Source organism: Xiphophorus hellerii, chromosome 4 (genome assembly GCF_003331165.1).
Source record: "Xiphophorus hellerii strain 12219 chromosome 4, Xiphophorus_hellerii-4.1, whole genome shotgun sequence".
NCBI lineage: Eukaryota > Metazoa > Chordata > Actinopteri > Cyprinodontiformes > Poeciliidae > Xiphophorus > Xiphophorus hellerii.
This window is the reverse complement of record NC_045675.1, coordinates 24,047,044-24,162,484: the sequence shown is the minus strand read 5'-3', so window position 1 is coordinate 24,162,484 and position 115,441 is coordinate 24,047,044. Positions and strand designations below refer to the sequence as shown.

The window sequence follows — 115,441 nt, the reverse complement described above, 5'->3', positions numbered from 1 at the left end:
CCCAGCGTTCCCGCTGAGCAGCTTTCAGGTCCACACCTGGGACGGCGGTAATGCCTGTGAGTTCTGTCGGACCACCGACTGAACGCCCACCTGCCCCCAACACGCCGCCCAGCCTCATCCAGCAGAAATTAGTTCACGTTGATTAAAAAGAAACACAACTTATGATCTGTTTACACATGCATGGTGCCGGTGTGTTGCATTTATTACCCTGGACAGGTTCCAGTAGGGGTCCTGATGGGTTTGTAATCATAGGATCTATTAAGGCATTTTAACAGCATTAGCTAAAATGACCACAGATGTTTCAGCTGTGAAATTATATCACTCTTTACAAGTCGTTGTGGAAACATTCAAAAATATATGCTTAGACAAGATAGTGCTGAGCCCGAAGGGGGTAATGGACCCCGTTCCTGCGGATCCTGGGACACAGCATCAGTCCATTGTTACGTATCCAGTTCTAAACACAGAGTGTGTAATTAAAACAGGACCTTCAAGCCTTCGGCAGCACAGCAACACCCATGGATGAAAGACAAAGGCCCAGACATCAGCTGACGGAAGTAAGCTCTTAATTCTCCATCAGCAGCAAGAAAAATAAAGTAGCAACAAAATCAATAAACCTTTTGATGTTTGACATTAGCAGTAATAATCACAGCAAATTCAGGTTTATCTAAAGTTAAAGCTCACTTTATATGCTCAGTGTTATAACATGCTGTAACATGAACGGTTTAATTTGAAACAGTAGATTGGGAATGTTGAGAGATCAATATCATCTATAGCTTATCAGTCTGTCCATTTCGAATTCACTCCTAGAAATATAAACCGATGCCTGCGACTAGAGGTGAGAGGTGGGGTACACTTTGGTCAGGTCGCTAACCCGTTACTGTAATAAACTTTTTATTCTTTCGAAAAATATAATTTGTTTTTTTAATGCAACATGATTCTTCTTAATCTTTTACTGTGATAGGCTGGGAAAGATTATAAAAAAATTTCAACTCTTTAACTGAATGCAGCTCTTTCAAGGTTGTTTTCTGCCCTCAGAAATCTGAACGATACCTTCATGTTTCTTTCTGATTCTGAGTCCTTCAATATTAATTAAGTTCTGATGTGATTTCAGCTGAATGAAAACGTTCTTCAGTTTTCATCCTTGGATACAGTGGTGTATCCAAGGACTTGTTCTCAACGTAAAAGATAACATTTCCAGTGAAAGAGAAGAAATAGTTCTTCCTTTTGTGTTTGAAAGTCGGTGTTTCTTATGTAACCAAAGTGATGGTGTTAAGATGTTCTAAGCTCAAACATAAAGCCTCTATCACACCTTTGATCACCTCCCAATAATCCTTGCAGCAGACGCTCCCATACTGCACACTTTGCCCGGTGGTCTTGACTAAATCCTCTCTATTCCAATGATCCTTACCTCATCTCTACACATCAGCTTTCCACAATTAATTCTGATTCTGTGATGTAAAATTTTCCCGTCAAATCTTATAGTGAAATGCAAAAGTGTTACTACAATTTGATCTTCCAAATTGTAGTAACAATTCAACCAGAAGCCTAAGCTACGATGGATTTTATTAGGATTTGATGAGATGGACAGACATAAAGTAATGCCAAATTGTGAAAGTGATGAAAAACGATACAGTGACTCCTGATATTCACGGAGGAGAATAGCTGAAGCCTGTGAATATTTGAAACCCCTCTATAATGCTTGCAGCTGCATATTTTAATAGTCAAAACACCAAAAATGCATTAATAAACATTAATAGGCACATTGGAAACTGCACCACTGCAGAAGCCAATATCTACAGTCAGAGTACAGCCAATCAGCACCAAGCAAAATTAAATGAGCCTGGATTGGCTGCTTTTGAAATGCGAGCCAATGGAGTGTTGACTAGCATAGTAAGATAGTATGAGCTTCCCAAGCTGCACTTTCTTTCATATATTTTAAATATGTTCTATGGAGAAAAAATCAGCAAATATTAAAATGGACATAACTAGGCCATTCTGATACAAACTAATCCACTGTAGATGGAACCTCATGCTCAGGTCGTTCTTATTTTACCTGTGGCCTGTCTGGTGTGGTACATTATGAATCTGATTGCTCTGTATTTGTCTTCACAAATTAAGTACAACCACCATGTGCATGGTATTTGAAGTTACTTTTTTTTTTTTTATTTTGCCACGCAGCATTTTGCATGATGGTCAAAAACGTCAGCCCTCGTCTCAATTAATAAGAACACCTCTGTCCAGATGTTTTCTTCCCTACGTTTCTCATGGAAAGCTGCACACACAATTTGTTTCGACTCCTGTCCAGCAACGGCATCCTGTATTGAAATACAAGGCCAGAATTATGGAACTAATAAATTCTGTCAGCAGATTATCCCACTGGAGCTGTGGCTCTCTGCTGCTCCTCCAAAGTGACCACGGGCCTCTTGGCTGCTTCTCTGCTGAACTCCCTCCTTGCCTGAATACTTCCTAGTTCGGTTTTAGTCGCGCCATGCGCCGTTTGCCTTCAGTTGACAGACTGAATATGTAAATGTATGTATATTTTTTTTATAACCTATTCTTTGCTCAAACTCCCTCACAGAACAGCTGCACCTGCACTGAGAATAACTTAACCATAATTGGACTCTCCTGCTCAGTCGCTCATTAAGGCATAACCTCCATTATGGGTCTTCTTTTCAAACCACTAATTGTCAAACTCCCTACATGAGTCTCAGTCTGCTGATCTGCACCAGCTGACATATATTTCAGTGGCACGCACCTGGCTACTGAGTCACCAGCCACATATTTGAGATGATCTATGAATGTTGGTGACCAGTATTCAGTAAATTGACCGAATAATTCGAAGAAAAATCTTCAAAAATGTCTCGGTTTCTATGCCAATTAGAAACCGAGATGCAGTTTTGGATGCAGTTTTCAGTTATGAATCATCAACCAAATAGCAGGCTAAGTGACCCAAACATATCTGAACCAACCAGTGATCGTCTGACGCCAGGTGACCACAAACAAATACCACATTCCTGATTTTAAAACATCCAGCTTTGAAAAAGGTCATGGGATCTTTGGTGCTGCAGTTGCATTTCAAGTCTCCGTGAATGAGTCCTTCCCATTGCTGTGCTGAAACACAGGCAGCACTCTTAACCAGTGACAGAAAGGGAGGGAGAGAGGAAGAGCGAAAGAGGAAGAGACAGCGCTCGCAGCATACAGAGAGAGGTAAAGGGGGAAAAAAAACAGTTTGAGTAGAGGGAGAAGAGTGTCACAGCAATGAGGAGGAGGAGGAGGAGGGACAGAGTAGCAGGAAAAAGGCAGGGAGAAACGCAGAGGGGGACGGACTGCGAGTAAGCGAAGGGGAGGGAGCACCAGAGACGGGAAAGTAGATGAGATGGAGAAGTAAAGAGGGAAAGTGAGGGAGCGCAACAAAACCCAAGAGGACAGACAGCTCAGCAAACCACCAGCTTTCCTCTCACAACTACAAAGATCCAGGCAGAGGGAGAAAGCTGAGCTCGTTAAGAGGGAGAGAATAAAACACCAGAAGTTGCTTTTTTTTTTTTTTCATGTCTCCTTTTTTCCCACTTGGTTAAGAATCGCACTCTTCTCTGAGAAGGAAAGAGACAAAGGACGGGAGAGGACTAAAAGAGTTTCTGCAGCCTCCGCTTGTCCTAAAGGGGAAGATGGATTCAGACTCTGGAGAGCAAAGTGACGGAGACATCTCAGCAGGTAAGCTCCAGGAGTCATTTTACCGCCATGCAGGCAACGCTTACAGTTACACACACTCATCTTTTGTAGTGTTTTACAAAGATTCAAAAAGTTCATCATCAGCTTTAAACACATCGTCAGACTCCCAAACTTCCTCTGAACCAGCGATGTATTCCCAAAGCAACCAAACCATTTGACATTTTCCTGATGTTGGAGAGAAGATGTGCTTTGATGCCGGTGGCAGGCACAGCGTCACCGAGTGTCTGCATGAAAGCTGCCTCAGTCACCACCAGGAACAGGCAAGCTCTGACACGTGCAGCCGGTTTGTTCATCAACACATGCACCCAGAGAGAGAGAGAGAGACTGCAGGCTCCCCGAACGCCCCGATCCTCCTGATGCATCACAGGGTGCGAGAGAGGATGAAAGGCTTTTCCAGTGGATCCACAAATGTTGTTTCACAAAAAGGAGGAAAGTTTACGGTGTGAGCGCACAGGGCAAAAGTTTACAGCAATAATGAGGCGAGTTACACATTAAACACTCAGGCAGGGTTTTACTGCGGGCGGTAATCTGGATTGTGGATCTTTATAGAATTTAAAGCAAGACGGGGGGAGGGATGAAGCCAATTTAACACATTTTGAGTTAAATTGCAGGACTTGACATCATCAACAAGTGAGGTGCTTCTCTCCTGTTTGTGTGCATGCAGTCAGACAAGCTGTCGCTCAGCTCTGCTAGGAAAGAAGCCGTAGCTGTCTAATGATTTCCTTCTTTCATTCATTCCTTAATCATGTCAATGTGGCCTTTTCCATGGACAACATGGAGCTTTCTGTATTAATTATGCCCGGATGAACCATCTGTCTGTCCATCTGGACCTTTGTCTGTCTTTCCAATTGGTCCATTTGAAAGGAGAAGGGAACCTGAATATAAGAAGCTTTATTACAGCTTTATTCAGATCATAAGAAGAGAGTAATAATACAAGCTGAGCACGGAAAATCACAACGTTCATGGATGAGTATGTGGGTTGCGCCCTAAAGAAATGTGTTAAATTCAATCTACCAATGCACAACAAAATGTATGATGAGGATGGATGAAGAAGGCTTGTTGTCATTGGAGGCAATGGAGAAAATAAATTCTGCAATTTATTGCAGACACTACTACTAGTGTTTGCTAACCCTACAGAGCAGCGTAGGGTAAAGTGAAGGAGCTAGCATAGCCAGCCTGCACTCCTGACCTCAATCGTACTGAACATGATGCGATTGTGTATACCAAGTGATCAGCTTGGGCGTGCTGTTGGTGACAGAGATGCCAACAAAACCATATTAACTGTCTGGTCACAATTACTGGTTGATGAGACACTGCTACCCCGCAGCAGTGTCTGATCAGGCTGCTGGCCAGCATGTGGAGGAGCACCAAGAAACTCCATGTTTATAAATGAATAATCCACAAAGGGGAAAATCAACAGGCTTTCCTGTGGAATATGACTTAGTAGCCTTGGAGCTAAAACGATTAATTGGATTAATTGTGATTAATCAGTATTGAACTAAGTAATTTAGTGCTAGATTAGTCATTAGCTGGAGTATACTGTTTATAAATAAACCCAGAAATGGCCATTTGCTGAAAGAACAACACACTCAAAGCAGGAATTACCTCAAAACTGTGCAAAAAATATATACATTTTGTATTTAAAATAACCTTTGTTTGTGAATATGTTTTGTCCAAAACTCCTCAAATGCCATAGTTTTAGCTTCACCTTGTTCAAATTCTGTAAAAAACAAAATAAAATTATCTCATTAAGCACCTTTTGCTATCCAATTAGTAATTGGTTAATCCACAAAACAAAACAAAAAAACAATCAATCAACGTACCAGCCCTGTATTGATGCCAACTCAACCACAGAGGGCTGAACTTTTCACATGTTGATGTTAGAATTAAGTTTTAGCTGCCAGTGCTTCGTTTGCTACAAATAATCAAGTTTATACTCCAGGAATGCTATGTTGTTGCATTTTAGGCAATAAAAAGATTAAAAAATGAGTTGAATTACTTGTTTTTTGAATCTTAATGTATTTCTAATATTGCATAGGCAATGAAAAATGTACAAAAAGTGTCACTTTTCTCATCCAATTAATCGATTAATCGTCAGAATAGTTGGAAAATTAATCGATAACTAAAATAATTGTTAGTTTTAGCCCTACTTAGACAAGATTCGTTGTGGCAACAATACCAAAAAAACAAAAAACTTCCTTTGTTTTTGTGCCAAGCATATTTTTAGTATGAATGTATGAAACAATAGTTCCAATTAATTTAATTTGCATAATTTTTCAGTGTTTAATAGAATTGAGATTTTTTGTCACCTTCACTCCCCAGGTTTTAAAAACCTTCTGGAGCCAACCCTGCGTCTGACAGGAACAACGTTTGTTAGTTACCTTTGTTCCTCATGCTGAAAGGAACTGTGAAGGCCGGATATATTTGCAGATCGAGAGTCAGTGAGAGCCTGACTCATTCTCAGAAAGCATCATGTTTTGTTGCTGTGCTGCAGTTCCTGCTCCTGTGTTGCTATCAGTGGTGTGGCTCACTTTATCCCGCAATGAAACCTAATACATGGTATTCTGGAAACAGGGTTATTTGGAATCTCTCTCACTCTCACACACTGCCACCATTTTTGATTTTTCCAGTGACGATGTGTGATTGATCTCAGCTTGATGCGTGCATACCCTGCTCCACAGCGTCAGTCGCATAAACACCGAGGGATTTTGTTTCAGGTGACCAGTCAGCCTTCAGCTCTGGCCTCAAGTCGCTGATAATTGCTGTGTGCGAAACATTTCTTTGTTGAGTTTATTTCACCCTCACTTTTCTGCTCGGGAGCCATAGATCACAGTTTACTTTCTCTGAATTTCACAAAAGTCATACTGCACTCACTGCACTTGGACATTGAGCCACTTATGAAGCTACTTTTACCTTAATCTCACACAGTTGTTTTAAACACAGAACATCAGCAGAGTTTTATGATGTTTGTGGAGAACATTTGGAAGGTAAAGTCATGACAGCGCTGTTGCTGACAAAAGGAAAATACGGTTCTAATCACCTGAGGGGGGAAGCCGGTGTGGCTACGCACGCACGCGCACCAAAACTGTAAATAAAGGTAGTCGACCGTGTGTTCTTTGCATTTTGTTGTATGTCAACATGAAACCTGCTAGGGAGTTCCAGCAGCACGGCACAGATCCACTTCCTCTGTCACAAGAAAGTGCTGGTTTGGCTGCAGTGCACCCCCAGCTCATAATGCAGATAAAACCATGCTGGAACTAGTTCCAAATCATCTGAGCCATCAAAAAATACACCTGAGATTTTCAATCCGTGTGGGAATTATTATTATTATTTTTTTTTTTAAATCTTTGTTTTTCGAGACCACACCAAATTGCAAATCAAAACACAGGCCTTATTCTTGAAATGCTCTATTCATGTCATACAGATAAATGCAAATCTAGCTTAAAGTCTACTGAGACGCCTGTGCAGCATAAACACGAACAGAAGGAAAGGCTTGTATGCTACAAGGCTTCTGCTTCCAAGCCAAATGTAAATGCTGCCATATGTTCAAAATGGTCTATAAATAAAGTGAACGTTTCCTCTCATCTAATTTATTTCAGATAGACTGTATCTCAAAGTCAGAAAAGTCCTTCACGTGTTGCTCAGAGGGAGAGAAATTTTATTTTAGGTACATATGCAAATGCCAGCATTAAATATTTCCAAATTCTGGTTCGAAGCTTATGGGAATCGGGTCCAGCATTTTTTAAAAACGACAGCGATTCCTGCTTTGTTTTCCAACTTACATGTTTATACTAAGCAGTGACACAGCAGGAAGTAAGTACTGACAAAAATGCAGTTATTTTTCTAGGCATTTACAAAGAAAGACCACATCATTTACTTATTTCAATTGAAGCAAATGGAAAAACAAAAGCTTTCTAGTGAAGCATGAGCTAATGGTGAATATGAAAACATGCTACGTTATTCAATATCTAACATCTGACTGGTTGGTTTTCTTTGAAAAGGCCCGAAAATTTGATTCTGTCTGTAATCGCCTAATTTAGAGCACAAATAATAATAATAGTGCAACTATTTGCTATTTAGTTAGCATCCTGTTTGTACTTATAAGTACAAACAGGATGCTGTTTGTACTTATAAGTCAGATTTTCACAGTTCCCAGTCAGAAAAATGCCAACAAAATCCCCTGAAGTCCAAAGTCCTGCTTAAGAAAGTCGGAGCTCATCATGAAATGGTTTGATGTCAAACATGGCTGAGTGATGACACAATGAAGCAAAAGTTGCTGGTATTTTCTACTTAACGGTCCTTTTAATGGTTTGTATCCGTTTGGACCTGAGGTGCACAAAATGTTACAAATATATACTTGTATACATGTTCCTTTATGTCTTAAGATAATTAAATTAAGATAAATGATATGACTGGATTGGATTGCTAAAAGCACCACGTTTGTTGTTTTTTTTAATAATGAGTTTTTTTTGTTGTTTCTTTTTAATCCAGAAATTTGTTGTTCACTCTGCAAACAAAGTCAGATGATTATTTCCAGTCTAGATGATCGTACGTTCTGGAGCAAAGCAAGCACAGTTTGGGAAAAAAACAAAAACAAACATATCTTAAAAAATGCCAATTTTATTGATGGGATCCTTCACTCTACAGCTGACCAATGTTCTGCAATGTGATGTTACCAAACCATTCACTGTAGCAAGTAACTTGTTAGCATTAAAAACAATTAGCATTAGAAATTGTTAGCATTGGGTATGATCTCTCCTTTGTTCATTTACTAGACGTTTGACATTACTTAATAACTAAATAGCAAATAGTTGTTTAGTTGTTCTTCACGTTTCAAACTAGCATTGAAACATTACAAGCTGTTTTTAACATGTAAGGCGTGTAGAATTGGTGCGTCAATTAGCATTTAGCATTTAGCTCATTTGATGCTCGATGTCCATGTTAAGCAGATGATTGTTTGACTATTATCTCATCCCAACTTTTAGCTGAAATGTCTTTAGGAGTGAATTGTTATAGTAGCTAAAATTTACTTTTGGATTTCATTTAAATGTTTGTACAAGTCTTAGAATATTATCCCATTTGAGTTGGTTGGTTGAATTTTAAGTTTTTAAAAGACAAGTCTGAATGTCAAAACTTAAAAAGTACCAAATCTTAAATTAATAACAATCCAGACAAAAAAAAGTTTCAAAATGTGCCAATAAGGCAGCGTGCTCTCTAAGAAGAGCACAAGCACTGAATTTCACTACAAAAATCTTACAGTTTTTTTTTTCTTCTCAATCCTAGCTGGTTTCTTTCCCTTAATTATAATCACTCATCAAGCCTCTGTCTATATCTGTATCCATTGATAACTCTTTCTTTTCATGATACGGTCACAGTCTGATCTCTTGTTGGTCTGAAGCCCACGCAGACTAGACGCTGCAATTCACTGATCTATCAGATATCTCTAATGTCCAGTTTGAATGCCTCTGGAGTTGTTATATCATGTTGGTGGAGAGTGAATAATCAACCCACGGAGAAGTTTTGGTTGAGTCATCATGGTAATGCGACTCTTAACACCGAACCCCAATCAGCCATCTGCAGAACTATTTCCAGCGTTTTGTTTTTCTGCCCATTTTTCCAGGGAAGATGGTGTTGATGAAAAGCTTGGCTGTCATAATAATAGATCGCAGATCTATTATTACGCAAACTCGTACCAGCAGATGTTTCTGATGGCGCAGCTAAAGTTTAATCTTCAGCCAGCCGAGTCCCAACTCTCACATGTTTACAGACCCGCAAACAGCAGCTTTACCAGAAACGAGTCATACCGCTTGAACTTTGCCACATTTTGTCACATGACAACCACAAACGTTTAACTGGATTCTCTGTGACTGGTCAACACGCTCAGCAATGAGTTAAAGTGGAAGGAAAAGGATGTGTGGGCTTCTCATTTTCTAAAAATAAAAATCACAAAAGTTGAAGTTTATATTTAGCCTATTTGTTTCTGGTTGTCCATGATTTTAAATACACGTGTCAGTTACCTTTACATGTTGACTTGTTAATAATGAACCCACCTCGTTCACTGCATGATGAGTGAAGAAGAAGAAGAAAAAAACAGATTTTTGTAGTGAAATTCAGTGTGTAACTTAATCTTACCAAATGCAACAAAAAACATATTAGTAGCATAACACAGTGGTGGCAGCATCATGCTATGGAGGTCCATTTCTTTAGCAGAGACGAGATTAAAACAGAGCATTTATAAAATACATTTGTTAGAAGCTGTGAAAAAAATAGATTGGGGTGAAATGGGTTTAACTCTCACAATGTCCCAGACTTATTTTAGACATAAATCCACTAGATAATCTGTAAAACTTTCTTCTACTTTGTAACCATGCATTTGTTTTGTTGGCCTATCACATCGCACACTCCTTCAGTGAGAGACGACTGACACATTTTATATACACAAAGGAGCGTAACCGCAGATCCTTCCTCCCAGCAGCTGCTGGATATGGAGTCACTTATTAAGCTACTTTCGCCTGAACCTCACAAGGTTGTTTTGAATACAGAATGTCAGAAGTGGGTTGCACCCAACAAAATCAAGAAGTATTTACATTTAATTTTGTATTTTATACATCTATGTTGGCATTTGTACATCATCTACTCTGTTATTACTCATTTTTAAACAATATTTCCATTGTTATTGTACATCTGTGTTTCTGCACTGATACAGTCCATTGTAAATAGTCTGTATCTTGTTTTTTTCAACACACAAAATCACATAATGCACATTATGTGATCAGTAGCACATCCCTTGGATGGCGAGTCCGATATTCCTATTTCTAATAACTGTCCAGTATTTTCTGTCATACTTTTGTTCACTATATTATTATTCGTAGTAGTAGTTGTTGTTTGACATTAAGGTTTTTGTTAACCTTACCGTTTATTGTTGTTGTTCACTTTTGCAGGACAATGAAGGCTGCTTCATCCCCCAATAAAATACATTGAACTTTATAGTTGTGACATTAAAGGGTTCACTTTTATGAAGCACTGTATTACGCTATTTATTGCCATCAATCTATTTCTGTCGAAACATGCCATGTACAGCACAGCTTCTGCTTTGTAATGGCCCTGTTGGCCAAATGTTTCGCACATGAGAGCGGCAGCTAGCTTAAGTCTGCCTGCAGTCACTGCAACACGTTCATATATGACCATCCACACTCTGTTCTCAGTCCTCTAGTCTTGAACGCCACAAATGCATGCAACCCTGACTCTCCCCTCCTCTGCCTTTAATCTGGCCCACAGATGCAGTCTGCACAAAACCAGCTGCACACACACACACACACCCCTACACACAGGTTCAGGACACCAAGAGCTGGGTCTGGAAAAATATAACACTAACTGAGGAGAGGAAAGAAAGGAGGGAGTTTAGCTGTAAGTGGAAAAGACGACTCAGGAGAAAGTTTTCCAATCGCTGCTGCAGAAAACTATTCCTACAACTCCCAGGTCACTGCTAGAACATTTTCCCCTTGTGTGCAGATGCATTTGCTGACACTATAATTCAGTGGCATTTTATAGGGATAGTGGGACATTGTGAGAAGGGATTAGTCCCCCCTCCCACGGCAGAGCTGTTATTAAAAACTGATATTAAATTGTGTGTGTTATGATCTGTGTGTGTCAATGGAGAGTTGGGCTCCATCTGACGTCTGGTCCGAATGTCTTAAACATTTGCTCTGATGCAAAAAGTGTGAGATGTGATGCTTTATGTTTTCACGTTGCTCAAAAATACTTCTCTTCAGCTTTCAGTTTCAGCTTGGTGACGTGTTTGTGCAAAGGCGCCGCCATCTGGGTTTCGTCTTCACTACCTTTTCCTAAAATACACGCGTACTACAGCGTATCCAGATGGTATTAAGCTGAAATTGCTCTCCGCAGAAGGAGCTAAAGTGTGTTTCAGGAAACAAGGTGAGGGAGGAGGCTAGTTGTACGCACAGCTTTTCACACTTCGCTCTGGCACAGCTGAGGCGAAGTGTGCTGATTGTAGCATTTTTAAGGCTGTGGCAGGAAAAAGTGGAATAGCTATGAACAACCGGTTCAGCAGTACGTCAAATGAAAGCGCTTTGTTCCTGGGAGTTCTGAACACTTTGTCAAAAAAGCAAATACTTTGTATTTGTATAACATGTATAACATGAGGGCCAGGAATTAGATTAACTCTTGCAATAGTTAGGCTTAGGTCAGAGCAAAAAACAGCATTAGAAGAAAGAACGCAGTCAGAACACAAGAGCAGAAATGTGCATCTGGGTATTTATGTGAGTGTGAGCGAACCACAGTTACTTCCTGGTCATTAGTTAGGGGTAAAAGTTGGGAGTAGAGAGCTTTGGCTTTTACACTACGCCGTGTCAAGCAGGCTGAGCTCCTTAAAGGCCAAAGCTCACAGCATTTCCAATTTTATGACTCCAATCAAAGCGAGAGCAACCTTTTAATTTAGGCGCACAGGCAGCTGAAGCCCTGCCCCATTTCTGGGTTAACCTTTGCCTTCTTAACATTTGTAACTGGGTGTGCTTTGGGGATTACTTCAATCTGTTTGCTACTGTCCTGTTTGTCTTTAAATAAACATGTGGCATCAAACGGCACAGATTATAGGTCAAGAATCCTGGAAACATCTTTCTTGTTGGAGAGACGGTTATGGGGTGACGTATAAATCAGTCAGTGGTCGAGGCAGCATTTCTCATTCGTGTAAAAACCCAGTTAAAACTCAAACAAACCAGGAAGAGGAAGGTCTGAGGAAAGATGTCGGTGCTTGTTGCATGTGTGAACCTTGGCGTGTTGTTCGTGTGCACAACTCTGTGGAACGATGCGTTGCCACACAGAGACTTGGCCACGGGTCGCTGAAGGAGAGGCTTCCTAAGGGGTCCATAAAACATAAAATAAATAGACATTTTTGAAAAATGCTTGCTTCCTTGCCACTCTGCATTGTGGATGTGGTAGGAAATGGACAGAGAGGGAGAGACAGACAAAGAAAGACACTACAGCCAGCTCCTCATGCAGCTGCAGATGGATGTTGGCGGCAGTGTTTCAGGTGCAGGTCTGTCTCTGAAGTAACAGACATAGACTGTCTAAATATGGACATCCTGTCTCTTACATCAACACCTTCTTTGTTCTCTCTAGGATCCCGTCACAATATCTTGCAAAAATTTAGAAAATTAAGAAGTCTTTGGTTGCATTCATTCCCTTTAATGACAGCGAAGTTAGAAAATTCTTCCCAAATGTCTTCCCTTTCTTTTCTCCCACTTTCATGGGATAATTTCTATCAACTTCTTGACTGAAAGGTGTGAAATTAAAACGTACATACTGCCCGCTCCGCTCATTTTCCCACATTTTTCTTTTTCTCGATAAAACGCGCAGCTTCCTTCATTCGGATGAAAAACACGGAAGAAACTTTGAGTTCGGGACTCGGGGGGCCGCAAGACCGTTTTGACTTTATTATCATCTTCTGTATTTTATTTTGCTCTGGTTTCACGGTCTGTCATTATGACTCTCTCTGTCGCACAAACAGACACACACTGGTGACCGTCTTTCTATAAATAGAGAGGAGCTCTTTTATGAATCAAATAAATTCTGGGGAAGCGCTGCGGCTTGATTCTTTGCTCAGCTGCATATCCAAATCGTTGCGTGTCTGCAATCCAAACAGCAAATGTAGCGAAGGAAGGAAGGAAAAAAACGAAGATGGAAAGAAAAGAAGCAAGAAAGAAAGGAAGAAAAATGTGTGGCGGAAGTCGACGTTGCACAGAAGGAAATCTGTCATTTTCTCATTTGGAAGCCTCGAGTATTTTTGGCTTCCACCAACACCCACATAACAGGAGTAGTTTTCCAGAGACGCTCCCAGAGGAGGGAAACTGAGAAGCGGCCTCGCCTCCAGCCAGTTCACATGCCCAGCTAACCAGCTAATTGTTGGCCTGACTCCGTTCGCTAGGCGAACAATAGCGCACAGGAGGGAACTACATCTGCCGAAGACATCAGCTGCACAGGGTCAGAGTGTTGCATTCTCTCAGGGCCCTGCGGTCCAGTACTTGTGCCCTCTCCGGATGTCCTGGATACCACTTGTTGACGTCATCAGCTTCTCTTGCATTCACAGAAAGAAAGGTGCAGCTCTAATCGCCGCTGCGTCTCTCATTCCCTCTCTCGCTCCTCTCGCGAACGCATCAGGCCTTTGGCACATTAATCAATCAAACGTCTATTGCCTCTTCCTCCTTTCGCCTCGTCTCTCAGGCTCAGCTCTTTAGGGACGTGGCCATTAAAACCGAGAGACAAAGAACGAGATGAGGTATGAAGCATTAAATAAGGCTGAGCGGCGGCCAAAGGCAATCTGCTCTGTGTCCTTCCTGATTCAGAGAAGTTCCTAAGTGACTTCACCGCCGGTCTGTTCCTCACAGAAGAGACATTTAGACCATTCCCTAGACAAATAGAGCTATTCTTTCAAACCTTGTCTTGTAGTGCGAGACTTGTCTGTTACAGGTGTATTCATCTACAAGCTTCTGAGGTCTGTGGCTCTGGCTGACAACTCTTGTACCACTTTTTAATTGTTCTTGTGGCAGCATTTTGGCTGATCGGTAGCGAACAGAATAATTGTCATCAGAAAGGATATAATGATGCTGACTGAGATTACTGTAAATTTTAGACGTTTCCATACAGAAACCCTGATGTGCTTTGAAGTAATTTGAGAACTCCCAAATGATGACGAGATGACTGAGAGTTTCTTAACAACTCATTTTTCGTTAAATACGAGGACAACTGAGGATGAAGTTTACATTTTCCAAATTCCAGCCAACAACTAAAAAGCAGCAGGAAGGCTGAGACCAGTGGTGTCTAAAGTGGGTCCTGGAGGGCCAGCATCCTGCATGTTTTAGTTCTCTCCCTGGTTTAACACACCTGGATGAAATGATGGCTCCTTAGATGACCTAAGAAGAGCATTGACATGCTGAAAAGGTTGTTGCTACCACCAGGGAGAGAACTAAAACATGCAGGATGCCGGCCCTCGAGGACCCACTTTGGGCACCTCTGTTTTAGACGAATGTGTTCAACTCCCATCATCATATAAGTGAATTTTTCAGCGCAGCCAACCTTCGTTGGTAATTCCAACATCTGTAAAATCAATGCCCTCATGTGTTGAAGCAGTTCTAGCACTGGGTAAAGGCTCAGCAACTTACAACATGTTGCTTTTCCTCTGTTTTTCTGAACATCTAGAGACACTGTGTTGCTGAAACATCGTCTTTTGCGGAGATGAAATTGGAGTCTGGATGTGAAAACAGCAGAAGGGACAGTTTGTTCCTTCTGCTGCTCCAGACATTCTAGATGTCAGATTTTAGAAACGCGTCGTATTTGCAGCCGCTCCGAACACGGCCTTAAGGTTTCAGCTCTACATAAACAAGCCTGTAACAAAGATATCAGCAGATCTTGTTCAACAACGCCTGAGGCTATGTGGGTTTTTTTTTTTTTTTTTTGCAGCTGACCCATGCAATTAAAATATCAAGCTTGTTTTGAAAAGTAATTTTTATCACTACATTTTAATGGAAGAAGGAAATGAAACTTATTCACTTCTCAAATTCTGCCAAAAGTGAGTGAAGACGTCACCGTTGTAACTTTTTTTTGGCATTTCTGCGCCAGAGAATTTGGTTCTGAGAACAAACCGCATCGCTGTCAAATAACTGAGTATGCAAGTTGTTTGCAAAAACTATAGGAAACGTATTCACAATTTCAGTGGTTTAAAAGGCACATTAGAGATTAAAAAGCACCATCATCTTTTGCCAGCACCTTGATTCAAAACTATTAGCCAAACAGTCAGAACCATGTAAAATAGATATTAATTGAAAAAATAATAATTTGTCCTTTTATTCACACTGTATTAGAAAAAGGCATGTCGAGAATTATTGATACCTTAATTCTAATCAATAGAAGAACATTTTTTGACACCAAACTGATCAGACGTTTTATAATTGCTCAGCAGGTTTTTACATGTTTACTTTTAAAGGTGATCTGTAAGTTATTAAGGATGGAAGAGCTCCTTGCCATCACCCTAATCTTTAGCTTCCTCCACCGATTCGCCATCAGATTCAAGTCATGTAAATGCTACATACTGTGACAAGATTACTTTAAGCATAAATATGAGCAATTTTATTCACTTACTGTCTCGTTCATTTCTGTTCTTTGTCCTCAAGTTACTGATGTTTTCATTGTGTAATCGCTGCATTTTATTTTTTGCCTCTTACAGTTTCCACAAATAAAAAGTAGGCTAAGCAGAGAGAGTATCACCTGCATAAAAGTAAAACACAGCAACAACAAAAAAAAAAGCATCACTTTGTCTTTTTGTGTGAGAAAGTGACTCCTAAGGTTTTAAACCCACTGAGGCGTCTTCCGCCTTCAAGTTCCTGCTTCAGCAAGAAACTCTAAATGATCTACATCTATAAAGCTTCTGACTTGAAAGTCCATGACCCCACTTCATTCAGGTACCAGTCATCGAGATATTCAAACCGAGTTATTTATTAACCTTGAAGCTCCGACTGCTCCCCTTCATCTTGAGCAGCTGTTAATGACATCTTCCAGCTCAGGCCTGGCCTTTGCAGACTGCCGCGTGGTCAGACTACGCATCGTTGAATAGCACGTGCTGCAACGCTACATTGTCCCTGTGGTCCTTCTGCTGTTTGATATTACATCTTTCTCAATTGCAATCACTTACTTCCATCCAGAAACAAACACACACATGCAATATAACAGACTGCGATTGTGCAGGGGCGGCATGTCTGAGTCATCCGTGTCGTGTTGTGGGAGTCAAAAATACATTTCCATGGTGCAGATCCAAAGTGAGAAGACAAAAATGACTACAAGACACTGCATTTCATCTGGTGTTTTATTTTCCCCCTTCCCCATCACATATGAAAGTCGGTATATAATTTACAGTGTTTGCCATCTATTTGTGTTCCCCAGAGGAGGCAGAAGAAGAGTGAAGCTCTTGAGTCTCGGACCCAAAAATAAAAGCCTTTCCTCCAGTGCTACCAGCTGGCACAGGCCGCCTCCTCTGCTCCCTTCCTAAATCCACTGGCCTCTCAGGCCTGTTTAACACTTTTCCCAGCAAGCTATTAAACCCCCGTTTAAGTCTTGCCGAGTGACCCACTCCATTGTTGTGCTCAAGCCTTGTAAATCCAGTCAGAGAGGCTCTGCTGCAGCTCCTTATATTCAACCAAAGGCAAACCAAAGAGCCAAGGCAATGCAGGAGGAAGTTCAGCTGTCAGCCCTGCTCACTCCTGTTCTGTGAGGAGCTCTTTCCCCTGTTGGCTTTCATGACTTGTTGAAGTTGTATTTGTGCTCTGTGTATGTAAACTTCACAAATAATAGCCTTTTTAGACTTTTTTTTTTTTAAATCGCGGTCCAAACACAAGTTTCTTACTTGTACGTGAAACGTAACTTCTAAAGGTCAACTTTATGACACACCTGGAGGCCCAGAGGAAATTAAGGAAATTGCAAGAAACGGAAAAAATTGTCTGGAGAAATTATAGCTGAGTCAGCCTCTACGGGGTTCAAAGTGTGCCCTGGTATCCACTCGCTTTAGAGCCGTGCATTCACAAAACAGGGCTGCCTGTGAATGGAAAATGGGTTGCAGATGGAAAGAAAATGACCAGCCAAAACTTTTGATGGCAATAAATGGGTTTTGGAGACGTGTTGCAGAAATCAACAGCTTTTTTTTGTTGTTTGTTGCCGTCAAAAGAGCACTCTTCCACCTTCCTGCAAAAAACAGGCTGTCTGTCAGCAGCCTTCATTGTTTGGCTGTTTGAAGTAACAATTTTTGGAAAGAGCAATAAGCGCAAAGCTATTGGGAGGAAAAGTAAATAACTATTTTAGGAATAGCCATATGAAATGAATGTCCATGGACCTCTATGTCTCTATCTGTACGCAGATAATAATGTTCAGTGTTGGATGAAAATGAGTCTTTTGCACCTGTCCTGGTACCAGATTTTGTCCATACTCGACACATGTTATCAGCAACAACCTCAAACAGGTTTTGTGTGTATGAATCTGTGTTTGCATTACTCATATTTTTCTTTTTCAATGTCGCTGTCTAGGAACAGTAGTCCTTTTAATGGGGTAAAACGAGTTTGTTTTGCCCCATGTTTGTAAGGTTGTGGTGGGGCCCAACCTGGACAGATCACCAGAACGGGACACCGAACAGACACAAGAGAAACCGGCAATTGCCACACGCCCTCAACTCAGGGCAATTTAGAATCTCCTTTTCACCAAATACGCTTGTTCTGGACTGTAGGAGGAAACCGGAGTCCTCAGAGAAAACCCACACAAATCATTGGGAGATTATGGAGACTCCTCACAGAAAGGCCCCAGCTGGAACTGGACCCACATTACTGTGAGGGAACCAACAAAAAGAAAAAAATAAGCCTATATAATATAAATCAACTCATTTTAGTGGTAAAGCCGACTTTAGATGACAATTGCAGATGCAGATTTTGTCATTTTGGTGACCGCAGTCAAATTTCAAGTTTCCTTCTTCTTCACTATTTTCATCTGCCTTTTTGTCCAGACATACTTGTTGCTTATCGTTGCGTGGCAGAGAACGACACGTCTCAGAGTTGGACTTGAGTTACACTTAAGTACCAAAAACAAAGTCTTCAGATTGGAGTCAGAATGTGAGGCTGTGGTTTACAGACCATCACCCATCATTAGCGGTGAAGGTAAACCATTTGTAAGCCACAGACCACATGTCTGACAGAGCAGTGCTGAGTCTTCTATGTGAGGATGCGTTTGATTTATTACCCGGGAACTTTTTTTTCAGAATGCAGGCGATTAATTGCTCATATGTTCACCGTTGTTCTGACAGTGAGTAAAAATATTAACGCGTCTCCATCAGGTTTGTTGTTGTTGCTCGGCTAGCATCGTTAAAAAGACACATCTGGCTTTCCCAAATGAAAGCACTCCCTGTTCTATCCAGATAGTTTACTTTCTTAATGGTGGCCTTAGTTCTCACATGTGCACCACTTCTACAGAATAACCAGGACTGCAACTCAAATGTAGCAGCACTTAACTAATGATAGCCTTATTTAATCCCATGCTAAACTGTGCCGTTTGCACTAATGAAGATTTCTGATACTTTCCCCTTAAAAGAAAATACCATGAAATTCACATGTGGTTCCCATGTTGCACATGTGATAAAGTATTTTGTTCATGTGATCCATGGTTTATTCAACATGGGATCATGTGTGTCATATTTAAACTGCTTTTATTAAATTGATGTGTTTTTTTTATATTATAAGCCATTCAACGCCTCCCATTTCGATCCTTGTGAAGTGCTAGGTTGTATTTTAAGCAGAGTTGGGCTTCTGGAGATATTTTTTTTCTAATTTACATGGCAACTAATTTGAATCATACATGCTTAATTATTAGGTAAAAATATTTTGAAAAGCAGGCACTTTTTTACGTCGGTGACAGAAATGTCATCAAATTCGCCACAAGGAGCAGAGACCAACCCTATTTTCTCCTACGTCCCTCCAGACGCCATCATCCACCCGTTCCTAAAATATTCCAGATATCCTGACAGATACTCATTCTTTTCATGACGACGGCTGTAAATATTCAGCTGCCCTGAACGTGCTTCTTTCTGCCGTTGAGGCATGAAGCAAAGCACACCCAAAATAACTTGCATTCACAGGCTTACAGGGCCGTCTCAGTCAGACTTGTGTGCTCTGCTGCGATCCGGCGGATAATTCCCCCCTGGCTTTGACTCAGTGAAGGCCAGCCGCGCTCCTCTGCGTTAGCCACAGGCCCCCGCTGACGGCTCACTCTTCTGGTTACTCTGGAATGAGACCAAGATAAGCCTTGGGATCCGAGCTCCATATAGCGTTCAGTCTACTAAAGAAAATGTCCAGATCAGTAACTGACTTGATGTTTATTTTTGCAACGCATTCAAATCTAATAAGGCATCAAAATCAACTTTGCTAAGGCTGTTTTTTTTTATGAATAATTGAGTGATCCTCATTTTTTTAAAGGTAAAAGGTAATTTTATTTACATAGCACATTTTCAGCAACAAGGCCATACAAAGTGCTTTACAGGAATTAAAAGGAAATACAAACAAAATAACAAACCAAAGAAAAAAAGCAAAAGAAGAAAAAACTAATAATGTTGATGCAAAGTAAATAAACTAGATACTCCTGTTCAGGGTTGGTAGATAAGTATAAGTTAGTAAGTATCCTCTGGTCTAATTCCTCTTCTGGGTTGGGAGAATAGGAGTCTAAAACGTAGTTGCTGAGGTAATTGTTCTGGATTGTAAGTTCTAATCCCTGTTCTGGGTTGATAAATGAGTGTAAATATTCTCTGGACTTTCTAAGTGTGCTCTAAATTTGTAAAAGTAATGAGTTTCTAAGTAATAATAAAAACTAAATGTTCCTGTTCTGGAAGAATTTTTTCTGAATTAAAAAAATCCAGAAAAAATTCTAATTCCTTTTCTTTTTACTATACAAATTTGATTTATTCTTTGATGATTCTTTTCATCATAGAAAGATTGAATCCAATAATAAAACGACATGAGGAAAAGCCATGGCTCAGATTTTGATGTAGAGAAATGTGAAGTAGTCATTATTTCACTTAAGAAATTGTGATTCAAGTCTCAGAATTCAACTCCTGAGAGAGTCAAAGTTAATCTTTATCTCATTAATCAATCGATAGAGGCAAGTCATTATGCATAAGCCACAGAGAGCAGCTCTGACAGGTGGTTTGCATATTTTCCCGTAAAATGGTACGTTTGATTTATTAGCGGTGGGACGTTCCTGGATGTGGCTTATTAATAACTCATAACTATTTAATTATGTTAGTTGTAGATTTAAAGTCATGAGCTCATGGATTTCTCTCAAGCCTAACTCTTAAATATCTTAACTCAGGTCTTTTCAAAGCTTAGCTTGTCTTTGACATTTCATTCTTTCGCTGCTCAGCTGGCGTCAGTCAAACAGAGTCACTTCAAAATAACACTTCCTGTTCAGTGCATTGCAACAACAACACGCCTTCATTCTCGCACTACTTTGTGTACTTATTTTGTAACTTGCAATAAGTTGCTCTTATTGTGTACTTTATACACAAGGCTTTCAAATAAGCTTGTAAACCCTACGACACAGAACGTTCTTAAGAAAAGGCTCCGACTCTAAACATCCGGCCAATTTGAACACACTGACTAAAAAGTGCCAGCTACTGTATGTTATTACAAATACATTTACAGATTCTCCGTAGAACAAATGTCATCTCATTGTTGCCATTTTTCTTTCTACATAAATGTTTATTTACATTTCTAATGGGCTAAATATAATTTCTTACACCATCCATCCATCATCTTTACCCGTTTATTGTTGCAGGGTCACAGCTTTTCATTATTCCTTAGTGATTTAACAAGTCACATCTTCACATATTAAAAGACCGCTGTACAATTGCATGATTTTAATTTGTGCCCCATAGCAATAAATTGCTAAAGACAGACAAGATGGCATGCATCCAGCGAGAGAATGTTTATCTAAGTCATCAGAGAAATGAGACCTGACTTGTTTTTGGAAAATGGATTTGTGAGCTTCTCTGTATACCTGCAGTATTTTCTGGTCAGTTTGGGGGAAACAGGAGAAGTGTTTTTTTTTTTTTGTTCGAGTTGCTGCGCACTAGGGCTCGAATGAGAACATTGCATTACTTATTCGATAAAAATAAAAACTACTCCATCCACAAAAACTTTCAATTATTTATCTTTCCTACTAAACATAAAAAATGTGTAGGCTTGTTTAAACATGCTGCTGTTGCCTCACACATGGATCATTTTTTCTTGGCAGTAAGCTCAACATCTAATCTCAGTCGCATCCTGAAGCTCATCATTCATGACAAATCTAAGACCCTCTTTTTGATACACTGCGTGTGTTTCTGGCTAACATGGAAATGATCCGTCCAGTTGGACGCTTTCTGCCAAAAGACACCTTTAGCAGAGCTGGCCTGGCTGTTCTCCAGGTTCCACACTGGATGCATGTTCTGATGCAACGCAGCAGAAAATGTTGACTCAGGCCTCTAAAAACATCAGGCGGGACAAAGAGAGACTGTCTGGTCAACAGCCACGGGCAGAGAACAGCAAGCACCTTACTAATCCTCATGTTAAAGCAAACTTCACAAACTCCCACAGCACTCGTGTGTAACCGCTTTGATGGGGCCAACGCTTGTGCAACGGCCCCAACATCGGCGGTTTGTTTCCCAGCAGCGTATTCCCACATGCCACATAGAGCGCCTACTTTATTTTAACACTTCAGGACAAGTGAGGCAGTAAAAATAACGAGCAGGTAGCGGAGACAGTACAGGAGAGGGATGAGGACGAGGAACAGGGCGGACAGTTTTCTCTCCTGACAGCTTGGACTCTTCTCTAACTCCTTCTGACACTCTGGTTCATGCATGTCGTTCATCACAGCCTCTGGGTGACAGGCTGTATGCGAGTGTGTGTGTGTGGGGGCGTGTGTGTGTGTGTGAGAGAAAGCTTGGACATCTCAGCGTCTTCATGTGCACTTTCGGGAATCATCCACCCTCGTTCGCTCTGTATCTTTAGCCAGACTCTGAATCACCCGCCTCGTCAGAGGCCTGTTTATAGCCTCGCAGAAACAGAAACAAACTTTCTCTGCAGTCATTATCTCAATCTGTGTTGATTGTAATAATCAGTGATCTCTCTAATGAACAAAAGATGAATGCGCTTAGAGAGCGAGTGGTTTCACAAATTGGTAAGTTTCATATCCAGAGCAACTCTGCAACCACGGGGTACGTCAGCAGGATGTCACCTTTATCGGTGCGTCCTTTTGGGTTTCTGAATATCAGAGGCTCGCTGGAACAAAGAGCCGCTTGATAGAAACGGGAAATGACAGTGACAAAGAGAGCCTGTTGATGAGCGGTGCAGATCTGACTAATAAAAACCAGTTACACTCACTGATGCTGCTATTCAAATATCATGGAAACTAGCATGCACTTGTTGTGATATTCATGTAGATATATATATTTTTTTAGCCCATGCTGCGCTGTCACTATTCCTTACATGAAGAGCAGTGAGAAGGAGAAAGTTTCAGTAATTTGTTTAAAAGTGTTGAAGGTGTCCTGCTGGAATCATTTCTGTAATGAAATTATGTCTTTTTTAATTAGATTTTACAGAAAAGGAAGCGAAGAACAAGGTAAATCTAATTTCTCGGCTGATTTGATAGCTGCTGAAAAGTATTTTTGGTGCACATAAACATACAGACATAGTTGGAAAAAATAGCTGTTGTGGTGTAGTGATTAAACAAATAGCTGAAATATAATGAGTTTTTACAATTTTAAAACTGAGCAGATGAAATGGCCACAGAAATATTTAAACATAAAACACTTAAGAGTTTGATGAAATGTGTTAAAACATTATTCGACATGGCAATAATTACTAGTTCTGCTGAAAAAAAAGTGAAAAAAAATGTGAAAATCCATCACCAATCTGTGTAACTCCCTCAGAATCAAGTAAACACCCTGAAACTATCAGTTTTATTCCTCACATCCCTCATACTCATATTAAATGTTGTTTAAATGTGAAAAGAAATATTTATTCCTGGGTATCAAATTTCTCAGAAATGGTCTAAAAACTCCTAAAGGCAGGACAACTTCAGAGTGGCAGCTTCACACCCACCAAGCGACATTGCAAAGGTTCCTGTGAACTCATTTAAATGAAGATCTCTGCTGGTGTTGTCCAAACAGATCAAACATCTGGACGAATGATTCTCCCCAGAACAAACCGTGTAGCTTTGATCGGCCAACCTAAAATATAACCACTGGAAACTGAAAGTCTGGGGCATGATGCCACTGAAATGGGGCATGAACTCAAAACACTACGCAGGCATCCAACAGCTGGTTTATGTCTCTCCCAGCCACCAAATGTGGCTTCGTCATTAGCCCAGTTAATGTTTTTGGTTAAGAGCACCAGATCTGTGGAAGGAGTGGGAGGGGCGTAGTTGTGGTGGTGCTGGGGGAGCGGATTGGACGGTGAACGACTGTAGACAAAGGAATTTGCCTTATTTGTTGTTAAATGTCATGGTGGGCTAATTGTATTTCACGAAATGTCATTTAGCTTCAGACCAACAGATGAAATGTCACTTCTCTACATTCATGTGAAATGCCACGGATTAGGTTTCTCCCTGATGTGGGGGAAAAGGGGCTCCATTCAACCTCTGCTCTGTGTTTGTATTGCGACAGCAAACAAGCAGAGGATGTGAATTTAAAACATTTGAAATATCCATCTGGTAGAAACAAAACGCAGCGACAACAAATCGCGTGTTGCTCCTTGAATTTGGCCTCCTCCTCTCCCTGTCTTTAGAGGAACATGTGGAGGAGGAAGAGGAGGCTGGTGATGTGCCCGTGGAGCAGGAGAGAAAAGTGAAGCCTCTCTCCTCGCCTTTAATCATAAAGGAAGTTATCCGGTGTGTAATTTGAAGTTGGGTGGCACCTAAATAAAGCCCCGCTCCTCACATTCACACAGACACGTGCCAGCCTGCCGCCTGCCGCTGGATAACCGAACACAGAGCCTTTCATGTTCTCCTGTACAGGACAAATTGTGGATCCAAATGGGGGATATTTTTCCAGACTTTTTAAAGACTCCTATCAGAAGACAGCTGTTTGATGTGATCCAGAGCCGACAGCGAATCCTCCCAAAGACGGCGGCCTGCTCCAGGGAGGCTGCCGCCCTGCCGCAGAATGAGGCCGCGCCTCCTTTTGTGTGCTCGTTAGAACGTTTCTAATTTGTTTTGTTTCATATGAGCTTTATTCACTGCGACATAAACAGATGTTTACCTGACTTTTGTCCGTTGTTCATGAATGGGTTGTATTTTGCTGCCATATTTACTGAAACTACCTCAACTGCATCCAGCTGCATAAATGCACAACAATAAATTCAGAGAACATAGTTTTACATCTGCTTTGCTTTGTTAAAATAAAATAGCACATACTTTTGGGGGGTTATGAATGTAAGGTCAAAGAAACGTTTGGAAATGTTTTTTTATTTTTTTAAAAAGGTCAACAGAGTTTCAAAAGCTAGTTTATCCAGATGGACTTCAGCTGGTTTATGCAAACACACTGAACACCACAGAGATTAGTCAAAGCTCATATTATAAACACGTACAGAGATGCACTCTGTGTTTTGTTTACAGCATCACGATAAAATTTCAAAGACTCTCTGTTCTCAAGATAAAAAGAAAAAGACAAGACTGCAAGGTACTTTCTAGAACCTACAGGCAGCTTTCTTAAACAGCTTGTTGGTTTCTGGTACTTTTTGATAATTAGTAATACAAAGTAATTTCCTAGGAGATTCAACTTACTTTCCCAGAACTTACAAGGTGCTGCTCGGAAATGACCACTTTCAGAGACAAGAGGGTGTTTGCTTTACATGCATCCTGTACCAGTAACCTGAAATATTCAGGTTGGCTAAAAGGACTTGCAGGGTATTTTTCTCAATTTATAGTCCACTAACATAAAGAGTACTCTCCAGAACGTAAAAGTCTCTTTCTTGAATACTCACATATTTTCAGGTTTTTCTGGAAATAAAATAAAGAAATAAATATGACAATCTTTCTTGGAGCTTGAGCAAACATACTTGGCAGTTTTGTGAACCTGTAGGTTTTGCAGAAGTATCCTTGATGTTCCAGAAAATGAACTTAGGACTGGAAGATTACCATCCAGGTCCAAGGACGTATTCACAAAGTCTCAGGAAGTAACTTGCCAGCTTGTGACAGAAACATGTAATTTTCTTGGAAAGTAAAGTATCCCTTAAGTACTCCTTAAACACAGTGTGAATTATTTTGGTAATCTGAAGTAAGCATGTAATTATGTGTCATTTTCAAAGTGCAAATAAGTTGCCTCACCATGCAGTACTCTGTAAAATGGAGTAAGCACCCTGTAAGGCAAGCTCTGATAAATGACCGGTTGAACGCACAGGCTTTGGAAAAGCAATATTTCTCCAATATCTTCAGCTGTTTTTTGATGTTGCTGTGAAACTTTGACTTACCTCCTCATCTCACATCCTGCTCTCTGTTGCCTTTGTCTTCCTTCAGGACAGGAGAGCTTTAACTCTCGCTCCCTGGCCATGCAAGCCCAAAAGAAGATCCTGAGCAAAATGGCGACCATGGCGGTGGCCAACATGCTTACAGACGACACCAGCAGTGAGATCCTGGACGAGCTTTACAAAGCGACCCGGGAGTTCACCAAGAGCAAGAAAGAAGCGCACAAGATCATCAAGGACGTGATCAAGATTGCCCTGAAGATTGGCATCTTGTACCGCAACCACCAGTTCAGTCCCGACGAGCTGGACACCGTGGAGCGCTTCAAGAAGAAGATGAACCAGGCGGCCATGACGGCGGTGTCGTTTTACGAGGTGGAATATACCTTCGACAGGAATATCCTGGCGGAGCTCCTGCTGGAGTGCAGGGACCTGCTTCACACCCTGGTGGAGGGGCACCTGACCGCGCGCTCACATGCACGCATTGATCATGTTTTCAACCATTTTGCCAACGGGGATTTCCTGGCGGAGCTGTACGGGGACGGAGAGGAGTACAGACTCTCTCTAAGGAAGATCTGCAATGGCATCAACAAACTGCTAGATGAAGGAACGCTTTAACCTCTCACACCTCTACTGCTCCTTCTCTACTCGCTCCTTTCCCTGCCAGTGTCTCCTGCCTCCCATTTCCTTTTCACCTGCCACTCCTGACAGCAAACACCCTGCCTCTTCCTTATGTCTCTTGTCTTCCTGTTTCTTCCCCATCCATTTCCATGGAGGTTGTTGTAACATCCTGCTGCTGTGGGTCAGTGAGGGATTTCTTTTTTTCCCCCATTTAGACTGTCTCTTCACTCAGTGGATCATTTCTGCAAACCGGGACACCATGTTTCACAATATACACATTATACATTCCTTTTGTGTGCTAAAGTTGTACTGTACCAACAGCCAAAAAAAAAAAAAATACTGTAGTAGAGTGTTTGGATATGGAAGATAATCAGTGGTAGTAATCAGTCTCTGTGTATTTTGAGTGTGTTCAAAAGTATGCGATTTGCTTGAGTAGCGTTGCGTACTGTGTCATGGTATGTTTGTTATGAGTCCGTGTCAATCTTCTCAAAAAGGGTGATAACACTTGTCTTTTATTAAAGATTTCTTTAAATCAGTACTGCACAGTCATCCATTCATCAAAGAGGGGGAGGGTGGGTGTCCATCTCAAGAGGTCAGTGGGTCACCAGCATCACAGAGCAACAGAGAGACACAAAACCATGCAAACACGTGTCCCTGAAGTAGATTTAGAGGATCCAATTAATGATTTCAAAACTATTTTCATACGCTATTCAACATTTATTCTGGAAACAAAAAATGCTTCAGTAACCTGGATGCACAGAAGTACAAACCCTTCAGCTGGAAATGTTATTGAATCGGCATTTGATTCACTTTAAGCATTCCTGCTTCCTTTCACTGGGGTAAACTCAGCCAAAGGGTGAGTTTGCTGCTAGGAAACAATCAAAAATATTCATCATGTGACCAAATAGTTAGGAGGAAGGCATCATTTCATGGAGTCTGTGAAGGTAAGAACCACAAGGGAAAAGTGGCTAGATTTTTATTTGTAAAAAGAAAAAAACTTTTCGTCAGTGAAAGTGAATATAGTCTACCATATGTTTCATAAGAATTATGTTTAAGGTCATTATTAATATTTTAAAATCTGATTTATATATCAGTTGTGGTATCTATGAGCTACAACAGAAACCTAGCATGAAAGGACTTTAGCAAATAAAGTCAAAATGTTAGATCTGGGGTGAGATGAGCCTTTTGACAGGAGCGTGTTAAGTCATGACAACTTTTTTGGACATGCTGCATTATCAAAATAGTTATATTTACACTTATTCTGTTTGAAGGAATGCACAATATCCTGAAATATATGCAGAAATTCAAGTTAGTAACCAAAGTTGGTTTGATGTAACTGTCCCCTCTAATCCCAGTCTCTCCTAACACATCTCAACATTCCCCTCAAACTTGCTACATTGCATTGGATCTATCAGATTGTGGAGTCTTCTTTCAGGCAGATTTAGTTCTGAACCTTTGCTTGGACTTCACAAAACATAACATTTAGTGATGCTTGGACTAACTGTGATGCTGAAAAATAAAATTTCGCTTCATCTTTCTTGTAGGAAACTGGACATTTTGGGTGAAATCAGGCTGTTAGAACAACAACAAAGAAAATCATCCACCTTCTATTTAAGGAAAAGGATTCCCAAGTCAATTTTGCAACCATCAATTCTAATTTTTTTAAACATACAATAAGTCCTACAGTTCAGCTATCAGTCAGTTCCCCTGACTTGGACTTTCATACAATTAGATCATTTTAATAATTTGCAGACTCTCCAAACTATGACTTCAGTGATAGGATAACAATGAGTAAATGTCAAGAAACTCCAACAATCAACTTTTATTTCAGATTGATCTACCCTCAAAATGACTTAATATTCAAGGTGAACTCAAAAGCTCCTCCAACACGAGTACTGCTTAAGGGTTGAAATCACTTTATTGTGAATTTTTATTTGTTATATCCGTCCTTCTATTTTGATAATTGAATTTAGCAAAATATCTGTCGCATCATATCTGAAAAAGGCTTTAGAGTAATTTATCACAGTCTCATATTCTTCCAGGCACAACAATCAAACATTTCTGCAGGCTGTGTAAACATTTTTATTTCCACTGTACATGCAGTGGTTCTGATTCTCCAGTCAAAATGTCCACAAAAAAAAATAGCGATTTGGCTCAAAACAAATCAGTCACTTTCAGGAAAATGTCAAACTTGGTGAAAGTTTTTGCTGCCTATTTTCATATTTTTCAAGCTGCATGTAGAGAGGAACTAGATCCTTGGTTTTGCATGGATTTACAATGCCGACCATCAGTGTGGACACACAGAGCTAAATGTAACAACACTATCAGGAAGGAGAGCCACACACACATAACACAGAAATGCAAAAAGGAGCAGCTGAACAATAGACACACTAAGCTGACTTTCAAAGCTGATGGATTATTTTAGGATTTGATTTGACTACCAATTAAATAACACAGCTAATAATGCGCTGCGTCAGAAAAAAGTAAATCGGCGTACATCGCTCGTAGTTTCCAGCTTTGAAAGTTCCCTCTTCCTTGAAAGCCAAAACACTATTTGAATACACAAGACAGACCAGCTCTGACGAGGTGTCGGCTGATTATTTATCTGATTTTGAAGCACATAAATCACCATGTCGACAAGTCTGAAAAAGATTTTTCTCGTGGGATGTTGTGTTTGGAAATTAAACGGTAAGGTTGCAGATATATTGGGTATGAAGAAGGAATAATAAATGGCCCATGAAGCTGCTTCTTTCCTGCCCATTTGATCCGCATGCAGACCGGGGTAAAGATTTAGTAGCTTTTCAAATTGAAGAAGGGAGCAGAGATTTCTGGTTCATTAGATGCCCTCTGCTCCGTTCGGTTCCTGTCTGGGGAAACATATTACTGGTGGCTTGGTGCGACTCCAGCTGGATAACGTCTGCAGCCAGCAGAGAAGACTTTTAGCTTCATGTCTCTGTCTGCTTGCAGTGTTGCAGAGCAGACAGACCACCCACCCTCGGAGCCCCCGTTTGCGCTCACACAGTCACACATGCACATTGATGTCATTTACGTTTCTGGAGAGTAACACTGATTCATTAACCCTCAACATAATCTGCTCCCTTTAACCTCTCTTCTTCCTGGCTCATCCTGAGACTTGATGAATAACAGTCTGAACACGCAGGAAAAATGAGGCGTGATATAAACTGTTAGTTCAAATAATGATCCTCCATGGGAAAAAGGAGAACTAGACTTGCACACACATATATTCCTTGAATTTAATTCCTCCATCTTATCTGTTGCTACAGTTCTTAGGGGTTGCTTCTTTTCTAATCAGTGTACGCAAAAAGATGGCTGGGTAGATGGTGAAGATCAGTTTGATTTCTGCGGAGTAGAAATGACCTCTCTCTGCCTCTGCTGTTTTCCAAATGATGCTTTATGTTTTCCACTAAGTTCATGAACATGGATGTTAAAATAAAGAAACCTAAATTGGGAGTAAGGGGTGTGTACGGATGCGAGTAGAGTAATGAACTTACAGGCTGTAGGGGGGTAGCGCAGAAGCAAAAAGGACAGATGTGGACAGTCACACGTGTGAGATGTAATCATTTTTTTAGAGAAATTAGAGTATATTGGAGAGATTTATTTCAGCTTGTGTCATGCACTGTTGGATCAATCTGAAGTCAAGAGTTCAAGATTAACATAGAAATCTGGATGAAAACAATAAACTCACAGAAAGAGCATGAGGAAGACAGGAAATGAATCAAAGGAATCATAGTGGAAGAATCAGCAATACAAAATAAATTTTAAAAAAACCCAGAGAGTTTATACCAACACAAGGGTGTTGAATGATATTAGTTCCCTCCAGGTGAGATTAATCAGGGGGATTTGGAACAGCTTTAAGAAAAAAGAGCGAGCCAACCAGGGGAACTGATTACCACAGTGAACACAGAGGGAGGTGAACTAAAACACAAAGCAATCTGCAAAGCAAGAAGGAAGAAACAAAAACAGAAAACACAAAATGTCACTTATTGTTCCTACATTTAGCTAAAATAAACAGCTATAAAAAGAAGGAATGTATAATCTGATTAAAGATTTATATATTGTATGTAAATACAGATTGTCTTGAAAGCTAGCAAAACAGAACCAGTGGTATAAAATGAAAACAAATGCAAAGGATGCTAAGATGTTGTTTTTCTGAAGTATCTTCTAAACTCTACACAGCTAAAAAATGGTAACCTTTCACAATGCCCCTTAATATGAGACATGGAGTTAGTGAAGCGTCCAGTCTGCCCTCAGTCCGACTTGAGAGGCAAAAATAAAAAATAAAAAACCCAGATCCAAGATGGTTTTTGCCTTTTGTACAGTTAATGGTTCCATCTTGTTGTGAATCGCGCTGAAGGACACGCGGTCAACAAATGAAGCCATGAAAGCAACAAAAACAGAAGCCCTTGGCCAAATGGCTTGTTTTCTGTTCTAGAGCAGAACAACTTTTTTTTTGCAGCACTTACAGTTCCTCTCAGACACCACTTAGCACTTTTTCTGGCCAAGGCCACAGGTCCCCTGTCTGCAGCAAGCTGAGGTCCTGCAGATTAGATTCCTGCAGATTAGCACGCTGGTCAGTTGTGTGTTTTCCTCTACTTGGTGGGGTCATCTAGACCAGGGCTCTGCGACTGCAGCTCTTAGATGTGTCCCTGGTTCATCACACCTGAATCAAACACTACGGAGATCTATTCCTGAATGCATATTTACTTAGTGTATTTTCCAATATAATAAGGGATTTTACAGCACAATCAAGTAACTATCTTACCTTCAGTTGTTATAAAAATACTGTACATCAAATATGACTTAAAAGAAATGTTGCTTCCTAAATTAATACCTTGAATTTGGCCTTTGTCTCTTTAAAAACTCCTGTTAGTTTTGAAACTCCACCTTCAGGAAGTCATCACAACATTGCTCCTCTCTTAACCCTTTAACAACGTGTTAACCAGGGTTTCGCTTAGAAGTAGCTCCTATAATGAACTCAGCAAACATGCAGTGCCACCAGAGGTTTGCTAATTGATGCAAGCTAGCCTGAAGGATCTGAGTAGGGAAGTCGCTGGGGAGGGCTGCTGTGTAAGGCGAAAGCTCAGCAGCTAGGAAACCGCAGCTCTAGGAGGAGCTGCACCTAAAAAAGATTAGGAGAGGCGCCTTCAGTCCATCCAAACGTTTTGCACCGCTGAATGGTTGCCACCGGAGATTAAAAGATTTCTCAAACATGCATGTGAAAATTAAAGCAACTCTCCAGGTTTGTTTTTGATGAAGGAATAACAAAGTGATGTAAAGCTCAAAAAAGTCAAAGGCATCACTGGGTGATTGCCACAAAAGATTCAAGGACTTCTCAAACATGTATGAAAGAATGAAAGCTACATTCCAAGTATTTTTTATCAGGGAATAACATGATGTAAAGCTCAAAAGGTCCATTTAACATCATACCCTCCCTTTAACTATCAAGACTGTTCTTGAGTGATTCTGCATGTGGATCAGATAATTGCCTACAGCACAAAAGATTCTTCTAAACAAAATAAGATTACTAACCATTTTCGATATTTTTCTTTACACACAATCCTTAAATGTTAATCTTTTGCTCTAGCTTTATGAATAAGTCCTAATAAGATTGTTTCCTAAACAAATTATGGTCAAAACAGAAGCTCTCCATAGCTGTGTGTTACGGCGAGTTGTTTTAAGATCAGGGATAAAACACAGGAAAGGTAGAGAAAGCAAACAAAAGGCATAACAAATGTACTTTCATAGCGCATTATCAAGTTCAGAAGACCCCAAAGCTCTTTACTAGTCATTCACACACACATTAGCACTGATGGTGGCTAGCTACTACGCTGTAGCCACAGTCTGACAGAAGCGAGGCTGCCATGCACCAGCGCCACTGGGTCCTCTGACCACCAACAGCAGGCAAAGCGGGTGAAGCGTCTTGCCCAAGAACACAACAACTGAGACAGACGAACCAGCAGCCCACCAGTTACAGGACAAACTCCAACCACTGTCATCCCAAGCTGTAGAAACAGGGCGTCAAAGTAGAGTCTGACTAAGCACCCTATAAAAGAATTAGCATGAGGAAACAATTAGTAACGCACTAATCCAGCTTTTATTTTCCTGTATTTGACCTGCCAAGCATTAGTGTGTCGCTTAATTGGCAACAGCAAAGCAAATAAGAATGTAAGAGAACTGGAGACAATGACAAAGATCTGACAAGGAACCAGAGAAAACTCTCAATATGTTATAGCTAGCAAAGTTATGGCACACATGTGCTAAGTGGCTGAGAATAAAACAAAGCTTACCCTAAACCAATAGAGCGGTAAACCAGAACCATCAAAAACCAAACAAAACCTTAAACAAAGGGGAAAAAAACTTCGCAAACCACCAAATTATGACAAACCCGTGCAATTTTTATGACAGCAGTTTAGAAAAGCAGCTTAAACAGGTAGTGTGAGCTGATAAATGAGATGTTGGGCTGTTGACAACGCCCCTAGGAGGTCATATGTGTGTCACTGCAGGACCTATGACCTTTTAAATGTTCTGGAGGAACACAGGAATGCTGGCTCATTTACTGCAGCTGCCTACAGGTGGTGAAATGTTTAAATGGTAAACCCGAAAAAAGGTCATTATGAAGCTTAATTAGGCAGTGCGGTTTAATGCATGCCAAGTGGCATTTCACCCACAATTAAGCCTCATTAAGGAGCAGCCATTTACTTCTTTGGCAGTGCTGAGGTCATGGACTAAGGGGGAAAGCATAGACCTCTACTGGTGAAGCTGCAATCCAGGATTAATACATGAAGCACTGCTCTCCACCCTGCAAATAAAGAGCCGACTGCTCCCTGATGTTTTGCTGTCACGGACTGCCTTTGATGTCCCATCAGCTTTCCCCTGAGACTGATAATAAGAGCAAATGTTTCTCTTGCCGTCTCAGTCCCAGGGGTTTCCCAGAGAAACCTCGTGCTTAAACGTTCCCAAAACCCGGGGTCAAAAGGCATTTATAAAGAAACTGAATGGACAAACAAATACTGCCATTGGTGTGCCGCGTCACTCGTTTGCGTAAATAGAAGCTCAAGTTCACATGCCCAACAGAATCCCAGAGGATTCTCACACTTGCTAGCTTGTTCCTTCCTCATTTAAGGTCTTCTGGGAAGTAAATGAAAGGTACGACTCTTTTGGAAGGCCTAAACTACACAAAGGAAATGCAGCTGCTGAACGCAACCTGAGACGACTACACTCCTCGAATCTTATCAGCAGAGAGCGCCGACCAAGGCCAAAGACTGAAACCAGAAGTAGGGCCAAAATAAAATCCAAAAATGTTTTCCTGTTGCTATTTCTGCATTTAAAATCACTTCCTCTCCACTTTCAGAGAATATCACTGTATGTAGAATGCACACAGTACTTGTACAGCCACTCAATGACGTACACACACATTTGTGCAGATGGTCATAAATCTACACCTGAATGGGCAGAAATCTTGCAAGTGCACGAGAAACCTAACAGGTGAAAAACATTTCACTAAGAGAAAGAAAAGAGCTTGGATTTCTGATTCATGGAGATCTGTTTAAATGGTTTGGACTGGGATTGAGTTGTTATTCTGCAGCTCTGCTATGACATCTAGTGGCTTCATGGGTTGCATCAAAAACCATCTGCAAAGCTATTCCCACTTTACTGTAAACTTGCCAGTGACACATTTATTTATTCCTGCTGTTTATGCTGTAAACAAATAACATTTCTTCCAATAGATTTTACAAGGTTGGAGTCATACAGAAAGGTCTTTGACTGTTCCTCTTGTGCAATCTTTATCATCCAGAGACCCTGGTCCTCTCTTATGTTAGCTCTTTTAAAATGTAAGAGAAACTGCTGTGCTCTCCATGTTGCCTTTTTTGATCATGATTCAATTTCTTACTGCTGGTTTTTCATCCTGCTGAAAGGTTCAACATCAATACACCTCCAAACTTACTTTTTTTTATATCCTTACCATAACTCTGAGTGGTGGCCTTATTTTTACTGTAGTTTTAAATATGTTAACCACTGCTGAAAATATAGCATAAATATGGACAAATAGCTGTTTTATATCAGGGTTTTTTTTTAACTATGCAGATGAGCAAACCTCTGTCTTACAATATAGTTAGTGATTTCTTCTTATCTTTGTCAATTTGACAAGAGTAGGTAAAGGAAGAGGGTCTCCAGAAGCAGAAAATCTGGGTTTACCTAAGCTTTCAAGAAACACTTCAGCTGTATTTACCTTATAGATGTCAGCAGTGGTAATAATTATAGTCCCAGCTTTTTGCTAAATGTTTCTTAGAATGGGCTCCACTCCAGATAAATGTCATCCAAATCCCAGATGGACTTTTAAGTATTTAAGTGTGAGATTACTCCACAATACAAGATGAAATTTATTTTACTTTTTTTTTTTTCTTTTTTTTTTACACAATGAGTAGTAGAAAAATAATTTTACTTATAACTTAGTATCCCAAAAAACCTAACAGGATTCAACTTGTTGAATCCTGTTAGGTTCAACAAGTTGAACCTAACAGGATTCAACTGTTAGGTTGAACCTGTTAGGTTCAACCTAACAGGTTCAACCTAACCTGACTTAAACCCTTAAGGGGTTTAAGTCACCCTTTAAGGGGTGACTTAAACCCCTTAAAGTTTATTCAGTTATAAAGTCGCCATTTCATATCAGTCATTTATTCTCATCCATAGAAAATCCTGAGGCTTTAGAGCTCAGGAAGCCGTGTTTTCTTGGCTGCACAGTTCCTAATATGCATCAATGTGAACAGCATTCACAAAGAGCCCGCCTGGCTGGAGCAGAGACCAAAAAGAGACAATTTTTAAACTTTTTGCTCTAGAAGAAAAGTGCCATTATTGTTTGGTTGTTGAAAAATCCCTGGTTAATTTTATCACAGTGATTGGATGTGTCAGCAAAGGTTACTGACTAGTTTTGATGAAAGCTACTTATCCGTTCAGCTGCAAGAACAAACATGACTGACTGATGCATTTTATTAGTGTTGTTGTTACCAACACAGTTGGTTATGCATACAACCATATTGAATAAATTGAAATTTATTCAATATGGTTGAATATTGAAATTTTCATTTATTTCTTGACTTTTTTTCCACTGAACGTATTAAATGAAAGGTATACAGATGAAATACACACAGTGTAATGACTTGTTCTTAATCAAAGAAAACAAAACGAACCTAATCACTGACTGGCACTGGGTTGACGCGTCGTCCTCCTCCTGGATCCAATGAATGAACACTTCCGGTTATTTTGATTGTAAAACATTTATCGATGGTTCGCACTGAAACATCCAACAAGATGCGAGTTTTAATGTTGAACACTTATAGTCAACTTAGTACAACCAAAAGGTTTCCAACCCAGTGATCAACAACAAACCACAACGATGACGACGGTCAAAAAACTGCGTGTTTCCGCCGCAATCAGCACACCTGTTGAAAGGTTACCTGTGACTCCATTTAACCGTGTGATGCCCCCCGCTGTGACTTTTAGGTATTACACCAAAACAAAAAATAAACACATAAACCCCAAAAATATGATTCTAATTACAGACTGATGGTTACAAGCAATTATCTAAGTTAATCATGATGATTTTACATTTACAGACAATAAAACATGATATTTAAGATTTGAATATTACATGAGACCAATAGAAAAACATTTTCAATTAAGAAATGTATCATTTAAAAGTATGCCTACATGCATACTTACCATCCCAGACTAGGATAATAATCTGGGTGTAATGTAAGACATTTTAAAAAGCAATATTGCATGTTTGGTTTATATATTTTATATACGTATTAGTGTGCACTTAAGTCTTTTTTTAACTCCTCTAAGAGGCCGCAGTTTTAGCCGCCAGGGGTCAGTGATGCACCACATATACTCTGAGACTCAACCAAGAAATGACAGGGAAATGGGAAGAAGATTAAAAATAAGTGGTAAATATATTTGAACAGGAGTTAAAAAAAAAAAGCAAACCCCCCTCGGATTATGAACATTCCCGCATCTAAGTAACATTGTTTTTGGATGATTGCTAGATATTTTTAGTGTCCATTAGGGATCCAGTAGACTGAGCATTTGCTGCTGCACTTTAATCTCAGGAAAAGCTCCGTGATTTCTGATTTTGGCAGGACTTGTGTTTTTCAAGGCCGCTGAGGTAAGCAGAAAGCAGGAAGCACAGTCACCGAACAGAACCAGGCCAACATCCCATCATGCACCGCTCAGAGACAGATCAGCATCGCGATCTGCAAAACGATCAGTAATGTCAGATAACTCTGACTAGGTGCAAAATGACTAATATTTTCACAGGAAACAGAGAAAACTGAATTATATATTTATACTTGTTAAAATGCGTCTCTGTGTATTGAGATGAATTATCATCACAAGTTCTGTTGGACAAACTTGTGGCCATAATTGATGTGATGTAAAAGGCAAACACGGAGACCCGACCATGAATGTGCGCAGGTCTTTAAGTAGGGCAGCAGCTAAATCTGTTTCCTCCTAAAGCCTGAGCCTGAGAAGCAGATTGGCTGCATGAAAACTCTGCACCCAAAGGGAGTGAAGCGACGGGATGCACTTTAATCTCACATAAAGCTCTCATAAATCAAAGGGATATCAATGGTGGACCATATCATCCAAATCACATGCCTTAATTCTGCAGATAATAATTGAATCAAAACAAAAGGATTACACAACATGCCCCCTCTGCTCCTCACACTCAAATCTCCACACACCCAGAACATGAAAAAGGCACAACGAATAAAAGGTGTTATTTATTTACTTATTTATTTTTATTCTTCTTAAAACTAGCATTTACTTGGTGCTGTCTATTTTCACACACAGTGTCCTTGAAATTTGACTTTGACTCCAACTACCATCCATCTATCCTTTGTCTTTTGCTTCATTGGGGTCACTTGTGCAGTGACTTAACCTGAGAAGTTCACACTACCCTCACCCCAATCAATTAGGCCAAATCCTCTGAGAGAATCCCAAGGCATTCCCACACCAGCCAGAGGACACAGTCCAGGGTCTTCATCTGGTTCCCAGAGGAGGCATCCTAACCAGATGCCTAAACCACCTCGACTGGCTCCTGAGGAGAAAGGGTAAGGCTGTAAACACCAGCCTTTAGAAGGCAGGGTGTCCTTATCTTATCTTTTGTTCATGGAGCAAAACAGTGTTTCATTGTTTTTTGTTTTGTTTGTTTATTTAAGTGCCTTTAAATCACTGAGACAGATGCAAATGACCGAACATTTTTAATGAACACCTTTCATCCAATTACCACCGGAGAAAGGCACCTATGCAGGGGTAAATGGATAAACACAGTGGATAAGTGGAGGGATTTTTAGTAGCATGTCCTGATGTTTTCATATGACTTTGTGGTTATTGTGTGAACACCACCCTGCAATGGACTGGCGACCTGTTCAGGTTGACCCCGCGTCTCGCCCGAAAAGTTTGCTGGAGATAGGCACCAGCACCCCTCCCTACCCCACTAGGGACAAGGGTGAAAGAAAATGGATGGATGGATGTGAGAACACCAACTCTTGGGAGCCCCCTGTTGGCTGGGTTTGCTTATGCCTCTGGCTGACTGCACACTTTCATTGAGTTCAACAAAAAATACCAAAAAAACCCCTAAAAAACAGTCGGGTCCCTGCACTGTACTCTTGTTTGGCCCTCCTTGGTAAAAGTGATACTACTAACTACTTTTTTTTCTATGTTTATGACAAAATGTCCAAGATCAAAATATTAAATACAACTTCTTTTAAAAACTCCTGTGAATATATCAGATTATATTATTGATGTAATCTTTTTCCACAACATGTAAAAGAAGAAGAAGCGGGTGGGAAAGAATAATTCAAGTTACCAATTGTTGAGAGGGGCAGCTTAAGGTTATGGAAACCGACCAGATGATATGATGTGCGACAGCCCCTTCAAATGACATCAGATGAGAGAAAGTTATTAAAGTAAAGCAGCCATAAAACTGATATAATTTATGTTTCTCTTTGCTTATGTGGCTAATTGCTGCTCTAATAGCGTTTGTTATTGACAGTTCAGTGGAAGATCTACAAACATGACGCAGATTGTGGGTGACGCACGAAATGGGCGTCTTTTTGTTGTTTGCTTTTTTTTCTGGTCAAACGCTGCAAAAAATGTTTCTCGTAAGTAATTGGATTTAGATGGGGGCTGTTGTAAAACGGAAAGACAATTTAATTGCAAACAGTTACCTGCGGCATAGCAACCTGGTATAGATCCATTATAATTGTGGTATTCCTAATTTCAACAGGTTTTAAAAGCAAGAAATGCGTTTGATGGTGCAAATTAGTAAACTGAAATTCTAGGCATGATTTGCGGGGGTTTTTTTCTTCTTTTTTCTGAATCTTTAGTGTTTCTAATGCATCGCGTTTTAGCTCTAAATCTGAAAATAGGTTAACAAATACTATTCATAATGCAGCCAGAAGAGAGAGGGAGTGAAACTTGCGCACTTCTTGCAGTGTTCATCCCCTCCTTCTCCTTTGTCTCCCCCCGTCTCCTCCCCCTCCTCTCTGATGAGGGGGCAGGTCTTGTTGTAGTGGGCTGTATTACTGCCTTGGCAGGTGATGCTGCAGCTCACACGGGGCTGGAACAGCCTCCTTGCTTATCTGCTTTTAATTAGACAGGTGACCTGCTTTCAGCACCACCGTGCGTCAACAGCTCCAGGCAGCGCACATCTTTTTTTATTCCCAGCCTTTACCCGCACGGTGCGTCTAGCAGTCAGAGCTGCTTCGTCCCCATCAAGACGCAGCCTTTCCGCGGCAGTTTCAGCACCGGGTTCTGGAGCTGTCCAAGCATTCAGCACTTCTTTTTTTTTTTTTTTTTGTTCCTCAGGAAAAGAGATCCCCCACCAGACTCACTCACTCACGCTGATAGGAACTGGTTTTCTGCGCGCTCCGGAGTAGATCATTCCAAGGATGGCGTCAAAACGCGTTGGCCTTTTCGTGCTTCTCCAGCTTCTTGTTCTGAATGTAGTGAGCCAGACATCTGCCTTCCCCACACCTACAGCCTCAGCGGATGGTGAGTTCGCGGGAACTGGGGCACCATTTGATAGCCAGAAATGTGCGCAGTCGCTTTTAAGATTTGCTTAAAACTTCCCAAAAGTACCACGAAACGCTAAATGGAGCGTATAAAGAAGCATACATTTTTAAAAAATGCTGTAAATTGTGTTTGGTCTGCTGGTTTATTTCCCTTTTCTGTTTCGTACGTATAGTCTAAATTCAAATTAAATATACTTGTCGTGTAACCCTAAGAGTTGAGCTCCGTGCAACTCGGTAGCGGCTGGTGGTGTTTTTAATGCACCCTGTCGCTTTAGGCCGCTTGTGGTCTATTTTCGCCACAGTTTAATCTTTTGTTTGATAATCCGATTAAGCTCTGCCTCTGGTGGAGAGTTAGGAGGGCAGAAACCCAGCAGATCACGTCAACCTGAAAGGTCATTTTTCAATGAAGCGACTTTAAATTATATCTCCAGTGAATTAAAGTTCGTAATTAAATCATCTGTACGGTTAATATATTCTGCTTTCGGCCACCAGTTTGAACGCTTACAGCTGTGATTTCGTTGCAGATAAAACTGTGTACAACAGACAGCTGACAGAAGAGAGACCTTTACAGGAACAGGTTGGTGACGTCCCTTTTGTCAGCTCATTTTCTTCTTTTAATATCCGACCAAATGGGTTTTATGGTCACTTTTCAAACAACCTGGGGATTTTCTTTTCTGTATCCCTACAAACATTAACTATCAAGCCTCGTATCCCGAGTGACAATCAATTGTTTGTCCTTGCCCAGATTGCAGAGGCAGACAGCGTGAAGGCTGCGGTGCAGTCAGCAGGTAAGAGGACACCTCGTTGCCAATCAATTGATGACTCTGTTTCCGCCTGCTGTGCAGATTCAGGTTGCAGCAGCCTTTCCAGTAATGGAGCCGTCATCTGCGCCCTTATTCACTGTTGTTTGCTTCTCCTTCCTGACAGAGAGCAAACAACCCGCGACCTCCAAGGATGCGGAGTCAGAGCAAGGCGACGACTTCACCATGCTCAAGTCTCTGGCCGACGGCCAGAAATCGAAAGAGGCCCCGGAAGGGCCGGTGAAGGAGGGGGATCGTCAGTACGTCCCCGACGAGTCCGATTCGACGAAGAGCAGACGTCTGGCTGACGACTACGACTCCACCAAGAACGGGATGGACTACGGCAAGTACCAGGGTATCCGCAGGCTCGACATGCACTTCACACCGATTCTTCTGTTCCTTTCATCCATCAAAACGCAGAAAGGAGCGCTTCCCCATTAAAACGATGCTGCACTTTGTCTCCACAAGTCACTGACACAAGTCTCCAGTCTGCGTCTTTTGTCTTGTTTTTTTTTTCTTCTCCGCCATCAAGGACAGACCCATAACGCGGGCTGCTGCCTCTATCCGTGTGCTGGCAGGCCACCAGGCAGACATTTTAAGAAAGAGTAGGAGACACGTGGGGTATAATGGAGTTGAGCCGCAACGGAAAGAAAGGAGTCAGAGACAGGACACGTGAAACAAATGATCCTCTTCCTCCTCCTCCTCCTCGACTCCGATGTGGTGAAAGCTGATGCTCTGTCTTCCACGACTCTGCAGAATGCGTTCATCGCTCATGTAGAAAAAATACAACATCTTTATAACGCCTGTGTGTTTTTAAGCATGTTTCGACATATGAGTATTTAATATAAATTGTGACAACACAGGTAACTTGTAGTGAGTATAAATGATGAGGAAAATATGTTAGTTTGTTTCTTTAATGAATTAGGATAGAACCCCCAGACATTTAGTCCTTCTTAAAATGTCTAAAATCACATACCGGTGCATCACATCCTATGTTTACGATGGGAACATTTTTAATGAGAATTCTCTTACTTTTTTTTTTATTTCATACATTTTGTTTTGAGATGCCTTTACAATCAGAATTGGTTTTCCATCTCTCTAAGTTGAGATGAAAAATGTTTCTCCTTAGAGTCTAAATGCATTTTTGTATAGCTTCTGTTATATGTTTAGCTATTTTTTTGCTTAACGAGTCAACCAATTTTAATTTCTGTTGCTTAAGTTCAAACAAATTACTTTCTGATTAGGCATCAATCAACATGTAAATATTCCCTAATAAAATAAGTTATATTTATGGCATTCAAATGTTTTCCACATCACTTTACATTTACACTCACGTTAGGTCTGCCCGTCATGTTATCTAAGAGCACCCTCAACACCTATCATCATTTCAAGGGGGCCCACATTTACTGCAGTCTGACCTTTGACGCCCTCTTAGAGGTCAGGTGACTGAAAGTCAAACCATGGAGCAGCATCACTTCCTCTGCTCCTGCCTTCGATCCAACAGAGGCACAAACCTTTTTTCTTCTCCCCCGCTTCCAGGTTACACTGTATACGCTTACATGTGGCAAACTCAGCAGTCAAGATCTTTTCAAAGTGAGCCAAAAATAGATGGAAGGAAACGTCTCACTTATGATTTAACCTGCACACACGGACAAAAATAATCTGGCACTGCTCCTCGTTTTCATTCGGTTTTGGATGGCGGGACGCAGCCGGCGCCGTTATGCAAGTGTCAGACTGTCGTAGTTGCACATTTGTCGCTCGGGATTGCCGTGACACGCCGAATATGAGACACACTTTTTTTTTATGTGTAAAGAAAATAATTCTGCTCTGCGGGGCTGAAAGGAATGACATCGACGGTCTCTCTTCACAGATGACCCAGAAAGCTTCCGGCAGGTTGACGGCACCCCGCTGTCTGCTGAGGATATCGTCCAGAAGATTGCCAACAAAATATACGAGGAGGACGACAGAGGGGTGTTCGACAGGATCGTCTCCAAGCTGCTCAAACTGGGGCTGGTAAGCGCCGAGCTCAACCTCGCCCTCTGAAACTCGTATTGAGTTGAGCCCAGCGGGTCGCTTGACATTTTCCCCCGCGGGTGGGGGGCTCGCTCCACCTCCCTCTGCACAGCCTCTACTGTCACTATAGCAGATGAAGATATGTGTAAATTGCATTTATTGTTCCACAAGTTCAGCTGTGAATTAGTTTTTTGTCACTCGATGGACAGCTTGTCTTTGCCTTCTCTGTTGAAATGAGGTCACCGATCAATAATTTGGACTCTATCATCACAAACTTGCTGTTGTCTGTTTTGTTTTTTCTTCTTCTCTGTAGATCACTGAAAACCAGGCGGATACTCTGGAATACCAGGTGGCCGAGGCGCTCCAGGATCTCATCACCAAAAATGCAAAGAATAATGAAGTCGAGGACATGGACCAGGAGTCTAGGGGAGAGCAGGACGACCTGGGTCCAGACACGGTATGGCACGAGACAAAAAAGTCATAGTCATGGTAACAGCTGCTAGGATCTAAAACCTGCCGGGTTTTTTTTTTCTCTCAGGACGCATGGGAGACACCCAGGCGGCGTTACGATGAAGAAGACGATGACGAAGTAGCCAACAATGACGATGAGATTGCGGACGAGGTGGACAGGGATGTGGAAGAAGACGTGGACAACAGCTGGGACAAAGAGAAAGAGGAGGGCAACGAGGTGAACCCTGAAGATGGGCTCCAGGACCTGCAGTACTTCCCAAACTTCTACCGCCTGCTCAAAAGCCTTGATTCAGGTGAAAACTCAAATCCTCCTCACAGAAGATTATTTCATTTTAGTCATTAGAGGGTGAGTCAGGGCTTTTTTTCCCCACATTTGTTTCAACACAGAAAAGGAAGTGTGGATGATAAGACCACTCAACCACACACACACACACCCAGGCACTCCAGTGAGCTCATTATCGACACTCCAGTTACGAAGAATTCAGCGGTCCAACATTTTAGAACCATTTTCATCCATCCATACGTCCGTCCTCATTTTCTTCCTGCTCTCTGCTTTGGTTCTCCAGAGCAAGACGCTCAGGAAAGAGAAACCCTGATCACCATCATGAAGACGCTGATCGATTTTGTGAAGATGATGGTGAAGTATGGCACCATCACTCCAGAGGAGGGAGTTTCATATCTCGGTAAGATGTTAAAACAATAATTTGGAGGTTTAAAATGTAAGGTACTTTATCAGGTTGTTGAATCATTATTCCACATAAATGCTTTTAGGCTTTGATTGAACAAGTTTTATTGCGCATGTGGTCGATGTGGAGCTCAATTCTCTTGGGGCGTTACAGTTTATCTTAGTTAAAACCATCAATCCATCCTGTTTTTCATAAATATGATGCTTTGTGTTTTTGTGGCCGTTAAACCCAGGGCGGCATACCATGAGGGGCAACATGAGTGCTCCAAAAACAACAAGGCAATTTACCTGTTAGTTATGTCCCAAATTTGTTTTCTATTGTCCATTTGCACATCATGAAGCTTTACCTTTACCTAATTTGAACCTTGCTGCTAGATTTTATTTTGTTATCTCTAGTTGACAATTTAAAGAATTTAAACCTAATCTTTATTGTTCCACACTGAACACATTTCATTCTAAACACAATTTCAGATTCATAAAACCTTTTTTCTGTTTGTGAAAACTCATAAAACATGTTCATTATAAATTTATTTGGATTCAGACCACCTTTAGATCGAGACAATCACTCATATATAGTGGTCGCTCCTTCCAGTCATGTTATCTCATAGATCCAGCTACAGTTTTAATACTTTACTGGAACGGCATATAAGCGAGGATTATCCTATTACTGTTTGGTTACTGTTCTGTTTTCTTTGTAAGAGGATATGTTCAGCCTTTCAGCGACTTTATGTTGACAATAATATCTAAGTGATTTATTGCCAGACATCTTTTGTTAGGCGATAACAAACTACGGCTGAATTTCTCCATCTTATAAAAACATCTTGTAGTCTATTCCAAATTTAAATAAAAAACTGAGGAAAAAATACAATATTTTCACCTCTTTTACAGTGTTTTGCACTTCTTGATTGGCAGGTTATTTTAAAATTGACTCAAACATTTGGGGTTGTGTGAAAAATCTCTCTACATACAAAAGGTATATGTGTGGAATGCTGTGAAATGATGTGGCAACTTTGTTGCTCAAGCGTTTTTGACATGGGGCCTTCAGCATGACGAAGGATTTCAGATTTAAACTTTAATCCATCCAGTGTGCATCCATTTTATCCATGTTTTGTTGTTGTTGTTGTTTTTTGTTTTTTTTCTGTGTGCTGTTGGTCTAAAGCAGTCGAGCGTAAAGTCAGTGAAGGCAGATAATAAATGTCCAGGGGCTTCCAGTATGACCAGACTGGTTACGTTATGGGCATCAGTAGCCAGTGGAAAGGTCAGCCACCTTTCACAGACAGCCCAGGCGTCATCTCTATGTCCGCCTTGGGAAATCCCAAACCCATCCGGTCCTCTCTCTGTGACATAATCCTTCCCTCAGTTCAAATCAGCATCCAGTTGAAAAGAGAAAATGAAACTTAAAATTAGCTAAAAGAAAGAAAGAAAAAGAGAGCGAGAGAGAGAGAAGTTTTGATTAAATGATTAGTTCTTTTAATCCCTTAAATTATATTAATTTCATCTCAATATTTAGGAGAGAAAAAAAAGAGGTTCAATATACATGTCGAATTTCTTATTAATTTTTTATTTAATTGATTTTAATTGAATTTATTTAATTTTTTCATTTTGTTTTTTAATTCTATCCATAAATACAATGTGATATCTAATAGTTCATATTGGTTTTTTCTCTTTTTTTATTTAAAACGTAAATAATTTGGCCGCCATGTTTCCTTTTCACTTCTGCTGTTGACATGAATGAGATGAAAACAAATTTAGCTCCCAAGTTTGTCGCCCACTAAGGCTGACCCGCTGCGTTTAGCCTTTAGACGGATTATTCAATTCTCCTTCAGATGACCGTTCCCAACAGATGGCCTTTACTGTCTCAAACTGCTGCTGCGCTAGCCGTTACAGAACATAATCCACCATTAGAAAAGATGCAAGTCTCCGTGGCAACCGGGCCCCAGCATCCTCCTAGTCCAGGTTATTATAAAGCAAGACACAGAAATGGATTTCCTCCGTCTCCTAGCGACATGCACACGCCCTTCCTCCTCTCTCTCTCTCTCCTTCCCACCCCTGAACTGGCTGTGATGTTCCAGTGAGTCACAGCAGGTTCACCACTGAGTACTCAGAGCTGCCAATCATCTCTAATCTGGCAGCGGGTGATGCTGCTTGCTTCAAGATGCAGCCAGAGAGTGAGCGAGATGCAGAGGCAGGAAGCAAGGGAAGGGAAAAAAAGAGTGGGTTTTTCTGTGTTTGTGTGTGCCTCCAGGTGTGAGGAGGTGGACGGTATACATAGAAAGAGCAGAGGAAAGTGGGCTGATTAGATAGTAAGAAGAAGAAAACACAAGAGAGGAAATTGGAAAACATTTCAACGTCAACCCTTGTCATGCCCTCTGTTTGATCTGTAAAATAAAAAGACGCACGCAAAATTCCTCACAGTTGTGGACCCTATCAGAAAAACAAAACTATACCTCTGGTCTCATCTGCATTTTGTCCTCCAAGCATTTTACCACAAAAACATTTTCTTTATTCAGTATGCAGAATATTAATTAAAGCAGCTCAGGTGGTAACATTTGACAAACAGTTTATAACTAGCAGATATTTCCGCTCACGTCGAGAGGAAATCAATCAACACTGCAAAGGTTCTCGGAGCTATTTAAAGCAGAAAGTGCTTTAATCTGTCTGTTAACTATTTATGTAAAGCTTTTAAATGACGAATTAGAAGACTAATGGGAAATCAACACAGAGGATGACTTTAGCTGCATTTATCCCCAGAACATCTGCTTCCTTTATCTTTACGCGTAATGTTTCCCGCCTTCGTTAATCCAGAGAGGACCTGTTGTCCTGTTCAGCCATATGATCTGTGTTTGTCTCCTCGTTTCATAATCGCTCTGCAAATACATAATATCCCAACCCCCATTACACGTACAACACAACCTGAGGATTACTTGATGAATTCATGCAGAAATGTAAACATTTCTAAAACAAACAGCAGCATTTGGTGATGTTAAACAGGTCCAGCACACATACAGATAATTAAACCACACATAAATTATTCCTATAAAGGCTTTTTCTTTTTTTTTTCAGTTTTTTTTACTCTGGTTGAGATTGCTAATTAAGCCACTGGAAATGAGAATGGGGGAGGAAAAAAAAAAACCCACAATGTTATGTTTATGACTGTCGTCATGCTCCTGAGCCTCATATTCGTTAATGAGAGCGAGGCTTTTTCTCATGATAATAACCCTCTGAGTCACACAGGAACAGCGTGAGACACTGAAACTGTCAAAAGGCGTCCATTCATCGTCCGCAGAGAGAACTGACCGACCGCACTCGACCGATGAGATCTGAAAGTAAATGTTTGTTCTCTTCTGTCCACCTGCAGAGAACCTGGACGCTATGATCGCCATGCAGACAAAGAACAAGCTCGGAAAGTCCCTCGTGGTCCCGGACATTTCGGGTCTTACGGGTAACGTTTTCCTCTTGAATGTGTCAAACATTCTTCAAAGTGATATCTTTTAGGTTTTCAAAAAAGTTTTCAGTTTTTGTTGCTGAAAACTAACAGAATTCAAAAAAGGTGCATAAAAAGACCTTTATAACTTTATCCTAAAAACTTATAGTTAAGTAAATTGGCCCAAGCTGGATAAATATGTATATAAAATTGCAGTTGTTAAGAAAAAACGGTCAATTGTTCTTTTCTTTGGTCAGAAAAGAATTGTATAGAAATAATCTACATAGTTAGATCATTTCTTTGGCTAAACACTTTCAAAATGGCTCAAAAGGCTCATAAATAACCTGCAATAAAATAAAGTTGTTTTACATCTTACCTGTATTTTATACTTTGCCTTCCACATCTAGTTACACCTTCGATCAAAATGTTAACAACCTTAGAATAGATTATTTTATTGCATAATATCAATCTGAAAGTTTTTGAATAATCCAATCTCTAAGTATATTTGCTCAAGGACTTGAGCACAGGCCCTTGAAATAATAAGAAAATAGCTAAGCAATTAAACCTACATTTATGCAACAATTAAAAACTTTAAATGAACTGGAATAAATCAGGCTGTACAATAAGGCCAGGTAATTTTGCCAACACAGACAATGACGAGGATAGCAAGAGAAGTTTAAAAAATGCACTAAGTTCATTTTTTTCCCATTAGATAATTATTCCACTGCAATAAGATTACTTTAACTCAACTTTATGTTGGTATCAAAAATGTAAGAGAAGAGTGAATCCAAGAACATAAAGGAAACGCTGTAGGGGTGGGGAGAGGTCATTTGAAAGGCTATTTAAGGACGGAAGCAGCTAGCTCCTTGCAAATCAGATAAAATTAAGATAAAATGTCAATTCACTGAACAACCACCAAGTGTTTCTGCCAAGAATTTTAACCATTTTTGTGTTTTTATTCTGCTGTAGGGAAAAACTTTGATGAAGATGACAACACCAAATCCGAGACTGCCAAGATGCAGAAGGAGTACGAGAACCTGAAGGACTCGACCAAAGAGGAGCAGACGTCAACCGATACCAGTCAGTCCACATAGAAACCCTGACGACCACCAGACACACGCGTAGCATTTTGTTCTACGTAGCCAGCTAAAACTCTTTGACAGTTTCAACATTTTTTTTTCATTTCACGAATGACAATGTCCGGCCACATAATTCGCATGACTCATTCTTTGTGTTTTTGTTATTGTTCTTTTTTTTTTTTTTTGCTCAAATTACAATTTTATTGGTTTTTTTTTTGTTTTGTACCTCCTCATCTCTCAAATAAATATACAATTTTCCAACAACAACAACAAAAAAAACCCCACAACAAATCCTCACCACTTCACTTCAATTAAGTAAATGATCATACTCAGTCTACCACAAAATTGGTTTCATTGCAGTGAAAACCAGTTCAGACATTTTGTTTTTCACAGCGGAGCTCCTGGGAAATAAACAGTTCAGGCCAATCATAATTAAGCCCCTGCTCGTCTCTGAACTAGGCCAGTCCAATAACAGTCACCGGAAAAGCTTGTCACAGCCTCGTTTAGTGTGTGTCCTGGCAGACTGCACGTCAATATAATCCACATTTCCACCCAGACAGAAACAGATAAAGAACAAAATAAAACGCAGACTAGGGTTGTCAGGTTCATCAATTACTAAATAGAAAACTGATTGGCTGGTTTTAAAGTCTGCAGTGACTTGGCCTATTTAAGTTTTATCAAAAAAAAGAGAAAACGTCTATATTAATGATTTGATCTGTGCCTAAATTAAGAATATAACTCTGTATATATTATATTCAACTGATGAGGCTTGCTTTTGATACCGTCCTTGCAGCCGTGTTTTCTGTGCAACTGGGGAGAAAAAAAAAGAAAGCATGAGGGTTACATTTTTAATATTATGAATAATTTATAAATCTACTATTTGACTGTTTTACTAGCTGGTAAAATTAAGATCCTTCCCAGTTTGACAGTCTTGGCAAACAAGAAAATGTCTTTCAGGAATAATAGTGCTTCAGTGAGGGAAATATCTCACCTTTGTTCTCCGATTCTTTGAAACCCCAGATCAGCCGGGCAAATCGGAGAGCTATCTGGAGGCCATCAGGAAGAACATCGAGTGGCTGAAGAAGCACAACAAAGAAGAAGGCAAAAATGGTGAGGGATTTTTTCCATTACAGGAAAGTTGATGATGCAATCTTAGTCCTGATTCCTTCATCTTGCTGAATATGGTTGGAGGTCACATGAGTTTGCTGATGTAACATGCAGAAAAAGGTCCTTATTTCCAAATCATCGCTTCTTCATTTTTCATAAACTGCCACATCTGGGGCGTAGGAAAATCGGCGACCCTTATTATCCCCTATTTGCATTTTAAAGGAGCGTGGCATTTTAAAATAAATGCTTCGCTCCAGATCTCATCAATATGGATCATCCCTAATCATGCTATCCTAATTGCTCCAGAAACAGCTGCTTGCTCGCGGACAAAACACTTGAATCTGCTTCACTAAAACACCAAAGATACAGTAGCTGAAAGGAAGGGTGTTGTTCTCTGATGCTGCTTACTGTCAGCCTTGGCCTGCAGAGCAGTAAAAACTCTTGGAGCGTCTACGGTGAGGCCGGATACAGTCGGACTTCGCCATGTTGCAAAATCAATGCCCTGCGCTGCTTAATTAGGCAGAGGGGGATGAATCGCTAATGAGTTCTCACCATTCAGATCTATGCGCGGCAGATGATCTCAGCGTGATATCCCAGACAAGAAAACAAAAGTTCAGGGTCCGTGAGATTTATCCGTACAGTATGTTTCCTTTGTGCCGATCTGATCCGAGCTCAACAACAAGGATAAGAAGGTGAAGACAGAGGGATTACGGATTAGAACCAAGTTTGACCCAGATTCTGGCTTCCCTACTAAACACAGGAGAAATAAAAATGACAACAACAAGAAAAAGCAGACGGACTCTGAAAGTGTGGTGCTGAGGAGGAGAGGGGACATGGGAGGCCAGATCAGCAGGGATGTTTTGTTGGGAGCTCATCTTTAACCTTGCCCTAGATAGGACACTTCATTAGCATTCAGGAGTGTGCAACGGTTATCCGGGACAACTGGGGGCTCCCCGCCTTCTTGCCAGCGAACCGAGACATACAGATAATGGTGTAAGAAGAGGCACACACTGACAAAATGTGTCCAATCACCCAGTTTTCCCATGATCAGGCTCCATTTAGGACTAAAATAAAGCAGCATGAGGGTGTCCATTTGTAGCTCATTCTGCAGCACACTGAACTCCTCTTTGAAGCCCTCGTCCTTGTTCTTTTTTTAGGAGCGAACAAAGCCTTCGCGGCTGAAAACAGTGTCATAGAAACAGAGTGGGATCCGAGCCATTCGTTGTGTTTACTCTACCAGAAGCCTCCATTAGGACGATCTCAGCACTCACACATTTGTGTGTGTTAATGAGTTCATATAAGTTCATCCGCACGCGGGTGCGTACGCCTACACTCTGTAAAGATTAGCCAGAGGAGCAGATGGACACACACGGAAACATCCTGGCTTTTGCCACTTGGCTTTTTACGGCCCTGGTGACGCCGACTGACGCCGCGTCTAGTCGCGTTCTTTTGATGTTTTCCCACAAGCCTCGGCCCACAAGTGACTCTAACCCTAAAGCGCCGCAACGATCCGCCCCACTGCAAATGCTGGGAGGTCGCAAAGTGACCTTTTAGTCATTTTCTATTCGTCCGCTACTAGTTTAGTTGGAGTCTATGGACCTACATTGGGGCCATAAAGTTTGTTCAAAAGAAAAACTATTTCAAACTGAAAAAAAAAAGTATTTGAAATGGAAAAATTAACTCAAAATAAGATTCGAAACTGAAAAAAAATATATTTTGAAGTTGAAAAGAAAAGGATGGGAAACTGATTTTTTTTCCCCTCACTGTGATTATTTCATCTGAAACAAACTGAAAACAAATCACACGTTAGTAGGGTTTAATGCATTTTTTAAAAAATATGTTGCGGCACGTGATTAAGATGTGCAAAAATACTTCAAATGTACTTTTTTATTGCAGTGAAATAATCTCACACTGAGAAATATAATCTCCACATCTAGCTAGAAAAAATTCTGGCACCCGTATTGTTAAAGTTTTTCCACATTACCAATAATGTATAATAGGGTTCCAGTCTTTTATAATGTTTTGTACTTTTGGAGCAGAAAAGGGAACTTTGAACATTTCTTTGACATAATCCCTCCACATCATCCAGAATCTAATAGGTTTTCTATATAATTCAGGTCTGCAGACTGAAGAAGGTTGATTTTTCATCTGGAGAATCATTTCTGCGCTGAGTTGGCCGCATGCTTTGGTGGATATCTTGTAGAAACAACCAATGAAACCCAATTTGTAAGGTTTCACTTTAATATTTTCAGATATTTCAGAGTTTGTGCCTCCAGCAAGAATTCCCAGGGCATATTGAAGTCCACAACATCACAGATTTTCTGCCATACTTAACAGTGGGCATAAGGTGCTTTTATTTGCATTCATCTTTGTTTCACACCAAACCCACCTGCAGTGTCATTTATCAGAAAGTTCAACCTTTGGCCACATTTTGCGTGCAGGAACCTTTTCCGTGCTCTGTTTCCACGATATTTACAAGAGTTAAATTATGTTACCTGAGCAACGACTGTTCAAATACGCCATTAAACTGCAACTACAGTACAAAGCCTACGTCATAGTTGTAGCTGCAATAATGGAAACGCGACTGCATTTGCTGTAGACACTTTGAGACACCAAATCAATTTAGAGTTGATGTTGGATGCTGTGTGTGTGTGTGCAGTTCATAATGCTTCATATTATGGATTTTCTCCCAGCACTGAATAGATGTAAGGAAATTAAATGTAATTTTTTTCCTCAATAATCATATTTTAGCATGAATGCGAATAAAATGATCTATAACAGTATTTACATTTCAGAAGCATAACTTGGCGATCATCTTGCAGCATGACTTTCTCATTAGATGGCTGCAAATCTGGCATCAGACAAACACCCTTTGACCCTAATCCTCCTTGGACCTTGTTTGGGTGTGGCATCTCACGGGTTCCCCTAACCACAGCATCCTTAATGAACCTGCTGTGAACGTCAGATTATAAGCCGCCCTCATGTGCTACTTCTCGTCCCTCCAGATTATGACCTGTCCAAGCTGAAGGATTTCATGGACCAGCAAGTCGACTCGTACATCGAGAAAGGAATCATCGCCAAAGACGAAGGAGACACCATAAAAAGGATCTACAGCAGCCTGTGACAAGATAATCCGTCCAAAGTCCGTCACTAAGATCTCCTACAAGAACACAGATTCTCTCAAATTATTTTAAATTGTATGATAAATTACCTACAGTATAATCGAAACCCAATTTCCCAGATGTTCCAAAAATGAACCAAAATTTAAATTTAGTCTCAACTAAATTGAAATGTTCACCCGAAAACAGAAGACAGCTAGCTAAAATCCTTTCATAAGGAACCTGAATACTTTGTCACATCACACAGTGAAGTCTGCGAATGTAATTGCTAGAACCGCATTGCAACAATAAATCCACAGATATCAAATTATACTAATGTGTAAACCTGTCTTAGTCAGCCATACTTATCTTATTTTCCAGCGCATATGTGAGATTTTATGTATTCTTGCTTTTTATTTTACCATAATTACGTTTGTGACGTTATGATGTCTGTGCGCCTTGTTGCTACCTTTTCTTTTTCCTGTTCTGCTGTAATCCACCTGGGGCCCGCTAGGGGGCGGTGTCGCAGTCAGTAATTCTCTCTGTATGTCTCTACTATGTGTTTTACGTCTCCATCAATGTAGAGGCAGATGATAGAAGTATTTTTAAATGTAAATATTTGTGGATTTTTTTCCTAAAGTTGTAAAAGCAAATAAAACATTGCCTTTTCTTTATATGTGGTCTGCATTGTGCTTGACTACAAAACACCTGATGAAAGAAAAATATATAAAATGTTGTTTTTTTTATTGAGCCTTCAATAGAATCCTTTAAAGTTTATAGAATAGCTCATTATTATAAACATCGCATTTTTGTATCATAAGTTATGACATAAAAACTTTATGTCTTACAAAAGCTAAACAGCCTTTAGAACTATTACTGTCTATGTTACCGTTTTGTTTTTATTATTTTCTTGAACCACATTTCAAAATTTTCATTAGTTTATTTTCAGTAAATTTTTTTCTTATCACTTTTGTCAGTTTCAAGTTAATTCAGTGACCATGGTTGGTTTTTTGGCCATAAACAGAGAAGTACCAACATTTTTTGACTGCATGTGTAGGTCCATCTCTGGGTGGCTTGAAAAAAACATAAGAACGTTTTGGAGTGGCCTAGTCAAAGTCAAAACTTACATCCAATTGAGATGTTGTGGCGCAACCTTAAAAAGCACATTAATGCTTGAAAGTCGAGTGTTGTACTCACAGGAAATCATGGGAAAAGGCTACGGCTTACCAGCTTAAACGTAAATTACAAAGTTTGCTGAAAGACAGATTTCCCCTGAAAATATTATACTATTATAATATTATTGTTTTGAGACCATTTTTACCAACATAATAATGGCATAATAATGCAAGTTCGCTCTCTCAAACACTAATAAACTTTAATTTTGTGCAGAAAACGCTACACTGGAAGACATTTTAAATTATCCAACCAAAAACAATAAGAAGAAAGGAAGTAAAAAACCATCCACAATCAAAACCTTTAATGAAATGAATTAATATGTCTCTGTAAACAAAATTGCTCTTCAAAAAATATCAGAACGCAGTTTTGTCACGCAATTAATTAACTGGTTATTGCGACAGGCTTCAACGCAAACAACAAATATAATCTTTAATCTGTGGCTAAACAAATCGTCCGTTTCCCAACCTGTCTTGTTTAAATCCAAGTTTATTTGGAGGCCTAAACCAAACATAAAATCCATCCGCTCCTCCAGATAAAAACACACTTCACATGTCGTGGTATGGCTTAAATACATATTTATTTATTTCCGCAAATACAACCAAAGAAGTTTAAAAGCACAATAAAACAGCTGTTACAGACATGTTGTCCACACACATAAATAATGCATTCACACTTCAAAAATAGAACTCTCTTTTTCCGACACAAACAAAGACTTTGATGAGGCAAATGTGTTCAAAGGCTTGAGTCCATCCATCACCTCACTTTAGCAGGATTTTGCTCACGCAGGGAGAAAACACTGATGAGAAAAGCTTTAGCTTTCCAATGATTGGTTTCTTCTGAGAACATTTTATTTTATTTTTTTTAAAAAACATCGGGGGCTTTTATGGTGCCTAATCTCAGCGCGTCATGTCTCCCTGTGAGGACGAATGCGGCTGGTGTGCTCTGTACAGCAGCTTCGCGTGAATACGCTCAGGAAGCAGATGAAACGGTAAAAAAGAAAAGAGGAAGAAGAAAGAAAAAGAAATAATAAAACAAATAATTACCGTCTAATAAATAAGAAGGCAAACATGACACTTGTTCAGCAAGATGAACTGAAACGGATGAGGTTGTGTTTATGGTCGCATGAACGGACTGCTTCCCTTAAAGCTCATGGTATGACGTTTTGGGGGCCGTGTCATCCTCCTCGTTGTTCCTGAAAACATACAGACAGACAACATGTTTACAGATATGATCAGAGGCTTAAGCACAACACGACAACGTGAACTCGTGTCTTTCTTTCTTTCTTTAGTTTTAAGTCAGTGCGAGTGTTTGAATAATAGGCAAACTACCATTTTATGAAAGAGCCATTTCAAAATGTGCATGTGTGCCATTTTATAGATGTAAATTTCCAGTGTCCCAATGAGAAGGACACAAATCTTTGCCTGGATTGAGTAAGGTGGAAGAAACTTTCAGTAAGGTTCATAGACCTTATGAAAGTATTCACACCCCCTGAATGTAATGACACAAACTTTAAACTATTTCTTTGTATGGATTTGTCTTCTGCCCTCTCCTTATTCTTAGATGTTCAAAAAATCTGTTGCAACCAGCTGCTTCAAGAGTCTGTCTGTGTCCGTACCCATTCCTCCGTAAATCGGAGAGTACGACCCCAACTGCAAACTTACCAAGACATGGTGGTGGACGCAAATCTCCACCAAATCATTTTACAGCATGACCTAGTTATTCACAATTACGGATTTTATTGAACAACAGCAAGATGAAAACGACAACTGAAAGAAAGCCTCAAAGCTGAAGCATGTAACTTTTATGAACAATGTTTTTTTTAATTTACATATTCGTTCAAACTGTCGCTATGCTGCGACAGTACAACATGAGACAGATAATCAAAGGAGAGGGTGAGAGCAGCACATACACAAGGGTGACTGACGGTGCAAAGACCCTCCTCCTGGTTCTGATTGGCTGTTTCTGACTGAGACCCATGCAGAAGGATGCAGAGGAGCTCATTTTTTCCACAGATTATCTGTCTCATACTATACAGTCACAACATGGAGACAGTTTTAACAAATACAAAAAAAGTCTTTAGAAAATTTGCATAACTTTAAGAAAACCCTTTAGCAGTTTGCCATCAGCCATGTTTGCTCACAGAAAACATGGAGAAGATTTTGCTCTTGATTCCCAGAGTTGACAGAAAGATTTTCCTTCAAATTCTGACACACGAACTACATTGTGTTGGTGGAACACATAAAACATATTAAAGTTTGTGTTTGTAATGTGACGAAGTCTGAAAAGTTCAAAGAGCATGAATACTTTTACAAGGGAGCTGATTCTTCATCACAATCTTTCCTCAGAAATCCGATGGCCACGGCCCAAAGAGTTGCGTGTCCGTTAAGATGATCCCTGCTAGAAACTGCAGTTCAGACTCTTATCTGAGCTTAGTGTGCGATTGCCAGAAGTTCCACTCGGCACGTAAGAAAAGTAAAATGTCATCAGAAAAAGGGAGGCTAACACATAAGGCACTGTGTGTTGCAGCAGCCAGACGCCGTGTTATGCAACTGTCAGGTACTTAGCAGGAGATTTAGCCTCGGCGTGTTCTCCTCGCCCCGCGTGTTGAGACAGAGGGCCGATCAGCCGCAGAGCTGCACTGCATGCTTTCGTTCATGTCAGCTTCATAGTGGACTGAGTCACGCTGCATACTTTATGTCCACTTCAGCCTCACTCAAAGTGGTTCAGTCGGTCTATTATCGTCAGAACGTAGCGCTTCCTCTAAAACAGCAGCGCTGTTTCGGGCCCCAGCGTTCAGGTTGTTCCACCAGGTTTTGCTGTCTAACGAGTAAATGAGCTTTTAGCCTCTGTGTGTTCAGGCAAACAGAGGCGTGCGTCATTGTTTCCACACCATCCTAGGGCAAACACAGGCGCACATTGCATCCCTGTTTAACTTTCCTCTTTTAGTAAAATAAACCATAAACCTCAGATTAACTCGGGGAGGAATAGCAGTGATTGCTGCTTCTTCCTTCATGACAGACTATTCTGCAAAATCAACTTTCTTTTAGACCTGATGGGAAGCTTTGGAAATACGAAAGCTGTAGTTTGGTAACCACTTACTTCATTATTTTTACTTTATGTTTCTGTGCTGCATTAACAGGAATTCCTGGCTCTCAGACACTGTGCCAAGCAGAAAAACTGTGTATTCTAATATTTATATAATAAAAAAAAACTTTTAATCTAATCATCTAATATTTACTTTTAAGAACATTTTACATGATGATTTCTTTCATTCACATATAGTGGATCTCAATATCTGCAGTTTTTTTTTTTTGGAACATGACTCCAAATTATTTGCAGAAAATCTACATAGTAGCTCATTTCTTTGTGTAGTATATCTAAAATATTTGAAACAAAAATTCAGGACAGGAAGCTGAAAAAATCTAGTGCATTGCCGCCATTTGCAAAGTAGCCAATCCAGAAGCGCCATTCATGTGTCTTGGTGCTGATTGGCTGAGATAAGGAAAACTTCTGTGGCAATGCCAAGATATTTTCCACTGTGCGTATTAATGTATAGTAAGTTACATTTGGTGTTTGAACTATTAAAAAAGGCAGCCATAAGCGTTTGTAGAGGGCGTGTGAAGCATTTGTGGATTTTAGCTTTTCGTGGGCCGCTGATAAAAGGTCTGCTCTGTAGAAACAGCACATTTTCTACTGAGCCAACAAGTTTCCCAAATAACAGTTCCATTTAGGCTCATCGGACCAGAACAAGGCTCCCACAGGGATCGTGCCAAAATAGGAGGGTTTCCACCAACACTGCAGTACTTGAACATTTGCCAGCCTTTATCACACCAAGAAGAACTGGTTTGTCTCAATTAGTGTTTCACGAAGCAATACTCAGTCAACGGTAACGCCTTGAACAAACGTTCTGATGTGAATTTGTCAGATTTGGACGGTTAGAGAGGGCGTGATTCGTGAAACGCTGTAAAACAGAACCTGAAGCTCTTGCAGCGAGGCCTGAAACTGCGACGACTCACATCAAAGAAGCTGCTGCATCGTGAGGGGAGGAGGGCGACTCACCTTACTTCCTCTTCCTTCAGTCTCTGTGCAGCCTGCTTTGACTGTTTGATTTGCAAGTCCAGTCTGTGCAAGAAGTCTTTGGCTGACAGCTCCTCGGGCTGAGGCTGAGGCTGGGGGGCGTTGGAGTTCTCGGGAGGCGGCGATGAGGGGGGCGAGGGTCCCTCGATGTCCTGCGTCATAACATGGGGTACGTGCGCGTCCTGGTTTGCCGTCTCCCCGTCCCCGTCAGGAGACTCCAGAGACAGTCCGTTAAAAATGGAGCGCTTCTCCGACACCACGGGGATGTTGAGGCTGTTCCTCAAGAAGATGCAGTCGTTGCTGAACAGCTTGTTGGCTCGTTTGATTTGCTCCATCTGCAAAATGAGAGTGAAATAAAAAAATAATAATAAAAATAAAAAAACACAATGTTTGGGTTCAGGTTTTTAGTAGTGATGCTTAAAACAGCATCTTAACCAACTGAATCAGGCAATATTTCCTTGATGATTGGGTAAGGAACTACAATATGAGTTATCCCCTGAATGCATCAAAACCAAACACCCATAACTTGTTTCTGAGTTAGAGACATTTGCTTTGTTGTATGCACAACTGGAATGAATTGTTGAATAAAACTAAATTTGCACAAATAAGAATAGGAGTTCCAACCTCTGGATCTTAAAATTTAATTGTCACTTAAAATGCAGATTTAAAGGGGAAAGAGGAAAAATGATCTGCCGTGTTTGTTCTGAATGTGAACATCTCTCTCTGTAGGTCAGCTATAAGAACTGGCACAAACACAGAAACTAAGTGTAAAATCGAGAACTAAGATTGTGTTCGCACCAAGTGAGGGGAAATTACAACCGTGGTAGAACTTCCTGTGGGAAATAGTGCTCAAAAATGCACCTAACCACAGTCGCCAACATGAGTGCAGAGGGGCTTCACGTAGGACTTTTCTGAGCTCTTACTGTTGTGCACTGATGACTTTAAATTGATGAATTTGGTGAATAGACACACTAGAAGAGCTCAGGCGAAATTATTTCAAAGTGATGCTGTGGCTGGTTGCTGCTTATGTGTCAGGCGGTCATAATTACCGTCATGTTTAGTTACAGTGATAAACATGAACGCAGCAGGGCAGCAGCCTTACCGTCACACCGTATTTGAGAGCAATCCCCTGCAGAGTATCGCTGTCTGTAACCCGATGCTCTATGTATTTCTCCCCCAGGGATGCAGTGACGCTGGCTGTGCTTCCGTACGAACGGATCTTGGTCCGGGCCAGGCTCTGGGACAGTTCGCTTTCGGACTCGGAACCCGACCTGGACCGCGGGAAGATGGGCTGGGCAAGTCGACCTCCTCCTCCATCCCGCATCGGCAGGACGGGAGAGAACTCCGCCATCTTCTCTCCTGAATAAATAAAGAGGGCAGATACCTCTGTTTGTCTTAAAGCCCCGGGTGTCTCTCTGCAGCCGAACTACAGCGAAGGTTTAGGCGGCAGGAAGAGCTCCATCCCGGGTCACTTTGGGCACGTCCACCCTGGGGAAAAGACGCATGTTTAGGGGGAGACAGCCTCACCGCTCCCCTCTCTCGCGTAGATCCGCTACGTTGCTCGTTGTACGTCCAGAGGGAACGTCGAACTTCCGGTTAGGCTTTCAAAATAGTTTTCAGATCATTATCAGAAAAATTACATTTACCCATAGTATTTCTAACAATGACATGACTTCTAATATATATATATATATATATATATATATATATATATATATATATATATATATATATATATATATATATACAGTACAGACCAAAAGTTTGGACACACCTTCTAATTCATTGGGTTTTCTTTATTTTCATGACTATTTATAAGGCAAGAAATCCCACTTATTAACCTGACAGGTCACACCTATGAAGTGAAAACCATTTCAGGTGACTACCTCTTGAAGCTCATCAAGAAAATGCAGAGTGTGTGCAAAGCAGTAATCACAGCAAAAGGTTGCTACTTTGAAGAAACTAGAATATAAGGGCTATTTTCAGTTGTTTTACACTTTTTTGTTTAGTGCATATTTCCACGTGTGTTATTCATAGTTTTGATGCCTTCAGTGTGAATCTACAATGTCAATAGTCATGAAAATAAAGGAAACTCATTGAATTAAAAGGTGTGTCCAAACTTTTGGTCTGTACTGTATATATAAGTCAACTTATCTTTAAGAGAAGGAAACATATTTTTTATGTTTTTAACTTTAAAAAAAATATTTTAAAACATTACAACATATTCAGTCACCATGTGATATAGCTAAAGCCAGTTTACTTTCAGACCATAAAAACACAAATTATGTTTCATTAAAAGAAACTGAATAGTTTCACGCTGTGTGGAAAGGTTTCGCAGGTCTTTGTGATCACTCCCCTCCTGTCTGGGAAATGTGACTCCTGTAATTTGGCCAGACACTGTGAAACTAAATGAGTTAACAGGCATGTGATAGAAACTATGTATTTTCTCCTCCCAACATGGCTAACAAAGGCTATAAATGATAAACAGGATTTGTCCAAGATGGAAAAACATCATAAAGACTCCTAAATGAGGAAGTGACTGTTTATGTACTGGTTTAAAATGTCCAGTATTCGCTGTAATCATGCTGACATCGACTAAACAAACCAAAAAATGTATGGATATTCACTGATGTATGTTGACAAGTTATTCAGAAATATGTTTGTTTCCACTATAGTAAATTGTAACTTTATCCAATAACAGACAAAATAGCAACACAAAGACAAAAACTGACCCTGGTGTGAGAAACTAGCGGCTTTGATTGATTTTATAGGAAGCATGTGTCCAGTATCTTGAACTTTCCTTGGGACATTACAACAATGACCAGAAAATATTAAGCATTACACTTAATTAATTCTGTTGTAAGATGGGGATTTTGATGTAAATTTGTGATCATATTCCAAATTGGTGGAGTACTTCAGTCTGATGTTTACATGGCGGTAAGGAAGCATTGCTTTGGCCTTATGTCTGATCAGAAAATGGTTCCTTTTTATTTGTTTGTTGTTTATTTGTTTTGTTGGATGATATCCAAATTGTGTGACCGGCTTTATTAAATCGCGGATGCCTCTGGTATCCAAGCGGAAACCAGTTAGTATGACTTTCAGTCTTCAGGATTATGAATCTGTAAACATTGTGTGTGAATGAGCGTTTGCGGTTGTGTGAAAAGGGGTCTGTTTGTCATACAGTTCATGAGACAGTTATCCCAGATACTGACCTAGTGTATGTAACATTTTGAATTCAATGAAAGTTATCTAAAAAGAAATTTAAAATCTTTTCTCCAAGTTTTCTGGCATTTAACAAATAGAAATAAGTTTGGTAATTCCAACTAAGCTAAAACAAGAGAAGTTTGCTCTGATTTGACTTCAGATAATGAGAGAAAAATGTATTTGTGTCTTTTCTTTCATTGTATATAAATATCTGGTTTCAGCTGTATGTTATAACCTCTTTGAATTGAAGCATATTAGAACGTGAATTTGATCAAAATTGGCTGCATTGTTTGATGTTATAGATTTATCTGCATTGATATTCACAGTTAATGGAAAGATTCACCATCTACTTCCAACCTCAATGTGAAATAAAACATAGTTTGTTTGTTTTTTAAATGGTTGTTAATCAGCAAGTTTTGTTTTTGTCAGGCAGCGTCTTCTGACCTGGATTTTAGGACTGCATGTCATCTGGATACTTTGACGATTTGATAGGTAATGCAATTTGGCAAACTACAAATAGGACAAAACTCCATTATGTGATTCCAATCTGGGATCCTGTGAAAAACAGAGGCCTTCTAATCATGTATTCATTACTGGATGGAAAGTGAGTGGAAATTTTCATCGCCACCTGCCACTGCCGTCTGTGCAGTCTTTATTGTTACTGGTTATTCAGACGGCCAAGTGGAGGAAAGCTCTCTGACGTTGCTCGGTTTGTTACGGAACTTTGTTCATTTATTAAAACACGCAAAGGGCTTTCCCATACTAATCACTGATGGGTGAAAAATGGGCTCTAAATGTGGCATCAGTAAGAGATAGCATGTTTTGCAAGAGAAACACAAAGGCTGCAAGTGACTCTTTGAGATGAGCAGGTGGATGTGCAGAGGTGAAACTTGATCCAGCGTGGAACAAATGTGGTGGAGCAATAAGTGGATTCATGATCTTTGAATGCTTTCTTGATTCAATCAGCATCTCTCCAGGACATACATGGAGCCGTGCTCATCTCACTGCATGACATTTTCAAATGGAAATCAGGTCATTAAACGTATGCAAGGGAACACAGACAGACCAGGAAGAGGGAGCGTGGCGCATTAATTAGTCATGAAGCCTTCAATATGACATGACACTTTTTAAAAATCAATTCTGCATTCACGTAATATTTGTTTCCTCTTCTTTAGTCGTGGCTAGTTTCTTCTGTGGATGGTCTGCTTAAGCATTATGTGGAGAGGACGAAAGCAAGCAACAGAAGGCCACTTACACAACACCATCCCGTCTTTATGCTGTAAAAATAGCAAGGGAAACAGCTGTCTCCTTTAGACGGAGGAGAAGGAACAGTTTGTCTCTCGTGTTGTAACCATGATAACAATCAGCCTCCTGATCCAAGTCCACCTACAGCTTTATAGGAGAGAGGATATGGCGGACCGTGCCAATTCACTCCTACCCGTGGTTTATAGCTGGGAAGGCTCCAGGCCAAATGGAGTGTAGCCTTTCTAGAGTTTGTTTCCTCTCATAATTTGTCATCCAAATTAATAGTTTAAAAATCTGAGAGCACTTCTGTACAACAACAGAGCCTGTTTAAAATAGTTGATTCATAACATATTTATTTACTATTCATGGGTGAACATAGACGTCTTTGCAAAGCCATAATATACACAGATGTGATTCTGGACGTCTTCAAGGTTTTATCCAACTAGTGCAATGGAAAGTTTGTCTTATTCTGACCCCTACTGGGAATATTTAGTGTTGCAGCTCAATCGTTTGAGCAAACTTTATTTATGTGGTACTTTTCATACAAACTGCAACACACAATGGTTAGTAGATTAAAAATACAATACAATGATGCTTAATGGTGATGGACATGATATGGGATGGATACCTAACACTAACTTGAAACGCAATAAAAACATTCCTATTAAATAAGAGGAGAAAAGAAACGCTATCTTTACTTAAGAAAGAGCCGCAGATTAAAAAATGAGACAGATGTATGTCTCATTTTTAGAACACAAACATAAAATAAGCCAACTAAATAAGAACAGTAAAGAATAGCCACTCTACTACAACTATAGAATAAAATAAACATAACTAAATAATTCAGAGCTAAAATTGCTGATGAAATGCTATTGCTTGTGTGCCTCAAAACCAAATAAAAAATAATAATAATAATTGTAAGTTGATACCTTGAATATAAGATACGATAAAAGATTTAGATCTAAGCTACACTAAAAGCTGAATAAATATAGTAACGTCAAAAACAACTCAGATAAAAGCTACATTACACAGATATGTTTGAAATTATATTTATGGGTTCATGAACCACGATGGACTGACCCAGGAAAGAGCTTTAAAAACAAGTAAAATTAATTTAAAATTCAATTTAAAAAATATAACAAATCTTTAAAGTAAAGATTTTTAAATTTGTCTGAAATTTGTGATGGTTTTTGTTGAAAATCCTGGATTTTGGAGCCTTAATTTTTTCCTCCAGCAGATGGCGCACGTTAGTTTACTAATCTTAAAGTGGAGCATATCGGTTTTACATTAGTGTTTCTCTTTTTCTAACATCATCTTCGCTCTAGAAAAACGAGCCGTCCGCTTTGCTGGGGAGGAATGTTCTGACATAATCTCGATTTAGCTGCACACAAATTTCTAATGTGGTTATTTATCCGAGATCATTTCAGCAGCCAAGTTAATTATGAATGACTGATGAGTTACGCAGAGTTCATGGTGTAGCAATTAATACAGCCGCTGCTCCTATAGAGTGTAAAATCCGGTAATGAACCTCTAAGATTAGTAAGCAGATGTAGCCAGAGGCTCCTGTTTCCTTTGTGTTGGCTGAAGGACAACAGAAACTCACACTGGAAAACATTATACTTCAAATGAATCAAGAGACAAACAAAAATACAGCTTGTAGACTGTTATAGAGGACAAATTTAATAATAAAAGTCTGCTCTGATGTGCACTTAATCTTCTGGCTACTTGGCTCTTTAGTTTGGGTCTATTTTTAATCCAGCAACTTTCCAATTCTTTTGTCTCAGAATAAGAAAGCTCATGTTGACTAAGTGCATGGTTGCATATTGTATCTGCATATCTTGTTTTTGCTTTTGAAGCAACCTCTTGATGTCACTGCACAACTTCCCAGCTGAATTAAGGTTTAGTGTTTGCAAAATTTAAATGCTGATGTCACCTTAAGAGGTTCAGCGTTCTTCAGTCTTTGTAAGTTTCAGTGGCTGCCAACGCAGATTCTGTCTGAGAATTTCTGCCTCTGTAATCATTGGTGAAGGTCTTATTTATTGTTTTTGTCTATCTGTCTTTTTTTTTTTTTTTGTATGAAAATGAGACGCAGCTTTGTTTTCCAGATATTTGTTTTTGCTCTACAACTCTTAGTTTTGTGATAGCATGTTGTGCTTGAGCAGTTCCTAAACTGCACATTTTGGCTACATATAATAAGAGACAAACTCTTCTCAGGCTTTTTTTTTAAAAGTTGAGATTAAATATAGCTTCCTGAGAGTCCTGTTTGAACATGACAACCTCTAATAAAGGCTGCGAGGTTTATGTTCAGCCTATTCTTCCACATGTGTAGGCAGTTTAAAGGAGCAGTTGTACGGTGCTTACATAAGCACAAATGTGTGTGTTGTACTCTCAGTTCTAGGTTTGTATTTTTCCTTTGCGAAATGATTCCTTTGTGACTAAACAGACACGACATTAGGCTCTTGTTCTTTCTGCTCTCAGTGTTGAAATACTTGAGTCATTCACCTCCCACCCTCGCCGGGTCAAAGTTTCGTGTCAGAGGTGCAGCATTTTCTCTGACAGCGAAGCTCTGGCACAGGAAACCTACAGAGGGATGGAGTCATGTTCATTACATCATCTTTCAGGCATGCACAAACAAGCAGAAAACTGGATCTGATTAAAAGCTGCATATGTGCACCACACGCAGATCCACGGCGAGACCGAAAGGCCTGTCAGTGATTGTAAACTCCTAAAGCTGGGAATCTGGAAATGGGAGACTTGGGATCCGTAATCACAAGGCTACAGAGTGACTTTTGTAAACATTGTGATTATGAAGACGGCAAAATTACCTTGTTTGTTAGTTGGTGTGTTGCCAAGGAGGTTCTCCAGTTTCTCTGAGGATTTCATGTTTTTGCTCTGATGTCTGCTCCCTTTGATCTTATAATGAAGTCAGCAACAATGCAACTTTTACACATTCATCATGTTTGACCTGCTAAGTAAACAACACATGAATCAGGCTCAGCTGTTTTACATTCATGCAAATATCACATCAAGATTTCCAGACGTACAACTTAAGAGATTTTGGTTTCTGTTTTCTTTTTTTAACATAATTAAATATTTTCAAGCACGGTTTCTGATGTAGGTTTATTATCTTTCAATAGGAGCATAATTTTGAGTCATTTTGTTTCTGTGTTATTAATTTCTAATGTAAGATTTTTTTCACAGGCTGCATTGTTATAATCACTTTTGGTCTTTTCTTCACAAATTTCTCAATGTTGGGGTTATCCATGTGGCTTTTCTTTTTTCTTTTCACTTAACCTTCCATTATACTTTGATATAGCACATTGTGAACCGACCCCACTTGCTTTTATGGCTAATCTTCCCTGTGGACGAAACATACCAAGAGTCTTTACAATACCATGCAGCTTAAAGTTACTATTTTAGAACTAGTTATAAATTAATACAAACAAATCCCAAAGACATTATATGTATATATAAACATTTATTGTTGAGGATATTTTATATTCAGCAGTGCTTTTTAACCTGTCCTTTTTTAATAATAATAATAATAATAATAATACACATTCTTTGTGTTAACATCAGAGTGTGGAGTTCAGGTACAAAAAAAAAAAAATCTCAGCAGTGATTTGTGGGTTATGACACACGTGTGTGTATCTGTGTGCATACTTTCAATCTGGGATGGGATTTTACAGTTAATATTACATATTACAAGCCACCAGATACCAACAAGCCCAAGAAAATAAAGAAGAAAAGTTATCCACTGTAGGTGACTGTTCACCAGAAAACAAAGGAATATAAAAGCAATCTGTCTGGAGGAAATATTAGCAGATGTGGACATGGAAAAAGTGCACAAATATATATATAAAAAAAAAGAAAAACTGAGTAAAATATTTTTCCTAAGGAATGTGAAGCTTTTTGGTCAACAGAAACTTGATGTTCACAAGTGAGGACGTCATGCCAGCATATTGTTCCTATAGACACTTTATACAAGGTTCAAGTAACTCCTGAATTTATCCTGGTTAGCAGGTTAGAGGAACGTTCTGTTCGATGCACCTGGATTCTCAACTCGGCTCTATCGCTGAACCTGTGACAGTTTGTGTTGGGGGAGGACGAAGGCTTCAAATTACAACTTCAATCTGCAAGATGGAGCTGGAAGAAAACATTTTACATGTCTCAGTGAGCTAGCAAATTGTTATGAAAAGGTCAAAACAAAATAAGGGGTTAACAGCATTGCTTCATGTAAAAATGTCCAAGTTAATTTTTTTCTTATAAGTAGATTTTGTTTCCTTGGATCTAGACTGTGGAGTTAAAAGCAAGTGGTCTACTGTTGCATCATCTGCACTACGTGTGTTAGTCTTTGGCATGATTGAGCATCAAAATCTTCTCTAATTTGTATTTTTCTACTTTTTTTTTTTTCAAAATAAGCTCACTTTTGCATTATACTAAACACTTTGACCTAGTTATACTTTTTTGATCGAAATAATTAACATTAAAATTGCAACTGTATCAAAGCAAGAACTTCAGCTAGGTTAAAACAGTAAATAAGTAATTACAGTTTTTGTTTTACAAAAGGAGATAAACCAAGGTTATCTACGTGATTTTAACACACGTCACTGACTAGATTCAGACCAACCATTGCAGCACACCAGGGCCAGTCCTGCCAGCTTTACAAGAGGTTTTTAGTAACACCAGCAAAAACCAGCGCCTGTGCAGCTCCATGCTGCCGCGCTCCATTAGAACCAAGAGTCGTCAAAAGGAAGCACAAACTCCAGACAAATTCTGCTGCTTTAACGCATCGTTTCAAAAGAAGCTCTGATCTCTGCCGCAACACAAGTCTCCAAATGTTTTTTTTTGTTTGTTTCCTTTTTTTTTTTCTAGATTTTCCTCAAAGCTGTTGTTTGTTACGTAGTACTGTGCATGACTACTTCACATGTATTATAGCATCGTATAAAAGAGAAAGAAAAAACAAAAACGACAAACGTAAAAATTCTGGACAGGTAAATATAAAGGCTCAAAATAAGAGCAGCTGAAATGACATGTTTTAAAAACTAATGAGATTTACAACATCAAGAACAAACATAAGAAACATGAACAGGGAGAGGGCGATTCCAGTTATTTCCCTTCTTCTCTGATGTATTGTTCAGGCTGAGCAAGCCTTGCCCCATAGTTTGGCACAGGACTAAAACTTTCACACAGTGAGATGAGACCAGGGCAGCGGCTGAAATTATTCCACGCGATGAGATGAACAGGATTGGCTCGGAGGAAGGTAGCGCTCCGCCTCTACTGGTCCCTCTCCACTCGCCTCCTGCGGACTGAAAACAGCATAAAAAGCATTTTTTAAAAATCATTAACATATCAAAGATAAGCAAAAAGCAAGCATGCGCTATTGTCTCTGAGCTTCACAGGTCTGTTAGTCCGACTTAAAGAGAGGAAGTGAGCCATCGACATCTTTGTGGTTAAAGTTTAAACCATTTCAACAGCGTGTGTCAGCATGTTCAGGAAACAAGAAGTGAGGTGTCGTCACTCTCAGGGTTTTCAAACTGTTAATGCAGTGAATGCATCACTCAGACACTGTGAAAAAAGTCTCTGTTATGATCAACCCCTTGACACACCCCATGCATCAGACCTGTGCAATGGCAGCTCTGACAGGGGGAGGAGCTAAAGGAAAGAGGAGAGTTGGTCACTGCTGACTGCAAGCTGAACAGATGTTCACAGAGGTCTAAATTTAACTTGTCAGGACATTTCCATAGCAACAGATACCAGCTGATAACTCAACTGAGTATTTTGGGGGTTTTTTAAATAGGAGGTTAATTTCACCCGTCTTTGCGTGTATGTGAATCATACCGAGGTCGTTGTTCTTGGTGATGGCCGCAGCAGCCCGGGACCGAGGCCCCTGCTGGGTGAAGTGGTAGCCGAACTTCACTATGCTCTTGTTCTGTTCCAACATTTTAGCTATCTCCATTTCCGCGGTGGTGCCCAGCTGCTGCCGCTGAGGAACACACAATCACAAGGAGGTTAACGGGGAATGACAGAAGGAAGAAGCTCCCACCGCACAGAAACACTTCAACTTCCTCTTTTCAGCCGGACGCTTGCGGCACCGTACTAGTAAAACACACATGGACAAATGACAGCTAATTATTTGATCATCAACATGAATTTTTGCCTGTTTATCAAACCGCAGTGATCTAAAACAGGGTGTCCAAACTGCAGACTGAGGGCCATTTGTGGCCCTCTTGAAAAGTTTGTGTGGCCGTTCACCTTAACGTTGGAATACACCAAACTGAACAGGGGCTAAAAAATGATATTCTAGCCCACAATCAAACAGTATGTCTGCCTTGTAACAACTCAGAGTTAAAGACAATTTGATCTACAATGATTTAAAGATCCTTCTTTTACAAAAGTCTCTTTAGTTAATTTAAAGAGAACCTCGCACATTTAGTTTGTTATTGAGCAGATACAATTAAAAAAGCACAAGAAATGTGTATGTAAACTTCAAGGGTTTTCATCTTGATAAAATTGGCCTTGGACATCACTGACCTAACATAGTAAAGAAAGGCCAAAGAAGAAGGGTTTTGTGTTGTTGCTTTACTTCTCGACTAAAATGAAATTAAACCTGTAACTTTGTCATATAGCTACCATGCAGAAAAAGATGGAAAACTAAGAATATTTTCCTTAACATCACCAGCTAAAATCCAGCTACTATTACCTACAAATCTATTTTTGGCATAGAACATATGGTGGAAAATATCATTTAAAATCTCATAGTTGTACTTCTGCGTAGGGAGAGCTGCATGTGACAAGCAGAGCAAGTTTAATTGTTCGCTTTACTTTACTCACCTGGTTGTCTATCTTGATCTCAGTGAGTGTGTCATTATCTCGCAACGCCTCCACCAAAGACTGCACTCCTGTTCCAGTGATGAAATTGGACTCCAAGTTCAAACTTCGCAGCGTCTTGTTTTCCCGCAGCATGTCACTGAATGCCTAGAAGACGGAAAGAGAAAGCAAAAGAAAAAAGAAAGGTGTAAATACGCAGTTACGACGTGTCAACAGAACCATTAAAAGCCCACAAACCGCTCCATCTCACCACAGCAACTGGGTCGTTACTCCGTGTTGCTGCCAGGCTGAACTTTGCGACGTGTGTGTTCTTCTCCATTGCTTTGGCAAAGTCTTTCAAAGTGGGAATGGGAATGTTCTGGGGAAAGAAAAACACTGGTGTTGGTGGAGGCTGTACCCTACGCGGGTCAACTTTGCGTTTGGACTTGAGCGTACCTTAATGTTGTTAAGGTTGACCTCTTTTAAGGAGCCGTCGTTGTTTTTTACCCTCTGCAGTGTTTCTTCTACGTTGGTGGGGTTGGGAGGCTCGTCAAACACCGGGTTCATCTTCTCTCCTTTCACCACATCTGGAAGAGACAGAGAGCCTGAGGTCACAATATTGACCTCTTTGGGGGTAATTATAAAGAGTGAGAAAAACAAAACTTCACTGTACTCACTGTTGTAGCCCTCTTTACTTCCAGTTCCATCATATGTCTGATTACTGGTGACCAGTGTGTGCACACCCAGAATAGCTGTAACCCAAAGGAGGAAAATCTGTTCAATAACTGGTGAGAAATAACAGTGTAAGCATAAATTCTGCAGTTTGGTGTGAAGGTAAGATGATCTAATCTGGATAGCAATGCATATGGGAGGTGTTGTGCTGCTCAGTCAGCCCTTTTTTCTTTCATCCATCAGCACACGGAGTGAAAGACGGTGCCAAGGGAAAGGCTGAGGGGGGAAAACAACTTGTATTTTTCCATCCAAGGAAAGACTCGGATCGGACAGATGTTGGCTGGATGCGGCTACAACTGGATTTTCTTTTCAATGAGTCATACTGATGTGTGTTCAAAAGCTGCTGTTCCCCTGCAAGAGTATTTATATCCCTTTCCCCACATAATACATCATCTGTAATAATTCAAAAGTGGAAGGAAAGTTGTGCAATTTTTGTTTTATACTCTGGAAAGTGTGGACGGATCTGTTGCAGGACACCAGCTCTGGAAAACGCTTTCTGAAGGTTTTCTATCAACAGCAGTTTTCCCCATTCAACTCTTCCATGCAGGTCTGAGTTAATGAATGCAGAATCAAGTTGTCCAGGAAACAGATTCTCCCACCTGAAAGTGCCACCATGAAATGTTTATTAAAAGTTTTCATTCTTACCTGCTAAATCACACAATTCGGTGTCTGTGGCGCTGCAGAGAGCTTCTTCTAATTCTGGATCAAGGGTTGTGGCTTCTTCCTGGAACATGTCTTTTGGTTTCTGCTTGGGAACAAATACTTTACCTGTGGAGGAAAGACACAAATGCCAGTCAGATGGGAAACTTGCATGAGATTTGTTATTCATTAGGAGCCAGTGGCTCAGGAGAGGTAGGGTATGCGTCTTCTGATTAAGGTCGCTGGGTTAATTTAATCTTCCCTCGCTACATATCAAAGTATTACATCAAAACACAATTTGTCCTGCTATGTGAATCAGTGATTTGTTGTGCAAAATTAACTTGGTGAGGGGGAAAAAAAGTAGTTAAGTTATTGTAACATGAAGAAACTAAATATCCTTTCCAAAGTTCAAAACAAGAAACTGAATCTGTTATTTATTTCCTTCTGTCATCATCTGAAAGTCGTAAGACTGAAAAATCCCTTCTTGTTCTGAGTACGAAGGCCTACAAGCAAATTACCATCTAAGACACAACAAATAGTTTTCTACACTTTGCAAATTTGATTTTTCCTCAATATTGACAGAAACCAGGATCTTAGAAAGTGTTTTATTGCTTTGAAGACTTTAAAAGCCCATTTAAATCTGCAAAACTCAATTTGTTTAATCATGTTAAATTGTTTTTAATCAGAAATAAATGTACCTACATATGCTGAATCTTACTAGCACATCAAAGCTTCAACCTAATAGCTCATTGGAACAAAACATGAGTGAAATTATAGCATCTGATTTTCTTTTTGGAAATTTTTTGCATTAATTTAACCAGCTCTAAGTGATGCGTTCCTGGAAGGAATATTAATTGTGATGTAGGAAACGTCTCAAACTGAGCAATGAGCAGCCATGACTTTCTGACAGGATTTCCTTGGCAACCTATCTGAGGAAAGGCGCCAACAGTGTGAAGGAAGTCATGCAACAAAAACTTGAGTCTAATATAAAGTGCACTGCTGAGGCAACAAGCACTTACAGCTGACAGAGCAGCCATGCAGTGGGAGCTCTCTGCTGCCTCCTTAATGCCCGTCCCCTTCCACACAAAAACCCACCAACGACCGGCCCTCCCTCGTTCTCTTCCTTCCAACTCACTCAAGTCACTCAAATTGTTCAAAGTGCTCCCCAGTGGGGGCTCTGGCACTTCCTGCAACCCAGTAAACACTAAATACAGTCATTAAGCAGCATTCAGAGCCAACCCCTCAGTGGAGATATTTAACCCAGAGGACGGGACAAATGACAGATACCAAAGGACTGTCAAGTAAAGAATGTGTCTTCTGTGTGATCTTATGCAAACATTGAGTGAATGGGAAAGTCACACTGGACCTTAGAGTAAAAAAATAAAATAAAAAATAACAGAGCCCAGGAAAACATAGAACAACAGTAATTGTTCTGACACCACATGACAGGACATGTGGTGTCAGAACAATTTGGCAACTAAAAAAACAGATACCACCACAACAACGTAACTCTTTTTGTTCAGCTGTTTCAGAACAACCATGAAGAATCTGTCTGACATTTAAAACAAATCACACACCAGCTACAATGTGAAGTTTTTACTTATCTTTTAGGTAACTATGTGGCTATGACTGCATGACAGAGCATTCATAGCGTCACAAACACAAATATTGTTCTTGGAAAACATTCCCAAAAAAGTGGACACAGTAACTGCATTTAATCATATTTTCAAGCTTATTGATATTTATTGATGCTCTTGAGGGACAAACTATGCAGAAAATAGTAAAAATACAAAACAACTTTTTTTAAATTTACCATCAATAACTGCGACACTACAATAAATGCCGACCAATATCCTGTAGAAGTGTGTATTACTGCTGATCAGAAAGAGTCTCACTCTGAAGACATTGTTGTTGTAGGGCAGTCCCATGAACAGGAGCCTCAGTGTGTCCGTCATGTCCTCCATTTTCAGAACGTCGTTCTTTGTGCATTCATCTCCAGAGCTGACCCCGGTGTCCTCTGTCACCGGCTCAACTTTTGTAACTCAGATCCCCAAAAGGTGATGGCAAAGAAAATGTAATCATAAACTTCTTCATAAAGTGCAGAGTGCTGTAACCCTTCTTGCCTAAGTCTTAAAGTAAATGTGAAATGGGAGGTTGGCTCAATTAAAGTCTATTTTATTCTCATTTTGTCCCTACACAGGATAGTAGTCTATGTTACCAGCATAGAGAGTAAAACTGAATTTTATTCTGGCCAACATGCTGTTTTTTACTCCTTTTAGCAGACCAAAGCAAAATACATGGTGTAATAACTCATTTCCAAAATGTTTATTGGATCTTCTGTGCTTTCAAAGATGTCCAACTTAAAAAAAAAAAAAAGCGAACTTAAGAGATGTTTAAGTCACCACAGATTCTCTGCTTCGGTGACCACAACATGAGTTAATAAGGCCGACACACCCTGAAGCAACTCTAGAGCAACTGAAAGTTAGAACAATAAGCACTGAAAATAAGTCATTAAAGGGCTGCAGTGGTTTCTATGGTATTTGAGCAAAGCTGTCTTCTGTAGACATTATTAACATCATTGAATGTGAGCCTCACACACTCAGAACCACATTAAATATCAGTAGGGGGCGAGTATAACAAGGGAGGACAGAATCCACAGAACCACCGGCCAACAGTGATCCAAGTTTTCCATGTTGTCATAGGAAGTTATTGAACACATGGGCAAACAGAGAGAAGGAAGCAGAGAGAGAGGGAGAGAGTTTAATTTCCAACTCTCTACTATGTGGCTGTGGGTAAATCAAGGAAAGATGTCAATTCCATGTTTCCTCTGCTTTTTTATGAGATTTCAGATTTTCAGCTGCTTCTTCTGCTGTGTTTGTGACAAACATTGCATCCAAACAGTGGTTATGATTACCAGAACTTTGTAAGAATAGAGCAGACATGTCAATAAAAGTCTAGCTTGTGTTTTTACAGCAGTCCATCCGGTTCTACAGGGATTTATTTTGTAAGAGAAGCTTCCTTCCTGAGTGCATTCACTCTGATAAAATAAGATTTCTGCTTGTTTGGGGAATGCTTTTTTAATAATTGTTGGGAAGAATTATAAACCTGCTTCAGTGCTGATAAAAAAGGAAATGTTGCAAACCTGACAGCTTATGACATTAATGGAGACAAAATTAAATTTTTTTGAAGTTGAAGATGAACTTATTAGATAAGAACAGTTGAATAAATATTGTGAAAACAACAAATGTTTTAAGTCTTATCCCAATTCAAATAAGGCTTAAGCATAGATTTGCATAGCTGCTTCTCAGAAAGAATAGCGATCATCCAGACTGGTCAGAAAAAGCTGAGATTTTCAGATCACTGGAAAATAAAGCCTTTGTAAAATCCATCTTTGTTAGTCTGTAAATGCTACAACAATCAGCATTTTACACACTGATGACTTTCCCGTTCGTGCTCTTCACACTCTATTGTAACAAGTCTGGGAAAGCGACGGGAAGAGCCGCAGTGTGAAAATGATATTTGTATCAGTGTGAGATTACACATTATGTTAAGTGTCAGCTATAATTTTAGAAAAGCTTCTTAGTATTACAGGTTTCTCACACAAACATGATACCAGGATGATAACTCAGATAGATGTGCCAACAAGGAGGGGGTTGTAATAACAGCTACACACGCTGCAGGATTTGGGGCAAATATTCAACAACTCAATATGAGCTTTAATATGTCAGCTATTAAAGAAATAAAACTATTCTTCACATTAAGGGAAGTAGGAATGATTCAACTGCGCAAATATAGTCTAGGTACTCTTTTGGGTTTGTATTTCTGCACACATTGATAGTGATGATGATTGTGATTCAATATATTGAAAGGTTGAAGCTAAATGAACAGCCGGCGTTACACTCCAACGAGTTTAACTGTAGGCCAGTGAAATATTTATCAAGACGAGAAAAACCAGATTTTTCACTTTTCACTTTCATTTCTGACACAACAGCATGGACATTTTTCAGCTGTCAATTTCTAACATCACACAAAGCATGCTGAATAGTATTGAACAAAATTAAAATGATTGGAGAACAAAACAGAACTGCTAAAATGTTTTTAGCAATTTTTGGCAAATGTTTAATAACTTTTTTCTGCCAAATTTGGATCAAACCATAAAAAGTCAGAATCATCAGAGTGGGGTTTAAGACACACACCTAATGAGTGCTGGTAATAAAAACACATGGTCACGATGGTAACTACTACCTCCCATTACGTAGCACAAACCTTCCTCTGCCACAGAGAAGCATTAGTAATCCCAGCAACAAACAGTAGAACAGGAATTACTGCTGTGTGTGTTCTCCTGATACACCCTGAATCATTTTCTCCAAAGAAATACAGTTATTAGCATGTGATAGCAACTAACCAGTTCTTACTCAGGTGGTTTTATTAAAAATAAGCCACAAAAACCTGCAAATCAACATGGCTGCCGGGTTTCTGTTGGGTAAAGACTTGAGATTCAGTTCCAGTGAAAATACCACAATAACGCAGAATTAATGTTATATCTGCATAGGTCAAAATACGCAACTTAACTTAGTATTATTTTTGTTCTCTAGCAAAACAAATTAAACAAGTATTTTAGAATTTAACCAAAATATGTAAGTATAGGCAGGTTGAAGGAAGAATAGTAGAGAAGATTTACTTCATTACAATTTTAGCTTTTAGTATGATCTCGTGTCACTTTTTAGTGAATAGAAAGCTTGCAAATTCAATCACTCCATACTATATGGCAAACTAAGGCTGAGGGTGTGCAGGGCGGATTTTGGAAGATGTTAATGACTGGGTAACATGTCCTGATGTTAGGATAACAATGCCACTGAGGTTTTGTACGCAGAAACCCTGTAAACAAAACATGGAGGATCAACATTTCCAGAAACCCCAGGAGAAATAAGCTTTTAAAACTAACATTACCCAGTAAAAAAGAAAAACAAAAGTGCCGTAAGCCAAACAGCTCTATCATAAATACACTATATCAATGACCCGGCTAGAACGTTTGCAGTTACGGTTTAACCAGTTTACCTTAATAAATGGGCCAAAGCCAGGGTTTGGATTCTGCAGCAAATTGGAGTTTGGTACACAACCAGTGAGGAAATTTTATCTTTAAACTTTTGAAGAACTCGTACACAGAGTCTGAAAACCTGCAGAAATGAATTAAGGTCAGAAATCCCCTCAAGCGAGTGGATCTGTGTCGGGTTTTTTGTCCAGAAGGAGAACAAATCACTCTCTTTCTCTGAGAATCCTTTTTCTCTGCTGTCTCCGTTTCATTCTCCACCAGATTAACAGCAACATCTAGCCAAACAAAACAACCTAAGAATCAACATCCTAATCCTAGGAGGAACCCTGACACTCACCTTTTCTCTCCCCAGTGAAGGGAACGATGTCGTCTCTGTCCTTGTACTCCATGGCCTCCTTCTCCAGGTATTTGAGCAGCCGATCTCTGTTGAACGGCCCAGTGGCCGACTTATCGGTCTGATCTTTCTGCCGCAAACCAGCTGGAAGAAGCGCATTCTGCAGAGGAAGGACAAGGAGCATTTTGAAGCCATGTGCGATTCACCATCTCACGTGGCTAACATTTTTTTTAACATTTTATTGTGTCTGGAGAAACACTTTATTAATGCAGCTAAGTGAGTATCGTGCAAAAGACAATATATCGGCCCAATTTCTGTCATTTTTGAAGATCGGCTAATACACACGTCATGTAGTATAAGTCACTTTACTGTTGCCAACTTGGAGACGTTGTTGATACAGTTAGCGACTTTTCAGTCAAAAAAAAAAATCTGAATTGTCGGATCAGGCTTTTTAAAGTGATCGGACAGAAAGATGAAATCAGTTCACACCCAGAAAACAAACAAGGGGACTGACTGATTCATTGCAACATTTTCCCTCTCTCCCAGAAAATGTTACAAAAAACTTTAAAGAACTCCCCACTACAATAGTATAAGAAATAAAGAAATAAAATAGATCCATTTGCTAAATAACTGTTTTTGATGGAAACGAGTAGAAAATACTACCAAATGCAGAGCAATGACCAAATGCTAAAACATGGATTAAAAAGCAGCAAATGAAAAACCCTAAAAACTACAAGAAAACAGGTGTATAAACCAGTTTATCAGGATCCAGATGGTTTTGCTAAAGAAATGCAGAAGGAAAACCTGAATCACTAAAGAAGGATGCCTTCTAGAAACAATCGTCAAGCCAGTTTGTCTCCAACGAAATCCAACGCTTCCTTGCAAGGCCGATGAGTTTAGTCTTTCTCTTGACATGCAGCACAGAAGGAGCCTTTCTCTACTGTTGCTAAGTGCTTCCTGTTGGTCTTGTGAGGTTATTTGTCCCACATCACATAACAGAACTTTAAATAAAGCCTCCACCCATTGTGGAGGCAATTTATGATTTTCTACAGTTTATAAGATAACTCATGCAACATGACTGAGGGAGGTTGCTGCAGATTTAGCTCATTTTCCGATTATAGCGGCTTCAGAGTGAGAGGTGTGCAAAGAAAAGAATTCAATTGTGTGAGAAAGACTGGAGTTCAAAGCATTCCTGGAGAATCAACAGGAAAACGCCAATAATTTGAAGAGGGATTTCCTTCTAATTAAAACGACTTAACCATGTCAGTCAAACCAGTTCAATTAGAAGGTTTTTATCTGACATTTTAGTCAAATCTCCACCACAGAAACCTCTCCCGTCCCCACAGAGGAGCCATGAAGCTCCTCCAGCCCTCGCCGGGTCCTGACCTCAGGATCCACCTCCTCCAGGACCGTCTCCAGCTGCTTCAGCTCCTCCTCCGACAGCCTGTTCAGGATCTCATCTTCGTCGATATCCTTGTACTTGTCGAGGTCCTTCTTGAACGACAGCGCCATGGTGGCTATAGCTTGCTAGGCGACAGCGAACGGCAAACAAACCGCGACAGCCACTCTGGTCCTGCTCAGTGTTTCTGCTCCAGATCAGGGAGGAGGGGGGCTGTCTGTGGGACAAAAACGAACAAATTATTTATGTTTTCACGTCGGGTAGCGTAGAAGACATAAAAAAATGCTAGGAGCTGATAAACGTGCGTGCGTAGTCCCAGCCGAGATAAACAACGTGAACCCGTGCTTGTGGAACAATAGTGGGACACAGCTGTGCTGGAAAGCAGCCTTGTCCTTCCAGCGATGCAGCACGCAGCTGGAACAAAAGACGAACTTTCTCAGGCTCTGACAAATCATCCGATTACACCCAGAAGGGTCAGAAAGAGGAAAAAAAACTCTGGTAGTGATATGGAAAACATAATCAACTTCAGAAAACAAACAGAAGCTTTTAGTGGTTTTGCAAATCCAGATAGATACATTTGTTTTGGGACTAAATGATTAAACATAACAATAACAGTTGAAGTTAAATAAGTTCTAGATAAGAGGAGGAGCTGGAGTCTGGATAGGCTCACAGTCAAAGAAACTGAGGAGGATTCAGCCTGCAGCTCGCTCTCCCACGCCACACTTTAAATCTTATAATGACCTCATCATTTCCAGATCATCAGCAGGACTTCCCCAAAGGTCCTCCTGCCTATCACGCAGGGACGTTTGTGTTTATACACAGGCTCACACATGCAGCGCTCTGAAAAGCTTTGTGTTTAACACCTGTTATATTTCAAGGTGATCTTTATGTTTTTATGGCAGATGAATTTAGCTGGGAATCCTGAATGCTGCCAGACTACAGGGGAGTTTGATTTATCTCAAATCTACAAACTAAAAAAAAAGAAAAGAAAAACAAATAAAAAAAATTAAACTCTGTGCTTCGCCGCTGTAAAGATTCTTTCTTGTTTTTCTGTCCGGAGAGCTGCATAGAGAGTTTTATTAGTCTCTCAGACTGGTCAGTCCTCGATCACTTCTACTCCTGCATCTAATTATTCATGAAATTATGAAAATTATCACAGGGAATTTATAAAACTGACTTACAGCAGATAAAGTGAACCGAAATGTTACTAATAACTATAATCAAAAGCAAATAAATCTGATAATCTGCTGCTTTAATCTCTCCCAAATGTTCTGCTAGGACCGCCAACGAAAAACAGATTCAGTTCAATCAACTTCCATCTGAATGTGGGTTTTTATTCTTTGGCCTCGTGGTTTGGACAGGAAACCAATCCAAACAAACTTTTAAAAAAATTATTAAATCTAATTCACACATGGTTGACACAAAGAAACAATCAGAACATAACACAATAATATAATACAATACTATGCAACTACATAATAACAATCAAGCCTGTCACAGTTAATCAGTTAATCACATAATGAATTAAAAGGAGCTAGATCATTTCCATACTGATGATTAATATGTTTTGAAGGGCAATTTTGCTTACCGAGACATCATAATCCATTTTATTTCTGGTTTTGGTTGTGCGTGTTTTTTCTGCTTTATTTATTGTTTGAAGTCTTCCTGTTGCACTGCTAAATGTTCTCTACAAAACTAAATTTATTGGACTTTGAAAGCGTGAGCCTGCATTATTATGCTATTATTAATATAGAACTTGAAAATAGTCTCATAAAAACAATATTATCATTTATCACAATAATTGCTGAGACAATTTATCATCCAGCAAAATCTGTTATTGTGACAGGCCTGATAATACAGAGGAATTATATTATAAATCTAAATATGAACTGCTGATCAAATCTACGATAAAATCTCGCAAGTGTTTATTGAGTTTTTTTTTTTCATGTTTTAACAAAAGCAATTTATCGTGCTGTATATTTTTTGCTTATTTTTTTGTGAAATACTGCGACTCTGTGCTATTATACCTTCAGAAACCTGCGCCTCCCTAGTGTGGAATCACACATAATCAAACTATCTGCTTCAATCCTTTGTCTAAAAAAGTCCCATAAATCCAAATAACATGCAAATAAATCTAAATCACCCAGTAAATACATCAGCAGTCATTGGTGCTGTTCTCAGACATCAGTGGTATGATTTGTTTTCTCGTGAAATCGCAAACCCCTCCAGCTTGTTTCGGTAAAGAACACCGTGACACAAGAACCCGGAAAAAGACCACCAATATTTAAGGCTCTTACACCGAGACTAAGTCTGAATAATGCTACCCAACTTTCCCTTATGTTCACGATGCATCATTCATGCCGCTCCACAGGCATTGTGCTGTAAGTGAGGCCCGGTGGTTTCAAGTGTGCAGACAGAGGAGTAATGGAGCATGCATACAGGGATAATGATGGCAGAGGATGGGCTCAAGCTGAGGTGGAGACACTGAGAGGATACATTAGTCCAACCTGATACATTAGTCCCTCTCCTCTCCGCTAATCCTCCTGGACAACAACAGATGGCAGGACGCCAGCAATACAGCAAACTCGTGAGCCCGACGCTCACCTTGACCTTTCCTTTGCCGACTTGTGGACTCAGCCAACCAGAAACCTGACAACTTCATGTCATTTGTACAGGCTACACGTTTTCCTCCTTCAGACTGCATTAATCACAGCAATCTCGAGGTCAAAGCATGTTAGTGAAAACAACAAATTGTTAAATTCTCTCAACAAATATCCAAATTATCTCCACTGTGCATTCCTCAGTGACACAAGCTGGAGGAAGAATAATTGGTAAGCTCAACGGTGAGACAGGAAGTGGTGAGTAGAATTAAATTATAATGGAACAACGCCCCAACCATACAGAAATGGACTATAGTTAGAATAACCCAGCTATAATGCCCATGGGACTCAGCACTGGACTTCCTCCTCCAGTTTTACTCTCCCCTCTCTTTCTCTCCATCCTGTTGTTACTCTCCTTGCTGGTTTCTGTGTTCGGTCTCCAGAGGTGAACAGCAGTGGGAGAGAAATGATAGAAAACAGATGGACTGAGATAGCAACAAGAAGGCAAATAAAACAAATATCCACTTTTATGCAAGAGACTAACACAAACATACATGTCTCTTCAGAGTTTGAATAAACTTAACAATTCCCAGACAGGAAGTGGAGAGTTTTTCCAACAAACACACACAATTTGTACATTTCCCAGCAGTCCAAATCCACCATGTGATATTATATACACAAGGCTTCATCTTTTACTTCTTCACAGGAAACTGATGCAAATGCCAGAGTTCAAACAGTGCAGCTTGAAAAATGTACATCTCTGCTCAAAAGCTCATGCTCTAGTTCACTTTTCTGGCCGAATGCCAGCCTACACTCCCCACTGAAAAGGTATGCGGAAAAAAAAACAAAGGCCATTTGTTCATGCGCGGCTGATAACGTGGTGCAAGAAGAAGAAATCTAAAATTGACAAGGAACAAAACCCCTTTCCTACCTGATATTAGAATACCCTTCTCACAGCATAAAGACCACCAGGCTGTAAAGAAAAGCTTCACTTCTCTAAGATCTGGGCCACACCCTTCATTCACCACTCTGCAGTTTACACTGCCTTTTGTGAGCAACACACAGGCTCGTTTTATCTCTTGAACGGGAGAGTGAGTTAAAAAAAAAACTTGCTGACAAAAATGTACAATAGCATCTGCAACAACCAGTGAAACTGATAAAAACCACCTTTCTCCACCCTGGTGTGAGTCAGAAGAATGCACCTTAGGAACCCTGAAACGCCCGTCCTAGTCCCCCCGGAAAAACACAGAGTGGACACAACATGCCCCGTCTCTCACTGTCTGACTATGTAACAGAATTGGCCACAAATAATAATGAAATAAAATCAGCCACACTTTACTTTAAGATTTTAAAATCCCGTTCCCTCATAAATCCCAAGATGACCAAAGGTTGCTTATCTCCGACAATAAACACCACACCAGAAAACGCCACTAATCGCATACGTCCACCAGGAATGTCACTTTGATGACACCTCAGCTGTCAGCATCTTCTGGTTAAAGTATCTATCGAAAGGCGTTAGCTAACTCCTCCTGACATGTTTATGACTTGCAACTGGCAATAAATGTCTTGATAGAAATTACCAACACCAGGCGAAACCTTCCGCTCCTTAGTTTTGTAAAAGTTAAAACCCAAACGAAGCCGTTCATGGGACACTTTCGTTGGTAACTAGGCTACATTTGTTGGGAGCAGAACACCGTGAATGAGATGTAGAAGCTAACACGCTAGCGCTTGCAGATGACTCAAGTCGCTAGCCGCCGAGCTAAACCCAACGGCGGTAAAACTCTACAGCTGGCTTCAAAACTAGATTCACATAGTTATTCCAGTCGGCGAAGAGAAACCGCTTTCCTCACCTGAGTTAAAAGACACGTCGCTGGGTAAAACTATAAAGAGCACCAGACTCTAAAGCGACTGTAGTGGCGGATACTCCTGTGTGTCTGAGGTTTGTCACTCGGTCCAACCAAGGGCGGTAACACAGGAAGAGGGAACAGGAGGCAGCCCTGATTGGCGTTGAAAGGAACCAATAGAAAGAGAGAATGTCTTTCCAATAGAAATGTAGAATAGAATGTCCAATAGAAAGACAGAATGATAAAGAAATTGTTGAGCTAAATATTAAAATGAGTAGGAATGAGATAAAAAGTGTTGTTAAGGAGTATATAAAGGAAAAATGGCAAGAACAGTGGGATAGAGGAGAAAAAGGGAGATTTTATTATAAAATTCAAAAAAGAGTTGGGGGGTATAGAAAAGATAATAGGAATAGAAGGGAAGAAGATGTTATTTCTAGAATCAGATTTGGGCACACAAGGTTAAATAGTACTCTTAAGGTAATTAATAAACACAGTACAGGTTGTTGTAAATATTGTGGAGAGATGGAAACAATACAGCATGTATTTTTAGAATGCAATAAGTATGTAAGGGAGAGAGAGATGTTGGTTAATGAGATGAATAATTGTAAATTAGATTTAGAAGAAATATTTCAGAAATCGTCAGGAGATATAATATTTGAGAGTGTTTTTAGATTTCTAAGAAGGACGGGTATTATGGGGAGGGTATAAGCGTGTGGTCCATACTCCAACCTGGAAGGTGGTGGTAATGCACCTGTAAGTTGTTTGCCAACCGCCATAAAACAAGAAGAAGAAGAAGTTAAGCACGCAGCATCGTTTATGAGAAAATCTGAGGCTCTGCAACGAATAACTTATAAAAGGAGTTGTTGGATCCTACGAAACTCTCGATGCACCCTATGTATGTTGCATAAAATTAATCCTCCATTTGTTTAAACTATCCCGAAATCTACAATAAAGAGCCAAGATGTTGTCAATGGAGTTTGGCTCAGGTGAGGAAGGAGTCTGTGCCATTATTATATGTTTATTTTTAAGAAACGTGGAGTTCTTCAATGCATCTGTTGGAGCGTTGCCCTGCATAAAAACAGTGGGCTAGTCAAACCTGGATGAGCCTCAGCTAGTCTGAGTGGGTTTCCGGGTAAATCAGAAGCAGATACATAGATGTCTGAACATTTGAGGTAACCGTGTCTTCTGTCATAAATGACTCTCTCAGTAAAACAAGGAGAAATGGTGAATACTCCCTCAGTCAGACAGCAGAGCCCTCACTACATCAGGGTTCAGCAGCACATCCTTCTATCTTCACCACCTCACACAGGCAACTCTGCGTGTCAGACAATACTGAGGGAGCTCTTCATGTAAAATCCATGTTTTCATTTATTGTCTGGTCATAAACTCTCTTTCCCTTCAATCTGCAGTGCTTGAAGAGGTAATATTCTGCTATAAAAGAATAGGTCTGTTGTCACATTGTCCTGCTTTTTTTTTTGTTTGTTTCCCTCCGGTCTTGTGAACAGAAGTGCTGGAAGAAATCCAATGGAGGAAACGGTTGTCCTCCTCCCTCCTGCTGTTTATGATCAGCTCTTCTCTTGTTTCATCTAAGTCACAAACAGATGCAACCAGTCAACTATTTGCTGCAGCAAAGTTTGTCACCTGGGGCTGCAGATTGCAGAGACTGAAGTGAAAGTTCAGGGGACTGAGGGACAATGTGTTGACCTTTTTTTCCCATGGTAAAGGCTAGACTTTGATAAAATTCTCTAGTCTCTACGCTGTTGTCTTTTCTTTTTCTCCTTCAGTCAGATCCTTTCATTCCCAGCCTCACGCCCCTTCATTTCATTGGATCTTATCTAAATGTTTTTTTGGCGTTCTTGAGAGAAGCAAACAAACACCTCTTTAATGCGTTCATGTAAATGAACGGAGAAAAAAACTAAACAAAACTCAGTTGAACTTCCAGAACCATATTGTTCAAAATAATCTAATTTATTGCAACAACAAAGTGTATATCTGCCCCCTAGTGGCTTTTTTAAAAAAAAAAAACGTATTATATAGAGAATGTATTATAGAGAATACATAAAGAAGAATAACAGAACTAGCAGAGTTAAGGTTGAAGACATCATAGCAGTTTTCTCAGCTCGACTTGTTTTCATTTTCTAGGTTAGGGCTTCGCCATCAGGTTTTCTGTTTCAGTTGCATAATCACCTCCTTTCTCTATCCTCTATTCTTCAGTGAAACAACATGAATATGAAACCATTGAAATTCAGTTCAGGTTTTCTGAAAAGCAAACTGGCTGAATGACTTTCACCCTAAATCTTCCTCGAAAGCATTTAGTGTTTGATAAATGTGACAAGGTTTAAAAGTGATCTCTTCTGAGTAGCTGAAGATTTACTGTGAAACTGAATCACTAAACAACGCGAGTTCAGCCAAAGTTCCCACTCAGGTGAAGGCTTGATGCGACTTTTCTGCAGAAATGAAACCTGATATCTGAAGATAAATGCACAACAGCAGCAGGCCATGAAAACGAACCGGGATCAAAAGATTACAACAGAAATGACATGAACTGAAAATCATAGTTACAACATCCAGTCAGTCTGAAGCCACGACCAACATCTCTGCTGCACGGTCCCTCAGAGTCAGTGTTGAGAAAAATACTTTATTTAATAATTGATTATTAATTGATGTAAACAGGCTTCAAAAAGACCATCTGCTGAAAAAAAAAACGTTCTCAGAGCACCATTAAGCCAAACCTGCACAAAAAATCTATACATTTTGCAATTAAAATAAAAAACTTTGTGTGCAAATATAATTGAACCCCAATATTTACGTTCACTAAATAAAAAGACACAAACACATTTTTTTCTCAGTGTCTGAAGTTAAAGCTGATCAAACGTTTCTTGTTTTAGCTTAGATAGAATCACCAAAACTATTTCTATTTGGCAGAAAACTTGTTGAGTTGGTCAGTAACTATGCTAGGGCCAAAATAAGACAAAATTAAAAATTATAATTAAAAAAATTCAATTGTAAGAATAAAGTCATTATATTACAAGACGGCTTCAGCCTCAGGCCGTCTAGTGTTTTGTGTCTTTTGTTCTTTGGATGCCAACAAAAACAAATGTGCTTCTGTTTGATGTCAATAAAGGCTGATTCTTTCTCTAAAGTCATAATATTATGACTTTCTCATACATCATTTCTCGTAATACTACAATTTTCTTTTATTTTCAGTTTCTTGGCACTAATTCCATTTTAGATAAAAACAAAAAAACATTTACTTTCTTATTTCAAGAAATAATTGAAATATTTGTTTATTTGCACCTTTTAATATACAGTATTTCTACTATATATTTATATATATTCCTTTATTTAACCAGGTAAACCCCGTTGAGATCTAGATCTAACTTTCAAGAGGGACCTGGGCAAAAAAAGTTGCAATACATAGCAAACTGGTTACAAGATAAAAACAATTAATACATATTGACAAGTATAAAACAATAAAAACAATTTAAAAACAATGACACAACAGAGGAGATTGTTTTAAGTTAATAATTCCTTAGCATTGATTTTAAAAAGTATTAGTTTGACTGGCAGATTATTTCACTTATGGGAAAAATATCTTGTTAAAAGGATGACCTGTCAGTGGAACTAGTACTTTTTAAAATTAATATTAAGGAATGATTTACTTTAAAAAGCTCATATCTTGCTGAAACGTTACTTGTAAGTTAGTTTTGTCTTACTTCATGTACTAAAAAAACTAGAACAAATCTACTTGGTCAGAGTTTGTGTTTTTGCAGTGCATTTATTACGTGTTAAGAGATCAAGAAATTAAAAAAAAGCAATTGGCTGAGTTTTATTTTGGAATATCAGAATGTCACACACTTCAAATATTTATAATGAAAAATTGTTTTAAAAAAAATCTTTCTGCTTAAACTTTACAATTATGCTCATTAAGATTCAAACAAAATACGCTGAAGTTTGTGTTTATATGTGTAGCCGGGGCATCTTGTCCCGGAAGTATGGTGCTGTGCATTCTTCCTCTTGCCCATATTTGGAAGAGCGCAGCTGGTTCGTTAGCCAGACAGGTAATCAGCAGATCCATTTAAAAGCAGGTAGATCGCTGAGGAGATCAGATGTTCGGCTGGGTGGAGGAGGCCCGGTGGCTACTCTGACGGAGCGTGGTTCGGTCACGAGAAGCTAAGAAGTGGAAGAGCGGTTTAGAGGCATAATCTGGACTGTGAGTGAACTAAGATGGCTAGTAGTAGTGGAGGGTGCTCAGAGGATAAAGGAATGGAAACAAGTTGGTCGGTAGTAGAAAATAAGAAAGGTGGAGGAGGAAAAGATAAGGGCAAGAAAGGGATAAATACAGGAAAAAGATCTCTCGAAGATGAGGAGGAAAACGTCGAGACACGAAAGAAAGTAATGATGGAGGAGTTCAAGGTAATTTTGAAGTTCAGAGCTGGACAGGATTTGACAGGAGTGAGTCCAATCACTCTATCTATTGGTTTAAAGAAAGTAATTGGAGATGTGGAATTAGCTAAAGTGTTAAGAGATGGAAGCCTGTTGATTATCTGTAAAAATGCTGAACAAAAGAACAAAGCGTTAAAATTACAGTCGATTTGTAAAAGAGAAATAACGGAGAGGAAAATAATGGGAGAAGAGAGAGGAATAAAAGGGGTAATATCAGGGATTCCATTAGGAGAAAACTTGGATGAGTTAAAGAAAATCATAAAAGGAGGAGAAGTGACAAATATCAGACGACTGAAGGCTTTTAGAAACGGAGAAAGAGTGGATAGCACTTCTGTGCTATTGGAGTTTAAAGGAACAGAAAAACCAGATAGAATAATGATTGGTTATTTGAGTTTCAGTGTTAGGAATTATATTCCTCCACCGATGAGATGCTACAAATGTCAGAGATATGGACATACAGCAAAAATATGTAATGGGAAGCAAAGATGTGGTAGGTGTGGAGGAGAACATTCTTATGGGGAATGTGGAGAGAAGCCGATAAGATGTTGCAACTGTGGAGGAGATCATACTGCAGCATATGCAGGGTGTATGGTGAGAAAAGAAGCAGCAGAAATTCAAAAAATAAAAACAGAGAAGAGAATGTCATATGCAGAAGCAGTAAAGGAGGTGAAAAGTGCAGGGGTAAGTCAAAGAGCTAAATTAGAAAAGAAGACGATAGATAAAGATCAAAATATTGTCACGCTAGAAAAACTGATCCCGTTCTTAGCTTACATTATAAATTGTTCAGAACAAGCGAGGACTAAAACTGAAAAAATTAAAATCATAGTGAAAGCAGCAGTAAGATTTTTTAATGTTACAGACTTATCATGGGAAAGAATTCAGGATGAACTCAGACAAGGAGAGGGATCAGGTGAAAATGAAGCAAATCAAATAGTCATATAATTTTAATATTACAATGGAATGCTAGAAGTCTAATTGCTAATGGTCAAGAGTTTAAAGGTTTTATTAATAGATTAAAGGAGAAACCAGATGTAATCTGCATTCAAGACACTTGGTTAAAACAAACATTACAGTTTAGTATTAGTGGGTATTCAACTATAAGAAGAGACAGAGGAAATGGAAATGGAGGAGGATGTGCTATATGTATAAAAGAAAAGATAAAATTTATTAAGATACAATTGGATACGGAATTAGAGATTAATGGAATTAAAATGTGGACAAAAAATGGAAGTATAGAAATTATAAATTATTATAATCCTTGTAAAAAAATAGATAAAGCAAAGTTAGAAAGTATAATTAAACACAGGGGAGAGAAGCTAATATGGTGTGGGGATTTTAATGCACACAGCACTTTATGGGGTGAGAAAGATGATTATAACGGGGGTATTTTAGAAGGAATAATTGAGGAAAAAGAATTGGTAGTATTAAATAATGGGGAAGGAACTCGGTTGGATGTGGTTAGTGGTAAGGAATCTGCTATTGATCTCACTCTAGTATCACAAGGTATGGCAGATAGTTGTAAATGGAAAATAAATAAAAATAGTACAATAGGCAGTGATCATTATCCAATATTTATTGAAGTTGAGTTAGATATGGAAAAAGAACAGGTAAATACTCAAGGAAGATGGAGGTTTAAAGACGCTGATTGGAGGAAATATGAAGATATGAGTGAGAATAGATTGATAAATATAGATATAAATAAATCAATAAACGAATTAAATTTAGAAGTTAGTAAGAGTATTATTGAAGTAGCAAAAGAAGCAATCCCAAAAGGTAAAGGGATTAAAAAGAAAAGAATAGTCCCCTGGTGGAATATAGAATGTACAATGGCAATTAAAGCAAGGAATAAGGCTTTTAAAATACTTAAAAAAGATGTTAGTTTCCAAAACCTAATTAGTTATAAGAGGAAACAAGCAGAAGTCAGGAGGAAGATTAGAAATGCGAAAAAGTTTTATTGGAGTAAATACTGTGAGTCATTAGGAAAAACTACAGCATTAGATAGAGTATGGAATACAATTAAGAAAATGTCAGGAAAGTCAAAGGAATATAAATTCTCAATACTGAAAAATAATGGAAATATGATTATAGAAGATAAAGATAAGGTAGAGTTATTAGTAAAAGTTTTAGCTAAAGTGCATAGTAATGAAAATCTTAGTAAAGAAGAGAAAGAAGGACGAGAATTAACGATGAGAAAATATAATGAAAGGATAAATGAGGAAATGGTTGATAATGATAATATAAATATGAAGTTTTCAATGACAGAGTTAAAAAAAGCATTAAAGAATACAAAAAATTCAACACCAGGGGAGGATCAAATAAATTATGTTATGCTTAAAAACTTAAATGAAAGGAGTAAATTAGTTTTACTAAAACTATATAATAAGATATGGGAAGAAGGAACTTTGCCAGATAAATGGAAGGAATCAATTATTATTCCTATATGTAAACCAGGTAAGGATCCTCAGTTAACTGAAAGTTACAGGCCAATAGCGTTAACATCTTGTGTCGGGAAAGTAATGGAGAAAATGGTGAATAATAGATTAATTTACTTCTTAGAATCGAGAGAAAAAATAAAAAAATATCAATATGGCTTCAGGAAAGGAAGAAGTACGATAGATCCTATGGTACAGCTTGAACATGAAATCAGAAAAGCACAGGTGAATAAAGAGGTTTTAATGGCAGTGTTTTTGAATATTGAGAAGGCATATGACATGTTATGGAAGGAAGGTTTACTGATTAAAATTAGACAAATAGGGCTAAGCGGTAAAATTTATAATTGGATTAAAGATTTTTTAACTGATAGAAATATAAAAGTTAAAATAGGAAATGAAGTAAGTTCAAAATGTTTAACTGAAAATGGCACTCCTCAAGGTAGTATTATAAGTCCAATGTTATTTATAATAATGATTAATGATATTTTTAGTAAAATCGAAGGTAAGTTTGGAATGACTTTATTTGCGGATGATGGTCTTATTTGGAAACGGGGAAGAAATATAAAATTTATAAATGATAAAATGCAAGAAGCGTTAGGTAAAGTAGAAGATTGGGCGCTAGAATGGGGATTTCGAATTTCAAGTTCAAAATCTAAATTTGTTAACTTTACTAATAGGAAGGTAGGCACTAAGATAAAATTACAAATGTATGATAAAGAAGTAGAAAGGGCAGATAATTTCAAATATTTAGGTTTATGGTTTGATAAAAAGCTTACATGGAAAATACATATTAGTAAAATAATAGAGAGAAGTAAAAAAATATTAAATATTATGAGGTGTTTAAGAGGTAAAGAATGGGGAGCAGGTAGGAAAACTTTGAAGATATTATATATTGGACTTATTAGATCAGTAATAGATTATGGATGTGTGGTATATAATTCTGCCTCAAGTACCTTATTAAAAGAAATAGATAAAATACAATATCAAGCGTTAAGAATTTGCTGTGGAGCAATGAAGACAACACCAGTGTCAGCACTACAGGTAGAAATGGGGGAAATGCCATTGGAGTTAAGAAGGAAACAATTAGGAGTAGGGTTTTGGGCAAATGTAAAAGGGCATAAAAAAAGTTATCCTATAAATAATATATTACAACCATGTCAAGAAAATGTTAAGAATGTAAATGTAAATAGTTTTGGATGGATAATAAATAAAGAAATAAAGGAAATAGGATTAAATCAATGTTTAATTAGCCCGGTGGTGGATTTTTCATGTAATCCGCCTTGGATACAAAAAGAGATGAAAGTTGATTTAACATTGTTGGAAGAAGGAAGACAGACAGTAGAAGGAGAGGTGGAAAGATACATAAGAAGGGTATATGGAGAATACTTACAAATATACACAGATGCATCAAAAATGGTAAATGATAGAGTAGGGATAGCATTTATAATTCCAGATTTAAACACCATGGAAAATAAAAGATTAACGGATAGTTTGAATGTATACACAGGAGAATTACTGGCTATTTCAATGGCGTTAAAATGGAGTGAAGAATTAAGTGAAAAGAAAGTGTTAATTTGTTCTGATTCGAGTAGTGCATTAAAAAGTATTATGGAACAAGAGTCGGAAGCAAGACAAGACATTCTGATAGATATAAATAAATCAATACATAAAATGGGAATAAATGGATCTACTGTTAAGTTTATTTGGATTCCGGCTCATATCGGAATAGTTGGAAATGAATTAGCAGATACATTTGCAAAGAATGCGAGTAAGAGAAGTGAAATTGAATTGGAAGTTAAGTATAGTAAAAACGAGATAAGGAGTATAAGTAAAATATATTACAAGAAGAAGTGGCAGGAACAATGGGAGGGTGAAAAGAAGGCAAGGTTTTATTATAGTATTCAAAAAAAAGTGGGGGAGTGTAGAAAGGAAAATAGGAATAAACAAGAGGAAGATATTATATCTAGGTTAAGATTTGGACATGTAGGGCTAAATAGTACTTTGAAAATAATAAATAAACATAGTACGGGGTTATGTAATTTTTGTGGAAAGTTGGAAACAGTTATACATATTTTTATGGAATGTAATAAATATAATCTAGAAAGAGAGGAATTAGTAGAAGAGTTAAATAGGAATAAAGTTAAATTAAATGTTAGAGATCTGCTACAAAAATCATCTGGAGATGTGGTTTTTAATTCCGTGTTTAGGTTTCTTAGGAAAACAGGTCTAATAGGGAGATTATAGGGATTCGGCATCTGGTTCATACTCCAGTCCAGAAGGTGGCGGTAATGCACCTGAAAGTTGTTTGCCAACCGCCATAAAACAAAAAGAAGAAGAGATCAGATCCCAGGCTGACTATTTGTACAGAGGGAAGATACTAGAGAGACGTACAGAGCGCCGCTGACTGGTTTCACTTTAGAGAAGGTGAAGGCAGTTTCTTTTCATATATTTATATATATTCCTTTATTTAATCAGGTAAACCCCGTTGAGATCTAGATCTCATTTTCAAGAGGGACCTGAAACAAACTTCACTCCCCGTCGGGGAATCGAACCCCGGTCTCCCGCGTGACAGGCGTGACTGCTGCAGACAGGCGGGGAGACTCACCACTACACTAACGAGGAGATGCTTCTCCAGTTTCATTATCTGGCTACTTAAGGTGTTTGTCTTTCTTGGTCTTTTGTGTGTAGGTTGGCCTGCTACTGTTTCAGTTTTTGTTTAGAATTTTTTTGGGGGGGAGGGGATAGTTATTATTGATCAAAAGTATTTTCTGTTTGCTGGTTTTGTTGGAGGAAGGGGAGTTTTTATTGTCCAGCCCTCTGGCTTGTTTTAAACAATCAAAGGATCTCTGCTGTCTCTGGGTCCCAGGCTGTTTTATTCAGATTGAGGAGACTAGTGGAAGGGGACATTTTCTTTCCTTTGCTGTTTCACCAGGGCTTTTAGTGTGAGTGTGTTTTTGTTGGGGATCATTTGGTGCATTTAGTTGCATTTGTGTTTTCTTTATTATTCCTCCCCCCAAAAAAGTCTAACTTTATTTAATTGGGTTTTAACTATGTCTCTCAGCTACAAGGTTTCCAGGGCCAGCATAGACTCTTATTTTAATATGGTCATTTGTGTATAATAAAATAAACAGACTATCTTTGAACTTGTGAATTCAATAAACTGTATTTAATTTGCAACAGTACCTCTGATCATTTTTACAAACTTATCTGTGTGATCTGGTAAAAAGAGGATTTAAGGTTCTCCACATATAACAGAAACTGTACCCAAGGTCACATAAGGCAACAAAAAGAAAAGCGTTTAAAATCAGAGTAAAAGCTGTGGTGAGTCTCTCAGCTGCTCCTCTGTGAGGGCAGACGGTAAATGCAGGAACCGCTTCAGTGTCGCCAAACAAGTCAAGTCGTCCAGCAGCTTTGCAGAAGAATCCTCGGATATTTTGAGAGGGGAAAAAAAGACAGAAGTTCAACAAGAATTGATCATGGATCAAACCGTATGCAGGTGAAAGGATCTAACATGAGCCGTTGTTCTGACCACCTGTGCTGCCTCGTCGTTTCGTAGCTCAGATAAATAGCTGAGTCGGTGTAAGTCGGTAGCTGCATGTCGGCGCTACGTGTCTAAAACTTTTACTGGGATGTTTACAAACCGATAACTATAGCAGTTAATGTTAAATATGATTTCTTATCACTCATTTCTTTATGTGACGAGACTGAAGTGGAAGCTTAGAGGTTGTGCTTAGCATAGCATTGGAACAATTTACACCACAAACACTAAAATATCACTTCATCAGAATATCCGACCCGTTTAAAATGAAAAGCTATCGCAGATGTTTGCACTAATCCTTTTATGAGAACTCTATATTCAAGAAAGAATTTGATGCAACTTGTACGTGTTGTGATTCTTATCCTTAAACTGCTGTCCACTTGTTTTGTCCCTTTGGTGCTTTTTGGCAGAATCGGTGTGACTTTATCCACAACAACATAGAAGCTCAATTTATGCTGTTATAGGAAGATGTCTTACTTGGCCTCACTAAAAGCTCAACAGTTCAGAGTTTCTCATTAATCCTTTATTGTCACTATTTAAATATTATATTCATTGTTCCAGGTAGGGGAAGCCGTGCTTTGCTGCATTTTACAATGAACTTAAGTTTTATATCCAGACTATCAAAGACAAAAAATAGCTATTAAAACAATTGAACTCTGTACTGCTTTGAATGAACAGTTGGGAACCGAAGCCCCGTAGCTTTTTCTTCATCTTGAATATATTTATCTGTATTTGTTTTTTTTCTGGAGGCAGAACAAATGTTTCACTCTGTCGTTGTGCAGTGTGTCTGTGAATAAAGTTTTTAAAAAAAACATCCCCCCTCCCCCACACCCAACAGACTTCTTGTGGCTTTGATGTCACAGTGATGTCACTCATCCTGTCTATGACATCACTGGCGGCTGCCTTTGTATTCCCAGGTTCCACAGAGAAATTCATTTGCAGTTTGAACCAGAGAGCAAAGATGGAAGAAGAACATTTTTTGTTGGCAAAAATTAACAATTTGCAGAAGAACCGCAGCAAGCTGGCGGAGGAGAACCAAGAGCTTCAGAAAATCGTGGAAAGTCTAAAGAGTAAACTAGAGCGACTCAACAGAACAAACACCACACACAACTGGCAAAAGGAAAATAACATACTTGTAAATACGAATGAATATTACAAGAAACAAATCAGAAAAATTCATCTGGACCTGGCGGAAGTAAATGCAAGTATAATCCAACTTAGATGTGATTATGAAGACAAGTTAAGAATAAAATATACACTGGAAGACGAACAGAAAAAACTGAGATACACTCTAGAGGACGATTTAAGAGAAACAACAGAAAAACTCGAGTGGCTAGAGACAGAAAATAAAGAGTTAAATAAAGAGATTGTAGCTCTGAGGATTAAAAATGATAGGATCAAATCCAGGGTGGCAGAAAAAAGCAAAGATGTCCAGCAAAGGGAAGAACCAGTCAGGGAAAATATCCAGGAAGAGGAACTTTCAGCATGTCAGAAAGTAGGGAGAATTTTTATGCATTTGTACGGTTCAAGTACGTTGGCGTATTGGGTGCCACCCTGGGTTTTTTTTTAACAGAAAAGGGTATTTTGGGTTGCTGGAAACAGGATGTTTGTGGGATAGTGATGCGTTTAAATGAATTACAAATATAAATACTCTTGTTTGCTTTTGGAATTTGTGCCTAGTGAGAGATGCTTGCAGGAAGACATCTAAACGGGTCAAACTGGAAGCTGACACCAGATGGTCTGCAGCAAGAGTGATGACTGACGGATGATTAAGGCTCGAAGTTTATGGACCAGAAACAGAGGAACTGTACATGAGACAGGGATGCACAAGACGCCTCATTGTTCTGTGGGTTCATCAGTTCCTGCATCGTTTCTACAGAAGGAAATAAACAAGAACTCTGAATTTTGCATTATGGCAGCTTGCAGGTGCAACACACCTGTGACTCAAGAGAACAGAAGAAGCAGCTGCTATGTGATTAACTCAAGATAACCAAATCCAGGGGTCTCAAACTCCAGGCCTGGAGGGCCGCAGTCCTGCAGTTTTTAGATGTGCCACAGGTACAAAACACTGGTTTGAAATAACTTGATGACCTCCTCCTTGTGTAGATCAGTTTTCCAGAGCCTTAATGACCTAATTATTCTGTTCAGGTGTGGTGCAGCAGAGGCACATCTAAAAGTTGCAGGACTGCGGCCCTCGAGAACTGGAGTTTGAGACCCCTGAATAGGCTCTGTAACTAGGACCGCCCTAAGGAAATAAAAAGAAATTCTCTGGGAGGAGCTGTTTTAGAGCGGGTAGATTGTAACTAAAGCACGCTGCTGTCCGTTCTCCTTGCAAGTAAATCTAAAACTCACTTGTCTCTCTCTTCTTTTTCAGTTTGAGAATGCTTAGGTAGATGAACCTGACATTAATTTGGTCCTTCGAAGCCGGATCCCAAGATACTGAAGGAATCCAGCGACCGAATCCAGAAAGACCGTGCGCACGGCTAAACTCTTCAGAATGAGTTTAGATCCTTTTCCGGGACTGGTATTTGGTTTACCAGCTGGAATCTGACGCTTGACGGGACTCCGTGGAAGGGGAGAGACAACTGAGAGTAAATTCTCTTTTAAAAGAAAAGCGTGAATGAGTTGATCGCGTTCGCGTTAAAAGAAATCCTGTGTAAGAAACGCTGTGAATCCTGGGCTCTAACAGCTGAAACTAAACGGCTTTAACTTTATGCTGTTGTGGTGATAATTGGATGGCGGAGTCCAGCGAGCAGCCGCTTAAATCCGTCTTAAAAGTTTCATTCCGTAAAAAAACAGGGCGGCGGAGTCCTGCGTGAAGACGCTTCAGCTCCGTAACTGAAGTGTGATTGGAGGTATAAACACCTTTAGGTATTTTATCTCATTTAAAGCAGCGGGTTTGGAAGGAGCAAACCAATTGTGGATGCAGAGGCAAGAATCCTCCACTCGTAAGAGTCCAAGAAAGGATTACCACAATTGGTATTTTTAATTGTTACCCACTATAAAAAAGAAACCAGTTTTTAGAACAGCCTAGGTGTTGACAAACTGGTCTAAATTGTTTAAAATGGGTAAAAATAGCAGGAAGTGGAGAGAAGTGTTTCAATATGTGTTCGTTTAATTTCTTTTATAAATGAATTCATTTAAATTGTCCGGAATGGTAGAAAAATAACTGCAGTACTGGAGAATACACAGCAGATGGCGGCATAGCAACCTCGCCATTAACAACCATTGAACGAATTACTGCTTTATATTTCAACAGTAAATGTAAATCAAAAGATTAACAGCAGTGAAAATATTGGGAGTGTGTTGAAGGGCAGGTCCCTGATAAAATACAAAATATCTGAATAAATGGATCGTAAAGTACAGGTTAAAAGGTTAATTAAATACTAAAATAGAACTAGAACTATAGGATAAAATAAAAAACTAAAGAAAGAGCCAAGAAATTAAGGAAACAGAAGATTGTGATAACAGTGTGTTGGCAAATAAATAGATGACTAAATGAAAAACTAACTAAATAAATACAGGAATAAGTAGATGAATATAATAAAAAAATATCTAAAAACTGGAACAAAAGTCATAAAGGAAAACAAGTAACAGACAGGAATGTGAAACACAAGAAAGGGGAATATGAAAGTTTTTTTAAGAAGGAAAAGGATGAGGAAACTTTAAACAGTTAAAGTTTCATAGAAAGAAAATAATGATGAAAACTACTAGCTCATGGTTTGCAGGAATTAACAAACTGAGTAGTAGGTTTGGTAAGTAGGCACATGTGGTGATTTCGAAATAAGGAGAAAGGCAAGGAGCAAGTGAGTCAAAGTAAGAGAATGGAAAGATGATTTGAACAAATATCAAATTAAAATGATCGTTGTGTTCAAGGTTGCTCTCATAGCAGTTTGGAAGAACTTAATAACTGGAAATAGAAAATAGATCTTATAGAGAAACAGCTAAAATGCTTTGCATGGTCCAAAGGATGTTTATAAAAATCTGAGTAATAATTATATAGAATTATAAGAATTAAAATATTAGATAAGAATGTTAATTATTCTTTGCGCAGATTAAAAAAAAACCAAGCTGCAGCTGATTCTGGACATCTTAACATTCTTTTAATAATGAACAAAACTTTATTAAGATAGAGAAATATTAAATCTACAGGACTTACTTTTAATTGATTCAGTGAAACTAAAACTAACTCTCTTGGTAAATAGTAATTGATCAAACAAAGGAACACATAGCCTTCATGGATTTCAAATGCACCATTAGCTCTGCTCCTAAAACCTTTATTTTTATTGCCAATATAAAACAAAAACAAATGTTTGCAGTCCAGTTTAAAGAATCCAAAACAGATTACAGTTTCTCTGGCTACAAGATCAATATACCAATGGGCTCTTTGCACCTGCTGCGCTGACGTCACAACCGCATGCGCAAATGCGGCTCTCTTTTTTCGGCTTTGAGTTACCATGACAACTAGAAAAGACAAAGTCTTATTGCAGACGCAAATAAAACAATACTATGAACATTGCTGTCTTCCTAATATAATGGGCTTTTAAGTTTTCATGGATTTCCAAGCGATCCTGAATTAAGAAGACGGTGGCTTGTAAATATTCGTCGCTACCAGTTAAAGCTAAAGCAGCACAGCAAAGTTTACAGCCTTCACTTCACTCTGGATCAACTTCGTCAGCCTAAAGCAGAAGGTAAAGGAGCCTCCTGTGTTATTTCCATGGAATCACTTCTGTATTCAGCCTGAAAGAGAGTTTATGGGAACAAGAGAGCAGAGCTACTGATCCGCCTGTACACACTGCTGTAAACACCATCCTGCTTCACAAGAAGCATGCAAAACTAATAAAGCGAAGTAACACGGAGACCTTAAGGAACACGGCCATATTTTTCTAAAAGCAACAACTTTGAACCTGAACAGTGAGCTGAACTAGAGCTCCGACACCAGAGCTGCTCTACTGTTAAGCTATGGGCTTGTTGTTCCTCAGGCTTCAGAAGCAAAAAGCCTGAACCGTAAAATCCCCGTTACTTGGTCTCTGACACTAACGACAATAAACCACGTAATATACTTGAAAACAAGGTAAAAACATTGTCCGTTAGAATGGATGAAAAATGTTTAGATACTTAAATAGCACATTTTTACAAGAAAAATGTCTAGCATAAGCTAAAGCTAATGTTAGCCACAAAGTTTAAAGAAAGTAAAACTCACCTTCGTATCTGTGTATAACCAGGCGAACATCTTAAAACCTTTCTCCAGCTTACTTGTCGGGGCTTCGGATCGATGTGCATCATAAACTTTGCTGTGCAGCGTTAGCTTTAACTGGTAGCGACCAATATTTACAAGCCACCGTCTTCTTAATTCAGGACCGCTTGGAAATCCATGAAAACTTAAAAGCCCATTATATTAGGAAGACAGCAATGTTCATAGTATTGTTTTATTTGCGTCTGAAATAAGACTTTGTCTTTTCTAGTTGTCATGGTAACTCAAAGCAGAAAAAAGAGAGCCGCATTTGCGCATGCGGTTGTGACGTCAGCGCAGCAGGTGCAAAGAGCCCATAGCATGTGAAGAGTAAGAAGCATGTTGACGAATCTGGACTTGCACTATTCAGTATGTTGAAATTAGTGTATAAGCTAAAATTAGCTAAATGCTAATGTAAGCCTAAGCCTAGACCACCATGAAGCTTGGTCTGCAGATGGAGTCTGAGCTGCTGGCAAACTCTGCTGAGACGTTGAGGGTCAACCTGCTCCCTGTGGGATTCATTGTTCGCCCTGACACATCATATCTTGGTGCAACTCCAGATGTGACCCGTCAGAATCAGCCCCGTTTGGTTGAGGTGAAAAGCAGCATGAAGAATGATGTGTCTCAGGTTGCTCAGCTCAAGGTTCAGGATGGCCAGGCTGTTTTGAGGCGTTCACACGCAGGTATAGGGTCAACTGGAAACCAGCGGATTGGAATGGTGCCACTTTGTCCCGTTAACAACAGTAACTGTTGAGCGGGTGTGGCGTGACGAGTCTTTCATGATCAAATGATCCTGTAGGTGGATCTCCAGGGTGAGGATCAGCCATTGCACTGAGGCGATCTGACCTCTGTGAATTCTCCACATGGGAGAATCTCAACTGCACAATTTATGGTAGTGGGGGACTGCGTTCGCACTCTCCCCTGGTATTAATGTCTGGGTTAAAAGTGAGTACTCCTTTACTTTTTTTTAGCTCTGAGGATTGAAGGTGGTGTGTTTGGCCTAGATGGTGACGTCTCCTTCACACCTCATGGTTATTCCTTTCTGATCAGATTCCTTTAAATAAGTCATAAAACTTCATATTAAAATACTTTATTAATAAATAAACATGTCATATCTGCACAGTTTGGATAGAGGGAGTTCTGCCGGTCAGGCTGGGAGCTTGATCCGGATGGGCGGTGGCCTGATGGCGGCGTCCCTCACCTCGGCTGTGATGTCCACGCCCAGCGGAGCTCTGCAGCAGAACCAGCAGAACAGGTCAGAACCTGCAGCTCATGTCAGTCTGAGGGTTTGATCCGCTAACAGCACGAACCGGGTCGGTACAGCAGGAACCGGGTCGGTACGGTAGAATGTACTGGTTATTTTATGATCCCAAAATCTGCTGTCAACAGCTCTTTCTTTAAAATATGAATGAGAGGAAGTGAAACCCTGACCAGAACGTGAACTGGTTCTGGTTCTGACTGACCTGGGCTCGTAGCTGACCTCCACCTCCGGCGCCAGGATCCCGGTTCCTTCCCTCAGACGCTCCACTCTGTTCCTGCGGGGAGGAAACCAAACGCCTCAGGTGAACTGGACTCGTTTCCAACCGCAGCCAGGTCACCAGAACTCACCAGGCGACCATCGCTCCATTGTGGGTGCAGAACCAGGCCGGAGGGCAGCGCAGCCGCAACCCGGTCACCTTGGCGACGATAGCCAGAGCTTTACAGATGTACTGGTTGCTGGCAACGCCTCCAGACAACACCTGGAAAAAACTCTGGGTCAAATCTAAAAGTTTGGATATGCTGGGTTGCTATGGAAACACTGCAGCTTTCTTTTTTAATTTGTAAATAACTGATACTGATTCTGAAGTTAGTTTTCTTGCCCAGCAGATAAAATATTTGCCTGCAGAGAATTGCAAGACGACTGCAGTCAAAAGTTTGTTCACACAATGAATCATTAAAATCCTCATCCCACTTCCTGTCGTCGTCTTTGTCGCTTCTGCCAGCAGTAACATCCTGTTGTTGATCATGTGACTTGTGTGATGTGAAAAATGTTTCAATAGTAGTTTTGTGAATTTTGGTACAGGTGAAAAACATCTCATATTAGAGCAAAAACTTTCTGTAGAAAAACGAGTTTTTCTGAAATTATCTTGTTTCATTAAAGCTAATTTATTTATTTTTTTATTCCAATTTGCATAATTTTACGGTGAATGGAAACGCAAGTATTGATGGCTGCTGGACTGAGCCGGTGGTGGTTCTGGTTCTGCTGGAGGTTTCTTCCTGTTCTCAGATTTTCTTAAATGGTCAATGCAAATGACGGTCAGTATAATTTTCAAGTCATGAACTATTACAGTATAAAGCAAATTTTACTGAACAAAGCTCCCCATGAGAACACATTTTTTTCAAAAATAAAAAACTCAAAATGCACTGTTCCAAATTATTATGCACAGCAGATTTTCTAAACATTTTATGGATTATAAAGAACTGCAAATGGTCATTATTTGAATGTGCAGCATTAAGTGGTCACATGCACTAGAATCAAAATTTATTTCAATCAAAAACTTCTTAACAGACCGAGTTACATGTTAACATCAAAACTCTTGATACATTTTTAGACAAACAGATGGGAGAGAGAGGATGCAATTGACAGAAGGCAAATACATCAGCACACCACATAGACAGCCCCGCTCATAAAAGATAATCAGTAAGAAGTTAATTAAATAAATATTTCGCCTTTGCTTTTACCATTTATTCCGTGGTGTAACATAGGACCCCTTCTTTGATATCACCTGCACAATTCTTGCATCCATTGAACTTGTGAGTTTGTGGAAAGTTTCTGCTTGAATTTCTTTGCAGGATGTCAGAATATCTTCCTAGAGCTGCTGTTTTGATATGAACTGCATTCCACCCTCAGATCTTCTGCTTGAGGAAACTCCAAAGGTTCTCAATAGGGTTGAGGTCAGAGGAGGATGGTGACCACACCATGAGTTTCTCCCCTTTTATGCCCATAGCAACCAATGACACAGTGGTATTCCTTGCAGCATGAGATGGTGAATTGTCATGCATGAAGACGATTTTGCTACGGAAGGTGCAGCTCTTCTTTTTGAACCATGAAAGAAAGTGATCAGTCAGAAAGTCTATATACTTTGCTGAGGTCATTTTCACACCTTCAGGACCTCTGAAGGAACCGACCAATGATTCTCTCCCCATGATTTTGGCCCAAAGCATGACTCCACCACCTCCTTGCTGACGTTGCTGACACTGGCATTTATAAATTAGATGTACCGAAACGTGTTTTTCTTTACTTTTGAATGTATCTGTACGCTTCCGTCATTTTGCTTCTCTAATCTTGATCCTTGTGATTTTGTCTGTGTAAGGTCTCTGGCCAACAGGTAAGCACGTAAACCAATGGCGTAACTTGTCCCGCCCTCACACAAAATAAAATAAAATAAAATTAAATTAAATAAAATTAAATTAAATTAAATTAAATTAAATTAAATTAAATTAAATTAAATTTAAAGAGGCATATAGTCATTTATTTATATATGGCAAATGTAAAATATACACAAACGTGACTATATTTCTGACGTTTGATTATTTATTTAGAAATTTTTTCAAATATATAAATATTTAAATTTCTTTTGACTATTTTGTAAATATTTAAAATGTTGAATATGAATATGAAACTAAAGTATTCGTCTTAATCTCGATCGGATACTGACTTGGTAATGTTATCTATGTTTTGGATTTATATACATATGCATGATTGCAGTTTTCTGGCCAATCGCCAATTACCGATTTTTAAAAAACCTGCTATTTTGTACCAATTAATTTGTCTGAATGTTGCTAAATATTGCAAGAAAGTAGCTGAGTCGGTAACAATGGCGTGACTGTTGTTAAACTGCAAATGTGCATACATGACCAGATGGACCAGTCTATCAGTCAAACCTCTGTCATGGGAGAGAAGAGGAGGACAGTGGTTGATTTTTAGACTTTTGCTGAGATAGATAAGATCTGGTGGATAAGATCAGTTTCACATGTAAGTACCGGCAGATTACCGATCAAAAAAAAAAAAAAAAGGAAGAAAATCGGGCCCATAAATCAACTGGTCAATAAATCGTCTGGTTTATGAATCAGTGCACCCCTAACATATAAATGTAAATATACATCTCCAAATCGTAGCTATTATATTAGTCCTCATTTGTGAAGTGTTGAATAAACATATTTTCCTGAATTCCATCATACAGATGTGCATTCTCAGTTTACATGAGATATTTTCTGCAGCTCTCTAGTGAAACTGGAACTCTGGAACATTGTGAATAAATGGAGATGCTCATTTAAGGTATAAATAAATGTAAAGTTACAGTGACAATAAAGTGTACATGAGAATAATGGAGGATTATATGTATAGCTGACTTAATTATATTACATTTACACACTGTGGAGTTGAGCCACATACTGTATATATCTCCATCTTGACATTTTAGTTTATTTACTTATTTATTACTACTATTTTATTTGTTCTCAAAAGAACAGGATAATAAGAAAACCTATAAATAGAGAAACGGCGTCAGTATCATCTGAAGAAGTTGAATCTTTCACGGCAAAAGTCCTGCTATCGTGTCCAATACCGCCTCCTACCGTCCGACATGCCTTACTACGACAGCGTGGTTGTGACCCGGAAGTAAAACACTTCCTGCTGCTCGGTGATCACTTCCTGAAGATCTGAGCTTCCAACAGTTTGGAAGAAATGGCGGACCGGGGTGAGCTATTCGGCAGTGATGGAGACAGCGACAACGATCAAAGAGGTACTGAAATGTGTTGGGTTGTACAGTTGTCTCTTTAGGAAATGTAAATATTTTTTGCGACGTGACCATCAGAATGTGAGCGTGATGACTGACCTGTAAACGTGGAAGTTAAACGCGGCTCTCTGTGCATGAGACGTTAATCAACGTGATTTATATTTGTCTGTTTTTTTACGGGGACATGTCTGAAGACATCGGAGAGAGAAAAAAAAACAAACTTTAACACTGAAACTTAAACAAGTCGTGGCCATGATTTCTATTTTTTTTTCTCCGGTGTCCACGAACGGGCTACGTAGTTTATTCCATTAAACACCTGAGATCAAAAATATTTTAACTCTTCATTTGCTAAAGCATTAACTCACAGCGCTGATTTCTGATCGGTTTTGTGAAACACAGCGGTCAGTCTCCAAACACTAATCAGAGCTAAGTTTATGCAAGCATGCAACATGAATGCCATCTGTTTTGGTTGGATCATACATATATATCCCCCACCCCCACACAGTCATATTGTTCTGCATTTTGCACTGTCACATTATCTGTACTTTGCCATAATTGGACCTGCTGCTACTTCTTTGGATGGTTGAGTGCCTTTAGTTAATTTAGTTGTATATATTGTTATTATTATTATTGCGTGTTTGCTTATTTTTACTGTATATATTTGACCCTTTGCACGGGAGCTGCAATGGAAATTTCATTGAATTCTGTTCAATGACAATAAATGCTATCTATCTATCTATCTATCTATCTATCTATCTATCTATCTATCTATCTATCTATCTATCTATCAGAAGACACGAGAAGCCAAGATATGATTGTAGTTTTCTATATTTAACTCATAAATGAATTAAACAATTATAACAAAGGTTCTCTTCAGTCTTTTGGCTTTAACTGCATCAACCAACACTTTATCTTAAGACCAGGTAAATAAAGTCGTATTCTTTAATATGGTATCCCAAGATTGTTGAGATAATTTTGGTATTACTTCTTTTCATAACTATGAACTTTAACAAAGAATCTACAGCATTTTTTTTCTCTGTCACTCCTACTAATTCTTGAAAATTAATCTGGTCAGACTTGGAATCGACAGGACAAAACCTGAAGCCCACATTTTGTCCTGAAAAGCCTGATTGGTGCATCTCTTGTGCCACGCTTCAATAATAAAAATTTGTTTTCTTTTATGGCATAGCAGAGTCCAACTTCGGCTCTGGATCAGACTCGGAGCAGGAGAGACCTCGATCTGCCAGCAACGCCTCAGGCAGCGACAGTGAGAGGGAGCGGGATGATGACGACGACGATGATGAAGGGCAGGAGGCAGGGAAGCCGAGCATGAACAAGGTTGGCACCCTTCTATGCAGTCGCAAAATTTCTCTTTTAAAAAGTTTCCATCTCAGTTTCATGCTGTGACAAATCAAATTGTTATTGTTACTGTTTCAGACTTATCAGTTGCATAGGAGTTTACCCACAGATAGCTTTATTGGATAAAAAGCTGCCTTCAAAAAAAATAAATAAATAAAATGCAGGTAGCGTTAATTTGCATCAAAAGTGAAGGAAAGTGCGACCTCCCCCTCCCGCCTTACAGGAGCTGTTCGGCGATGACAGCGAGGACGAGCAGCGCAGTGGCAGCGATAACCAGTCGGAACGCTCTGGGAACCAGTCGGACGCCAGCATCCACTCTGACCAGGGGGAGAACGATCACTCGGACGCAGAGCAGCACAGCGGGTCGGAGCACGACCAGCGAGAGGAGGACGAGGACGATGAAGACGCAGGGAACCGGTCAGACGGAGGGAGCCCGGCGAGCAGCGGGATGTCCGGTGGCGGGAGCCCTCGTTCTGAGAGGGGCAGCGTTCGTTCAGACAGAAGGTATGGGATACGACCAGCACTGTGTCACGATGACAAATGTTGCTGGACGATAAGTTGTCCCTGAAGTTATTGCGATAAATGATAACATTGTTGATTTGAGACCATTTTCAAGTAATAATGTGAAAATAATGGTAATGGCATAATAATTCAGCACATTCTCAAAGATCAATAAACTTTAAATCCTAATGAATATTTAACACTGGGACTGTAAGACATTTTAAATGTCCAAAATGAATAAACAAAACTCCAGAAACAACAAATAAGATGAATTACGTAGTCTCTGTGAACAAAATTGTCCTTTGTCAGGGACGTATGCTTTGAAGCAAACCTTACATTTGCTGTAAAGTCTTTTATTTTCTGTCGGATTCAAAAACAACACCTGCAGCTCATTTTTATACATTGTTGTATTAAGAAAATAGAATTTGACTTAAAAAAAAGTATGAATTGGTATCAGCCAGAAAAAAAAAAATCTGGTTGGTAAAATTTGTGACAAGTGAATTATGACATTTTCTTATCATGCGGATGATGGCTGTTGGGACCAGACAAGTCATCTGAAAAAATGAGGACAGTTTGTTGGAGCATAAGAGCTTATACAGAGGACTCCAAACAATTTGAAGCGTCATGGTTTGGGGGACGAAGCAGGACCAGGGCAGTCACCATCGTACCATCCTCTATGAAGTCTTCCATGTAGACTTCATCGACTTCACATTTTCCCCAAGCAGAAAATGTGAGGGTCTGCAATATGAACATGACGCAAAACATACCAGTGTATCCATCCAGGTCTGGCTGTGAAGGAAGAAATGGAAAGTCCTCGGCCTAGTCAAAGCCCAGATCGAAACTGTTCAAGGATCTCAGAGCTGGAAGTGAAGAGGGTGAAGTTTCTTCAGAATGATGTCAGAGACTTGAGCTAGCCATTTAATGGTGTCCTAACTTTTCCTCTTTTAGGAAACACGTGTTTTATATTTAATTAATATAATAATTGCTACTTTTTTCCCAGAGATAGAAACAAAAGCATTGAAATATGTGAAAATTTATTTAATTGGTGCTAACTTTTTTACATAACTGTAAAGCTTGAAGGGAATTACAAACATGACCTTATTACACCATTTTGGGAATGTTTGTTGTTAAGCCGTCCTTGACTGCCTTCGTTGTGTTTTGGGACCAGCATGCACAGCGATCCCGGGACTCCGCAGTCGGGGCTGGGCACCCCTCACTCCGACGGGGACGCTTCGGGCCGGGAGAACCAGTCTGACGACGAGAAGTGGGAAGGCGGCGCCAAGAGCGACCAGTCTGAGGACGAGGAGGAGAAGCGTCACTACTCCGACGAGGACAGGGAGAACTCTGACGACGACGGGCCGCAGACCAGGAAGCCAGGTACCGTCCCGTGGTTCTGAAGATGAAAGGGCCGAGGCACGTGAAGCAGATCGCGAGGCGATGGCGCGCTAATCTTTAAACGTTTTTTTTTTGCAGATTACTGTTCAATGTGATTATTTTATCTTGTGGTTAATACGAGACGAAGTTCTTGGCTTGACCTTTCGGGTGTGATCACAAGCCTTCCTTCAGTGAAACATGTGCTTTGTTTTTCCTTCACATGCCCTGGATCTCATTTGTTGCAGAGTCTGCAAAGGGCAGCGACAGTGAAGATGACTTCATCAGACAGAAAACCAAACCCAAAGCCGCGTCGGATTCAGATTCAGACAGCGACGGTGACTCAAAGAAACGTAGGGAATGTTCCTCCTCCCCATTAGATCTGACATTTTGTTGCTCCTTTTTTTTTTTCAATGTGGTTTATACTACCCTCTGAATCTGCAGCAACAAAAGCGGCTGCGGACGATCTGTTTGGAGAAGCTGACGACATTTCTTCGGACAGCGACGCAGAGAAGCCACCGACCCCGGGGCAGCCTCTGGTATCCATCTGTTCTCATTTGGTTATTTATTTTTTCTTCTTGATCTAGTCGTAGAAGCCTCACTCTGCATTGAATCCTACTGTGTGTGTGTGTGTGTGTGTTTGCGTGTTTGCCTCTGCAAAGGATGGAGAGGACGGCTTGGAGGGGGAGCAGGCGGAGGAGGAGCCTGCGCCTGAAACGCGCATAGAAGTGGAGATCCCCAAAGTGAGCACAGACCTGGGGTCAGACCTTTATTTTGTCAAGCTACCCAACTTCCTGTCAGTGGAGCCCAGGTCAGAACCCCCAAAATGTAGAAATGAACACTGGAGATGGTCGAACATGTTAAACAAGAAAAAAGAGATTTATTTGGAGTTTTTCCTTTCATAGACCCTTTGATCCTCAATACTACGAGGATGAGTTTGAGGATGAAGAAATGCTGGATGAGGAGGGACGGACCAGACTCAAACTTAAGGCACGTCTTTGCTGAATCAAAATAAAACAGACATTTTTGTTATTGTAGCTGAATGTTTGTTCTTTTATGTTCCTTTTATCCCACCACAGGTGGAAAACACGATCAGGTGGAGAGTGAAACGAGACGAGGAGGGCAACGAAACACGAGAGAGCAACGCGCGTATTGTCAAGTGGTCTGATGGCAGGTGTGTGGGCATGTGGGCGTGTGTGTGTGTGTGTGTGCTAATGCATTACAGCCAGCTTAAAGCTGCAGTATGTAACTTAAAAATTTTTTTATTTTATTTTACTTATTTATTGAAACTGTCACCATGTCAAAACAGTGTGGTATGAAACAGGTTGTGTGTGAAAAACCAAGCTTCTCTGTCTTCTCCCACTGCTAACTAGAAACAATAAGTCAGATCCAGGAGGAGCGTCTCAGCGCTGTCAGTCACCCTCATGCATGCGCTGCTCATCCCATTCACCCTCTGCTCTCTGCACTTTCTTTCTGATTGCAGAGTCTGCCACGAACGTTCAGGCTAGTGAGGATGATGGCGGATAAACGGTTTACGGAGTTGTTTCTCTTCCATTAGAACACTGAGTAGCGAATACTGAAGGATGATTGACAGCGCTAAGGCATTCCTCCTCCTCCCGGGAGCGGCGCATTTCTTTAGAGGGCAATAGTAGCGCTTGGAGGAGGCATATGAGCGTGATTTTTTAAAAAGTTTTTCCACAGACTATCTATCTAATATTACACTGTGACATAGCAATATGTCAAGTATGTAAAAACATATTTTTTTTAATAGAAGTAACATGCTGCAGCTTTTCCGTCGTGGTGTTATCTGTGTTTGACGTGTTTTTTTTAAGCGTCCCGTTCTCACCGCAGCATGTCCCTCCACCTGGGCAACGAGGTGTTTGACGTGTACAAAGCTCCTCTCCAGGGAGACCACAACCACCTGTTCATCCGACAGGGAACGGGACTGCAGGGACAGGCTGTGTTCAAAACCAAACTCACCTTCAGGTACCGTGCAATCGTTGCACTCAGGACTGAAATCTCTCACACTCTCTCTCTCTTTTTTTTTTTTTTTTTGAGCAGCACAGAATGAGTAGTTGGAGATAACCCTGTTGCGTCTGGCTCTCTGACAGCAGAACAAGCAGTAAACAAGCGTCAGTGTGCCAATAAAAAAAACAACAACAATCAGGGATTATTCAGAAATGTACTCTATGCTGTAAGTCTCTGGATCACCTTGTACAAGCTGGGCAGGTTTCGCTCAATAAGAGCCATTTAAGCCTCTTACTGCCCCCTCAAGCCCACCTGAATGTTCTGTCTTCTCAGAACACACGAGTGCGGTCAGCCGTCGTCCAGACCTGGTTTAGTGTGCCTCGACCCAGCCGGCTCCCACACTGAACATTAAAATATGGATTATTGGGAAGATTAGAGCCAAAGCTGTTCCCAGAGTGCCAACTGTTTGGAGTAATGTTCTCTCTCACTTGGAAGATGTTTTAATTTACAAGATTGTTCCTTTAGTGTAAAGAAAACAATGTTTAGGTTATCTTTGAGCTGAATTGATTGAAACAGACGGGCAAGCCACACAATATGTTCCCATAACTTTCCAAGAATCGGAGTTTTCAAGGTACCAGACGTCGAAGGTTATTTTCTGGATCTTAGAGACTGCTTTCCATAATTTACATACCGTACATTTACTGATGCGACACTTTTTCAGAGCATTTGTGGCACTTTTCAGAAATGTAGAGGTTATGCACAGAAACTTACAGATTAGTTTTATCAGACAATCATTACTGTTATTGTTCTCTTGGAAACTTGTAAGCCTGATACCCATAACTCTTTTATCAGAAACGAAAGACGGTTTTGGAGCAGAGTTGAGGAAAGTTTGAGGAACAAACATGTTAAGAGTATCTTCTTCTGAAGGACTGATAATCTAGATCAATGTTTATGGTACTTTTCTAGATCTCATCTTTTTAACTTGTGTTCAGAAATGTACAGAATTTGGAAACGTAATTTCAGAAGTTAAAGCCTTCTTTTCGGACTTAAACTCGTGCGGTACATTTTATAACGTAGGAGTTAAATTCCAGAACTTAAAGCTAAACCCAACATTAGTCATACCTCTGGCTTATTTAACTTTAAAGTAACCTTTAAATTTTACCAACATGTTTGACTCTGACTGGGCTCCTCCAACTTCAATTTGATTAAGACTATGTGGAGAGATCTGGAGATTAGGGTGATGGCAAGGAGGCCTGACAAGCTCACACACTTGGACGTCATTGCTGAAAATAGTCAAAATACCAGTGGAGAAGAAGAAGGCTTTGGTTGCTGTGATGCCAATTGAACTTTTTCTGTTACATTGTTTTGTCATCTTTTGTTCCCATCTCACCTTTTAGTTGAAATAAAGACTAAATCTGCCAGGGGTATCAATACTTTTGTTGCTTATCTTAACATTTCACTTTCAAGAACTTTCTTGGATACTTTTCCGTTAGGGGCATGTAACTTCTTGAAACTTTGAGGTCTGTGCTCTGCGCTTAGAAAATACCTTTCCAAATCTAAATGGTCAAGAAACCTCAAAATTTCCCATTCCTCCCAGAACTTTTAAGGGACTTTTCAGGAATTTTCCTGGAACACCCAGGCGTAATTTAGAGAATCCAGCCCATATGATGAGGTGCATCATAACCTGACACACTCTGGTCATTACAGATTACTTTACAGAAGATAGTACCAGGTTCTTCGAAGCCTGGTGATTAAAGGTTTCCTAGAAAGTACAAAATGTGTGCTACATCTTTGATAATACAAATTTCACAAAAAGTAGTTTGAACTGGGTTGTTATGATGGTGAATAAAGATCCAAAATGAAACATCTGAAAGTTTCCTTTAGATTTTTTTTTTGTTTGTTTGTTTGTTTGGTGTTGTTAAAGTTATTCTAGTTTAGAAAATGTCAACTCCAATAAACATCACTATCCACGTTCAGTGCTACCATTTATTGTGTTTTTCTTGTGCGTCTCCAGACCCCACTCCACAGACAGCGCCACCCACAGGAAGATGACACTGTCTCTGGCCGACCGCTGCTCAAAGACGCAGAAGATCAGAATCCTCCCCATGGCTGGAAGAGATCCCGAGTCACAGCGCAACGAAATGATCAAAGTAATGCTCGCTGGCATTCTGTCCATCTCTGTCTTTCCTTTTTTATGTTGACCTTTCTTTGTGGAATCCTTTTGTCTCAGCTGAGGCTGAAGGGGTTTGCATAAGGCCGGTTGCTGATAAGCATCGTACTGGGTTACATAAAGGCATAACCTGCCGCACTTACGTAACGAGGTCAAGCAGCTGTCAGCGAAATTTAAACTGTCGGCATCAACACCGAGACTGGACGGGGATCCGCGGTCAACCCGAACAAGCCCGACTGATGGCGTCGCGTAAAGTTTTGTTGCCTGAATGCGCCCTGTGGGGGTCGGCTGGTCAGGAGGAGCCTCAGTGGGTGAATCCTCAGTCAGCGTGTCAGAGTGTGTTCCTGACAATTATCGTAACATGTGGCTTATCGCCTGTTGTTTCTCAGTAAACAGCATTGTTACCATTAGACAGAGTCAGCAAAGCAGCTTTTGTTCAGAGGAACAGCTTATTCAAGCGAAGGAATCCTGAGAACAAGATTTGGTTCACAAGAATTTATTTTTTCCAAGCCAAAGCAGACCGGGCTGGCAGGAGGGCCCCTTTACTAAACCAGTGACGTCTTACAGGGATACTTTTAGATTTATAAAGGGAACTGATATCTTTGAGTGTATCGTTTTGTTTTGTACTGAAATCCACCGCAGGCTGAGTAAATGTGATGTGGGTTGAAGTTTTATAAAATATTTGCTCTGAATACCAGAACTTTAGCCTCCATGAGCAACTAATCTACTGCAGGTATGATAATTACTGCCCATAATTGCCCAATTGAGCCCCATTGCAAACAATCTAAACATTTCCCATATGCTTAAGTTACTTATGGTACATATGCGTCTATTGCATATTTGGTTGTTGCTGGCTTAGAAATGAAAATGGAGAGAAAACAAGGTGCTTTCCTTGGTGAAGCATGTTTCAGGTATAAATGTGGGGAATAGGAAACGCATTTATAAGTTTTAGACCCTATACACTGAAATTTTAAAAAGACCGAAGCCTGAATTTAAAAAAATAAAATATGTAAACAATGCTTTCACATTTTTTTAAAATAACATCTAGATACTTCAACTTATCTCCAGCAGCAGGAGCTTATATGCCAGATTTCTAGAGAAAAAAGGATCTAAATGAAATTAGAAAACTTTAACTACAGGTCAGCATCCCCCCCCCCCCCCCAAATTATTAAGACCACTGTATTAAAAATACTAATGAAGAGGGAAAATGTTGAGAAAAAGTTTTGTTTTATTTTGCAGATCCTTTCTGCTTTCATTCTCTTGATTCTTAAATACCTTCTATTGAGTTTTATTATATTATACGGAATAATAAAGGCCTATTACTAGCTCATTGCAAATACTCTTAAAATATTTTACTTTGACGTGAAAGCAATCTGGAAACTGACAGAAAAATCTGAACAATTGAGCTAAACTGTGGAATTTCGACATGATACGGTGAGGTGGAGCTTGGATTTGTAATTTTTGAAGCCGTCCTCTGATTTTGGTAAGCATTCCTCCATATGAAGGCATAAATATCTAACATTCCCCAAACATAAACACAGGACTTCTTGTAAATAATTTTATCTAGAAAAAAGAAAACACTTTATTGAAAAAAATGTGAACAATTATTGTCTAATTTGAGAATTGAAAATAGTAAAAACAAGTCTTTAAAAAATAAAGTAAAGCTTTTGCAACTGGAGTCACATCTGTCGTTTCAAATTTTGAGGCCTTAACCTGCTGTTCAATTGTTCCTTTTCCTTTTTGTTCCTTTTTTGTTGGTGATGAAATCTTCTAATTGCGTCCGATGTCTGTATCGGCAGAAAGAGGAGGAGCGTCTGCGGGCGTCGATCCGCAGAGAGTCCCAGCAGAGGAGGATGAGGGAGAAGCAGCACCAGAGGGGCCTGAGCAGCAGCTACCTGGAGCCCGACCGCTACGACGACGAGGAGGAGGGCGAGGAGGCCATCAGCCTGGCGGCCATCAAGAGTAAATACAAGGGAGGAGGAGGCCTGAGAGGTAGCCGCACTCGTTTTCTTCTGTTCATTGTCTCTCGTCGATATTCGTTCTTAACAATTCCCCCATCTTCATTCCAGAGGAGCGAGCGAGGATCTACTCATCGGACAGCGACGAAGGCTCTGATGATGACAGAGCCCAAAGGCTGATGAAGGCCAAGAAGCTGGACAGTGACGAGGTAGGCGCAGCGCCCCGGTGGACAGGCAGGGGGCAGTGTGAGGTAGCACACTGTGGACGGTAAACCGCCAACCTTTTCCACTTATCCTGATGTGAACTGAACCGGACAGGAAGTCCTGACTGTTCCGAAGTGCGTGCGTGTTTGTTTACATCCCGCAGCGGTGTTTTTCCTCAAATCAAGAGAAGACGGTGTCAAACAAAACACACAGCTTGGCGTGATAAACGGAAATCGCTGGAAAGCCAGACTGAACGTCTTCTGCCGTCAGCTCTGTAATCTCTTCTTATCCTCTGTTGTTCTCAGGAGGGCGAGGGATCAGGCAAGAGGAAGGCAGAAGACGATGAAGAAACGACCACTAAAAAGGCTAAGAAGTATGTCATCAGTGACGAAGAGGAGGAGGATGAGGACGATGAATAGTTTTTTTTTTTTAATTTTTTTTTTTTTTTTTTTACCTTTTCCACTGTATCATCAGTGGTCAGTCCATCTGGCGTATAAATAGCCATGTTTTGTATATTTTCTTATGATCTGTGGGTGTGTGTGTGTTAGTTTGTTTATTTTCTGTACAGCAGAGAGGTGAGAAATAAACGGTCGTCTTATGCAACCGAAGCTTCCCCGGGAAGCCTCCGCTTGTTTTTATTTTTGCATTATGAATCATGCATTGAATCACACGGCTGTTGTGAGATTAGAAAACATAATGTTAAGTTCAGCTTCCAGACAACAAACAAAAACCTTCATTAGACGGCACGCCGTTAGCTCGACGAGGAGCGGATCGAATGAACCTAGAAGCTGCGACTGCTAATTTAGTTTTAGTAAATGCTCTGCTGGTTTTGTCCTGGAAGTATGTGCGGCTTCCACAGACGAAACTGACCCTTGAGCAAAGGGACTCGACAATGTGGTTTTACAAGAAACTGCGAAGCTCGAAGGGCATTTTTGGATTTGAGATTTGAAGATGAGAGAGTGTAGCGCTGGTAGAGAAAATACATTTTGTTCCACTGTTACTAAATCACCCTTCCTAGTATTCATTTTCTTACAAATAAAAACATTAAGAATACAGTTTACTGTAAACATCCAGTTGAACATTAAATGTTATTATCCAGGGCCTGGATTCTGCTTTAGCTCATTCATTTTGAATAATGCCAAGCCAGCAGAGATCTACATGCAGCTCATAGAAAATTAACTTGGTTTATTTGTAAAAAGCACCGATTCACAACAAAAGTTTCTCAAAACAGTTCACCAAAAAATGTGAGAAGCAGAACGAGGTTGAGAACGAGCGACGCCGCTGCCTCGACTGGCTGAGAGCAGAGAGAAAGCAGCCGCACTGAACCATGGGAGCTTTTCAGGGCAAAAAGAACTGCAGCAATCATTGCAAAATATATGAAGAATGCATAACATGAAGACAACGGAGATAAGCAAAAGTGGTCAGTATGACCTCCAGCAACCTTAAAATGTATCAGCAGGATAACCCATGACGCCTGAACTGTGGCCTTTATCACGTTTTGATCATGTGACTCCATCTTCTCTTTCCCAGAGTAGATGACATTGGGTTTCTGAAAAAACATTGCTGTCTTACCTTTATCAAGTTGATGTTTTTAATGTAAAAGTATTTTTTTTACCCTACATGTAGTTAGTTCATGGTAATTTCTCTCTAAAGGATTTAAAAAGTAATAGTGCTGAGAAACAGGGAATTCAAAGAATAACTCCTCTGAAATGTAGCCTTCATGATGGACATTCGCTTTCTTTAGCTAACGTACTATTTCATACAGCATTACAAATTTGTTTTTATTTTTTTCTCATATATCCCCTAAATACCATAGTGTTTCTGTTTAAGACATCTTCGACATCAAGGTATTTAGGATTTTAGGAAAAGTCAGAGTATATTCTGCTGGTTAAACCACAATTTTTTTGTTTTGTTTTAGAAATATGACCTTATTTACGGGAAACGTGGGCTTTCCAACAATATGACAAAATTTACCAGGAAGAATTGCTACAATAAACAAAAGGTCAACCAAACACAATTTCCCTTATTTGTTATGCTAACTACATTTAGACTCTTAGTTCAAAATAATTGACTGAGATGCTGCCTGATTCAGCTCAAGCCACCCTATTATTCACAGTAAATCATAATGGGTACATTAATTTTCTATCTTGCATAAGGCTTTGTAAAAGGATCAGAACGTTTGTGAAAACAGGACCTGAGTGAAGTTGTTTGAAGAAATTGAAGCACCTGCCTCGACCCCCAACATAAATAAAATCGAACAAAGTTGATATGAATTAATTGTGCTGCATTTGTGCAGCAGAGATTCTGCTGCACTGTCTGACCTTTGACAACCTCTGGAAAAATTTTGTAATATCTTTAAAATGTCAGCTGCACATACAAAAATCTTTGCTGCTGCAGTACAAATGTTTGACACCAGTTTCGTTTAATTTGCAGAAGGTGCAAATTGTCCTTATCCACTCAGGTAGGATAAGTTCAAGCTCCGTCTGAAAAGATACTCAAAGAATTTCACCGAGCTCGTTACAAACTCACTAAGTGATCCTCGAGAACCGAGTCCTATATGTAGTGAAAAGTGAAGCGCTTTCGTCACATGGCACAAGTCAAGTTGTACCGTGTGATGAACATTGACATAGGCATGTATTATGCAACTGCTAATGTTGTTAAGTAACTGAGTAAAAGCTCGGAGTTCAAGCAGGGCAAATCAGGCAGTTTAGAAGAAGGGCGCACTGTGGGAGAGAATAACCCCCTTCAGAAGCATTTTCCCTGGCTGGATCGTTTTAATGGTAGCATTATACTGTTTACCCTCCGGCAGATCCTGAAGCTGTGGCAGGACCATCAGCAGGTATGAAGCTCAGTTATCGACGTCAGTGCTCCAGCTGTTGGAGCCCAGCGAGGTGAGGCATTGTGACTTGATCCCCTTTGAGCCGCACAGTAAGAGGAGAAAGGAGAGAACAAGACCCGTGGTTACTGATTCATGTTCAGCTGCCAGAATGACGCACAGCATCTCTCTCTCTCTCTTTCATTCACGCACGCACACACACAGACAAGCAGAGTGTCCCAGAGACGGACGACAGTCCTCCAATGGGACCGGTCTCACCACCCTGTCCAGACAGATCTGGCTGCAGCAGCCCAGAGTGGAGAAGTTACTCGCTTACATAAAATGTCTGCATCTTCCCCCTATGTGCCATCTACTCAGGACTGCAGTGTTTTAACTGAGCTGTTCATATTATCAAGTGTTTGAAAGTCCCTTAAAAAATTCATAATGAGGCTGCGGTGGGCAGCGCATCCCTGGAAACGTGAACTTTCCCATCGTTAACTCACAACAGGTCTGTGCGTAGAAGACTGAAGAAGCGCGTCTCTTCAACCTACAGCTTGATCACCTCGTGACAGATGCAGAATTCAAATTTGACTACACTGAATGGAAATGTGTGTGTGTGTTGCCTTTAAAGAGCAAGTGCCATCAGCAGTGGTGTGTGCTGCGTTATCACAGACTGCAGTGTGTTATGTAAACCCAGTTTCACTCAGTGAGGAGAAGGGAAGGGAGGGGAAGGCACTGCTACAGACAGCACTGCCTGAGAGAGGTGGAAATGAGGGGAGGGCTGCAGCATTTTACTTCTTTTTTTTTGTTTTTGTTTTCTCCTCCCAGTTGTATTTTTTTTCTGTCTGAATCTTTTCTTTTCCTCTACTAGCAACCAAAATCTTTTCTGTCCCAACATGGTCTGGAACTCTGGAACATCCCATTCTCTGCAATAGAAAGTGCAGCCCTGCAGGCAGACTGTGAAAATGGCTGATACAAGTTGCATTAAAAAAAGAAGCTAAATAGGCAACCATTCTGCCAATTAGATCACAGTAAAGACACTGACTGGGTCAGCAGTAAGCCAGATTGCCTGGGAGAAAACAGTCCTCCAACCATTTTCTAATACTGGTTTATATTTAATCCTTGCAGGGTCTCAAGGATGTTTGACTCCAGTGGTTTTTGGCGATATCCGGGGTATACCCCGGAGAGGTCGTTGGTTCATCCCAGGCCAACACGGAGACACACAAGACAGACAACATGAACACGCTCACACTAAAAGGGCAATTTAGAACCTCCAATTGACAGAACATAGTGTAGTTTAGAGGTTGGAACTAGAGTGTTCAATGCATGGACATGTATATGCATCAATGCAAATTTACATGTCTGCACTTCAACACACCAGAGTCTTACACAGGAAA

General features: G+C 39.8%; 5 protein-coding genes, 1 long non-coding RNA gene and 1 pseudogene across 9 annotated transcripts; 4 read left to right on the top strand and 3 right to left on the bottom strand.

The window, feature by feature from the left end:
* Nucleotides 1-3,232: 3,232 nt before the first annotated feature.
* Nucleotides 3,233-26,922, top strand: tnfaip8l3 (tumor necrosis factor, alpha-induced protein 8-like 3). Its single transcript, XM_032561546.1, has 2 exons — nucleotides 3,233-3,711; nucleotides 25,819-26,922. Exons 1-2 carry the CDS (start codon nucleotides 3,666-3,668, stop codon nucleotides 26,379-26,381), a joined length of 609 nt encoding a protein of 202 aa, XP_032417437.1. The 5' UTR covers nucleotides 3,233-3,665; the 3' UTR covers nucleotides 26,382-26,922.
* Nucleotides 26,923-38,979: 12,057 nt separating this feature from the next.
* Nucleotides 38,980-52,832, top strand: scg3 (secretogranin III). 3 transcript variants are annotated; one of them, XM_032561139.1, is made up of 13 exons: nucleotides 38,980-39,148; nucleotides 39,276-39,461; nucleotides 40,006-40,058; nucleotides 40,227-40,269; nucleotides 40,409-40,636; nucleotides 42,152-42,294; nucleotides 42,608-42,751; nucleotides 42,833-43,058; nucleotides 43,332-43,448; nucleotides 46,809-46,892; nucleotides 47,844-47,954; nucleotides 48,974-49,063; nucleotides 52,066-52,832. In XM_032561139.1, exons 2-13 carry the CDS (start codon nucleotides 39,359-39,361, stop codon nucleotides 52,182-52,184), a joined length of 1,461 nt encoding a protein of 486 aa, XP_032417030.1. In that variant the 5' UTR covers nucleotides 38,980-39,148; nucleotides 39,276-39,358; the 3' UTR covers nucleotides 52,185-52,832. The 3 variants fall into 3 exon arrangements, with proteins under 3 accessions (XP_032417030.1, XP_032417029.1, XP_032417031.1); XM_032561138.1 differs by having other exon boundaries at nucleotides 38,980-39,461; XM_032561140.1 differs by having other exon boundaries at nucleotides 38,981-39,461; nucleotides 40,409-40,624.
* A 1,060-nt stretch (nucleotides 52,833-53,892) lies between these two features.
* On the bottom strand, nucleotides 53,893-58,989 carry lysmd2 (LysM, putative peptidoglycan-binding, domain containing 2). Its single transcript, XM_032561364.1, has 3 exons — nucleotides 58,514-58,989; nucleotides 57,394-57,746; nucleotides 53,893-54,526 (listed from the first exon to the last, which is right to left on the bottom strand). Exons 1-3 carry the CDS (start codon nucleotides 58,760-58,762, stop codon nucleotides 54,475-54,477), a joined length of 654 nt encoding a protein of 217 aa, XP_032417255.1. The 5' UTR covers nucleotides 58,763-58,989; the 3' UTR covers nucleotides 53,893-54,474.
* A 6,336-nt stretch (nucleotides 58,990-65,325) lies between these two features.
* Nucleotides 65,326-81,413, bottom strand: tmod2 (tropomodulin 2). The gene is made up of 10 exons (XM_032560646.1): nucleotides 81,278-81,413; nucleotides 76,815-77,044; nucleotides 75,432-75,588; nucleotides 70,048-70,170; nucleotides 69,348-69,422; nucleotides 69,127-69,257; nucleotides 68,942-69,049; nucleotides 68,695-68,838; nucleotides 67,702-67,846; nucleotides 65,326-67,169 (listed from the first exon to the last, which is right to left on the bottom strand). Exons 2-10 carry the CDS (start codon nucleotides 76,938-76,940, stop codon nucleotides 67,138-67,140), a joined length of 1,041 nt encoding a protein of 346 aa, XP_032416537.1. The 5' UTR covers nucleotides 76,941-77,044; nucleotides 81,278-81,413; the 3' UTR covers nucleotides 65,326-67,137.
* Nucleotides 81,414-97,704: 16,291 nt separating this feature from the next.
* LOC116719296 (uncharacterized) lies at nucleotides 97,705-97,844 on the top strand (annotated as a pseudogene).
* Nucleotides 97,845-97,994: 150 nt separating this feature from the next.
* On the bottom strand, nucleotides 97,995-98,516 carry LOC116718983 (uncharacterized). Its single transcript, XR_004339043.1, has 2 exons — nucleotides 98,384-98,516; nucleotides 97,995-98,152 (listed from the first exon to the last, which is right to left on the bottom strand). It is a non-coding gene; the product is annotated as an uncharacterized LOC116718983 (long non-coding RNA).
* Nucleotides 98,517-101,582: 3,066 nt separating this feature from the next.
* leo1 (LEO1 homolog, Paf1/RNA polymerase II complex component) lies at nucleotides 101,583-111,837 on the top strand. 2 transcript variants are annotated; one of them, XM_032561356.1, is made up of 14 exons: nucleotides 101,583-101,704; nucleotides 102,891-103,036; nucleotides 103,281-103,561; nucleotides 104,727-104,935; nucleotides 105,178-105,282; nucleotides 105,374-105,468; nucleotides 105,592-105,740; nucleotides 105,835-105,919; nucleotides 106,009-106,103; nucleotides 106,781-106,915; nucleotides 108,912-109,047; nucleotides 110,867-111,059; nucleotides 111,137-111,234; nucleotides 111,535-111,837. In XM_032561356.1, the coding sequence occupies exons 1-14, from the start codon at nucleotides 101,647-101,649 to the stop codon at nucleotides 111,646-111,648; spliced, it is 1,899 nt and encodes a 632-aa protein (XP_032417247.1). In that variant the 5' UTR covers nucleotides 101,583-101,646; the 3' UTR covers nucleotides 111,649-111,837. The 2 variants fall into 2 exon arrangements, with proteins under 2 accessions (XP_032417247.1, XP_032417246.1); XM_032561355.1 differs by having other exon boundaries at nucleotides 101,584-101,704; nucleotides 102,888-103,036.
* Nucleotides 111,838-115,441: the final 3,604 nt, after the last annotated feature.

Bases quoted from the DNA above. Each gene is read 5' to 3' on its own strand.
- tnfaip8l3 (XM_032561546.1), top strand. From the start codon at position 3,666: ATGGATTCAGACTCTGGAGAGCAAAGTGACGGAGACATCTCAGCAG. The intron at 3,712-25,818 runs GTAAGCTCCAGG...GTCTTCCTTCAG, and splicing joins TGACGGAGACATCTCAGCAG to GACAGGAGAGCTTTAACTCT.
- leo1 (XM_032561355.1), top strand. From the start codon at position 101,647: ATGGCGGACCGGGGTGAGCTATTCGGCAGTGATGGAGACAGCGACAAC. The intron at 101,705-102,887 runs GTACTGAAATGT...TTTATGGCATAG, and splicing joins CAGCGACAACGATCAAAGAG to CAGAGTCCAACTTCGGCTCT. The intron at 111,235-111,534 runs GTAGGCGCAGCG...TGTTGTTCTCAG, and splicing joins AGAAGCTGGACAGTGACGAG to GAGGGCGAGGGATCAGGCAA.
- scg3 (XM_032561139.1), top strand. From the start codon at position 39,359: ATGGCGTCAAAACGCGTTGGCCTTTTCGTGCTTCTCCAGCTTCTTGTT. The intron at 40,270-40,408 runs GTAAGAGGACAC...CCTTCCTGACAG, and splicing joins GGCTGCGGTGCAGTCAGCAG to AGAGCAAACAACCCGCGACC. The intron at 43,449-46,808 runs GTAAGATGTTAA...GTCCACCTGCAG, and splicing joins GGAGGGAGTTTCATATCTCG to AGAACCTGGACGCTATGATC.
- lysmd2 (XM_032561364.1), bottom strand. From the start codon at position 58,762: ATGGCGGAGTTCTCTCCCGTCCTGCCGATGCGGGATGGAGGAGGAGGT. The intron at 57,747-58,513 runs GTAAGGCTGCTG...CTCATTTTGCAG, and splicing joins CTCTCAAATACGGTGTGACG to ATGGAGCAAATCAAACGAGC. The intron at 54,527-57,393 runs GTGAGTCGCCCT...GTATGTTTTCAG, and splicing joins CTGAAGGAAGAGGAAGTAAG to GAACAACGAGGAGGATGACA.
- tmod2 (XM_032560646.1), bottom strand. From the start codon at position 76,940: ATGGCGCTGTCGTTCAAGAAGGACCTCGACAAGTACAAGGATATCGAC. The intron at 70,171-75,431 runs GTGAGTGTCAGG...TTTCCTCCACAG, and splicing joins CTTCACTGGGGAGAGAAAAG to GTAAAGTATTTGTTCCCAAG. The intron at 69,258-69,347 runs GTGAGTACAGTG...TGTCTCTTCCAG, and splicing joins AAGTAAAGAGGGCTACAACA to ATGTGGTGAAAGGAGAGAAG.